The sequence below is a fragment of the Tenrec ecaudatus genome, chromosome 7 (assembly GCF_050624435.1).
Source record: "Tenrec ecaudatus isolate mTenEca1 chromosome 7, mTenEca1.hap1, whole genome shotgun sequence".
In the NCBI taxonomy this organism is placed as follows: Eukaryota; Metazoa; Chordata; class Mammalia; order Afrosoricida; family Tenrecidae; genus Tenrec; species Tenrec ecaudatus.
In genome coordinates, this window is record NC_134536.1 from 124367079 (window position 1) to 124511257 (window position 144179).

Here is a 144179-nt window from a genome sequence, read left to right on the forward strand (position 1 = left end):
TATGGTGTTGGTGGGGAATATTGAATATACTATGGTCTTTAAACAAATCTGACTTGGAAGAAGTGCATCCAGAGACTCCTTAGAATAGAGGATGGCGAGACTTTGTCATCCTACACATGCTGTCAGGAGGGACTCCTCTCTAGCTGCTTGGTAAAGTGCTGAGTCATCAAAAAAGAAGACCACTTGGGGAACATAAAAGAAAAAAGAAATCCCAGTCCCCCAGGCCACATTCCTTTCCAATTAAATCAGAATCTCTGGAGGTGAAATTCAGACCTCTATCTAGTCACCACCTTTTTTTTTGGGGGGGGGGAGGGGGGATACTGTGGTGGCTTGTATATTGCCGGAAACTATGCCACCGGTATTTCAAATATTAACTGATTCACCCACGGACAAGTTTCCATGGAGCTTACTTACTAAGACTAAAAAGAAAAGCCTGCTGATCTACTTTGGAAAATCAGTTAATGAAAGCCAGTGAGATCTCAACTGATTCTATCAATCAATCAGTTGCTGGAGGAAGGCATCAAGCTTGGAGAAGCAGAGGGTTTGAGAGGTGAAATGAATTGGCCCAAGGAAAGGGCTACAAAGATACTGTGGGAATGAAGTAGGACAGACTGAGCAACATATCCTTCTGTTTTACCTCTGTAAGCCTGAGGAGACTCCAGGTTTCAAGCCTCTTCCCTCTGATTTTATACTCCTTGCAAGAAAGAATTCAGGTGTGAGACAACATTCAGACCAAGGTCAGAGAAAGGTTTGAATGGAGCCAGTGAATTTATCCAGAGAAGTACTTCGTTATGTGGAATCAGAGGCCCCCCAGCTAATCCACAGGCCTAGTGGAATGAGGAGCTAGGTGTTTTACTCTGTTAAGGGAAGACCTTCTGTCATTGACTGACTTTCTCCCCTTTCCAGATGCTGCCCCTCTGCACCCCAGACTGTCTTTGTTGCCAAGCCCCCAAGCGAAGGTTCAATGCAGTCATTGTGGGCGTGGTGAACATGGTCTCTGGGTCCCAACCCTCCCTCCCCTCTCCCCTCCCACCTTTTGATGATCTCTGGTGTCTCCCACTGATAAGGAAGTGTGTCCTGTCTACCATATGACTCTACCTCTCCTTTGCTTTAGTATTCCTTCCACCGTCGTCGTCTCCCTCTGGGCCCGGTCTGTCTAGCTAACGCGTCCATGGTTGCCATAAACTAGTTTGAGGAGCCCTCGTGGCACAGTGGTTACGAGTGGGCTGCTAACCACGAGATCTGCAGTTCAAAACCACCAGCTGCTGTGCGGTGGAAAGACAGGGCTTCCTACTCCTATATAGAGTTAGTCTCAGGAATACACAGGGCAATTCTACCCTGTCCTTAGGGTCGCTATGAGTCAGAAGCAACTCCATGGTAGTGAGTTTTGAATTGCAGGCACGTGCGTGTGCGTGTGCGTGTGCGTGTGTGTAACTCTAGCTCTGTGTTCTCAAACTCCTGCCAAGTTTGCCAACCAGTGCACAGGTCTCTTTCTCACAAGGATGACTACAACGACGACGTCGGTTGTTTTCCACCATCCCATCAGAAGCAATTGGAAGGCATCTACGCAGATGTGGCTCGGTGAAATAATTTACTGAGAATATATATAAATTAGGGGGGAGGGGTGCCTTTGGGTCAGGGATGTTAAGGAACTTCGTGGCGCTTTTCCTGGCGTTACAGACAGCTGCAATTTCTCCAGCGAACGCCAAGGGGCGCCCTCAGCCTCCGGCTCCCGCCTCCCTCGTTCTCCGCGCACAAAGAGCCCGGCCTCCTCCCGGGTGACAGCACAAAGGGCCGAGCCCCCGCCCCTTCGGCGCCACCACGTGTGTCCCCGCGCCCGGCGGCCGCCGAGCTCAGTCCCTCGCCGGCCGGTCTGGGCAGCGGAGGAGGGAGGTTGGCACGGACCGGAGGCTTCGCTATGGGAAGTTGCCCCTCTGCTCTCTCGCGCCCAGCCCTCCTCCCTGGGGCTCCGCAGCGGCTGTCGGAGGAGAACACCGGGAGGCACCGGCTGCAGCCGCGGCTGCTTCTCCCCGCCCGGGCGGCCGCGCCGCTGGGCAGGTGCTGAGCGCCCCCCGGAGCCTCCTGCACCGCCTCCCTGCTTTGCCCGGCTGCCGCAGTGCCCATGGGGTGTTGGAGGTAGATGGGCTCCCGGCCCGGGAGGCGGCGGTGGATGCGGCGCTGGGCAGAAGCAGCCGCCGATTCCAGCTGCCGGGTGGCCGCGGGCCCCGGCCGCCCCTGCAAGCCTCGGGCTCAGCCATGGGGTCCATTGCCAGCGGCAGCGCCGCCTGCCTCGCCTCCTGCAGCCGCCTGGCCGGCCGTGCTGGTGCCACGATGATCGCGGGCTGCCTGGTCCTGGTAAGCGCTCGCGGAGCCCGGCGGCGGCGGCGGCGGCGGCGGCGGGGTCGGAGCCCGGCTAGCTGCGCTCTGCACGCGGGGCGGGTCCCCGGGTCGGGGCTGCTGGAAGCGCGAAGTCGGGCTGGCGGGGTTCCCGGGGGCTGCAAGCAGTCAGCACACTCGAGGGCTTGTAAGGGCTCACTGGGGGCTTCTGCAGGGCCCTGTGGGGGTTCGGGCACGAAGGGGGCTTGTTTTTGCATCCTGGCTGCGCTGGGGGAGGCTCTAAAGGTGGCCGCCTGGCTCCCTGCGCATTTCGGGGTCTCACGCCCTGCTCGGCCCACCTTGGGGGGGGGGCAGCCAGCCCACACTCGCTGGCGGCCGGCCCCTCCGCGTGGTGTGGGACCCAGGCTGCGGCCACCGGCGCCTCGGGCTCCTCGCGGCCGCCGCTTTGTTCAGCTGCAGTGTCATGTCGGGATGCTACCGCAGTGGAGAGAGAGGTACCGGGTGCGCCGGCCACTGGAGACCGCCCAGTGCCTGGGCGCCTCTCGCTCCCCAGCAGGGCGCCAGCCGCCCGTTCCTCTGTCCCTGCTCCATCTCTCCTCCCTCTTGGCTCTGTGGGTCTCAGTGTCTGCAGGCCAAAAACCCACAGACCCACTCCCAGGCGCCTCAAAAGCGCAGGCACCCAGCCAGCCGGGGGCACTGGCACTCAAACGCGGGGGAGGGGAAAAGAGCGAGAAAAAGGAAGATCAGGTCATTCTCCACTCTCACCGGTTCCCCCACTTACCTGCGGCTGGACAGGTGATCCTGCACTGTGGTGTAGGTGCTCCATCAGCATCTAAGCTGCATCCCCACTGGGCCGTGCTGGGGACCTAGCCTTCCGTCATATATCTGGTTAAAGCCTGAATCCATTCCTGACCCAAAACTTATCCCCAACTTCCCCAAGTACCTTACTGGGGTGACTGGTGGGAGAACATTTACGTGAGATGAAACCCTTGTGCCACCTTACATGCCCATGTCAATCCTGTGGCCCTACAGCGGGGGGAGAGTGGAGATTCTCAGTTAATAATAATAATAATAGAACAAGAGTCTACCTTCCAGGCAGGGCTATGTAAAGGAAAAGGCAAGGATGCTGGATAGGAATCCTCAAAGGCCCAGTGCCTGGCTAGCCAAGATCTGCTTAGACCTCAGAGCAATGCAGTGGCTGTGGCCAGACCATTCACTGGACAGGCACTCTGGGTTCCTGTGTTTGTTCTAAAAGGAAAGGAGAGCCTGAAAGCTTGTGGCCCTTAGCATTTCAAATGACACACGTCCCAGTCTCCATTGAGGCAAGTATGCCCATTTGTAAAATGGGTAAGCACGGCGTCTCTCTCCTGAAAACAAGGGTGACGAATGGTAAGCTGTAAGGTAGGTTGTCTCTTCTGGGTTATGACCCTTAGCTAAACAGTCTGGTGGGGAGAAAGCTGCATCCAAGTCCAGGGATCCTTTCAGTGGAAGTAGACATAGCCCCGAGTTTCCTTCCTCAAGGCTTTAGGCCTGTCGCCTATCCCATCACGTGCTCGTCAGGTCCCTCCAACCCATCTGATTAGTAAGCACCCATGGAGGCCACTCTCAGATTAAATCATCCATACATGATTCCACTGATTTTTACTTCTGAACATGAGATGGTGTTACTGTTAGGTGCAGTCAAGTGGTTCCGATTCCTAGTGACCTAGATACAAGAGATCAAAACACTGCCCGGCCCTGCACCGGCCCTGCTACCATGGCTATGTTTCAGCACATTGTTGCAGACCCTCTACCAAGTGAGATGTCCTTCTCCAGGGTCTGGTTCCTCCTGATAGTGTGTCCAAAGTCCGTGAGACCAAGCCTCACCATCATCGCGAGTAGGGAACCTTCTGGCTGTACTTCTTCCGAGACAGATTTGTGTGTTGCTCTTTCAGCTCACAGTGCATTCACTCTTCCTCCCCAACACCGTAGCTCAGAAGTATCAGTTCTTCAATTGGATTCCTTGTTCTGCTTTCCCATTGCATAGGAGGCCATCGAAAATGCCATGACTTGGGTCACATGCACCTTAGTCCTCAAAGTGACATCTTTGCTTTTCAGCACTTCAAACAAAGAGGCCTTTGGTAGCAGATTTCCCCAATGTAGTATTTCATTTGATTTCTTGACTGCTGCTTCCAGGGATGTTGAGATAGGTGCTTAAAATAAAAACACCAAGCCCACCACCATCTAGTCGATTTGATGCATAGAGATGGTATATAGATAAGGTTTCAGAGGCTATAAATCTTTTTGGGAGCAAATAGACTCATCTTTCTTCCATGGAATTTGTGCGTGAGTTTGAATCACTGACCTGTGGTTAGCCATCTACTGCTTAAAATAATAGGGCTTACAATAAAACCCCCCCAAACAAACTCTCTGGTATTGAGTTGATGCTGACTCAGAGCGACCCTGTAGGAGAAGGCAGAACTTCCCCGTGGGTTCCCGAGACTGGAACTACAGGAGTAGGAAGCCCAGTCTTTCTCCTGAGGAGCAGCTGCTTGGTGGTTTCAAACTGCTGACCTTGCAGTTAGTAGCCCAACATGTAACTACTATGACACCAAGGCTCCTAGGACTTAAAATAAGGTTTACATCAATCAAAGGGCAGGTGGCTGGAACCAATAACTTTTAGAAAGGCCCTTTTGGTAAGTCATTAAACTCAGCTTGCTTAGAAGCTGTGCACTGGACTTGCAGGTTGGCTATCTGAAAAATGAACTCTATCCTGGCACATAGACCCAGTAAAGGGTATTAGGATTCCTTATAGTTTTTATTAAAAGGAACTACTGAAGCCTATGGAATGGTCTGGGTTTGACTCCTTCCTTCTTGTGGGTAGCTGAGCATGCGTGTGCCTCAGGGTCTTCAAGGACTATGTCCTAACACCAACCGGTGTGGGGAGGCATGCCCTCTGGTTTCCCCATCTTCCTTCTGCACGCTCCCATCTTCAGGACAGGCTTTTTTTACCGTGTGAGACAATGGTCTCGTCGACGAATGTACAGGTGTGTTGACACAATGGATGTATGCGTGGATTGACACAATGGATGTATGCGTGAATGTGTGCATGTTGTGTGAGCCCCTGATAAAATGATAAAAACAAAAACAAATGGTCTTCCTGAAGCGCTAAGGCTCTTTCTGTTCCAGGGAGTCTTGGCCATGTGAAACTGACAGAAAGATACCGGGTCCTGGAGCCAAGGTCAACACAACAGGGTGCTCACAATACTGCTAGCTGGAGGTGGGGAGTAGTTAGTGACTGTTCATAGAGGGCATCTAGGGGGAAAAAATAACACCTTGATAAATTCTGTGCTTTTAATTTTTTGGCTTTCAGCTGCCCCCTTCCCTTCCATATATGTGTGTAGATACACATGTGACTATTATTATTATTTCTTTACAGTTTGGTGTGTCGTGACAGGCTAATTAAATCAAAGAGAACTTATGATAAGCTTGAAAAAATCCCAATATAACTACTGTATCATAAAATATTGGATAGACAGATAGGTGATAGAGAGAGCGAGCAATTTTCCTGCCAGGTACTCTAGATTCACTACAGTATTCCATGAAGCAGGTGGTAAGCGTATTACCTCTCTGTTACAGATGAGAAAGTGGAGGCCTAAAACATTTGTGTGAGTTATTCTAGGTTGGGCAGTGAGCAAACAAAATGATGGCTCCAGGGCGGGACCCAGGGTGTCAGAGTGCTCAGCTCGGTGCTCTGTTCCTCCTGTGTCCCAATGCGGGTTTCACAACCTCCACCAGCTAGATGATGAAATGCAACGGTGGCGGCCGAGACTCACTGGGGGAAAGTTGAGCCTGGTTCCCGGCAGAACCGGACTGAGAATTGCCGGAGAGCCTTCGGAAGGACGCGGTCCTGCCCCTTGCAGGCCCGTCTTTGGTGAGTGGAGGCATCTGCGTGACAGGAGAAAGGAAAACACAGATTGAAAGACAAAATTGGATGTGTTCCCGGCCAAACGTCTGGAGACTAGATAAACGAGACCCTTAGGTTTGTGCCCGTGTTCAAGAGTGATAATGGATTTGCCCGGTGCGATAGAGCGCAGTTGGAGAATGTCCTCATGCTCACAGGGAACTGGCTCTGGACAGATGTAATATTGACAGTCAGGCCATCTGAGTAGCCAGAATTGATAAGGAAATGGGTTCCGAAGTTTGGGCAATGGATCTTCTGTGTGTGGGAACCCTGGCGGCACAGTGTGTTAAGCATTGGGCTGCTAACCAAAAAGTCCGTGATTTAAACCCACCGGCCACTCCTCAGGAGAAAAATGAGGCAGTCAGGTTCTGTGCAGATTTATAGCCTGAGAAACCCTGTGGGGCAGTTTACTCTGCCCTGTAGGGTGGCTGTGGCAGTCTGCATGTTTTATGAAGCAGAGAGAAGCGGACCATTTACTGTACAATCCTGCCTCGCATGCTTGCCTAGAAAGTACTGTTTGTGTTTGGCAATGCCATTGAGACTGGACATCTCGCCGAGTGTTGCCATCTCACGTTCACTCCCCAGGATCTTGGCAGTGGACTTAGGCTGACCGGGCAGGCAAGGGGCTTGGCTACTGGGGAACGAAGTCCCAGATCATGTTAGGGCTGGGCAAGTGCAGGGAGAACTTTTGAGTTGGCATTATAACTGAATTTTATCTAGACGAGATTGACCCTTTCCATTTCTCCTCAAGACCACAATCTGAGCAGGAAAAACTCAACTGCTCTAACATCCTGCTTCTTTGTCTTCATTTTTGTTGTTGTTCCTTTTGGTCGGTGTGGAAAAGAGACTCAGTTGTGGAAGTGCTTTATTTGTGGTGTGAACAAACCTTCATGGAGTGCCCTTCCTGAGCCAGGCACTGTCCTGGGCGGGGATGTGTTTGAATGTGGGTCTTGTCCCCAAGGTACAATTTATTCGATTACTCAAAATCTACATGGTCATCAGGACTGCTGGCGTTTCAGTTGCTTGTATTTAATCAGTGGGAGAATGGAGGTACACAGAAAGGAATATCTTGGAAGTATGGACGTCACCGTGGCTGCTGCTGGTTTGCAAGTCAGAGAGCTAACACTCCTCCAGCTCAGGATAATGGAGCTCGGACCTGAGTGCCATCGGACAGTGACCTTGTCGAGGGGACGGCGGGACCAATGCCTGCACTGCAGTGTGGGGTTCCTGCCCGGCACTGGGAGCCTCCTCTCGCTCCCGTCAGAAGGCGAGACCGGGCTCCACGTGTCTAAAACTATACTCCTGTAACATGGTTGAACCTGCCTTAGGTCCCATCCACAGCAGAGAAACTTCCAGTGTCAATAAACCACGCAAGCCAACCAAATAAGCAAGCAGGAAGTGCCTTATGATACGATTCATCTTCCTATAAGTTGAGAGGAAAAGCGGGGACTCAATGGATGTGCTCGGCTACTTCTCTAAAGGTGGTTAGTTTGAAACCACTCAGCAGCACCACAGGAACAAGGTCTGGCAATCAGCTCCTGTAAAGGCTACAGCCAAGAAACCCCGGTGGAGCAGTGCCCTGTGTTACCTGACACCATTATAGCCACGATGGACTCATTGGCACCTACGAGCTGAATTTGCATCGAGTTCATCATCGAGCTGGTGAAGCTAAAGCATCAAGCCCCTGGCCTTGGAGCTGCGTGCAGAGTGACCCTGCAGGACAGGGGAGGACTGCCCCTGTGGGTTTCCAAGACTGTCACTCTTTACAGGAGCATAGAGCCTCGTCTTTCTCCTGAGGAGTGGCTGGTGGTATCAAACTGCTGGCCTTGCAGTTCGCAGCCCAGTGCAGAACCACGATGCCACCAAGCCTCCTTACTTAGTGCCACAGAGTCCAGGACAGTTTTCAGATGGCTCCTGTGTCCAAGTGTGTCCTTATGGGACCGGAACAGTAGGTGCGAACGACTGAACTGGTTGTGGCGGGAAGGCTGCGGGGTTCCTATTGCATAGATCAGAGCGAGGTGACGCCACCCTCCTCCCTCTGCCTCGTTTGCAAAGATGGGAGGTAAAACCTCTCTGCAGGCTCCATAGACAAGGTCGAGATTGGTATCCCTCAGGCCCTTCCTAAGCATGCATGTCAGCTATAATCGACTTAAGCTAATATTATTAGCTTTTTCCTTTCTTTCTTTGGGTGACGGGAAATGGTCAGATGCATCATCAGACTGTTCAAGGGTCAGGATGAAGTGAGTGGCTTTGTCTTGCCTAAATGGCACTGCCGATTTTCCAGTAAGCATGGCCAACCTGCTGGCTTCTTCCTCCGAGCAAGCCTGGCAAGTCCCAGTGATGTCACGCCTCCCGCAACTTCCTAACTCACACAGATGAGAAGCCCAACGGTCTCCCGAAAACCTTCTGGCCGGGAACATGGGGGCTACAGAATGTTCATGGAACAACGGGATGAAAAGCTAATGGAATTTCCCCCATGAACTTCTGGAAGCCTCCTGGGACTTCTGTTTGAGAGGGTGGAGCCCAAAGCCATAGTGGGACTCAGCTTTGCCCCCAAAGTCCAAACTGTAGTTGGCATTCGAGGGAGGTTAGGCTTTGTTACTGCTGCTGCTGAGCAGCTGCTAGTCTTTTGGAATAGGGCTGAGACGATGAATAAATACTGGCCTTGCCAGTGTTTGTATTTGACAAATATATATATATATATATAGATGTAAAAATGTCAACCGGAGTCTCAGCTGGCTCATGTGCTGCCACCTGGTTCTCCCACCATCGCCCATTTCCAGCCCAAGGGGAGAGAAATTTGACCAGAGGAGCAAATGTCAGTGGGAAGGTGCAGGACCAGGGGCTGTCGAGGGGTGGGGCTCACTGAGATATAGGCCATTGTTTCCAAGTAGTAAGTGATGTCTTTTCTCTTGAGGGGTGTCCACCGGCCACTTGGAATGGGCCATTCGCCTCCATTCAGTGGCTCTCTGGGAGTTTCTTTGGAGACAACAGGTGTTGTCAGTGCTGGGAAAGGCAAGCTGGGAAGGACCTCACTTGGGGGCTGGGGTGTCTGGACTGAGAGGAGGTGAGTGGGCAGGCACTGAGCTATAGGCCGTTTTCTTTAGAATATTTAAAAATGATGTCCTAAGGCTTTTCCCTAAAGTATATGTGTATTTTAATGGAGGTGGGCTCTGCAAGCTAACGGGGCAGTTCTTCTACAGTTTTTCACATGCTCCATTTCACACTCTCCCACCAGAACTGCCTGATGGGAGGAACCCTGGTGGCACAGTGGTTACAGCACTGGAGTGCTAAACTGAGGGTGGCCAGTTCAAATCTACCAGCCACTTCTTGGGAAAACGATGTGTCAGACTCCTTCCATACAGATCACAGCCTGGAAAACCCTACTGGGCAGTTCTTCTGCATCCTAAAGGGTCACTATGAGCTGGAATTGCCTCGTTGGCAAAAAGTTTGGCATGAGTTTTTGTTTAATAGTCCCAAAGAAAAAAGGTCCCGGCAGTGTAATGGTTAAGAGTTTGACTACTCAGCAAGAGGTGGACAGTTCAAACCCACCCAGTGACTTTATGGGAGAGAGATGTGGTGGTCTATTTGCATAAAGACTATAACCTAGAACTATTTCTGGGGTAGTTCTACTACGAATCGAAATTCAGTCGTATGATTCATCACAACAACAATAATACAGAAGCAAAAGGAGTTTCCACGCAAATGGCTAACGTGCTCACTGCCAACGGAACAGCTGAAGGTTTGCGCTCACTCGGGGGCACTGGAAGAAAGGCCTGGTGATCTACTGTCCTCCGAATTGGCCACTGAAAAGCCTATGGAGCAAAATTCTCTTCTGACATGGATGAGATCTCTGGGAGTTGTACTCCACTCACAGTCAACTAAAGCTAGTACAAAGGCAGTCCTTGTGGGGCCAGCCATGAACCTGCCCAGGTGTTGTCTGAAGACCCCTATCTTTCAAGACTCCCAGTCTGTGTGGTCAAACATCAACCCCCGTTTACAGATGGACAGGCAAATGAAGCTTAAGAGAGGTTATGGTCATCCAGCTGGTGACTGCTCTAAAGGAGATTCAAATCTAGATCAAGGTGGCTTGGTACACCCTTTTTCTGCCAAGTTGTGGGTAAGGAATGGGCCGCCTTAATTGACCAGAAGTTTGTTTCCTGTTAAAGGAAGACTTTTCCCGGTGGGTTGGATGTTGTCTTTGCATCCAATGAGCGGTTCTGCTCCAGGATGGTGCTAGGAGGTTTGTCAGAGTAACCTGTGTACTCGGATTGAAAGGGGAGGGCGTGGAGTCACTGGCACACATTTTCCTATGGTGTGATTCTGACGGGCAATGGTGCCATGGGGAAGATGGAAAGGTACTCCCGCAAACTGAAATGTTCTAAATAGGGAATGGATGCTTTGCTTTTCCGCTACTTGGGTCATTTTGAAAAATATTTGCTTAGTGAGTAAGAGTGTGGCATGGCTTCTGCTTAGCAAAGGAGTTTCAATGCACTTGTCCTGAGAACTTCGGGGGCTTCTTAATTATTTGTATAGCTTGCATTATCTGATAATATGATTCCTTTGGCTAACATTTCATGTCAGGTCTCTTAGAAACTGGTGTAATGTCTACAGGTGTGGTGTTTGTATGTGACCTATCACAGGGTTACACGTCTTCTTTACCCATATGGGGTGTTTTGAGTCATAATCTATTTGAGGTCAAATGGTTTATAGATTGTTGACATAGAGGAGCATGCAGAAGCGTGAAAGATGAGAAGAACTGGTTTAATCCTTCCTTGATTCTGGAAAATATGTTCGAATTCTGGTCTCTCAAAGCACCTTTGAGACAAAATCACCATCTGATTTCATTCTAGTTCCTGCCGGATCAGGCTAGGCAGGGTTAGAATTGGTGCAGAGGACTGCACAGGGAGAAGGAGATTCAAAGACAAATGAGATAGGTTTGCAGATGAATTTGCCTGCTTATGATTCTTAATCCTTGCTCTTTCAGTACAACTCAGAGTCTACGGTCTCCTCTTGGCTTTAAATCTTAGTGTGTACTTGGTCCAAGAGAACTGACAAGAATGGATGGACAAGGTTTGTGTGTTGTTCTCTCTTCATTTAGAACGCACAGGGGCCAATGTTATTCCGCTTTATTGTTTTCGCAGACAACAGACCATGCAGGTGCTATTCATCTTTGTTTTTCTGGCTCAATGTCCCGGCACACAGTAGTTAAGTGATAAATGGTTGTTGAATGAATTCCAGTAGGATCTGTAAACTAGCTACTGTTCATTCTAGACAAGTTGAAGGGCAGCTGGAACTTGAGCTATCCACCTCAGTAATTTGATCTACAATTCAAGAGGATTTGAATTAAGAAAGAACATTTCGGATTTAAACAAGTTGGTAGGTAGCAGGAACTAGCGGATATGAAATTCTTTTTATGTGTCTTCCCAATTCACTTTTTTCCTTTAACAGTGTACAGACATTCATGCATGGCTAAAACCAATGTGTGTGTACCTGCTTGGGTTCTGTTTTTCTGTGTAGCTATTTTCTGTTGTTTTTTTCATTCATTGGATAAATATTTATGGTGCCTCTACCAAATCTCAGATGTTGTTAGAGTCTGTGAGTATGATAAAAAGACTATTCATGCTCCCTACCCTCTTGAAATTCATGGTTTATCAGGGAGGACAAGAAGAAGCCACATTTAAGAAAGAGCCAGCCATGAGATCGCAGAAGGAAGGATCTTCCAGTCTGAGGAAACAGCACGTGAAAGTGTCCAGAAATAAGAAAGAATCTACACAGTCAGGGCATGAAAAGAAGTGCATTGTGGGTGGTGCTTCCGTAACTGAAGGGAAGAGTCAGGCAGGGACTAGCTCCAGATCTTTGACCAGGTCATGTCTAAAGCATGGAGTGCTGGGATATCACTCAAGTGCAGTGGGATGCAGTTTCTGATAGGACTCGAATTTGGTTTTCTAGAAAGATCGCTTTTGTTGCTGTTTGGAGAATGGGTCAGAAAGGGGGAGGCATGAACGCAAGCCTTGTTGTCAGGTGCCTGCAGTCTTCTCTCCCCATCGGAACCCCGTGTGGCAGATTTAGAATGACCGCCTAGTAGGCTGTAATCCCTCACAGGAATAAGCCCTGGTAACACGGCTGAAATTCAACCCTGGGAGAAAGATGAGACGGTCTGCTTCCATAAAGATTTATATTCTCGGAAAACCTAGATAGGATTCTGTGAGTCCGGATCAATTCGATGGCAGTGGGCTTTAGAAAAAAATCATTACAGGTATAGATCACCCATGGGTCCTTTCTCTCGTGGAACCACTGGGTGGCCTCTCACTAGTAACCTTTCAGTTAGCAGCCTAGCAGTTAACCAGTGTGACATCAGGGTCCCTAGAATCAAGAGGCCTGTTGGAGTCTTTTGACGTAGTGTAGGAAGAGCTGATGCTTCTGGGGTGGTGCCAGTGAGCGGGAGGATGCTTGCTGGGCAGAGCTGAGGGGTTTTGGAGGGATGACTGACAGCTTACTGATGGTGAGGATATGAAGAGTTGAAAAAAAAAAAGGAGTTATCAAGACTGACGCTGAACCTCCTAGCTTGATCTCTCAATGAATTTCTCCCCTTTTCCAGATAAAACGAGTGCTCTTTGAACGGAAGGCGGGGAGAGGAGTGAGTGGGACAGGGGAGTCTGACATATTTGGGTTTTAACGAAATCTGAGCTGCCTTCATGGCGCCCCATTTGAATGCGCAGTCTTGCTCTGGCGGCCAGCGTGTTGGGCCGCCTTCTGTTGCCCAACGCTTGGGTGGTTGTTACTGTTCTATCACTGCAAGCAGGATGAATGGAGCTGTCTCTGTTCAAACCAATTCCCCTTTCCTTTTGGGTCATTTCCATGTGATATATTCCCCAACGTGGATGTGCCAGGTCCAAGGAAATGAATGAATGGTTTTATGGGTCTTGTTGTATATTGCCAGATTGTATTCCGAAAGGCTGAATTAATTTATAGTGCCATCAGCAACTTACAAATGTGCCTTCTACTCCACAAGCCTGCCAAGCCTGGGTTTATATGTGCTGCTCTAATATAGGTATGCAAAGTTTCTTTCTGGTGGAAATTTGCATTGTTATAAACTTAACTGCGCAATGATTGCCTTTGAAATCCCTCATGAAGCCCACTCAGCAGTCCTAGCTATTGAGTGGAATTTCTTTTAATCTCATTTGCATCGATTCTTTATATGTTTTAGACTTTATGGTTTTATGAGCTGTGGATGGCATTTGTTTTCACATTCAATATTATGATATTTAATAGAATAAAAGATTTAGATTTATATATTTAACCCCTTCTTGTTTTCCCCTTATCTATCTGTTCCTGTAAAGATTTATAGTCTCAGACACTCTATGTGAGGTCTCTATATGTCAAAATCCTAGTCAACCTATAGGGTAGGATAGGTCCCTTCCCCACCCACCGTGGGTTTTCGAGGCTGTAACTTGTTATAAGAGTAGAAAACCTTATCTTTCTTCCAAAGAACAGCTGGTGGTTTTGAACCAGTGACGCTGTGGTTAGAAACCCAACAGATAACCACTGCATGCACCACAAGGACTCCTATGAGTGGGAATCAACTCAATGGCAGTGAGTTTGGAATTCTGGGTCTGAATTGACTTGAAGGCAGTGGGATTTGTTTTGCCTTGGCTTTTGTTCTTTTTTGTATCAGACTTTTTGTAGTTACTGTCCCTTCATTTTCATAGGAATGGCTCGTTCTCTTTTTACAGATGAAATGAGTGTTCTTATTTCCTTTGAAGTGTTGGGATCATTGATTTTTCTGGACTTCAGTGCCAGGTTTGTGGTGAAGGCAACATTGGAGTGTATTACACAAAGTTCATGTCCATTGCTTGAGTAAAGGCTTGTATGACCAAATACAAACCTTTTGGGAAATGAGAGGTTCAACCAATTCTCTTTTCTGCAGCCCTTCTGGAGCTGTCAATGTTGTTGTTAGATGCCACTGACGTCAACTCATTGTGGTCCCATGTGACAGAGTGGAACTGCCCCCTAAGGTTTCCTGGACAGTGGAAGGAAAGCTCCAGCAGTCCCATGAGATGAAAACCTTGGGAACTCTGACCATCCGCAGGTGTCCCATAGAGCAGTGCTACTCTGCCCGCTCCAGTGCCTGTGAGAAAGAATCCACTCGTCCCACACAACAAAAAGAACTATCATTACAGAAACAGATCGCCAGGCCTTTCTGCCCCTTAGCTGCCATGGCTTTGAAGCCCCAAACTTGGTCAGTGGTGGCAGAGTCCTTAACCTTCACCACCGGCCCCTTATTTTTATTGTGCTTTCAGGATAGAGGGCTATCATCAGGCTACTCTCATAAACGTTTGAGATCATGGATGGTTCAACTCAGCTGGGTGGTTTATATTTTCAATGTTGTGCGGCATTTGATCGCTGTTGGAACTACTTAACTCTACTTTTGTACTGCAAAAGCAGCCCTGGGTAGGAACTAGGGGAATGGGTGTGACAGTGTCCCAATAAATCTTTATTTGTGGACACTGAAATTTGAATTTCCTATCATTGTCATGCTTCCCCAAATGCTATTCTTCTTTCAATCTCTCCACTCATATGTTCTTAGTTCCTAGCTCAGACAAAATAGACAGCCCTCGGGGGTTGACCATCCTGTATTAAGAGCCCTGGTGGTGTAGAGAGCTATGGACTGGGCTATGGACTGCAAGATCAGCAGTGAGAGTCTACCAGTTGCCCTGTGGGAGGATGTGACTTCCTGTTCCTATAAAGGTTTATCATCTTGGAATTCCAAAGGGCACAATTCTACTAGGCAGTCGTAAAGGCTCGCTATGAATCAGAATCAACTCAATGGCAGTGGCTTTTGTTTTTCAGTTCTACTGTAGAGCATAGATTTATTAAAATTTGTAGAATTAGATAAAGGAGACTTACCCTGGAAAGTGCTCATTTACATTCTTCCCCAGTTGTCTAACATCACCGTATTAATAGTACATTCTTGTCCGCTTTTATTTTCTCCTTTGCTCTATACTAAGTATGTTTTATACTTATTTTTGAAGATGCCAATTGGCCCTTTTTATCTTCTACATTGTAGCTCTGCACTCTATTTCATTGGTTTGTTGTGTCGTATGCTTTTAGTGAAAAGATCCCTGATAGTATAGTGGGCTATGAGTTAGGCTGCTTACCTCAAGGTCAGTAGTTCGCAACCCACTGCCACTCTGCACGAGAAATATGAGGCTATCTGCCCCTGTGAGGATTTACAGCCTTGAAACCCCGTATCGGGTTGTTATGAGTCAGAATTGACTCGATGGCAGTGAGTTATTCTCTTAATCTTGTGTCTTTGAAATTCCTAAGGAATTGCATGGTTCTCAGAGACTGGATATTTGCTTTTTAAATGGGATGATGTAATTTCAAGAGAACGAAGCTACAATAAGTCAAGGGAACGATAATGAAAAGAGCTAACATTGACAATGAAAAGAGCTAACATTGATGGGCACTTTTACTACTTACACTGCGTGTCCCATAGCGACCCTGTATGAGCGGGACTCTTATTTGCTGGCACTAAGTTTGGTTTTTTGAACTGTGTGTCAGACTCTTGGTGGCTCCGTAAGTTAAACGCTGGGCCAGGTTAGCTGGTTTGAAAGGGAGAGAAATTAGGCTCTCTGCTCCCAGGGAAGCCGGATGGGGGCAGTTCTCCTCTATCTTTTAGGGCTCCTAGGGTCAAATCAAAACGATAGCAGTGAGTTGATAGTATGTATCAGGCGTGTTCTACCTGTATTACACATTAATTCTCAAAACAATTTTATGAGAGTAGATGCTTGGATTATCTCCATTATATAAAGAGGAAACTGAGGCACAGAGCTGAGCTGCTTGCCTTATACAGCTGGGCAGACCCAGCAAACTCAAAATAGACTGTGCTAATATTTTCACACTGGCCTTGCTGCTCCGACTGATGTGTCCTTGGTTTGTCTTGGTTTATAAGCTCTTCTGCCTGTCATGAATGATGGGTGCAGAGGAATATTTCCCTATACCTATCCCAGTCGTAAGGAGCCCTAGTGGCTTTGCCATGGTAAGCATTGGATTGCTAAGTGCAAGTTTGGCAGTTCAAACCCACCTCCCTCTTCTCAGGAGCTAGTTGAGACAATCTACTCCCATAATGATTTACAGCCTTGGACATTCTGTATCTGGTTGCTAGGAGGTAGGTCATGGTGGGTTTTTATCTCAACCGTAAGGTGATGCTACTCAAGCCCACAGGGTCTTGAGGAGGAGGAGGAACTGATTTTACAGCAACGCGTGTTTTTAATCGCATTTGGGTTGAATATAATGCCACCTGTGAGCGCCGCGCTCTGAACACCTGTGTAGACGGAGGCCTTAGCCACAGGCAGTCACTGCAGACGGGAAAAGAGATGCAGTCTGAGCTCCAAGGACGGCCATCGCCTGCATCGCAGCTTCCAGGGAAAACCGATTCCTCCTGCCCGGTGGTTCTTACTTTCCTGACGGTCCTGTGCTTGCCTCCTTCCCCACATAGAATTAGCATATTTTGCCAGCTTGAAAAACTGGCCCTGGCTTTTGCCCTAGTAACAGAAGATGGTTTGGGTGTTTGTTTGGGGGTGGTGGTTATCCAATCAGAGGGCCTTGTAGGAAGCACAGGAGTTGATTGGTCAAGTTATGTCACATAACTGCAACCAGTTATGTCTGTATTCTGTGGAAGGCTTATCCTTGAAGCTTTCCTCTTCGTGTACCCCCCACACCCCAGAGCTAAAGAATTTCTGGCAGCCATTGCCTTAATATTACAAAGTTAATAAGAGGCGCACAATAAAATGGTCAGCACTTCTGGGGGGTGCTAGCTTTTGAGGCCGTTTGATCCTGTGTTAGAATGCATTGGAGTCACCATCTCAGGAATAATGTCACAGCCTTTTGAGTTTTTGTTACCTCCACACGGAGTTTCCTTGGAAAAGATGAGCTTGGTGCAGTATTTGGGGATTAAATGCTCTGCAGTGAGCTCACAGCAGCCTCCCTGCTTGTCCATTATAAACACTCACCACGGCATCGCTGCCTTGAGTTGGCTCATTTTATAGTCTAAGAAAACATTCTTAGAGCTTGACAGGGAACAAGAATGACAGTGCAAGGCTTATTTTTTATGGTTGAGGCTGTGGAAAGGGAATTGTAAAGACTGATGTCAATATTCTAGCATGTAGTAGCACTTCTGGGTGCTTCTTCCCCAAATCTGGGTTCAGAAGTAGCAGGGACAGGACAGAGTGGGTGCTGGGGACCCCAAACCAGCCTATCTGGCCGATACCTCAGAACAGGGGTGGGAACTTCTGGCCCTGGGGTCCTATTAGGCCCCCCAAATCATTAATACCAGATGTTATGTGCTTCAAGAAAGAGAAGCGACTTCAGCCATCACATTAAGGGTGAGTTAATGAAATGTTTGACCACAAATGGCAAGCTAATCTTTAAGTTGATAATTTTGTGGATGGCAAATAATGTTACAAATATCCAAATGGCCCTTGACAGAAAAAAAAAGGCTCCCTGCCCCTACTCTGGAGCTACCTCTTCCCGCTGGAAACTTCTTTGTCCTGATCTGTGTCTCTCAGTGTATGCAGGGTGCACCTGTGTTCTGTGGACATCGGGCTAGTGCAGGGCACGGATATTGCAATATCGGAAATGACTTTGACTAAATAACTGAAATGTGAACTAGAAGGAGCCTACCTAGATAACTTCTGGGGAATATCTTGATACACTGTGTACTTCGAAGCAAAAAGTTGGTGTAATGTTTTTTTTAAAGAAGGGGTTGTTGTCTAGAGCACGCTGCTGAGCATAAATCCCGTGAGTCAGTGATGGACTGAAAGCCGAGTGATGCCTTCGCGGTCTTTGGAGATGAGATGAACTATCTGCTCGTGCACTGGAGGGCCCCCGAGGGCTCTCCGTCTTCACAAACTGTGGCTATTACTTTGGAGGCTCTCCTTTATCGCACTTGGGTTCATTGCCTGTGCTTGTCTTCAGCAACCTCCTCCTCCACCACCCATTCATCTGCTGCTTCTCATTATTTATGGCCTGCAGATCCTTTCATTTAATCAAGACATGCTTGCCAGGAATCTCATGAATCAGGTGCTGTCCTGGGAGGCTCCCATAGCGACCAGCCTGTCAAGTAGACCCAATCCTTAGCCTCACGGAGCTTGTGATAAAAATACACGTCACACAGATCGGTGCAAAATTATGGTGGCCACATAGGGAAAAACTAAAAATTTGAAAAATGGGAATGAAGAGCGATTATGGAATTTGTTTAACATCCGGAGGTGCAGGGATTGAGAGGACGTCCCTTCACTGATAAAGAGTTTGCCTTTCATGTGCAGTCACATGCGAAGCCGTTGAGAAGATGGAAGAATCAGAGGTGGTGAGTTGGGACGGGGTGAAGAAAGGAAGCCAAGAACTCAGCTGTCATTGCTCGTCTGTCAGAGGCAGTCCGAAGCTTCCAGTAATTGAGTTCCTGGGGCTCGCAGTTTTTCCCGTTTCTTTTGACTGCTCAGAGCAGGGGTTGATGGATTTTTGTTTTGTTTTTGTATCAATGGCCTCATAGTAAAATACGGTATTTTAAGTTTATGAGCCATGCAGCAACCATTCCATCTGCGTGTACAGCCTGAAAATTGTATGTTGTTGTGTGCCCACTTGTGGATTCCAACTCGCAGCCGGCCTCTTGGACAGACCATGACTGCCTCATAGGTTGCTCAGGTTGTAACGGGTGGCATAGTGTGGTATGAGTTGCCCTGCAAACTGCAAGGTCAGCAGTTCAAACCCACCAGCCGCTCCTCAGACAAGGCTGCCTGCTCCCATAACGAATTACGGCCTAGAAACCCCACAAGGGCATGTCTGCCCCTTCCTACAGGGTTGCCGTGAGGCAGAGCCCACCTGATGGGAATGAGTTTCGTTTGGTGTAAGTGTTCATAGAGGAGTTTCTGGGATCACAGGAAAATCTCCATAATTCCCAAAGGAATTCCACCATGGGGGAAGCCCTGTGCTCCCTGGAAGCCAGAGCTCAACGTAAAAGCTAAGTACACTGAAGTTTCTTAAACTTGGAGCTTGTCGGCTCAGAGGGGGCAGTGATGTCACTTCCATGAAGATCAGCACCCCCCAAGGCTGTTCATGAACCCCCTTCACCACTGACCAGTGACCTCACCACATCGATGCCCTCCTCACCCGGCCACACAATGCACTAGTGGACACTCCCTGACCCTCATCCTAGAAAGACTCTTTCTGGGCCCCTGCACCCACCCAGCCAGCCTCATCTCTTACCTCTCCAGCCTCTGGTGGCCCTGCATGGATAGCAGGCAGCTTGATGTAGGTCTCCTCGCCGCCCAGCACAGATGCCACCCTCCCCCTTTTTTTTTTTATTTGAAAGAGTTTATTCTTTTTTTTACAGATGCCCCTTTCAAGCAGGTATTTTCCCCCTTTATGCCTTCTTCCCTTTTTCTTTTTCCCATCTCTGGTGCCAGCCCCCTCCCCCCACACCCCTACCCCCAGGGACAAACCACAGTCCACCTCATCCCCCCCTCTCATGGACAAGCTTCCCTCCTCTGCACAGCAAACACACACAGAGGCCAACACATCAAAGAATCAGAAATTTCCCTTTACTTCCTCCTCCCATTTGGCCCCACCACCTTGTGGATAAGCATGCCCCTGAGGCAGCCGGAGGCCACCAACACCCTCACACATCTCGACACACCCACCCGAAAGTTTCTTTTGGTTTTGTTTTTTGTTCGTTTTCCTTCTGTCTCCCTTCTGCTTGCATGCCCCTGAGGACACAGATCCACCAACCTTCACACTGCCATGGCAACAGAACTCCACACCCAAGCTATGCTCCCTTTCGCTGCTCTTCTGTGCCCCTTTAAGCCTTTCCCTTTTTACTTCTCCTATTCCTCTTCTTTCTCCTTCATTCTCTTTTCTTTTTAAATCCTAGTCTCTCTCTCTCTCTCTTTCTCTCTCTCTCTCTCACACACACATACACACACACACACACACACACACACACACACACACACACACTCTTCTGGTTTGATTGTTTGCTTACACTTTCCTCCTGTCCCAACCACTGTCTCTTTCTGTTCTCTCTTTTTCCTCATGAAACATATTTGCATACTAATTCTTACTGCCCCTCGTTTTTCTACTATTTGCACAAACCTCTTGGTCCATTCAGACAGCCCTTATTATTAATTATACATTTATTTTGGTTTCTTTCTTCTTCGCTCACCTCCCCCACTTGTCCATCCCGCCCCCGTTACAGTCCCTTCCCCACTAGATGTCATTTGTCCCCTATTCGTCCTCTGGTGCCATTTGACAGAGCCAAGCACCCCTAGAGGACCCAGCATCCCATTCACCACTAAAAGCTGCACCACACTGCCATGGAAACAGCAGTCAAGCACAACACACCCCAAGAATCAAGAAAACAAGCACAAATAACTGAAAATTACCTCCAATCAATGGAGTATTCTGAAGGAAAAAAAAAAGAGGCCTTGGAATTATCAGAAATATAATTCAGAATCGTGTGTACGTGCCTTCAAGAACTGGGGGGCGGGGGGTTCTCGTGAGAATTACCGAAGGACCTGAAATACTAGAAACCCTATACCAAAAGGCATACCGGAGACACACATGAGATAACAGAATTAGACAGCATAGTAAAGGGCCCTAGAATGGAGGAAAAGGAAAACTGGATCCGTGAGCCGCAAGCACAATTCCTTTGGCTATAACCGCTGACAGAAATACTCCACAAAAACTGCAAAAGAATCCCAAGGAAGCCTGAGAATGATGTGGGCACCATTAAAAGAAACAGCCTATGTCTCCTTGGGATCCTAAAGCAAAAAGAAACAAAATAATCCACAGAGAAAATAATTGATTATGGAGGAAAATTTCTCCAACATCATAAAGGAAGAGAAAATCACTATTCAGAAAGCTAAGAGAATTCCAAACAGAATAAATCCCAAAAGACAAACATCACGACATATCGTAGTCAAACTCTCCAGTTTCCAGGAAAAGGAGAGAATCCCAAGTGCAGCTGATGAAAAACAAAGAGTCATCTACAAAGGAAAATCAATAAAAAGAAACGTGGACTTCTCAGCAGAAACTATGTAGGCAAGAAGACAATGGAGCGATAAACATAAATTTCTGAAAGGAAAAACCCTCCTGATCAATAATTCTACTTCCAGAAAGATTATCCCTCATATGCTAAGGAGAAATGAAAGTATTTCCAGGCAAGGAAAATCGAAGGCATTCATAAAAACAACGCCAACATTATAAAAAATATTCATGGAAAGAAGTAAGAGACACAGCACAAACAGACATATGCTCTCCCAAGTTCCCTGCTGCACAGTTCACCATAGAAAGAAGCTGAAAAGAGCCCATACAGCCATTTGCAGAACAATGGATAAAGAAACTCTGGTTACGTACACATGATGGAATAGTATGCATCCCTAACAAGCAGTGATGAAACTATGCAGCAACTCATGACATGAATGGACCTAGAACCCATTACACTGAGCAAAGTTAGTCATCACAAAACGACAAATGCTGTGTGCAGTCATGGCTGTAAGTATAAATACCAAGACAAAGGCAAGCATCTGTTCTCAGGTTATATAATCTTCTAATTGGTCTCCAAGGCAATGAGGTGGTATGCCTGCCTTTAGCGCACGATCCTTATGCGCATCATTCCTTTATTTGCATATCTTGAAAAAACAACTCTATCAGAAGAGACCTCACATCCACTGGAGTCAGTTTCTCATGGTTAGGGGAGAAGGGGAAGACTAGTGAGCTCCTGCCACACAGCACTGGTCCACAGTCACCCCCAAGGCAACAGACAATCTTACAAGGGTGCCCTGTGAACTTTAATGGAAATCCAAGTCCAACGGTTGGGTGGGGGGTGTCAGGATGTTTGTCTCAGAGAAGGTGTCTTCACATCTGTTGGGGGATAAACCAGGAGGAGCAACCTGTCATTGGGAAAAATGGTAAACATTGCTTAGCTAGACCCTTCCCCTGGGGGAGAGAATAGGTCCTGTACTTGTTTCTAGTCAGGCACCTTTGACCAAGCTTCTTTCCAGCCCCTAGTGCCCCAGGCTGTGTTTTATAGACCATTGGGACTTTAGACTTTGTGCTTTCAAAGTGCGCAGCATTCTTCATAGGCCACGTTAGAAGGATCCAGTCTGAAAGCGTCACTGATCGAACTAGACTTTAGCTTGAACACACCTTCAGTTACTTTCCATCACCCAGAGCTCTTATGTTGTGCAAAAAGGTTGCTAGCTGAAAATGGCAGAGGTTCTCGTCCACCTGCAGTGCCTTGGAAGGAAGGCCTGGTGATGTCCTTCTTTAAAGAAATCAACCATTATTTTGATGTCTCTGAAATAGGACAGGGACATACATGAACCATAGATACATGGAGGAATTTTGAGCTCGAACTTAATCATAGTCCTAATCGAAGAACAGTTAGTTCTCGTGACATGGCCCCGCTGGATACATACCCTCCTGAAGATATCACTGAAGATATGGGTGTTATAACAGTGTGGAGAAGAAATTGGATGATGTCTGACTATCAGAAAGAATAGCATTTGGGTCTTAAACCCTTGTCTTCAAACAATCAGCTCTCTATGTGGGGTGTCAGTGAAGTCCAAACGGAGGAAGCATCTAACCTCAGTGGTCTAAGGTTGTAAATCATAACATCCACGTTCAGACGAGAAACTGGAATAGAGCTTACATTCTGAGCTTCTGGTTTGCAGAAGGCTATGGATGCCGGGGAACGCCCCAAATCCATCTGCCGAATCCCCACATGAATTAAGCTTATGGTGAAACCTCTCTTACCAGTGACCAGCGATATTGTAAAGTGGATTAATGCAGAGGTAGTTAAGTTAAAATGTAACCTCTTATCATTTGTCCTCCCTTTCAATCCATCGTAAATTTGTTCTAGTTTTTATTATTTTCTGCTTTCCTTTGCCCCTGAGGGTTTTCTATATTTTTTGTTTTATTGTTCTTGTCGTGGGTGTGATTTTCTTTAGATGAAATCCAGGATATGTAAATCTATAGAGATAGTAACTTGATTAATAGTTTCTTAGGGCTTTGGCAGGGGAAACTGGTGGAAAATGAGAAGCTAAAAATAATGGGTACAATAATGAAGAAAATGTTCAACATTGATTGTAGTGATGGAAGTAGATGAATACATCTTTCTCCCTCAGAGTGGCTCGTGGGTATGAGCCTCCATTCTTTCAATTAGTGGGCAAAACATTTTACCATTGCAATACCAGGCCTCCAGAAGAACCTAACTAGATATAAATGAATGTCTGTCTGTGTTCTAATCCTTATGTACAAGAAGAGGTAGTATGTGGGATTTAGTTTTCTGCCCTCACCCCAGAAGATGCTTTGCTTATTACTATTAATTTCATAATTCATTAATTTCAAAACTTCAGTTTTGAAGTGGTTGAGCAAGGGAGGAAATGTAATCAATGTGCTCTCTCTGCCCTCGAGCTGCTTATAATAATAAAGGGAAGATAAATATATACCCTTATGAGGCCATTAGGAAGCATTACAAGACAATGTATAATTATCTACCAAACTCATTAACAGAAACAGGAAATGTGACCAAGAAGTCAGCTCATGTGCTTGGAATCTGGGTGGCTAGTAGTTTTCAAAGGCATCATTGTAAATATAAACTATCCCAGGCTCCCAGTAATTGGCATTACATACAACTTAATCCAATTAGTTAATTGTACGGGTTAGTAGAATGAGGTACAAATAAATGAACTTCCTGAACTGAAGGCAGAGACTGGGTGCTTAGCTGCTAACTGAAAGGTCCAAGGTTCAGTTCCACCCCGAGACACCTTGGTAGAAAGGCCAGGGGATCTCCCGAACATCGGGTCACTGGAAAGTCCATGGAGTACAGTTCTACGCGGACACACACAAGATCACTGGGCATCGTGACAACTGGTTTTCACACAAGAACATAAGTTTTCTGTTCTTAAATCTATGCCCAAATATTTGTTCTGCTCTCAGTCTGGTCTTCCTGTGTATGCTGAAAGATACAGCAGGTACGTCTGAATAGGAAGAAGCGCATGGGTTGAGAGAGTCCAATTGTGGACTGTACTGGCAGACCACTAATCACAAGGTTAGCTGTTCAAACCCAACAGCCATTCTTTAGGACGGAGATGAATCCATCTGCTCCTAGGAAGAGCCACAGAGCCTCGGAAAACCCTAGTCAGGGTCGCAATGAGTCAGAATCTACTCGTTAGGAGTGGGATGGGTATGGATTTTTGTTTTTGGAGAGAGCATTTCTCAAAGGACTGAGAGGGGCCTGGTTGTACCTGTCCATTGGCATGGGAAGGAAAGAAAGGGGAACTTGTAGTGGCCTCGAGGTGGAAGAGGGCGAGTACAGAATATAGGCAAATGGATGCACACAATGAGAGATGGTCAAGGGAACAGTAGGAGGAAGACTCGTTAAGGCCCATTCAGACTATGGAAGAGAACTTGACTGTTACAAAGAAGGAGGCAGTCTGTCTATTCCGACATGGAATAATTTCATTGCCACGGACTTGAGAGATGAACAGAAGTGAATGGCAGCACAGAATGGATGACCTTTCTGATTTAGATATGTAAAACAAACCAAAGCTCAAAGCCACTGAAGCAACGACTTAAAGCATGCATTTTGTGTGTATGTGCGAATGTACCAGTGCATGTGCGCAAAGGCTCATGAGTGGTCTGGAAAGATAGGCACCAAATTTGAGCCAAGATTTAAAACAATTTACCGTATATACTTGAGTATAAACCGATTAGAAATTTTCAAAATAAAAGTTTCAAACTAAACTTTTGAAAATTTCGGGTTGACTTATACCCGAGTATATAAGTACTCTGTATTTCCCATCAGAATTATTACAAATTTTGTGTTATAAATATAATAAATCTGTATAAAAAGGTGAAGGCACTCAAAAGTGCATGCCTCAGGAAGAGATGAAGGAAGGGGCTATTTCCAATGGGTGTTTCATAGAACCCCAGCATATTCGAGACGGAGGGGTCCTGACTCGGTTTACCTGTTGCTGTCGGACCCACCGTGATTTCAGGTAATCTGGTAATCTACCTGCAGATGTGAGTCTTTTAAAACACAATTCCCTCCAGGACAGATGAACTCCTCAGGACCAGTGGTAAGAGTGGCGATATCGGGAGGGTGGAGGGAAGGTGAGGGAGAAAGGGGGAACAGATGACAACATCTACATATAACCTCCTCCCTGGGGGACGGACAGCGGAGAAGTGGGGGAAGGGAGATGTCAGATGGTGTAAGATAGACAAAATAATAATAATTTATAAATTTTCAAGGGTTCAGGGGGAGTGGGGAGCAGGGAGGGAGGGGGAAAATGAGGAGCTGATACCAAGGGCTCAAGTAGAAAGGTGTTTTGAGAATGATGCTGGCACCATATGTACAAATGTGCTTGACACAATGGATGGATGTATGGATTGTGATAAGAGTTGTATGAGCCCCTAATAAAATGATTTATAAAAGCAACGATTCCCTGGTGATCCTGATGCTGCAAGAACCTCTTCTGTAGTTTCGTCACCTTTGTACAAGGAGAACTAAGGGCCTTCAAGAGTCTCAGGTGCTTGGGCTGTCTGTCGCCTCTTGTAATTCTCACCAGCTTGCTTCCTGTTTTGGTCATCTCCCTGCAGGCATCATCTAAATGTGTTTTTTATGCTACTTGGGGGAACATCCTTAAATGCTAATTTTTCACCTCATCAGTCTCCTCCTTAGCTACTCATCTTTGTGAATGGTGGGGCCGGAGGCAAAAGCTCTAGTTTTACATTACGATTCTTCAGCCAGTGGAAAGAAAAAGAATTTGTCTTGCGTTCCATCTGTGTCTTTGTAGAGATAGGGCCGCTACCACCTCTACCTCCTCTCCCTAAGGCACAGATGGGTGTCTCTGTTTAGCCGTTATCTTTAGAGTTGGGAGACAGCTTAGAGGTTCGTCTAGCTCAGTAGTTTTCAAACTTGTTTTTAGCAGTGCAGTCTCCTTCAGCTGAAATCCTATTTGGAAACTACACCAGACAATTGGCAACAGGAGCTGCTCTCTTTGAGCCGTCCTGAGGCCTCTGAGCCCTGCGTTCTGCACTTCCGTCTGGTCTCCACCCAATGGGCAGCCCAGAGAGCTCTTGAGTCCAATGTAAAAATCACCGGTTTGTTCCTCCACACTTAGATAACCGGCAACCAAATCCAGGTGATTTGAAGCACCAAACCAACTGCCTTCTTTCCATGTTCAAGGCCAACAGCCTAGTCCAAGTTACCATCAGCTTTAACCTTCCAGTGGACTTCTTCTCTATCCCCTTTTACCTTCCAGCCAGAGAAATGTTTAAATTCAAAAATCTGATTAGCCCTTCTTTTCTTTTCTCATACCTAACTCACTGCCACTCAACTCTGTCCAACTCACAGCGACTTTGGGCTGAGGACATGTAGTGGGTCACATGGAGAAGTGTGACCAGCCAGGTCAGCAGTTTGAACCTGCCTGCAGGTCCATGGGGAAAAGGTGAGGCTCTCTGCTTTTGTGTAGATTTACAACTTCAGAAAGCCAAAGAGACAATTCTACTCTGCCCTATAGGGTCACTAGGAATGGAATTGACTGGTGAGTTGAGTTTATATAAACGTACACTAGAGCTTCAAAAAGTTTGTGAGAAATTCCATTACCTTTTAATTCTGTTCCACAAACTTTTTGACGCCGCCTCATATAATGGTGCCTCATTACATTTTGGACGAAGATAAAAATCTGGAGCGGCCCCAATTGTAACTATAGCCTTTGCGGCATATCTTGAGGTAGACCCTTTGCTGGGGTTCCTCTGTCGATTCCATCGGACTTGCCCTGAGTTACTGTCTACTTCTCTGTCCTTCAGTGCTACTCCAAAGCATTTCTTTCAATTTACCGTATATCTTGAATATAAACCGAGTGTTTCAGCATATTTTAATGCCATTTTTGTGGTAATATTAGGTGCCTCGGCTGATATTCGGGTCAGCTTATACTCGAATATATACGGTAATTCACTGCCATTGAGTTGAAGCCAACTCACAGTGACAGTATATGGGACAGGGTAGAGGTGCTCCTGCAGGTTTCTCTTTTGGGGAGTCCCTCTTTATGGAAGTAGAAAGGTGAGTCTTTCTTCCTTGGAGCGGCTGGTGGTTTCAAACTGGTGGTTAGTTGCCCACCTCATAAGCAATACACTACCAGGCCTCCAAAGCATTTCTTTAGCACCCCCAGAACGATACCCTATCTGCTAACCCCCTCTCTGGGAATCTCTATTTCCCCTCCACGTTATTTATGGTGTCGTCAGTAGGTTTCGTCAGTTTCTCTTTAGCACGCATGCTCCCCGAGAACTATAATGTTTTCCAAGGTTCTGTTTGTTCTCTGTGCCTTTGTTCACGCAGAGCAGCTCACCAGCACACACCTGCCGAATGCACGCATATGTAGAGTCTCGATTTTGCACAAATCTTCATAATGTCTAGCCTCCGGTGAACTACCTAAAGACAAGACAAGTGGACTTGCTGGTATGATGGGCATTGTGGGAGCAGCCTCCTAAGGTAATTTAAAGGTTATGTGCTAGCCAGGATCGTTCTGTTTAAATAGTCCTGAGATTTGCTTTAATTAGAAACGTGATCCGTTATTCTTAGTGAACAAAGCACCTAGAGACCCACTTAAAGGATGGGGAATCAGGCGGGTGGAGTGGGGCTTGGGGTAGACTTTTGCATACTGCATGGGGTCCTCTGAGGAGCCCACCGTCTAGGAAACACTGTGGAGCGGTTCTACTCCATCACTCGGGGTCACTATAAGTCATGCAGCACCAACAACCCGGGCACTCTGATAGTGCAGTGATCAGAAACCCAGATAGAACCGGCCGTCCAACTGTCTTCTGGGGTGGCTGCTGCAGCCGCCATTCACAGTGCACAGTGCATTTCCTAAGGGACTAGATGCTGCTTAGGAGGCCGTTTCCCCCTCCTTCACTCCCACCTCCAGACACTTTACAGTGTCATTTGCGACACCCCCACCCCGTGTTCTTTTTGCTGAGTTGCCTACTCTCCTGGGTGTATGTTTTCCCAGGCAGTTACAAAGTCCCACTTAGAACACACGGTGATGCTGGAACCTGGTCAGGTCTCCAGTCCCGTCTGCACTTCCATTTCATTTGCTTCAGTGTAACAACCTGCCCTTTGTGTGGTTGATACCCTCGTCAACCTTCCAGGACTGCAGCTATCCCAAAGTGGCTTTTGTCCATAGAAACCAGCTAATCTAGAAATTGCAGGAGTTGAGAGGGAAAAGGGGCATTTAAAAATCATTTTTAGGGGCTCATACAACTCTTATCACAAGCCATACATACTTCAATTGTGTAAAGCACATCTGTACATTCATTGCCCTCATCATTCTCAAAACATTTGCTTTCCACTTAAGCTCCTGGCATCAGCTCCTCATTTTCCCCTCCCTCCCCACTTCTCCCTCCCTCATGGACCCTTGATATTTTATAAATTATTATTTTGTCATATCTTGCACTGTCTGACGTCTCCTGCCTTCACCCACTTTTCTGTTGTCTGTCTGCCAGGGTGGAGGTCACAAGTAGATCTTTGTAATCAGTTCCCCCTTTCCAACCCACCTTCCCTCCGCCCTCCCAGTATTGCCACTCACCACTGGTCTTGAAGGGATCATCTGTCCTGGATTCCCTGTGTTTCCAGTTGTCATCTGTACCAGTGTACATCCTCTGGTCTAGCCAGATTTGTAAGGTAGAATTGGGATCGTGATAGTGGGAGGAGGGAGGAAACATTTAGGAACTAGAGGAAAGTTGTATGTTTCATCGTTGCTACATTGCACCCTGACTGGCTTGTCTCCTCCTCATGACCCTTCTGAAAGGGTATGTCCAATTGCCTACAGATGGGCTTTGGGTCTCCATTCTGCACCCCCCCTCATTCACAAAGGGGGCATTTTTGCAACCTCTTTGGTGACAGAAAAGATTGGATCCAAACTTGCCCTGGCTGGATCTGCCGAATGGACTTTGCCCCCCCAGGGTGGTGGTGGGTTTTTTGTTCATCTCCTAACCTGGAGCATCTGTTACATTCGGAAAAGAAAGGTGGGGGCGAGTCTGCGAATCTAAGGAGCAAGAGGAAAGGTGAAGCCAGCATTAAAAAGGGAAACCATTACTGAGCTTTCCCAGGCAGTGTGTTCACAGCCCCAAACGATGTTAAGCTTCTTAATGTGGAAATTAATCACCAACTTGCTTTTTGCCTAAGGAGCCTTGGTGGTGCAGTGGTTATGCATTGGGCTGCTAACTGCAGAGGCAGCAGTTCGAAACCACCAGCTGCTCTGTGGGAGAAAGATGAGATGTTCTACTCTGGTAGAAAGAGTTACAAGCCAGGAAACCTCAGGGAGCAGTTACACCCTGTCTTATAGGATCGCTGTGCGTCAGAATAGACTGATGATAGTGAGGTGCTTTTGCCCCGATATAAAGAAAAGATGACACTGTTCTCATAAGCTGAAACCTTGTTTTAGATCTTATCATTTAGCCAAAGGCAGCTCCAGTAAGGGGGTGAGGGGCTTTAAAGTAAGATACTTTTTTTTTTGTTCGTTTCAGGTAGTTAAGGTTAGGAGAAAAACACACCTTGAATTCACTTTCAAGGAGGCTAAGAAACAAAACAAACAGAAAGAGACATTCTGATCACTTGGACAGAGGAAAAAAAATCTGACGCACAATTAGTGGCTAAATCCAAAAGGCACTGGCCCTGTCAGAACCGGTAGTTTGAAGTAGCCAGTATTTTCTTGACAGAACCTTTGTCCATTCCATAAAGGACGAAAGATTCACTGTGGGGGAGTTTCAAAAAAAAAAAAGTTCTCCCTCCTCGCTAATGCAGATGAGCTCTCTTTTCACTTTGTTTTAAAAGCTCTCCTCTCTCCCCAAACGAAACTCATGAGTTAGCAGCACAGATATAAATTGCCTACCTGCTGCCCTTCACCAAGTTTTTGTTCTGGGAACAGGTGTACACTCTTGTCTAGTTGGGAGACGTTTGTGTGATGGGCGTTAGGTGAACTCCTCTGTGGAGCACCACTCGCCAGACCCAGCTCTGTGCTTGGGCTTCTTGGGGTCTGCAGGTCCAGCCTCCTGGTGGCCATGGCCTTCAGAGGCTGAACAAGCCGGGTGTGGATCTAGGAGCATGGCTCTGTTGGTGAAAGTACACCATCAAGAATACGACGAGCCTGCTCTTGTTTGAAAAGGAAAACAAAACTGTTTGACGTCTAATTGACCAAGCTTCTAGAAAGCCGTGCCCGGTCTATGTAGGTGTCGTTGAGTCGGATGGGGCTCAAAGCAAAGCTAGGTACCACAGAACGAAACACTCCCCCATCCTCTGCCATCCTCACATCTGTCCTTATGGTTGAGCCCGTTGTTGCAGCCCCAGTGTCCTGTCTTGTGGAGGGTCTTCTTTCTGTCTTGTGCCTGGGCTATCCATGCTATGGACAGAGCAACTGGAATAGATGCCATCCTAGTGCTTTATCCTAACGTCAGAAAGTGGCAGCTTAACTTTTGGGGCGCCGAAAGGTAGACAAATATTCAGCAAGTTATTTTCTTCTTGGATTAGGAGTTCAACTTCTATGTAGCGTAGGAGCCCTAAAGCACTTACCGGTGCACAGTCTCAACTGCATTTCCGTCATAAGTTTGGGAGGTGGCATCAGGTTCAGGTTACAGATGGAATCAAGACAAGGTCAAGCAACTGAAGGATTGCATCTCAGGTCGTAGGGCAGGTGCTTCGAGGCTCTCGGTGGTGCAAGGAGTGAATCACTTAACAACAAAGGAAACGTTGGTGGCTCGAGCCTATTGAGAGGCACTGTAGAAGCAAGAACGTCTTGCCCATCTGCTTCTGAGTCCCTGCCTTCAAAATCCTCTGAAGCGTAGCTCTGCTCGGTCACCATAAGTCAGAGTCAACTCCATGGCAACTGGCTTGGCTTCCTAGGTTACAATCTAGGATGGGAGTCAAGTCTTTGAGTCAAGACTGTGTTGGGTTACAACAGCAGTGTCCAGAGGCATGATGGTGGTGGCCTTTGGAATGTCCTTTCCTTACTTCTCAGCTGTGCCTCTCTAATTCCTCCTTGGTTTGTGTGCCCCCTCCCCTTTATTTCTTTCAGCTCGGACTCCTTAGCACCATCACCGCTCAGCCAGAACAGAAGGCGCCGAATCTGGTTGGCACGTACCACCATGTCGACCGTGCCACTGGCCAGGTGCTTACCTGTGACAAGTGTCCAGCAGGAACCCATGTGTCTGAACACTGTACCAACACAAGCCTGCGCGTCTGCAGCAGCTGCCCCAGGGGCACCTTCACCAGGCATGAGAATGGTATTGAGAAATGCCATGATTGTAGCCAGCCATGCCCATGGCCCATGGTTGAAAGATTACCTTGTGCTGCCTTGACTGACCGAGAATGCACTTGCCCACCCGGCATGTTCCAGTTTAACGCTACCTGCGCCCCCCACACGGTGTGCCCTGTGGGTTGGGGTGTGCGAAAGAAAGGGACGGAGTTGGAGGATGTACGGTGTAAGCAGTGCCCTCGGGGTACCTTCTCTGATGTGCCTTCTAGTGTGTTGAAATGCAAAGCATACACAGACTGTCTGAGTCAGCACCTGGTGGTGATCAAGCCGGGGACCAAGGAGGCAGACAATGTCTGTGGCCCACCCCCGTTCTTCTTGAGCACGACCCCACCTCCCCCTGGCGCGGCCATCTTTTCACGCCCTGAGCACACGGAATCCCAGGAAGTCCCTTCCTCCACTTATATTCCCAAAGGTAACTTACCCTCATGAGTTGTTTGTTTGAGGGATGCTTTGAACTTGGTAGGGCTTATAGATCTAGTTCTTCTTCATTGTATAGACTCTTAAAGTCACATTCGGAAGAAGGGGCCTCCGGTTGTGACTAATTAAATCTGGCTTCTTTAGACATATCAGATTTTATTCCAGAGGATTTCTATTAAAGGAGCTCCACTATCTAAAAGCGGGGACCCCAAGAGGCGAGAAAATATTAACTGAGAGGAACAGGAGAGTGCGTGACCTTGTGTAAGTCACTTAGCCTCTTCAGGCTTCTGCTTCAACCTTGACAACACACTGGGTGAATTGGATGTCTAATGGCACCAAAATGGAGTCAGTCCTGAGTGGACCAAGCCAGAAGAAAAGAAAGAGGTAGAAAGGGAGAAAACGATATTAAATCGGGAAGAGAGGGATGCGTATTAGATCAAAGGTAGAGCAGGGCGTGGGAAGACAAGTTAGAAGCTTCCAGAAACAAGTAACATCCTTCCAGTTGGAAGGTAACTAGCATTCCCATTTAGAAAATCATCACTTGACTTCTCCCTCCCCCAAAGATTTTGACTCTCCATAGCATTTTCAAGCATCCAGTATTCCTCATAATGCGTCTCGAAGCTGAGCCAGAATAGAGAAGTTTACCTTTCATTTTCTAATTCTTTCTGAGCGATCTCAGTTGCCCTGAGATGATAACCAACTTGAGTCATGCTTCCTAAGGAATTCTCATGTGTGGTTACATTGATCGTCATGATAGTCCTGTGAGGAGAGGCTTATCACAACCTCTCTATTTGAAACGCAGAGCTACATTCAGAGGGCTCAAATGGCGTGCCCAGGTGATTGCAGGGCTTGACGCGGTCTGGGACTCCGACTCCCCAGTGTGTACATTCCTTAGCAAAGGTCATTCATGGAAGCTGCTCTGCCCGAAGTCCACAGAGTGGCAGATGCTGAGAAAGGTCTGTCCTAACCTTGAATTTGAGCTCGTTTCATTCTTTAGGTCACATCGCCGCCTCCCCCACTTTATGAGTTAGTCAAAAGGCGGGGCAGAAGGACTATGAGCAAATGAACTGAATTAGAACTTGTTCTTTGAATAATCAGAGTATCATCAGGGTCAACTAGTTATTTGTCTGCTCAGCATGTGAAGTACACAGGAGAAGCTCCCACGAAGGGCAGATGTGGGACCCTTGCAGGTGTCCGTGGAATCTTCAAGGCCCGAAGGAAGCAAGTTTAGCTGTTCAGTTGTGACCCTCCACTTGAACTTGCCCTTAGGGCCTTTATGGCAAATGTGCAAAACACATTTACTCTGAAGCCCCAAAGGTCATCTCCTTTTTGATAATCGGATCTGACGTGGAGATGAGTCGGGAGCGGAGGGAATATATAGATTCCCCCAAATATGGAAAAGCTCTCCCCCCTCCCTACTCTTTTTTTGTAGGCACGAACTCCACAGAATCCAACTCTTCTGCCTCTGTTAGACCAAAGGTACCAAGTGGCATCCAGGAAGGGGCCCTCTTTGACAACACAAGCTCAGCAAGGGGGGAGGGAGGTGCCAACAAGACCCTCCCGAACCTCCAGGTCATTAAGCACCAGCAAGGCCCCCACCACAGACACATCCTGAAGCTGCTGCCTTCCTCCATGGAGGCTACCGGGGGCGAGAAGGCCAGCACACCCCTCAAGACCCCGAAGAGGGGCCATCCCAGGCAGAACCTCCACAAGCATTTTGACATCAACGAGCATTTGCCTTGGATGATTGTCCTCTTCCTGCTGCTGGTGCTGGTGGTGATCGTGGTGTGCAGTATCCGGAAAAGCTCCAGGACGCTGAAGAAAGGGCCTCGGCAGGATCCCAGCGCCATCGTGGAAAAGGCAGGGCTGAAGAAATCCATGACCCCGACCCAGAACCGGGAGAAGTGGATCTACTACTGCAATGGCCACGGTGAGCCCTCTGTCTTTTCTCCTTGCTTACAGATGCCCCCGTCTTTGCTTTCCTCGTGTCTGTTGGTTGAAGGAATGGGCATGCGCAGTTTCTGCTCTCTTTTGTAGACCAAGCGCTATTTGATCTACTTGCGTTATGGAAAATGAGGTGGTCAGCATTTGCACTGAAATGTTCAAAGAGAGTTAACTCCACCTCCTGCATTTTCCCTCGGCACCTTGAAAACACGAGGGTGTTGCAGTCAGAGCCCGGGGAGTGACCCCAGGGACTTGGCGCAACCGTGACGTTTACCAAACAAGGAATTCAATCTGAGTGCTTTGGCGGTGTTGCTCGCGGCCCCATTGTTGGTTCAGGTCAGATGGAACTAGATTCTAGGTGCCCTGGCTATTGGAACCCTTATTAATTTTCACCCCCCTACACTCCTAGACCACTAAGTAGGAGCCGAAGTGGACTTGATGGAATCGTTAAGTACTTGGCTGCTAAGGCCTGTAGTTCAAAGCCCCAAGCCATTCCATGTGAGAAGAAACGTAGGCAATCTCCTGCCATAAAGACTTGAGCGTAGAAAACCCATTGGAGGCAGTTCTACGCCTGTAGGACTGATTCAAGACTGCACAATAGCAAGAGACCACTAAGAAGAGAGAGACATAGACGTGGGGGGACATGTCCTTGGAATCTGAGCCTCGCTTTAAATTTATGTCACTTAAAAAAGTTTATGTTTGCACACAAATAAGGAAATTCTTTTATTGCTTTAAAAAAACTGTTCCATGTAACTTTTTAGGATTCCATTTCTACCAGGACGATAAGAGAGTCTTTTGGGTGATAGATATCTCATGCTCAGGAAGCTGATGACTTGGTGAAACGGGGTCCTGTGTCTTTTATGTAATAGTCCATGTGTGGTGATACTGGCCCGCATATGTCGGTCTTACCTCTTTTGAGGGCATGCCAACAGCTGATGGAACTTGCCCACAGCAGCTACATTTGATTGGAGGACTGGAGTTCTCAGACTGGCAGCAACTTCCCTTTCTCTTTCATGCCTAAATGAGAGGACAGTTTCAAGTTCTCGTCATCCTAGTCCAGGCACCTGCCTTTTCCCTGAAAGTTAAACAGTATATGCCTTCCAGCAATTCTATTTCTGCGAATAAACCAGAAATACTTGTACTGGAGGGGGGGGGGGAAGCACAAAGGACTTTCACGCTTAACCTAGCATTATGCACGGTAATTTAATATTGGAAACAAAACCGAGGACCAGCTTTAAGGAAATGACAGAGTCAGTTGATGGCATGTCCATCTAATGGGATAATGTGTGGCCACTGAAGATTTTATGAAAATGTTTTTCCCCCTTCATGATATGGGCTAAAGAAACACAAACAGGCTGCAGACGTCATATCCATACTCACACTCTTCGAACATTTACAACAAAGATCGAAATTAAATATGCCAAAATGACAATAGTGCTTGTCAATTACTGGGATTTGGGGATTCGTTTTCTATCATTTGTTTGTACGTTCTCTAGTTTTCCATAATAAGCATATGCTTCTTTTATAAACGTGGAGCTCTGGTAGCATAGTGGTTACTCATTGAACTGCCAACCGAAGAGTCAGCAGTTCGAAACCACCAGCCACTTTTTGAGAAGCTTTCTGCTCTATCAAGATTGAGTCTCAGAAACCCACCGGGTCAGTTCTAAGCTACTCTAGAAGGCTGCCAAAGGAGCCCTGGTAGTATAGTGGTTCCCTGTGGGGCTGCTAACCACAAAGTCAGCTGTTTGAACCCACCAGCCGCACCGTGGGAGCAAGACGTGCCTGTCTTTTCTATGAAAAGATTTCTGGTCTCAGGAACCCACAGGGGCAGTTCAACCCTGTCCTCTAGGTTTGCTGTGAGGACTGGTTCCATGTCAGTGAGTGCAGGGTTGACATGAGTTGGAATCAATTTGATGACAGCATGCACCATCATGCTTATAGTCAAGGGCCCTGGTGTCACAGCGGTTCAGTGTGTGGCTGCTAACCTCAAGTTGGCAGGTCACACTAAGCCGTTCTGTGGGTAAAAGGCCTGGTAATCTGCTTCCATAAAGGTCACAGTCAAGAGAACGCCCTGGGCAGTTTTGCTCTGTCATGCAGGGTTGCTTAACTCATGGGCGCCTACTAGTAACAGCAGCACGTTTATAATTAGACATTTAGATGAAGTTGTTTTTAAAATATGTAATTTTGCTTCCTTGTACTGATTTGTGTGAACCGTCCAAATCCAGACTGAGTTGGCTATTTTACTTGGGAGAGAATTTTTGGGAGACTTGAACAAGACTCCTCTGTAGGGTAACCTTGTGAGGGAAGGTTAATCCCTCTCCCCTTGTTATTAAAAAAGGAGATTTGCTGGTGCTGTGGGTTAGTCATAAGACTGCTAACTGCAAGGTCAGTGGTGCAAACCCACCAGCTGCTCTGCAAGAGAAAAATGAGGCTGTCTGTTCCCAGAGAGATTTTCAGTCTCAGAAACCCTCTATGAGTTAGGATCAACTCGATGGCAGTAGAATTTTGGTTTTATTAAAAATCAACTTTATTTAAACATATTTCCCCCACCCCCTCAAAATTCATTCTTTGGATACTTAGAAAAGTTGAAAGAGTCATGCAAAGAAATGTATACCTATGCCCAGGTTGCCTCTTGATGATGTCTTTTTACTTTATCCTTTGCTCTCTCTATAAATCATATATGCAATTTTATATTGTGAAATATATATTATATGTAATAATTCCTTATACATAGCATAATGCTATATAATATACATAACAAAACCAAACTAACTGCCATTGGGTCAATCCCAACTCATAGCGACCCTACAGAACAAGAGCAGAACATCCCAGGTGGGTTTCCGAGACGCTAATTCCTACAGGAGCAGGAAGCTTCATCCCTATCCCATGAGTGGCTGGTGGCTCTGAACTGCTGACACATGCGGGTAGCAGCCCGTTACATCACCAGGGCTCCTCTTGAAAAGGCATGGACCTATTTCAACCTCCATAGATTTAACTTTGATGTTCTTTTTGTTCGTTCTCATGGGGACGGCTCTGACTCGTGGCCACCTTATGCGTAAAGCAAGGAACCTGCTCCATCCTGTGCGGGATCGCTTGTCTTGGAGCTTGTCTTGGGGCTTGTCTTGGCTCTTGCATCCCCCGTCTCACCACGGGGCCCCTGGTTTTTGCTGATGAGAACTTTTCCAAGCACGCCGTCCTTTTCCTTGGCGATTCTTCTTTCTGATGAAGTTTGGCCATCCTCGCTTCTAAAGAGCATCCCAGTTTTAGGTCTGATTGGCCATTTGGCTCTGTTACCAAATGCCTTAGGAAGGTTTGCTTTAAATCGTGCTCTAAGTGGGCAATCAAAATACTTGCTCTACCCTAGGTTGAGCTCATTAGCAACAAACAACTTGAATATCCTACTGGAATTATGTAAATATTTGCTCACCCACTTTATTGGAGACACTAATGTGCTTCCCGTGTGCATTTATGGACTAGACTGTGATCACCTGCATCTCTTCTACAGTGTGCTTCGCGTAATTCTTGGGAACACAAAGTTGTAGAAGAATAACAATGCAACATCCAACAGCAGAAACCTTAGGCTTCCTTATAACCATGGCGACCTTGCAAATTACCATGCCTGTGTCCTTGAAGCAATAGCCAGTTTCGTAGGAAGAAGGGAAGTGCCAAGTCAAACAAAGCCCTGTCATACCTTCTGTGACAGCACAACTTCAGTCATAAGCTTTTCCAAGCCAGGTCACAGCCATCTCACTCAGGTGTAACGATCTCTTCTGATAAGTTAGATCTCTACCTCGGCCCCACCCCCTACTTCTCTCCCTCCCTGGGGCCCCCCACACAGGAGTTTTGCATTGGTAGGTTTATATTTAAGGCCTTTTCCTAAGTTTTTTTTTGTTTTGTTTTTCCCAATTACTAGTCTCCAATGTACACCCAGGTACAGTCCTTTAAAAAGAGGGCTTCTCTTTAATAGGAGCCAATTCTGGGAGCTTCCAGGTCTCCGTGAACAATACCTCCTTGATCTGATTGCAGGGAGTTCTGGGCAGCCGATGGTAAAATGTTTGTCTGGTAAAATTCTTTCCTGGTCCTTGTCTATTTTACAATGCACACTCTGGAGGATAAAAGTAGTGATAAATTTGATTAACTAAAAAATTTTTTTTTTATTTGATTAGCTCTACCCACACCTAATTCGCATCAAAAAGGTTAAAAAAATATTGATTCGCCATGGATGGCTCTCCACCAAGACATCACGAAAGGCCTCGTTTCACCCTGCCCACTTTAAGCAGACCATGCTGTGCCCTCCAGGGCCATATGACTGGACTGTCAGTGGGGAAAAGCCAGCTCATTGACTCTCTTACCATTCTTTTTTATGGCCCCACTCACTCCTGCCTGCATATCAAGGCCGCCCTCTCCCCCAAAAAGCAATCCTACTTGCATGGAGGCATAGGGTTGGGAGCCCATGGGAGGCCGGGGATGGCTGAGAGTGTGGGAGCATGAGCTGAGGGTGCAGTGGTGTTTTGTATGCTGCTTTCCTTTCCGAAGTCAAGGCAGTTTTATTTTTGGTAAATTGAGACAGCAGGAGTTGGAAGTCTTTTCAGAGTCAATTATGTACAAAAATCAATTTGAGAGTTTATTACCCAGCACAAGTGTCGTCAGGATGTAAGTCTCTTAATGTTCAATCTGTCGTTTCTAGAAGTGGATTTCTTTGTCTTTCATCTCCCAGTTTAACTCGAACATAGCAGTATACACGACAGTGGTGTGTGTGTGCGCATACGCAAGCCGTTCACTTTAATTTCAAGTTAAGCTGAATGCAGGGTGATGTTAATTTAGGGTTACCTGGGGGGAGGGAACAGTTTTCATATTGTCTGTTTAGACACAAAGAAGCATAAGAATACAGATGACGAACCTTTCTTCATTCATAACGGAGTGTACATTTGCACAGACACCTCAAATGAATTTGAAATAGCCGCTTAATTCACTTCCTGGTCGATTGTCCTGGGCCCAATAGAATGAAGCATTACCTGGTCTTACACCCGCCTTCACGATCATCAGTAAGTTCAATTTCACTGCTGTGGCCACCTAGGGGGTGTAGCTTTCACACTGTATTGAACAACGAACATGCGGTTATGATTCAGGGGGTAAGTTTGCTGGCTGCTCTTTGGGGAGGGGGGGCGTCACCAAGGCGAATCTATCGTTATCTGGAAGTTCCCCACTGGAACTGCCCACCAAGTACCTGCTTACAGTTGGACTACAGTTGGAATAGCTCCCAGGATCATAACCAGACACGAGCCACCAGCCCTGCAGGAGTAGGCAGCCTTGTTTTTCTCCCATGGAGCTTCCGAACTTGGGGCGAGCAGTCCAATGCTTACCCAACATCGACCGGAAGGCTCTGTGACAGGCACGTGGTGGTCCTCAAACCTGCAAGCAGCATATAATAATCCACAGTCCGGCTGCAATCGAGAATGAGGGCTGCCTAAGTCATGACCATGCTCTCTTCTTCCATTCTCCCGTACTTCCTTCTATTTCTCATTAAGAAAAACACAGAAAAGAAGTATGAAGCTGGGTTTCCAGCACTGTGTTGTCCTTGGGATTTTGAGAGGGGGTTCCGGAAAGCAGGTGAAGACTGGAAATCGCCCTGAAGGTACTGTCAGAGAAAACTCTGCGGGTGATGAACAGAGAGTGTGAATAGTCACCTCAGTCTCTTAGATCTTCCTCTGTCGTTCAGACTTCAGGCCATGGGAATAAAGGATGAGAGGCATGGGACTGGGTTGATCTTGAGTAAAGTGGATCTGAGTGCCTGGCGGCATGTTCAGTGCCCGGCCTCGGGGAGGTGGTAGGCTCTTGACAGCCACCACTCCCTCCCTGGGTAGTTACTTCAAGCACATGACATGAAGAGCGAATGTCCTTTGCTTTGAGGACAGCAGGGAGGGTCAGAGCAACCAGGACGCCCTTTCTCAAGTAGACTTTGAACTCGGAGAGCAAAGGGACAAAGGTCTCAGTTTGGAGAATTGGACCCTAATTGGAACTAATTCTGAATTCGGTTCGGTCTTACTGGACGTGGCCTTTTAACTGGTCACAGGCGTGTGGTTTGTCTGGCCATGTCGCTGACGAGTTCATTTCTAGTGGTGCACTTTCAGTGAAAACCTTTACTTCACTAGAGCTCTGTTTATAAGGTTTTTAAAAAGCACTTGTTCGCGGGTTCAGTTTCCCGGAGGTTTTGATGTTAATCTATTTAGAGAGAGTAAATGACTACATTCTTTTCTTTCCTTTTTTAAAAAAATAAATCATTTTATTGGGAGCTCTTCCAGCTCTCATAACAATCCATACATCAATTGTATCAAGTACATTTGTTCATATATTGCCATTGTTTTTCAAAACATTTTCTTTCTGCTTGAGCCCATGGTATAAGCTCCTCTTTTTTGTGAATGACAATATTCTGAAGAATTCGTGATACACTTCTGGAGGTGAAATCTGGCGAGTGCTGGGCACCCTCGAGTGGCAAGCAGAAGGTTGAGTCTCGAGCCTATTTGTGGTCTTCTCAGGAAGCACCATTGGAACCAAGGACATACGTGTAACTCTCTCCCTACCTGCACTGGGGCCTCCCAGACAACAAAGTGAATGAGAGTCATTCCCTGGGACCCATCAAAACATGGGAACGCTCAGAAAGATTCTAATAATAGTTGGTATCGTTTTCTGGATTTTTGGTATCTTTCCTCTCGAGACAATCACTGGTACTATGATTAGTATAAAACAGTCACACACACATGCATTTTTTTTTTCAAAAGGACACCAAAACCAGTTGGCTCTTTGAGAGATCGTATGGTTGAGGAATTTACTGTACAATGGCTCGCTGAGTGGGAGCTATAGCTATCTTGCCGGTTGCGGGGCAGATAGCATGTGAGAGGGACTAAAGTGAGGGGGTATTGTGTGGACTTTCATTCTTCATTTTTTACTGTAAAGAGAAAAAGAAAAGCCAAATAATGCGCAGTTAAGATCGTAGACTTCAGAGTCTGGTCCCACCACCAGCTGTGTGATTCAGAGCACGTTGCTCCACCATTCTGTGCTCCTGTTCATGTGCAAAGGGGGGATCCACAGTGATCCCTAGGTCAGTGTGCGGAACAGGTGGAACGAAGTGTGCCCAGTGTCTAGAACGTTGCTTTGCCACACGGTAGGGGGCCTGTAAGTGCCGACCACGATCAGGGAAAGAATGACCACGATCGAGATGGTGACAGCTCATCTTTGTCGTCCTCACCAGCATCATCGTTCTTGCTGTCATCGTCACCTCCATCTTTTCTGGTATTTCTGACTCACTCGCATGCTTGGCCATGAGTGACCCAGAAGCATTCTCCTCTAATATACTGGCGACGGTACTGATGCAGTGCGTTTCCCTCGTGGCAGCTTAGAGGGGGAGGATGTAGGCTGCCTATTGATCAGTACAAGCGCTGTAGATCCCTCGGGCAGGCAGAAAGCTCCTTAGATAATCAAAGGAGACTCCTGAATGGCTGTATCTCCGAGTGTGGATCATCTCTTCCACAAAAATATTTTCTCTAAACCACCTAACCCAACGCAAGCCAACTGCCATTGAATCAATGCCGACTCATGGCAGTGCTGTAGAGACTTGTGTAGAATTTACTAGATCTCTCTCTCTAGGAGTGAGCTGCTTCATGTTTTCTCCTGACGAGGAGCAGCTGTGGGGTTTGAACTGCCCACCTTGCAGTTAACAGCCCAGTGTTTATCCCTCAGCACCACCAGGGCCCCTTAAACTGCTTGTCAAGGGCAACACATGCTTTTGTATCAGCATACAGACAGTATATATTGTACTTTTCGAGGATTGTGTGGCTTCTGTTGCAATGATTCCACTCTGCCTGTGTAACCTGAAAGCAGCCAGGGACACTATGCCAGTGATGGGCGTGTCTGGGAGCGATAAAGCTTTATTTATAAAAGCCCAAACTGGTCGTCTTTGACCGCTCCTCTCTGGCTCCCTGGTGAATGGCACAACTCAAGAAACAATCTGCTTTTTCTCAAAGCATTTCGTGAATTCCTTACATTCAGCAACTACCGTTTCCCAAGCTGCTAACGGGACTCATAGAGAGCAGGACTATCAGCTATGTGTGGGAACTAGGAAAATGGAAATTTTGCGTTACCCTTCTCCCTAAAAAGCATTCCACGGCCCTTCCAGCTCAATTTTACCGTGGGGGCTCACCTCACCAGGTCTACCTGCCACGCCCCGAACCAAACTTGGGGAGGAGATGATTATTTGGGTTCCTGTCCTTCTCCTTTGACCTTTCCTGCGCAGCGACCTGATGAACTTTGAGTGGAGAGAGAGACCAAGAGGAGCAGACGGAGCTTCCTGCTGTGGATTCTGTGTCTGCTCCTGCTTTCCTGGTTGCGAATCTGGGACAGATCAGCTGGCTTAGTTCAGGGCAGGAGAGTTGGAAGGCTGGGAAGTGTTTCAGCTGTGACGCACAGGAAAACCAAACAAATCGTTACCCTTGAGCCCTTTCCTATTCGTGGCAGCCGCCGTGTGCGTCCACATACAATGCTGCTCCATCAGGTTTTCATGGCTGCGGTTTCCCAAGGACATCCCCACACTTTTCTTCCAAGGCGCTTCTGGCGAACTTGAGCTGTCACTCTTCCGGTTAGAGCATAGTTGACTTAGGCTTCATGAAGTGGTTCTGACTCATGCAGCGATCTGATGTACAGCAGAATGAAGCCTTGCCGGGTCCTGCACCATCCTCCGAGTAGTTGCTATGTCTGAGCCCATTGTTTCAGTCACTGTGTCAATCCTTCTCATTGGGGGGGGGGTCTTCCCCTTTTTTGGCTGACCCTGAACTTTACCAAACATGATGTCCTTCTCCAAGGACTGGTCCCTCCAGATAGCGTGTCCAAAGTACACATTTGGGACAGTGTGGTCATTTTGTAGTGTGGCAGACACTGATTGGATATCCCAGAACCAGCATTTTCGATTAGGAAAAGTGTTGTATCCCCACGTACATCTTGGTCACAAAGGAGCTGAGGAGCCCTCCCCGAGGGTCTCACCCAGCTCAGAGCATTTATGCTGAGCGGATCCTTGGTCTTCGCATCTGGGCCATGGCATTCCATCCACAAACCGAACTGCTGGGACCAGCTTTGCATTGTTCACCTTAGGGGATGATTCCAGGGTGGCCGTACCTACCCGGTAGGGTGCTCCTGGCTTCAGAAAAGTTGGTGACATTTCACACCAGCTAACACAAGGTCAGTGGCTCACACCTGTCTAAAGAACAGCCAGTGTCCGGGCTACTGTGTAGCTGGGTACTAAAAAATAGGCTTCGCCTCTGGCTACACCGAAAGCCTCTTTAACTTTAATATATTTGAATCATGGCTCATTAAGGTGCACATTACTCTCTCTAGTAAAGTGACTTTTCAATTACACGTTTACCGCGGCTCAGCACTTCTCTGTAATTCCTGGGGACTCTGTACTTGACTTTTATAAGATCATCTAAAAGTGCTTCTCTGGGGTACAGGGATGGGACAATTGGAGTGATGGACATATTCTCTTTGACTTCCAGATAGGCAATGTTCAAGCCTGGTTTTGCCTGCAGGTAACAGGCCAGGCTGCCCACTAGACCCAAATTAACTTCTGAGAAGCCCAGGCAGAGCTCTGGTCCATAGGGTTTCTGTTTGGTGATGAGAACCACAAGGTTTACCAGGGCGGGGTGCTGTGGGAGAGGAGAGGTCAAAGAACTGTTCTCTGCCAGAGAGATTGTGTATCTCCCCCTTTGGGTTCTGCTTTGCTGTTATATTGTCCCGTAAGTGTGGAACTGTTTTCACAAAGAAAAACCCGAAGAGTCAATCTGCCAGACTTGGCCTTTGCTGTACTTGGCTGAAGCGGAAAGAAGTAAGATCTGAAGTAAACAGTTCTGCACTCTGTAAGTTCTACTCTGAAATGCTGGAGGGACATTTGGTGGGGGCGTTTCAAACTGGGTGGCTGGGAATCTTGAGGCGAAGCAATATCTGAGGGACTTTGGGAACGTGCTTCCACTTATTGAAAGTGCTCAGCGTGGGCTGTGTTGCTTCCATAATCTGTATTGGAACTAGCCCTGAGAGCGTAGTAGGTTAGTCTTGGCTGCTAACAATGGCAAGGTCAACAGTTTGAAACCTCCAGCCGCCCTGCATGAGAAAGCTAAGGCTTTCTGTTTCCATGAAGAGTTCCATTCCCCGCTGCCCACAGGGGCAGTTCTACTCTGTCTCCTAGGGCAGAAGCACTTTTGTGAATCCGAGTCACTTGTATGAGGGAAAAGGACGCGTCGGGTAATAGAGGCTCAGCTAGCATGCTGCATGGCGGGGCGTGGGAAAGTTAGAGACCGAAAGTGGCTGCTTTGGAGAAGTGCCAAAAAACATGTGGAAAATGGAGTCCACAGAACCAAATGAGGAGTCCAGGAAACAAAACAAACATACAAAACAGGCCCACAAGAGCGATCCCACCCTCCCAGCTGAAAGAAAGACCCTACAAGAGCGCAGCCTGTCCTCAGTCTTTGCTATTTCCTCCTAATCCCCTTGTGTGTGTGTGTGTGTGTGTGTGTGTGTGTGTAGGGGAGGTGGTTGAAGGTATTGGCTGAGTTTAGGCGCATGTATGACATAATGTCACTGATGCTTAGTGTGTTGCCCAGGTTGACCTAGGTCTGCACCTAGTGACCTTGGTCTGAACATCCTCAGCTTTGGATCGTCCCCAGAGGTGTCTAATGTGTGCCTGGTTTCTTTCCAACCTCTTTCTTGTGGCATGGTCAACTAATTTGTGTTGAGTTTAGGCTAAATAAAAGGTGGAGACAACCCCTTTTATCCCTAATCTTTCTACCTTTCACTTGTAAGTTAGAGAGCAGGGGAGATCATGAGGTCGTGTGTACGGGTGTCACAAGTGCATTTTCTGTGTTTCTGCTTTTGAAGAAGCCTGGAGTTTTATACCCAGCATGTTTATCAGGATGGGCCTTTGTGGGTCCCTACTGCATCCTCTCATGTTTCCTTTTCCATTGTGGTAAATGTATATGGGGAGTCCCTGGGTGGTGCAAACAGTTGACATGCTCGGCGACTAAGAGAAAGGTTAGATGTTTGCGTTCACCCAGAGGCACCATGGAAGAAAGACCTGGGGACCCACTCCTGAAGACTCTTGCCACTGAAAACTTATGGACAGTTCTACCACGTAGGGTTGCCATGAGCGGGGGTTTATACAATGACCTTGGGGGTGGGAGTAGTGGGGAGGGTTTTGAAAAGCATATGTAGCAAAACATTTATCATTTCAGCCTTCACTCATGATCTTCCTTTTGACATTTACAAACACAAAAGCCAGAGTTGGTACACACCCCTATAATCCAGTCCTCTCATTTTACAGATGAGACTGACCTGTTTTAAGGACATGCAGCCTGTAGAGTTAGATGTGACGCTGGAGCCTGGGTGTCCTGCCTCTTAGAACAGTGATCATTGTTGGTGATTGTAAGATAGAAGATGCCTGTCTTTTCCAACACCTGCAGGATTCTGTTCTGGGACCCCTGGGTAGAGATCAAAAGCAGAGGGTCCCCAGGCTGGATTTGGAGAACAAAGGAATGTAGCCCTTTGTTGTTTATTTAGGGTTTGGGAAACAACTGAGGGAGAGAAGAGGAAAGGTGTTTCTCTGAGAAAGAAGATCTACTTGTTGACACCTGGCTGCTAACAGTGAGAGTTACAAGGAAATTGTCAGAGGGGGGATCAGTGTCTAACTTTTGATGTTTTTCAGCTTGGGGGGTGGAGGTGCTCAGGGGATATGGTGGCTGGGAGATCATGTCACCAGTAGAAAGGAATTTAAGGAAATCTCTAAAGGTCTTACAATCTGTAAGGAACCTTCTCACTTCTTTAAATAGACGGAGGGGATTGCGGTTGCTTTTACATTCCCTATTTCTTCCCAGTCTTACACCCTTGGGGCCTGCAGTGTTTTTCTGGCCGTCCTGGACCTTCTCCATGAAAATGCCTGCCTAGATGAAATCTACGTGAACATTTCTCTGGGGGCGTCTGCCTTGGTATTGGCACCCCAGTTGCGGGGTGCGGGGAGGAATGCTTACTCTGAACTAGGCACTGTTTACAGGAATAGGCTATGCTCAAAATAGCCGTAGGGCACCAGTCCCGTGCTCACTTTGCGTATTGGGCAGGGGAGATTAGATCCCGTGCTGAGGGCACATCACAAGCCAGTGGCGCTCTGACTGGCACGCGGCCTTAGATTCGGAGCTGGCTGCCAACCAGTATGTCTCACTGCGTCTCCCTTCTGTCCTCTGCCCTTTGGAGAAGGAGTGGCAGGCCTGTGGACATTCAGACCATTGCATGCAGAGTCTACCATCGCAACTTACGTCTGCTTCTATTACCCTTTGGCTTTCTTTCTATGACCCCATGAAGGGGGAAAGGCATTGGTCGGGACACAGATTCAGAGGCTCATAAACAAAGAAGTAACAGACACTCAGATAAATGAGCTGCTAACTACTTGGTCCTGGGAGGCAGCGTGGTTGGGGAAAGAAGAGGGCTGAGGAATCAGATTGGGCCCAGATTTAATTATCAGTCCTGCTTTTGTAACTGCACCGAGCTGTGAAAATGCTTCTCCATTGTTCTCTCATCCATAGTGCGGACAGGCGCCTTTCTCATGGGGCTTGTTAATGAAGACTGAGTGAGGTCATATACGGAAGGTAGACAGAGCATCCTGCTTGGTCCTTCTTTCGCTCTCCCCACAAGAAGAGTCATGCCGAAGCATTCCTTCAAGGAGCACTAAGGGCAGGGCAGGGAAGCAATGGTAGCTCATTTTCAACCAAAGTAGAAGAAACCCACTAAGGGCACCCGGAGAGGGAAACGTAAATGATGGTGTGGTCCCGCGTGTAGTCTGCTTCCGATCCTTGCAGTGGGAACGTGGGGAGAACTTTGTTCAGGTGCCATGAGGAGAACACAGGGAGGTAAGAAATAGAGCCAGGGAAAATGGTAGAAGACAAGCCAAAGATGCACATGGGACCCCTGTCTGTTAGGAGACGTTAGCTGGGGAGGGAGGGAGCGCAATGTGGGCCCTGGGTATGATCATGACACTGGGAAGGTTGACATCTGCCCCCATTCTCCAGCCCTGTCCTTCAGTGCTGCAAACACTGAAACAGGACGTAAAAACCACCCCCAGCCCAACCCTTTCTTATGTTGAAGCCCCAGGACTCACCCGCAAGTAAGGTGGGTTGAACCTTTTATGTAACTTTGAGGTTCCAATCTGTGTGTGAGGACTCAGTTCACGGATGTGAAAAAGTTCAGGCGGCCCTTGCATTGAGTTTATGCTTTAAACCTTGAATTTCTGGTGATGGGTTTTCTTTGACTTCTTGCCCACCTAATCCCTTCTACCAATTCACTGTGAAAACAAAGCAAGATAGAATGCCATCCCATCTTAGCAAGCAAGCAAACAAAGCATGTCTTCACTCACCTGTCTGTTGACTTCCGACTTCATTCAGTAACAGTCAGATTCTCCTTTCTGCATCCTTACAAATCCCGACAACCAGTTTGGGGAAAAAATGTTGCCTTTCTTTGTAAATTGTGGCTCCTCCTTTTGTTTGGTCCATGGTGGCAGAATTGGTTTTTGCAGAGGTTGTAAAGGAGATTAATCTCTCGGATTTACAACTCTGCAGCCCTTTCCAGGGATGAGCTCCATTTGTTGAAGAGGCTTTCCAACTGAATGTGTTTCGTGCATAAATCATTCCCAGAGGTGTTTAGGTGACAGATGTTTAGCAGTGGAAAGTGGTGTCCTGGATATGGTTGACTAATATCAACGTACTTGTGAATCAGGTGTCAGGGATGACAAGAATACAGTTGATCTGCATGTTGTTAACCCCACCATACAAATAAAAAGCAAACAAACGAACAAATGCACTCCCCTGCAGTCAGTTCTGACTATTGGCGACCCTACAGGGCAGGGTAGAACTAACTGCCCTTCAGGGTTTCCGAGATGGAAGTCTTTTAAGGGAGTAGAAAGCCTCGTCTTTTTCCTTCAGAGCAGTTGGCAGTTTCAAACTTCTCACCTTGTGCTTAGCAGCCCAGCGCAAAGCCACTCAAGCTCCCAGGGCTCCACCATACAGAGTACTGATAAATGGTGATGAAATGAAGTATGTTAAGAATTCAGTAATAAATAAAGACTTCTCTAGTACTGTAAGTGAGCTTATGTGTGTTTATTGCTGCCTTGGGCAAGAGCAGAAAATGATCTGGGATGCCATGATGACATAAACTGGTTACTATCTCTTAAAGCTTTATCAAAAGTTTTCTGCCGCCATGAAGAGCTGTCATGGTCTATTTTCTGCAATAAAGACTTATGTGTGTATGCGTACGGAGAGCCCGATCCTGGTGGGCATGTCTTACAAATACTTAATTCTCACCACCCTGTGATGTAAACCCAAACCCACTGCCATTGAGTTATTTCCAATTTGGTTTCCAAGACTATTAAATTATAGGAGGAACAAACGGTCTCATCTTTCTCCCTTGGAGCCTCCAATGGGTGTGAACCTCTGACCTGGAAGTTAGCAGCCCAACACTCCACCCACTGTGCTGCTAAGGCCCCTTCCAGGAGAGAAAACTAAGGCTTAGAGCAGTTAAGTAACTTCCCAAGGTCACACAGCTAGAAAGTACCACAACCAGTTTTTGGAAATCCAGCTGCAGTTTGATGCTAGAAACTGCTCTTTGACTTTTAGAATTTGAATTTCCTATCAAATAACACTATTATAGGCATTTCTAAAGGAACTCTGGTTGGTTCCAAGGGTTGGGTGTTGGGCTACTAGCCTCAAGATGGGCGGTTCAAACCCACCAACTACTCTAAAGGAGAAAGATGAGTCAGCTTCTGTGAAGAGTTACAGTCTCAGAAACCACAGATAGCGCAGTTGGTTCTCAACCTGCCTCACGCCACGACCCACACAGCTCCTCATGTTGTGGTGACCCCCAACCATAAAATTATTGTCGTTGCTGCTTCATCGCTGTCATTTTGGTCTCGACCCACAGGTTGAGAACCGCTGATAGAGGGTCACTATGAGTCTGCATTGACTCAGTGGGAGTGACGGTTTTGTTTGTTTGTTTAGCAATTTCTAGATTTGTCATTTAAAAAAAACATACAGAATTCAAAAATGTATTTCCCTTAGCAATACCCAGCTTGTTCTGAAATCAAATAGTCATTAACAATGGCATCTCCAGAGAATTCGCTCTTGATTTATGCCCCCCATAGACACCCCTTTCCCTCAACCCATGCCCCACGATTGCTTGGAATGGAACAATCCTGAAGCCAGATGCTTAGTGATTGAAAGCTCTGAGAGGCTGACTTAAAAGATAAAGCCTGCTGCTGGGTGTTCGCCTTGGTAAACCCAGCGGTTTGCTTGGCATTCAGAGAAGCAGCCGCAGCAGCCACAGGAGTCCTCCTGCCTCCTTTGCCAGACTGAAAATTCCAGGACCGAAAATTCCAGACAACAGGCGTCCTTTCTGTCAGCCCCAATTTCCTATGGGAAGTAGCCTTGAAGCGTAAACACACCAGGGCCAGACTGCAGGGAGCTGGCTGTTCAGTCTAAGAGGCCCGGTGCCCCAGCATTCCATGCCCAGGGCGGTCCTCTGCCCCCACGGTGGGCAGTCATTTTACAGAGGCCAGCCGCACCCAGCTCTTTCCCACCCCAACCTTTTCCACCTTTGCTTCCAGTCATATTTCCAGCAGACAGCCCCTTCCTGTTTAGCCTCATCGGTTGTTTGAAGATTCAGCACACCACACAGTTGCCGAAAAGCCTCTTATCGCTACAGCCTACAAAGCAGTATCTTGTGTACAACATGTGCGGTGTGGCCTTTGCTGCTCCCCAAAGGGGAAAGGTGAGACTGAGAGGACCACGGTGAAGGCACATACCTCTTCAATACCTTAACGCCTCAATCCCTGATGATCCTTTCTCTGGAACTTGGGGGAAAGGTCTATTCATTCATCCATCAGCTTTTGAGTTTAAGTCAGCTGGGGTATTAAAAGACCTTCAAATCACCACGTGCCGTCGCCCTTCTCCTCCGGCCCCATTTAGAGCTAAAATACAAAAGGGGGGAAACATTCTTAAAAATGAATGTCCTTGAGTCAACATGGTCAGTCCAGCCTTACCTAAACAGATTTTGCCGAGAGTGAGGATTTTCTAAAAGCTTCTTTATCATTTTGCATGAGAAATGATGGCATAGAGCTACAATTGGACGAGTTTTCTTGTTGATGGGATGTCACCATTTTTTACATAGGTGAATTGATGTCTATACTAACACCTTGGAACTGTATTTGGGTGGTTGCTAGCCTAACACCTGGTGGTTCAGATGCACCCAGTGGCTCTGGGAGAGCAACACCTGGCATTCCGCTCCTAGAGCTGGCAGCCTGGGGAACCACAGGCGGCAGCTCTGCTCTGTGCTATAGGGTTGCCACGAGCCTGAGTCACACGGGTTTTTTAACAGCCTGGCGAACTCAAACTCCCACTTGTCTATCAGTTTGTCATTCTGTGGTGGCTGTGAGTTGCTGCTCATGGAAACATCAGTCAAGAGGCCAAAGGACGCATTGCACTGGGTAAACCTGCTCACGAGACCTCTTTAGGGTGTTGAAAAGCAAGAAAGTTACCTTGAGGACTAAGTGCACCTGACCCAAGCCTTGGTATGTTCAACTTCTGCATACACCTGGGAAAGTTGGACGGTGAATAACAAGGCTGAGGAAGAATCAAAGCATTTGAGTTACGGTGTCGCGGAAGAATAGTGAAAAGTGTCCTGGACTGTGTAAAGAACCAACAAGTCTGTCCTGGAAGAAGTACGGCCAGATTGCACCTTAGAGGCAAGGATGACGAGGCTTTGTCTCAAGTACTTTGAACATGTTATCAGGAGAGACCAGCCGCCGGAGGAGAGTATCATACTTGGTAAAGTGGAGGGGCAACAAAAAAGTGGAAGGTCCTTGACCGATGGATTGACACAATGGCTCCAACAGTCGGCTCCAACCTAAGAACCATTGTGAGAATGGTGCCGGACCAGGAGTCAGAACTGACTTCATAGCCCTTCACAACAACAGGAAAACAACCAACCAAACATAGAAACACCGATGCAATCAATCTACCAATTGGCTTTTCACTAGTCCTTTATCTCCCTGACCTGTAAACTGTGGAAGACCCCCGGGGTCAGCTCTTACACCTCTCCTCTACCCACACATTCTCCCTTCCTTGATGACCTCAGCCAATGGCCTGGCTTTACATACAGACTGTCTGCTGACCCCTGATGCCATAGTGGGCTGTGCATTGAGTTGTGAACTCCAAGGTTACCTACCGCCATCGAATCAGTTCTGACTCATAGTGACCCAATGTCCAACCAGACAGAACACCGCCTGCTCCCGCACCCTCCTCACAAATGTTCTTAGGTTGCGGCCACTGTGTCTATCCATCTTGCCGAGGCCCTTCATCTGTTTCGCTGCCCTTCTACTTTCCGGACCATGATGTCCTTCTCCAGGGACTGGTCTCTCCTGACAACAAGTTCAAAGTACATGAAATGAAGTCTCAATATCCCTGCCTCTAAGAGCATTCTGGCTGTACTTCCTGCAAGGCAGATTTGTTTGTTCTTTTGTCAGTCCAAGGTGCTTTGTCTACTCTTCACCAGCACAATGATTCAAATGCATCCATTCTTTTTTGGACTTCTTTATTCAATGCTCAGCTTTCACATGTATGTGAAGGTGATTGAACATATCGTTGCTTAGGTCAGGTGCACCCTGTCCTCAGAGTACTATCCTTCATTTTCAATGGTCTAAGGAGGTCTTGTGTGGGACATTACCCAGCGCAGTGTGTCCTTTGAGCTCTGGACTGCTGTTTCCGTAAGTGGATCTGAGCAAGATGAAATCCTTAACAAATCTTTCTTCTGTGTATCATGATGCGTTACCTCGTGGTCCAGTTGTGAAGATGTGGGTTTTCTTCACATTGAGTTGTCACCGATATCGAAGGCTGCAATCCTTGATGTTCATCAAACACTATATCCTCACCCTTTTCCTGTTTCATTTTTTTCCTTAAAAAGGGAAATAATGCACACCCTATACAAAGTAAAGTCTCCCCCATAGAACGTAAGGTTCTCAAGGTACAGGCTTTCCTTCTGCCTTGTTTTTATTCACGGTTTGGTCCCTAGCGCCTAGAATAGTGTCACACTAAAAATTAATACATTTTTGTTGTTGTTTTTGCTGTTAAATGAATAAGTGAGCATATTCAAGCATTTGAGACAGCTTCAAATAAAGAACAAAACAGGGAGGGAGAATCCTTTCACACCCTTGGAATAAAATAAAAGGCCATTATCGATAGTTCTTTCACCCATCTGGGAAACTGCATAGTGTTCTGGTAGATTTTGCCAGTGAAAACCATTCTGCCCCTTAACTGGTAAGATATCTTGGCACAGTTGCTTCTTAGGACCTTTTGAGAATAATTTGAGCTAAAACTAGTGTCCACTGAACCTTTAAAAAGCTAGTGATTTGTTCTGCTTCAGAGATTCTCCCTCTCTCCCCCTCCCTCCCCGTGTGTGCGTGCGTGCGCACGTGCACAATGGCGGGGGTTGTTAAAATCTGAATATTTCTTTTGATATCTGCATCTGAACTAAAGCAGGGTATTTTTTGAATAATTTTATTGGGGACTCAATAAACAACTCTTATCACAATCCATCCATCCATCCATTGTGTCAAGCACATTTGTATATTTGTTACCCTTACCATTCTTAAAACATTTGCTTTCTGCTTGAGCCCTTGGAATCAGCTTCTCGTTTTTGCTCCTCCCTCCCCCACCCTCCCTCCCCGATGAACCCTGGATAATTTATAAATTATTATAATTTTTTCATGTCTTACACTGTCCAATGTCTCCCTTAACCCACTTTTCTGTTGTCTGTCTCCCAGGAAGGGAGTTATATATAGATCATTGTGATAGGTTCTCCCTTAGTCCACCCACCTTTTCCTTACCCTCCTGGTATCACTACTCTCATTATTGGTCCCGAGGGGTTTATCTGTCCTTGATTCCCTGCGTTTCCAGCTCTTATGTGTACCAGTCTACATCCTCTGGTCTAGCCGGATTTGTAAGGTAAAATTGGGATCATGATAGTGGTAGGGAGGAAGCATTAAAGAACTAGAGGAAAGTTGTATGTTTCAACAATGTTATACTGCACCCTGACTGGCTCGTCTCCTCCCTGTGACCCTTCTGTAAGGGGATGTCCAGTTGCTGACAGATGGACTTTGGATCTCCACTCTGCACTTCCCCTCATTCACACTGATATGATTTTTTGTTCTTTGATGCTTGGTACCTGATCTTATCAACACCTCATGATCACACAGGCTTGTGTGCTTCTTGCATATGGGCTTTGTTGCTTCTGAGCTAGATGGCTGCTTGTTTATCTTCGAGCCTTTAAGACCCAAGATGCTATATCTTTTAATAGCCGGCCTCCATCAGCTTTCTTAACCACATTTGCTATGCACCCACTTTGTTTTCAGCGATCATGTCAGGAAACTGAGCATCATGGAATCCCAGGTTAATAGAACAAAATGTGCTTGCATTGAGGGAGTACTTGAGTAGAGGCCTAATGTCCATCTTAAAGCAGAAGTATTTTTAACTTAACGCACCACAAATTCTCAGGACTGATACAGCAGTTTGCTATGTAATGCATTGTGAGCTTTCCCTGACAATGTACATGTTCTAACCAGCCTACATAGGCTAGGAGACCTGGGTGATGCCCACAGTTAGCCTGCCCTACTGCTAATCAAAAAATTAGAGGGCAAGTCTACCTAGAGGCAACTCAGAAGAAAGGCCTGGTGATCTTCGACTTCAGAAAAACCGGCTATTGAAAACCTTGTGGGTAACAATTCTGCCCGGACACATGGAATCACCATGAGTTGGATGGACTCTTTAAATGCAACTGTTGGTTATCACTTTTTATTTTTTAAATCTTAATCTGGGTACTCCAGAGTATAGGTGTCGATGAGTCTGTGGCTTCTAGGAGCACTTCTCTGTTACCGAGCCAGACTGACTGCAGTCGGGACAGTGGACTATGGAGAGGGACTCTGCTTCAGCGGGGGAAGCAGGGAGGCCACTCTAAAAGTGAGCTCTGGCATCTCTGTAGAAGCTCTGGTTGCCCGCCCCCGTGAGAAGAGGGAGAGGCTCTTGCAGAGGAACTGGTCCCTGGACCTGCACTCCAGGCTCCTCCCATTGGTAAGCGCACCATCTCATTTTCAGAGACTAGGACCCGGCTAGTCACACAGCAAAACAGCGTGTGGTGACTATGTGACCTTCAGGTTCTGTAGGGTTTAGGAGTCAGAGGAGAATGCTACAATGGATGGTTGGGGGACACAAGCCGGGGGGTGGGTTGGGGATGTTAAAAAAAAAAAGGCTCTCATTGATTGTTAATTAAAGGGTTGCCAGTTCAAGTCCACCCAGAGATGCCTCTGTTTCTTTAGTACCAGCCACTGAAAACACCACATTTCTATCCTGGCATGCATGGAGTCATTGTGGGTTAGGATTAACTCTAGGGCAACTATTAGCTCATTCAATGATGTTTATTTTATTCCTTGCCTTCATAGAGTCTGGGGATTTCAGTAATCAAAGCAGATGTGGTGGGGGGGGGCAGAAAAAGACATCTCTGAGGACAAGGCCATTGTTCAGGGAAGAGCATCAATTCCAGGAAATGCTAACCCAGGTTTATTCAGATCGTCGGACCTGTCCCCTCCCCCCTCTTGTACACACATGCATACAGCGCACGTGTTGAGTCCATCTTTGCTCCTGTATCCGCAGTGTGCACGTCGGAGGCCACCGTTTGTGTCTGTTAAGAGCAGTGGTTCTCAAGCTTCCTAATGCTGCGACCCTTTCATACAGTTCTTCATGTGGTGGTGACCCCCCCCCCCCAACCATAAAATTATTTTCGTTGCTACTTCATCACTGTCATTTTGCTACTGTTATGAATCGGGTGACCCCTGTGAAAGGATCCTTTGACCCCAAAAGGGGTTGAGACCCACAGGTTGAGAACTGCTGCTTGAGCATGTCTTTTAGGGGGATTGGGATAGCAGAAGGATGGATGTCTTGATCTCGTGTCTCCTGTTTGCCATGAGCACCTCTCAGGAGACTGCTGTGCGTGTTAAAAAACTAGCCCAGGGATGCCTGTGGAGTCATCTGTCCTGGGAGGAGCATGTGTACTAATTGCCTCCATGGGAATATTCTCACTTATGTGACCCTCTCTGTACCTCTCATTCTGGAAGAGTACTAAGAACTGACATCACAAATACAGAGTGTGTGAGATGCGGCGGGAAATCTTGAAACTTTTTACACGAGGAGAATTTGGAACTAGTTTATAAAAACATTTATAAGAAGATCCATCTACTGAATGCCCCTGGGTCAGTGGTGGTTGAATGATAGACTACTGGCCTTCCACGTGGGAGAGCCAAGTTCAATTCCCCCCTAAGGATCCTCACGTGCAGCCATCATCAGTGTAAGGCTTGCCTGTTCTGATGCTGAGAAGATTTCAGTAAAGTTATCGGTAGGCCTGGCAATCTACTTTGAAAAATCCAACAGTGAAAATGCTGTGGATCAGGACAGTCCAACCCCTGGGGATGGCTCAAGACCCTGTAGCGATCTGTTGTGCGCGGAGACAACATGACTTGAGGGCCAACTCAATGACTGCCAGTGACAACCTTCGGTGCCCCCACGAGTACAAAGGTCATTTGTGCAGGATGAAACCCTGTGAGGTCAAAGAGGCCTTCGCTGCCTTCCATTCCGTCAGCACCATCCTGCATACCTGGAGACCTCTTCCCGGGAAGGCTTTCAAATCCGCTCTTAATGATGTCACTCATCTCAGACACTCAACGCCACAGGAAAAGAGCTCTCCTTTTCAATCTGATTAGGTCAGTTCAGGTTTTTATAGAAGCAGCAAGATAGTTTTCCTCTGGGCTTAAAAAAATAGAGCTTCCAACTAGGGTTGTCATCTAGATAATATCAAGTTTTTAGTGCCCTGGAGAAAGCCACTTCTCCCATGAATATTCATCATCTAACCTCACGCCTCTGTTTCCAGGCTCTTGCTGTAGATCATAGCAGTGTCTGTTCACCGTGAGGAGCACAGGATATGCTGTCAGGATAACTCAGCAGCAGCAGCAGCAATTTGCCCTAGTGGATTATGCGTTGGGCTGCTAACCTCAAGGTCGGCAGTTCAAAATCAACCAGCCATTGCACAGGAGAAAGATGAGGCTTTCTGCACCCGGTCTCAGAAAACCACAGAGGCAGTTCTACTCTGTCCTATGGAATCAAGACCACTCAGAACCGAGTCAATGGCAGCGAGCTTTTTGTAGGCGAGTTCAGTAGCGATGCCTCTCCTGGCACATGCTCGGGAGGTTCTAGAAAGCACAGGAATCGAGGGGTCTGGTGCTTGGCTTCAGTGGGCAGCACCTGTCATCCTGGTGTGACATTATGTGTTCTTGCAGAGCCCCTCCCACATTTTAGGTGCAGGGCCCTGGCGGCTCTTGTCCTTCCAGAAATAGAAGGTCACAGAAGGACAACCAATGTGTACTGAAACACTGTGCCGAACCTTTTATATTCTTGACCCTACAAGTCTGTTTTTGTTTGTTTGTTGAAGGAAGTTCAGTGTGGGTGATACAACTGTTTCCATTTCAAACGTCCTCATGGGTAGTTTCGTGGCCTTAGTTACACCCATTATGTTATAACCATCACTATCAACCTTTCCCAGGTGAGTCCATCACCTGTAGCAGGAGTTCAGTGTCCCCAAGACAGGTGTCCGCCTTTACTCCCTCTCCCTCGCCTCTGCTACTCTGCCATAAGCACCGGTGGCTGTACACTTAATGTAGTCTAGAGATTTCATGCAAAGGGGCTCATCTGACGTGTCCCTTTGGTTTTCGAGGTTCATTCATGTGGTGGCACCTATAAGGACTGGGTTTCTCTTCCAGAAACCTGGCTCATCGCCCCAGGAGACAAAAGGTGGGCTTTTCCTTTTCCTGTCGTAGAAACGAAAGCCTTCCAGTTCCGTCCTTTGTTCAGTGTCCCGGCTCTCACGTCGCAGAGCCAGAGTTTTCAGCCATCAGCTAGTGACTTTGCGGAATTCATGGCCTTGCCACGAACGGCAGGTTACAGTTCACATGATGTATCCCTGGGGCCAGGGCCACCTCTTCACACACAGCTTGTGGCGAGGACAGCCTCTGGCTTATCCTTCTTGGTTCTGGGTAGCCTTTACCAAATCCCTACAGTGCTGGGACCCGGTGCCGCAGGAAAAGGCAGTGCCCAGCTCTGCACCCTGCTGCGTAGCCCTCCAGTAGACGGAAGTAAAGGTGTGTTGCTTTTCAACCTGAGGAAGGAGAGACATGGCATCATGTTCAGCTAGACATTGCAGATCAGTTCAAAAGTGTCTCCAGTCTGAACAACACTCTCAGCACCCGGGTGGGGCATGGCCGGGGCGTCACTTACTGCCGTCTCTCTCACCCACCCGGAGGCTAATAATTGGGGTGAGGATGGAAGATTTGTTTTTTAATGTGGCAAAGTTTATGTGCCCAAGAATTGCTTTTACACGTAGAGTTCAGTGGCATTATGTTCGTTCTGTTGTTCACCTATGATTTATTAAGTTGTCATTTGCGTGTGTTATTGGAGTGTTTTTTTTGGAATGTTTTTTTCTTGCTAAGTATTTTTGTCATTTGCTCGTAAGCATAGATCCCTTCAAGGTAGAGACACTTACTACACATTTACCTGGCAGAATAAATTTATCTTTATGGTGGTGAAATGTTTAGTGTACCATTGTTTCAAAGAAAATAAATAAATACACTTGCTGGCCCCAGAGGAAACGGTCCCAGCACCTGCTTGGTCAGCAATGAGAAGCCAGGATGGAGCACCTTCATGCTGACCAGCTTGGTGTGCATTCCCATCTGTGATGGATGACCACCCCACGGAGCCTCATTCCTGTGAAGATCAAGTCGCCTCTACTCTAGCACATTCCCTTCTGACCACAAAATAGGTGCCTCTCGCTGCCCAGGTGACCTTGAACTAGCCTCACATTCCTCACTGGTAAAACTTAAGCCCGAGCCTGTTCCTGTTGAGCCGATTCTGACTCATGAGGAGCCTATAGCATAAAAAAGCACTACTCACAGGGTTTCCAAGGTGATACTCTGAATGGAAGCAGACTTTTCCGTCGATCTTCTGCTAAGCAGCTGTTGGATGTGAGCTGCCAACTCTCAGCTGAGTGTTTGCCTGCTGTATAACTAGAGCGTCTCCTCAAACGTAGAACACTTTAGACAAACCATAGACCTATTCACACACAGTGAATTTATAGATGCTTTATTTGCATACCATTGATCAGATTCCGACTCATGGTGGCCCAGCTAGAGACAGCATAGCGGTGGCTTTCTGAGGCTATGGATCTCTTCAAAGGTGAAAGCTCTGCATTGGGCTGCTGACCAACCTGGGGTTAGCTGTTCGAAAGCTCCAGCTACTCATGGGGAGAAAGAGGAGCCTTTCATTTCTGTACAGATTTGCGCACAGCCTTGGAAACCCAAAGCAGCCGTTCTCCTCCAGCCGGTTGGGCTGCTATGAGTTGGAATCGATTGGGTGGGAATTGGTTGAAGGATAGATATTTGCATATTCACCTACTTGCCAAAATGCATCTCTGGCCCCCAAGTCAATGTGAGCCAGACTTTGTGTCACTCAGGAACATAGACACGGACCCCTGGAACATTTGCTTTCAGCTGAGGTGGCAACACTGTCTGCTTGTCTCAACATTCAGATGGCAAACAAGTGCTTTTTCATGGTCTATTTCATTCCTAACTTTTAGCAGCTTTGTCTATCTTGTTGGTCATTCCATTGTTTTAAAGTGCTCCCCAAGCACAGTTCTGGTGTCTTGTCTGCAGGCAAGACTGAGGTGCCGTATGGAAAAAAATACGTTAGAGAAGCTTCCTTCCGTCAAGAGGAGGTGGGCGGTTCTGCTGGCCATGTGTGCAATGTTGGTGAGTCAGCAATGGATGCTAAGGAAGCTGTCTTTCAACAGGCACACAAGGGGAACGAAGGTTGTAGGCTAATTTACTGATGAAAATGTGACCCGAAGTCCTTGGCAACTTAACTTGTATTCCCCCCAAGATGTTAATCCACTGTTGGCAGTGATTTTCTAGAATATGGCTAACAACAAAAAAATCAACTATTTGTGTGTATATATGTATTTAAGCACACCCTACATATATAAAATGTGTGTCTATAAATATATTGTGAAACACACATCCACATGTTATATAGATTTAGAATATATATATATATATATATATATATATATATATATATATATATATATATATATAGTTACACGTATACCATAGCTCTATTAGGAGCCCTGGTGGCATAGTGGCTACAGTGGACTGCTAACTGCAAGGTCAGCCATTTGAACCGCTAGCTGCTCCATGGTGAAAGATAGGGCTTTTTACTCTCGCAGAGTTAATAGTCTCAGAAACTCTCAGGGGCCGCTCTACTCTACTCTGTCCTATAGAGTCACCGTGAGTCGGAATGGACTCACTGGCACTGAGTGAGTTTATGCTGTAGGTAGTGTGTGTTTATACACAGAGAGTTTTCAAAGGGATAATAAAATAAGTATAAAGGACTCGCTTTACCATTCTCCAGCTTAGGCCATCGAACCTCTCAAACACGGCTGAAGCACTGGGTCGGAAGCTTCTACCCCGCATTCTACGCCCTCCTCCAAAGGCTTAGCATTCACTTTGGTTTAAAGCTGTTGCTTTCTTCTCTCCTTCATAACTGTATTGCTGAGTTTGGCCTATAACTTTCCTAAACAAAGAACACTTTCAAAGCTCATCAAATTATGCGATTCATTCATCTGGGATTACACTTATTCTGTCTTAAGAGTTTATAGCATTTTCCACCTAGCAGATACTGCCTTGCACATAGTAGTGGCTCAATAAATACTACTAAAATGTTCTGCATTGATTTCTCTCTCTCTCTCTCTCTCTCTCTCTCTCTCTCTCTCTCTCTCTCTCTCTCTCTCTCTCTCTCTCTCTCTCTCTCGACATGATGGGGCAGAATCAGTAGAGCAAACTCCAGTCCAAGTTTCCGGTAGTTGGCCATGAACTGAGTTATTTCAGACCGGCCTCCCCTTCCCTTCTTTCGGGTTTTGTGATAGTGCCCCAGGCAGAGAGCTCTGGCATGCCCGTATGGGGCCAGTGTCTGCACCATCTGTCTATTCACCAACGCCTGGAGGGGAGGGCCAGCTGGTGAGGAACATTACTGGCCCAGGAGAGTTTACTTGAGTTGACTTCTTGTTTTCAAGGATAGGGAAATCTCGTTGAGTAAATGAAAAACATGAAACCTGAGTGGGTTTTAAATTTAGTTTCCAGCCAATTTTAATTAGAGAAAAAGTTCATTGTCTTCATTCCTTATGTGCTTTTTCTTTTTTCCTTATCTTGGGGCTTAAAAGCTGTGTCAGTACTGCCTTTGGGAAAAAGGATTTGTTGTTAAACGTAAGCCTTTTTTAACTCGGTAATTGCCCTCCCAAGGCTGCATAGTTGCATCTGATAAACATGAAGTCTGCGTTTAATCCAAATCCAAACAATTGCCATGCAGTCCACCAGACTCACCGGGACCCCGGAGAACAAACAACTGTCCTGTAGGGTTTCCAGTGCTGTAGAACTGGCGGCAGCAACTGCCCCCTCTTTCTCCCACAGAGCGGCCTAGTGGGTCTGAACTGATGCCCCTTTTGTCTGCAGACAAATGTTCAGTCACTGCTGTCCCAGGGCTCTTTCCATAAGCTTTGGTGCCCAGTACATGGAACAGTGAGAAGGAGAAGGGTGTATCCCCAAATAAATCAACTCTATGGAAAGTGTTAACCAGCTCATGCTCAGGGACTATCGTATCTCCAGTGTGCAAATGAGGAAATGGACATGACAGTTAGTGGTTTGCCCACAGCCACACTGTCATTGCAGCAGGGACATTGAAGCAATGGTCCTCTGTACATGAAAACGCAGGCATGTTTTCATGTGAAGGCATTTTGGGTCTTAGTCAAAGGACCTAAATTAAGATTCAGGGACTAACAAGCCTTTGGGTGTTTGAAAGGGCCTCCCATGCCAACCACAAAGAGCTGACTTGTTCCTAAAAGTTACCTGCGGGGTTTTGAATGGGAGACAGGTTTTTTTTGAGAGACCTTATTTGCTTGAAATCAAAAACTCGGCATCTGGTGAAACCTGGCTGTGCGAACTAAGAAGCAACGGTTTGAAATGCAGTGGGCGCTGCCAGAGAGCCAGAGGCAGCGTGGGGTCTCATCCTGTGGCATTCTACTTTGACAGCTGATGAGAAAGCAGGCTTCTCCTAGGAGCTTGCTTTTCAAAAACGATTTCAGGAGATTGACTTAAGATCTGTCTACAGGCTTCCTCATCATGTGCCTCTGTGGGATTCATGGGAGATTCAGCATATATGCGGAGAAGCCACACGGTCTCTTGAGTGGCAATGAAACTTCAGAAATGATGAGTTCTACTAAGCAAATATTGAGGGCTTATTTTATACATACATTTTTTTTTTTACAACAACGGACTAGAAGAAAAGAAAAAAGAAATCTTGCCCAAGGTTAAGCTATAGTTAAAAGAAAAATTATGTTATTCATACTGGTAAGCTTTTCTTTATTTGCTTACTGCCAATGGGGAACACTGAGGAATAGACGTGGATATTGCTTACTTGTGTAGAGTCCGAGTGGTTAGATGTTTATAAGGAAGGCCTCCGTTGGGCTGAATCTCTGGTTGCCCGGTCAGTCTGCTCTCATAAAGGCCTCCAGTCCTAGAGACTTTTTTTAGACCATGCTAGATAAACTCCTGCACTGATCATCCATATCTTTCCTGGTTCTAGATTTCAGGTAGTCTAATTTATAGTCTGAGAGCCTCTAATTTACTTGGCTGCCGTGATGAGTAGATTTAACAACAAGCCACTCTGGTTATCTTGTTTGGATTTGACTTTTCTCATGTCTTTTAGGGGCAACTTACACTCCTACGATGGCTCCCTCTCCTGGTGCTCCCTTCACACAGTGAGACGTGTAGGAGAGTCCCTGCTTATCCTCAGGATAGCCTTACCGAGTTATGAGCAAGACAGCGGGAAGGCTCACCTCTTCTACTTCATGAAAGCCTTCTATGAAGATCTTTCTTCACACGCCTGCATTTGTTTGGCTTTGTCTCTGCTGTAGGGATTGACATCCTGAAGCTTGTAGCAGCCCAGGTGGGAAGCCAGTGGAAGGACATCTACCAGTTTCTGTGCAATGCCAGCGAGCGGGAGGTGGCCGCGTTCTCCAACGGGTACACTGCGGACCACGAGCGGGCCTACGCAGCCCTGCAGCACTGGACCATCCGGGGGCCAGAGGCCAGCCTGGCTCAGCTCATCAGCGCCCTGCGCCAACATCGACGCAACGATGTGGTGGAGAAGATTCGTGGGCTGATGGAAGATACCACCCAGGTAATGTAGAGCTGACCGTCTGTCTATCTGCCCTGAAAGCCTTTTCCAATTTTATCAGGTTTTATCTAACAAGAAGAAAAACTGCTATTAGGTGTTTAGGGTCACCCGTAGGCCTGAATACCACTCCTTCTCCAAAAGTGGTTGTCCGTGGCTGTTCGTTAAATCGTCTTGAAAACTTGAAATTTGGATACTTGGACCCCACTAACAGCCATAGAATCAATTCTGGCTATAGGGCAGACTAGACTGGCTCTGTACGCTTCTGAGGCTGTACGTCTTTAGGGGTGTTACTCCCCTCAATTTTCTACCGCGGGGCAACTTAGGAGATCAAACTGCTGGACGTACAGTTAGCAGCCCGAAGCATACACCCACCAGGAGTCAATCAGAGTCCTTAGTGAGGGGACCGAGGAACCAGCATGTTTTCAAGAAAGCCCTCCAGGTGACTAATGAGCCCAGCTGAGCATCATTGCCTTTGGGGTGGGGTCAGCATCCGCAGCCAGCTCTGCTCTTGCTCACTCGTGCTGCTATCTCATTTGCACAACCTCCTGCAAGCAAGGCCAAGAAGGAGGACTTCCCCCCCCTCTTGTTTTCTTGATACTTTTCCCTCCAGAGGATCTGTGTGTATGTGGGGTGGGGGGTGGCAGCAGTCGATAGCAGGATTGGGCTTGTTCAGTCCTGTACATCAGCTGGGAACTGAGGCGCTCAGGGAGAGAAGGGTTTGACCTATTTATAGCCAGTGGCCTGGCAGCCCTGGCTTTGAAGGCAGATAGTCACTACTGTATTTGAATCCTGGCTCTGACCCTGAGTAGCTGGGGTTCGCCAAGGGTGAGTAACTACAGTTTTGTCTGTCTCTGTGATCTCATTTGGAAGCCTACTTTAAGGGGCGGGGAAAGAATAGATATCAAGTTTCTAAAAGCTGGGCATATCGTATAGGAGTTCTACAAATGGTACTTAGTTAGGATCATGGTGTGATGGGTTTTCCTGAGCCCTTTCTGCTTTCCGCAAACTCTATGAATTGGGTACCAATCATGGAAGCCTATTTGCTAGACATTTGGAGGAAAGTTGCAAAATACATTCTAAAAGAAATGTAATACGAGGCACTGGCGGTCAGTGGATACTATCCAGCAGTGGATACTTACATGTTGCTTTGGTGTGGAACAGATTTCTGTGGAACTTCTAGATGAAGACAGACTAGGAAGAAAGACACAGCACCGAACTTCCAAAATGCAACCACTGACACTCGTACAACTCTTATCACAATCCACACATCCATCCATTGTGTCAAGCACATTTGTATATTCGTTGCCCTCATCATTCTCAAAACACTTGCTTTACACTTGAACCCTTGGTATCAGCTCCTCATTTTTTCCCTTCCCTCCCGCCACCCCCCTCCCTCAGGAACCCTTGATGATTTATGACTTATTATTATTTTGTCATATCTTCCACTGTCTGACATTTCCCTTCACCCAATTTTCTGTTGTCTGTCTCCCAGGGAGGAGGTTATATGTAGATCCTTGTAATCTGTTCCCCCTTTCTCCCTCACCTTCCCTCCACCCTCCCAGTATTGTCACTCTCATCTCTGGTCCTGAAGGGATCATCTGTCCTGGATTCTCTGTGCCTCCAGTTCCTATCTGTACCAGTGTACATCCTCTGGTCTAGCCAGATTTGTAAGGTAGAATTGGGATCATGATAGTGGGGGGAGAAAGCATTCAAGACCTAGAGGAAAATTGTATGTTTCATCATTTGCACCCTGATTGGCTCATCTCCTCCCCGCAACCCTTCTGCAAGGGGATGTCCAATTGCCCACAGATGGGTCCTGGGTCCCCACTCTGCACTCCCCCTCATTCACTATGCTGTGATTTTTTTTTTTTTTTTTGGTCTTTAATGCCTGATACCTGATCCCGTCTACACCTCGTGATCTCAGAGTCTGGTGTGCTTCTTCCATGTGGGCTTTGGTGTTTCTTAGTTAGATGGCCACTAGTTTATCTCTAAGCCTATAGGACCCCAGACTCTATATCTTATTTATTTTTAAATCATTTTATTGGGGAATCATACAACTCATCACAATCCACACATACATCCATTGTATCAAACACATTTGTTGCCATCATCATTCTCAAAACATTTGCTTTCTACTTGAGCCCTTACTATCAGCCCCTCACTTTTCCCTCCCTTCTCACTACCCCCTCCCCCATGAACCCTTGATAATTTATAAATTATTATTTTGTCATATCTTTCGTGTGACACTGATTTTTATGGAAACCCATCTTCATATGGACCGAGTGAGGCTTGCTATGTTGGGCCATATTTGTCACCAACTCATTCATTGTTGGTTTTTGCAAAGCTGTATCTTTGTACACTCAGTGATCACTTAGAATGTGTATCTTGTCTTTAGGGTACGCTATCTTTTTGAGAGTGATTGAGGTAGTGTAGTAGAGGCATGACAACAGGCAATGTTTCACTGAAGACTCTGAGCTCCATAAATGTTTATCAAGCCCTACTTTATTAACATTCTTATACCAATCCCAAACCAAACTCACTGCCATTGAATCAACTCTGATTTATAGTTTCCCTATTTAGTGTTTCTGAGACTGTAAGTCGTTACGAAGGCAGACAGCCTCATTTTCCCCTCAAGAATTGGCTGGTGGGTTTGAACTGTTAACCTTGCAATGAATAGCCCAGAACTTAACCCAGAGCACCACAAGTACTTCTTAAATCCTGTCATAGGTGCTGGAAAATATGGATGTATGTGTACCTCATGTCGTCAAGAGAGGTTCCTGACAGAATTACTAGTCAGTGGACAAGAAAACAGTCTTTACCACCCCCACCACCCCACGTTCTATACTTTCATGCTCTTTCATTCTCTTAAACATTCTAATAATATATTTTTCTCAGGGTTATTATTACTCAGAAACAGTGGCATCACAGTGTAGTCTACTTGTTATGATGAGGGTGAGATGGTAATATTCAAGGTCTTGTTCCATGGTTTCATAGTGAGCATCCTTATTAACTGAACATCATTGTCTGCCTGCAGTCTGGATCTAGTTCTGACTCAAAATTGCCAGGGAACACAGTTTTCTGGCAGCCAACTAACTTATTAGTTGCACACCATGTAACTATTGGTCCACAGCATATGTCTGTAATTTGTCAAGTCAAACCAAGAGAATCAGAAGGCTGCGGGGTGGGGGGGGGAGCATAATTGAGACTTAATCCTTTCGTTTTTCAGGATGCGTGTGTATTCCTTTAGCATGGTGGTGCCCCTGGGGAGTTGGGACTTTGCTCCCGAGTTAATGGACCCTTAATGTGTAAAAATGACTTTTGAATGGTAATTTTTTCTTCCCTTTTCATGAGCTCGAGAGCACCTATGTGATGTTCCACTCAAAGGCTTAGCCCTGGTGTGTGCCTTTTATAGTGTCTGTCAAGAAGAGCTAATCCATTAATCTCCATGGTGGGTTATTAGCCTTTTTTTTTTTTAATTCCACACACCCAGGGTCGGCCTTTTCCCTCTGTAGCACGTGTGAGTGCATTTGTCAGCGCTCCCCTCCTTCAGTGTCAGCCTCTGAATTCAACCTCGCTTTGTAAGATCTTATCTGGTTCTCTCTTGCCCAGGTTTAAGCCTTTGGAAGATGCAGCAAAGTTCAGGAATAGTTTATGAGGATATTTTCCAAAACAACAACAACAACAAACACAGCTGTAGAGCATTCCAAATGGTCTTTTTCCAAACTCTACCTTTCACATTTTCTATCTTTATTAAAGGAATGCCTACTGTAAATTGCTTATAAGTATTTTACTTTGATTTCTTTATTCATCCTGGGGCTGTTCGGCATTCAACTACTTTACTTAATTGCAGTTTGGCTACATTTTTAATGTAATTACTGATATACTTTGGGTTTAAATCTACGATTTATTTATTTTGTGTTTATGGGAGTGAAAAAAATCCTCTTTATATTAACTGAGTATTCTATTAAGTCATCTATTAATCAAGTTTTTTTTATTATTATTAGTCTATGTCCCTCTGTTATACACGGTCAGGAGTGCTCAGATTTCCTGCTGCAGTGAACGCCCCTGTTCTTCTCTGGAGCCCTGTGGCATAGTGGTTACATGCTGGACTGTGAGCTTCAAGGTCAGCGGTTGGAAATCACCAGCCACTCCTCAGGACAAAGACTGGGCTTTCTACTCCAATGAACAGTTAAGGCTTGGCCACTCACCTGGGGCCTTTCTGCCCTCTCCGGTAGGGTGACTATGAGTCGGTATTGACTTAATGTGGCAGTGAGTTTGCTTCTTCTTCTGTTCCACCCTCTTGCCAGCCTCAGCTTCCGCCTGGGATAATTTTCCTTTTATTGTGATTAAATTGACATATAGTTCACATATTATACAATTCAGCATTTTAAACCTATCCAAGAAGTGTACCACAATTTTTGATCATTTTCTTCATGCTTGTATCCATTATTATTAGCTCTCTATTTCCCCCAATTCCCCCTATCATAGCCAATTAATGATTTTATAGATTTATCTATCCTGATTTTATTAAAAACAACATGTTTTTCTTTAACAATGAAAACCAAAAACCACCCCACAACAATTTATGAGTAGAAAAAGCTAAAGAATCTGGGAAATAATAACCAGAGCAAGTTATGTATGGGTCAACAAGGAGAACCACGGGTAAGGTGTTGAATGCTAACCTAACTCCTATCTGCAGCAATCTGCTTTCCAGTGCATTCTGCCCGAGGACAAAATGATTCCCATCCCTCGTCACGGTGTGAGGGACTTCAGTGGAGGCTTAATTCCTGTGGGGATCTGAAAATGAATTTTAAGCACTTACTGTCACCCTTTGGGTTTTGCAAACAGAGTGTTCAAATTTTGAATTCTAATACAATTCCCTCCTCTGCTTTTGGATTGTATTAGTTACAATCTTTCTATCACAGGGCTGAGGTGCTCCTTCTGTGTGGGCTTGAGATAATTTTTCTTTTGCCTAACGAATATTTTTCAGCATAGGTTTCCAACACTGGACTCTGTTTCCCCTTTCCGTGGTATGTGAAAAGACTGCAGGGTATCATTTCCCCTTTGACTTTGACGGACAGCTAGAGATAGGATATTTGATGGAGAGTTGCTTTCTAGCAGTGCTTTCAGTGGTGTTCTAGTGCCTTTGTCTTTTACCTGCCTTCGTACGTATTTTGGTTCATTTGAAAATATAAAGAACTTCCCTTCTCCTTGCATTTGGTCCCTCAAGTTCTTGGCTGCCTTGGTTCCTCTCTAGCATCTTCAAAGAAATAAGCAGATGCTCACGCATGCCAAGTGGCTTGTATTTTGTGTTCTATTCAACTTTCTAGAAGAGTGAGATAACTAGCTTGAACAAACATGGAAGCCGAGCATGGCAAGGGGTGGTTTAGATGGCCCGTTGCCTCATGGTTTTACTTCTTTCCTCTGGAAGATGTGTCTTCTATCTCCCTCTACCTCAAGGAAGAATTTCAGGCAAAGTTTAAACAAGAACTAGTTTCTCCTTCTTTGTTGTTTAAGGTTCCTCTGTTAAGCAACAAATGAGGTGATAGGGTTCCTTTTTGAAAAATCTATTCTACATAGCAAATTGTGGGTAAGATATGATTCCAGGTATTTTGAGCAATGTGATTCCAGGAACTTTGGGCAATGCAACGATGAATTAGGCTAATTCAGTGTCCTCAAGGAAACTTCTGGTGGAGTGGGAGAAATGGCCACACATTTCTATCACCTAAAGGTCTAAATCCAAGAGGGTGGGGAGGAAGGATGCACTGAATAGAGAACTAAGCAGCCATTATGACTCTAAATTGAAATGTGTGGCGATTGTGCCAGGATACATGCTTCTCGTGCCAGCAGTCACTTTGGGCACACTTGGTAAATTACTGGGCCTCGCTGCCTCAGTTTCTTCATTAGATGGTGGATGAAACATGAGAGACTATCGGGTGGGCTGTTGTAAGAATTAGGTGATGGCACTAAGCACTCGGCCAATGCTTACAATTAATATTTGCTCTTATTTCTACAATCTAGAGGTTAGAGAGACTGGAGGCTCTCCTCACGACCTCCAACTCATACACATAATAGAGCCTGTAAAACTTGAACTCTTAGGATCGCCTGGTGTCGGGCAGGGAGGTTTTTCAATTCCAAGATGATTTCTGGCAGGAGGGTTGCTAGCTGGATTCATTGCCCAACCAACCATTGGAAATCCCAGCGATTTGTAAACATGTATTCCTTACTGCCCATCTGAAGTTTCCTAGGCTGACTGCAGTGTTTTCTTTAGGGAAGAAATACAGGCTATTGGATGTGGAAAGATTGTGAGGGGCTTCCTTGGTCACTCTCAGGAAAAGGGGGGCGGTCCTCGTTGAGCACCTGAGTTTCTCGGTTTTTTTCTAAGAATTGATGTAGGTCAGGTAGAGGAGTTGGACAGCCACGGTAGAGCTCTTCTCCCTCCTCCTTTACGGCGAAGTCGACTAAAATGACGCTGTACTTGAACAATTGGTAGTTGAATCAACATTTCCGTTGTATTGGTTTCCTTTCTTGCAGTACGCCGATTGTTGGCGTACCCCCCCAAACCAGCTGCAGTCCAGTTTCCATTCATGGAGACCCCAGGGGGTGCAGAGAAATGTGCTCCCCTGGGGGCATGCATGACCAGGATCTTTCAAAAGCAGATCCGGAGGACACACTTCCCAAGTTCATCTGGGTGGGTGCTAACCAGTCAGAACCAGTTAGTAACCAAGTGCTTAATCCTGTGTACCACCAGGGGCCCCTGGTCATTGTTCTTTGCTACGGTGTGTAAGTTTGAGCTCACACACACCCCATAGCACAGAGCAGAACTGCACCCTTGTGTTTCCCAGACTGCTATTCTTTACGGTACCATATCTTCACGTCTTTCCTCCCCTAAGAGCCACTGATGGGTTTGAAACACTGGCCTTACCGAGAGCAGCTGAGCGCTTTACCCTTGAACCCCTGACTCCGTCAGTACTTGTTAACCCTTCAATACCCACCATCCTCAAGTTGATGTCAACTCATCACTACCCCATCCTAGAGTGGAAGTCGGTACGCGTGCTAACAACCTCATCTTTCCCGGAGCACTGGGTTGGTGGGTGTGAACCACCACGGTTGTGGTAACAGCCCAACACCTAACCCACGGGGCCACCAACGGCCTGCTCAGGATCTACGAGGGCATCTTTGTTGGTTTTCCCAGAACCAGAAGACAATTTACCGCACTTTCTTTCCCCTCTTTTTCTCCTCTCCTCCCTCTCCCCAACTGCTTCTAGTTCCTGCTGAGAGTGTGTGCTGGAGACTGGGTGGCTTTGCCTGTATCATACAGTGGGAGAAGCCAGTAGCCGAAGAAGCACTGTGCCTTCCATTTTGGCAAGGAAAGCACCGTGCTTCTGCTGCAGAGGGGCCTACAGTTACTGGGGTTTTGTTTTTGTTTTTTCATTTGCCTACCAGCTGCAGGATGCAGCTGTCCTGATCTATGGGTCTGACCGAGACCAGCTATTCTCAGAAATTTAATGTTGGCAGGGTGAGTTGAGGCAAATGGCAGCTGTACACTTAATATTGTTGGTTTTCTGGCTCTGCCAAATGATCTTTGTCTTGAATTTACTAGTTGGCCATCTCTTCCAAAGGGACGATTATTGTCTTCAGTCCTGATGGTGTTCGGTTGAATCTGCATGTACTTCGCTTTGGTTCTTTGCTGGGTTACCACTGAAGACCAAGTCGATTCATTTGCTAGTTCTAACTGGGCCCTGTGGAACATCTGGGGGTGGTGAGGAGAGAGGACATTGCGAGGAGACTGCTGCTATACAACACCCCAACGTACATCTAGTAGTGCTTGTGTTTAAGGTGGTCACTGTGCATACAAGGGCCTGGCAATGATTCCAGCTGTGAGCTTCCATTGGCCTTTCCCATGCAGTCAGTGCTGTTGTTACCCATTGCTTCCAACTCCCAGCGAGTCAGCTGTTGCACTTACCACAAGGTCTGGGGTTTACCTACATTTGTCAGCAGCCTGCTGTAGAACCCCAGCTGTACGCCTGCAACGATGAACTCGGGAGAGCTGGTCCCTGCCATTTAAATAGCCCACCGTTGGGAGGAAGACATTGTGGGTAAGAGTGACAGTTCAGTGGGATCAACTACAACAGTGGGCTCAAACATCATTGTGACGCTGGCTCATGACCGGGGAGTGTTCGGTTCTGTTGTCAGTGGGGTTGGTCGATAAGAGTCAGCCCGCTCGATAGCAACACGGCAGATAAGCTGTCAGAGAAGTATGCAGTGGATTATAAGATAGCATCAGAAGACAGGGAGACTTGGCCCACCGAACAACACACAAGAGACTAGAGCAGAGGGAGGTTTTCTCCCTTGGAAGTCGTTCTTTAATAACCAGGTTATAGATTCCTTCAAGAGAACAGACTTACAACTCATGAAATGGCTTTGTGCTGTGGCCCTCTGCCCAAAGATTTTCACTTGTTTTCTGCTCTGGGAGCCCCACCTCTTCTTTAGACCATGCCAATGACATCTCTTTGACTTAATATCTTGCTTTGTCTTGCCCAGTGATGAGCTTTTTGGAAAACTTGTGGCCTTAACATTGCGATACATACATACATTTTTGTCAGTATAGCTTTAAAGGAAAAGATGGTGTTGGCTTAAGTAGCACTCTCTGTTGTATATTTTTGGTTATCATATCCATTGCAATGGCTACGGAGAACTCACAGGCAAAATTCATGACCAAAGGGCTTATGAAGGACGTTGGCAGGTTGTAATGCGAGTGAGACTTGCTCAGGATAGAGATGTTTTTCAGGACATGCTGTAAAGTTCTTTCAGTTCTGCTAATTAATGCCCAAAGGGACAGGCAACTCTGCTAGAAACCTCAGCTGAAAGGTGTTCAGCTCAAGCTCCATGAGTCAGCAAGCACATCTCCCTGAATTAGGCGTCCAGAGACAACCCACTCGACAAGCCAATCTCTTGCCGCAAAGCACTCAGCTGTACTTTTTCCAGGGGGTTAGCAAGTCCGCCGCTCTTGTCTCCTGTCCTGGCGCCTGGTTCTAGTGCTGCTGCTCTGCTTTGTTCTGGCCTCAGGATCCAGGAGGGATACTGCACCGGGATCTGGGGCCCAGGGGATGCCCTCCACTCCTGGCTCTTGCTGGCCATGAGACCCCTCCTCCTGCTTCTCAGAGGGTTCATTTTATACCCAGCAGGATGGCCTTCCAGAGAATTTGGTTCATAATTGCTCACTGATGAAACCTATCAGTGTCTCCCTTGCTTTACCAAACCCAGTCAGGAAAAGGTCGTTTGGTGGGAGTTATAGGCTTTGGCTAGTAGAGCCACATTAAATACATCACTGTCCCTACGGGTGTCACACAGGTAATTTAGTTAGCAAACGTGAAAGCGACCACCATTATGTGCTGAGCCCTGGATCAGCCTCGCATGCACAGAGTCTGCCCGTGTGGAGCTGGCACTTTTATGGGAGGGGTCCCTCTGGGATGGGAGCCAATTGGTAGAATTATATTTTGTGAAGCTGCTATTTACAGGGATTTAAGAGGGCATCCCCCCAACCCCCCCTCCCCAGACACAGTATCTCTAGATTCAGAAAAGGCACAGTTGATGAATGTGTGGCATTGTTTACCCCTTTCATCCACACCCCTCGTGGTTTTCTCAAAAACTGCATGGGGTGGGGGGGGGGGACGACTCAACATCAATATGACGAAAAGAAGCGTACCCATACCTTCAATGATCAGTGCTATGGCACATCTTTTTTTAACTGTTTTTTTTTTTTTTTTACCCGAAGCCTATATCTGGAGAAAGCGTCATAGCTTCCAGTTCTGGCCTCCCTTCCCTTCCCCGTGTTTGCGAGAGTGACGCTCGGAATATTGATCCGTGAGGACCAAGAGTGGGGAGACTTCGGGAGGAGGGATGTCATTGTCGTCAGCCATAGGTGTTCTTACTCAGCAGGAATGTCCACATTGGAATCACTTATCACTCATCATATCCTTGGGAAGAAGAGCTGCCACTACCAATTTCCCAGCGAAACAAAACATTTTCAGAAAGAAACCAGATTTATCAGGAAACAGGATGAAATTAACAAGTTAAAAAATACCAGAGAAAAACAAGAAACCTTTTAATGGTTGTTGTTGTTTTGTTTTTTTATACTCACGAGTAAGGAAGGTTTTTCTAAGAATGATAAAGCATGCACACCAACAAGAGCCACAGAGGTAAGAACACATTCAAAGACATCCTGGTCAATCTATAAATCAGAAAGCACCACCTTCGAGTCAAAAAACAAAATAATTTTAGCTAGATCATTTATAACACAGGCGTTCATTTCCTTAAAATAGGAAGAACTTTTTTTTCCTTGTAATTTAATTAAGGAAGAGATCAAGCAACCAGGTAGAAAAATGGACAATTGGCGAATAAGACCGTTCATGGAAAGTGAAATACTGAAGGCTTTTTAAACTTGAGAGATTTTAAAACTCATCCACAATAGGACAAGTTCAAATCACATGCTTTGGTGAGATTCCATTTTAACCTCCTAGACTGGCCAAGAGGAAGAGGCGTGTTAACACACGCGTGCGTCCAGGGGCATTTGGAAAGAGGAAGCAAGCCTACTGCGGATGGGCATGTAAAGCAGTCTCACTCTTAGGGAGGTCCACAGTACCTACAAAAATGTATACAGATCAGGCCTTGGTCCCACTTCTGGGCCTATAGCCTATATGAGTCAGAATCAACTTAAGCGTCGTGGGTTGGTAAGTCATCAGCAATCGTGGGGGGAGTTGCAGACGTGGATCGGAACATGGAATGAACAGGGAATGGGATTTTCTACGGACTTTTGCCCCCTTGTAGATACAGATGCACATGCAACAGTACTCATTGTGGCTTCCCTGAAAAGACTCCCCAGCCTTTGCTCGCGCTCAAGGAAGGCGAAGCAAGAACAGTAAAGCACCAATTCCAACTTTCCTCACTTAAATTTGCCTGAAAGACTTTTGGAGTGTGGACATTCCCTATATGGATTTGTCAGAAGGAGTGAGTCAGACCTTTATGGGATAATCTCAAGAATTGTTTTTTAAATTTAAAAAAAAAGGCACAAAACAGTGTGTCCCCTATGTTGCCATTGTGTTTTTTAAAAAAATCTAGGGGCTAGAGACTATCTCTTAAGGGTTTCAAAAAAGTATTTGGAAAGGGGGGATTAGAAGATAGTGCACTGTTTACATCAAATACACGAAATCCCCTTGTCCACATATTTCTTGGTAGAAGACTATCTCTTGAAGAGAACACACGAAATTGGTGACAGTAATTGCCACCTGGGAGGGAAATCGGAGGCAGAGACAGAGAGAAGTTTTGTTCATCCTTTTGTGCCTTTGGCGTGATGTACTGATGTACCACGTATTACCTCACGAGTAAAGTTTAGAAAAAGACATAATTGCCCAACCACGTATGGTCACCTAATGTCTAGAATGGAGCTGAGCCTTTTATGGTTCAGCAATCTACTAAAACTGTGAGTCGACCTACCCCAGCTCAGAACCAAGAGAGCCACCTATTCAGTAACACACACACACACACACACACACACACACACACACACACACACACACACACGGCTTCCTTTTGTGAGACGAGCTTCTCAGTGAGTCAGCTGAGGGCTGCCATCGCATTCCTGTTGATGTCAGCAGTCCGGACAGCTTGCAGACTCCCAGGCGAGCAGCTGGGCTGTGCACTCGCCCGCGTGCCTCCCCTCCAGAGCAGCGAGCTGGTTCTTACTAGCTTTGGCAGCTCTGTGCAGCACCGTTCATGGCTCCTGTAGCCTTTTCCCTTTGCACACCCAAGAGAGGCACAGTTCTCCTCAGGGCAAAGATGGGCCAAGGCCACCTGGACTTCACCTGGGGAGGAGCGGTAGCCCCTGGGGTTCTGTTTTGAAATGAACTCTAAGAAAAGGCCAGAATGAGCAGATGACATAAACACAAGACTACAGGTACGGCCTAGATGTGGGGTGGGATAAACAAGGGGGAAGCCCAACAAGGCGAGTAACCGGATTGGGCAGTTGTTAAGCACTCAGCCACTAGTCTGAAGATTAGTGGCCCCAACCCCCCAGGTACGTGGTGGGGACAAATGTGGCTTCGGTGAAGTCTGCTTCTTGAAGACCACAGCCTTGGAGACCCTATGGAGCAGTTCTACTTGTCTTAGAGGGTCACAATGGGTTAGAGTCGCAGCTGAAACAAAATACGTTCATTATCCTGTTCTTGAGCAGAACTGGGATGGAAGATGGCTTTAAAACTAATTCCCCAGTGTTTTTGGAATTTCTTGGTCGGAATAAGCCTGATATCCTCCCTCCTGATGGTGGGCGCATCCCACAAACTCTGCTGTTGGCTAGCTCCCCTGTGGGCAGCGCAAGGCTCAGCTCTTCCTGGGCTCTGCCACTTCCTCGGTCCGAATGACCCAAAGGGAGGCTGAGCAAAGCTTTTTGGCCCCACGCTCTTGAGTTTGCTTCTATCATATGACCATTCGTGACCTCAGTGAAGCCTACGCTCCACATCAAGTTGCCACTCCGATTGCCCAGTCGTCCAGGACAATGTAAGATTTCAGCATGAGTCCTAGTCCCTGCTTATGCCACCCTCTCCTGTGGTTTAGCTCTGGGCAGGGGAAAGGGGAAGCAAGAAAGAGCATGAAAGACTTTGGCTGAACAGTCTATCGGAACCCTAGGGAAAGTCTGAGGAGTGTTTGTCTTCAGATTACTTGGCTCTTGTCCCTGTTGTAAGACTTGGAAGATGAAGAAAAGGTGAAAGCACAGGAGAGCAAATACTCATCAACCCATCACCTAGCATCCAGGGGTACTCACATTTCAGCATCTTTGCTTTACCGACAGATCCACATGGGTCTACCATTCCACATTACCATTTCTAAGACTGTCTCTCAAATGTCTTAGAGCTGATAACCTTTCATAGGCTGTAACAGTTGGATCTTACACTCGGATCTAGCTCACAGTGACCCTATACACACACAAAGAAACACTGCCCAGTCCGGCACCATCCTCACAATTGTTGTTCTACTTGGGCTCACTGTTACAGCCTCTGCGCCAACTTACTTCCCTGATGATGTTCCTTTGATTTGCTAACCTTTGACTTTACTACGTGTGATGACCTATTTTAGGGTCTGGTCTCTCCTAATAACCTGTACAAAGCATATGAAATGAAGTTTTTGCATGCTCCCGTCTAAGGAGCACCTGGCTGTATTTCTTCCAGGACAGATTTGTTGATTCTTTTGGCAGTCTGTAGCACTTCAATTTTCCTCACCAGCACCAGAATACAAAGGCATCAATTCTTCTTCGATCTTCTTTATCCAGTGTCTAACTTTCACGTGCATATGCAGAGACTGAGACCCCCATGGTTTGGAGCAGCAGCGACATGCTTGCTCCTCGGCGCTTTAAAAAGGTCTTGTTCAGCAGACTTATCCAGTGCAATGCATACTTTGATTTCTTGACCACTACTTCCATGAGACTTCATTGTGGAACCATACAAGATGAAACCCTCGACAGGTGCTATCTTTCCCCCACATTAATCATGATGTTATTTATCGGTCAGGGTTGAGAAGTTTGGTCTTCTGAGTTGTAATCCATATGGAAAACTGCAGCCCTTGATCTTCGTCAGCATGTGCTTCAGGTCCTCGTTACTTTCAGCAAGCAAGACTGTCACATCTGCAAAGTTCTGGGAGTCACCGTTTTCCCCTTTTCCCCTTAAATTTTTCTTTTTGCTTGTGGGTGGTGGGTGGTGAAACCTTGCTCAGTGAATTTGGGTTATTCTTGGATTTGAACCAGAATTTGGAAACTAATCTAAAAGTCTTTGTCTCTTTTTATCTGGGATTTTATAAAAACTCCCACCTCACCTTTTTCTTGTAAGGGCAGTATATTTTATTGTTTAAGGGCAAAATCACTGTGTACAGGAATTAAGATAAATTCCGGTACATTTCTTTAAAGAGAATTGCCAAGCCCTAGACTCCCATTATATCTGAAATCTTGGAGCTAAATAGCTATGGATAAGAAAGCTTTACTTTTTTGTTATGAAATCTTGTTCTATTAACAAAGACATCAAATAGATTTGGTTATTAAGAGATACTTGCATGGCAAAAAGGATAGCATTTTTTTTCCTTAAGAGCCCAACCTGACATGCCTATTTAAAACCAAGACTATACCCATTGTTCATTGAGTTGAGTGATGCTTGGCCAACCTCGGTGTTACAGACTGGAACTGCTCCATAGAGTTTTCTAGAGTGTAATCTTTATGGAAACACATCATGAGGCCTTTCTTCCTCAGGCCTACTGGATGGATTTGAACCTCCAACCTTTAAGTTAGTCATCAAGGGAAAATCCTTTAGATTTTCCAGGGGCCATCCAGTTTACAGGGTTTGTTATCTCCCTGAACAATTGGCCCAGACAGGGAGGTGACCAAAGAGAACAACATAGAAATAAGGCAGACCTGGTCTTGAATCACAGCTCTGTGACTTTGGACGACTTATTTAAGCCTCTTTGAGTCACAGTTTTCTCACCTGTGAAATGGAGCTAATGAAAGTTGCCTGACCACTAAAGGAGTTTGATGGATCACTTAGGTTGAATCATCTACCACAGTAACATTAATGGCTTCTTTCTTAAAGTTCCCTGTAGTCTTCTGGACCTGAGTAAAATGCTGATCAACTCAGAATGGATGGTTAAATTAGTTCAAATAGGAACTTGTGAGTGTGTTTTTCTAAACTCTTTTTAAGTGACCCAGATTTTCTCAAGGGTCACTGTCCTCCCCTTTCTTTCTAAGTATGATGTGATCTAGAAGGAAGTTCAGCTGGAAAGAGGACTTTCAACTGCCAGGGGATTTCCTCTGAAGATTCGTAGGCACTTCTGGCTGCAGGAGAGGGCAATGGGGAGCCTGATGGAAGCCAGTTTGATCGTGGCAGCAGCCATGGGGTGAAGGGGAATTGTGGCAGCAGCCCGGTGAGCGGCATCAAGGCTGGGTAATGAGGGCCTCATTTCAGGAGCTCAATGAAGCAGCAAAGTTGTGGATTCGTTTTGTGGAAACAGATCGTGCAACCACAGGGAGGTTGCAATTGGGTAGTAATTGAAAGTGACTCGGTGGTAAACTTTATTTGAATGGGCCAGTTGGGGGTACCTTGGAAGGACCACGGGAGTAAGAGGTAGGAAGCAGCTAGCAGAATGGAACAAAAAATCAACATACTCTGAACTGAGGGAACTTAGGGACGGCCTTGTCTAACCTTTATAGTGTGGAAATGAGGAAATGGATCCGAATGGGGAAGTGGTTTCTTTAGACCATACAGTCAGTGAGTCAGTGTGTCTCCTTTCTTCCCTGGTAAGGATGTCCTGGGATTTCCATGACTTTGATTTTTAAGAACTGTGGTGAACATGCAATTGATGCACAAAAGATGGTTTCTGCAGCTGGAGCTCCATGTGCCTGCGTTCGTAGTCCACAGAACACCATGAATGCTGCTGCTTAAGGAAAACCAACTCTGACCCACAACATTACCAGGGGTGTCTGCGTGGACCTGGGCCTCTAGAATTTTCAACAGCTCATTTTTGGGCAGAAGTTCACCAGGTCTTTCTGCTGCGACACTTCTGTGTAGATTTCATGCTCCAACCTTTCAGTCAGCGGCCGAGCATGTCAACCATTGGCTCTCCGCAAGGACTCTCTTTTGGTCTAGGAGAAGAGACAAGTAGATGTCTCACACTCTCATGTGATTGCTAGACCACGCTTGCCATGAATAAGACGTGAAGATTTCTATTCCCGTTCATGGCTCTGCTCATCATCCGTGGGAAAGAGGAAAAGATTTGTTTTTTTCAATTTCAAATGCATTTGAAATGGAGAATTACTTTTGAGTTTCAGTTTCAGGTTATGATTTTGATGAGCATTTAAGAAGAGACACCAGGGATCCACCGGGAGAGCGGGAGGAGCGACGTGGAGGCCCGGGGTGGCTGAGGGGTGCGGGCGGTCGCGGGGTCCTCTGGGCACAGATGTGGGGAGGCGGAACTCGACAGGAAGGTACTGTTTGCAGAACTGAGGGGAGTCCAAGGTCACACAGGGCAAGGACAAGGTAGAAGAGGGTCGTTCGGGAGGACCGACTGAGGAGCGACCAGGCCTGAGAAGAAGCGACGTTGCTCCTTTACATACAGCTTCCACCGCTGTTTCCTCACACGTGTAGTTTATCTATATATTTCTCACGCTTCTAACTTTTCTTTGCCAAAGTCCTATGCTTCGTAAGACCAAGGCCTCTTGGAATACCCCCCTCCCCCAGCTCAGATTCTTGTTTGCGGTGGATAGTCCCTTAAAAATTTTGAAATAAAATATTTGGGAGTGATCAATTTAACAGAGACCTATGAGATCACAAAATTATGACAAGTCTCCGTGGAGGATTGGAAAGCCCGCTATTAAGAATCACTTGATCTATATCTGAATTGAGCTAGCCCTATTCCTTTGATTAGTTTTATTTCTTTTTTAATTATTGGGGGCTCGTACAACTCTTAGCACAACCCATCCATTTACTGTGCCAAACACATTTGTACATTTGTTTCCATCATCATTTTCTTTCTACTTGAGCCCTTGGTATCAGCTTCTCTTTTTTTTTTTCAGCTTCTCATTTTTATCTTTTATTAGTTTGTGTTGAGTTACTTTGGGACAACCATGCTGTGAGGGAAAAGAGCGCATCTTTGGGAGTGGGATGGGAACCGTGCCTGGCATGGAAAAGGTGGCTCTTCTCTGTTACTCCTCTCCTACCAACTGGGACCAGAGCAAGAATAGTTGGCTTCCTTGATTCTCCAGAACTTTCTTTCTCCCACTCTCAAAAACAGTGTTTGCCATCACGCCATCCAGAGATTGTCAACCTTCCTAATGCTGCGACCCTTGAATACAGCTCCTCATCTTGTGGGGACCCCCCAACCATTAAACAAGAAGAAGAAGAGAACCAGTGTTGGAGAGCTCTGCTTGGCTGGGCCGGGGGTGAAGGATTGGCATAGACAGGCGCATTGTAGCACAGCCCCAAGTACAAGTTAAGTTATTGTTCTAACGCTGTAAGATCTCCATCACTCAGAAACATTCAAGCCCACCAATTGCAAGCAATAACCTACTCCGCACATCCATTGGTTGGTTCCTTACAGTCAACGGTGGTAGCGACCCCAAAAGAAAATTGTCAGGTCAGTCAGTAACCAAACCCTAGGTGTGATCAGAGGTTGCGTAGGGTCAACCATCTATCTCCCTTCCCTTATCTGTTTGGGACTATTAAATGTAGTGTCTGGAAGGACTAAGTATTCTTTCATAGAATCTAATCAGAAATACTTTGGGGACTCACCGGGCCAAAGGAGACCGTCCTTTCTCCTATTCAGTTCAGTCTGATGGGTTGTACTGTTGGGCTGCTTGCAGAGTTCTCCCTGACCCACTTCACTTGAGTCTGTCTTACTTTGGCTACTTCACTTCCCACCTAAGCGTTCTGAGTTAGCATGGCTCTGAAGCAAGAAGAAATGCGCTTTTTCAGTGTCTCCAAAGGAGCTCCAAATATCTGGCGGATGCATTGCCTTCTTGAGTCAAGTTTTCCCAGACCTTTCTTTAAAGTCTTAACATCTGCCTCAGTGCAATAAGCTCCATGGTTCTAATACACCTGTGCCCGTGAGCACTTACCAGAAGTACAGAGAGGAGTCGGCAACATGGATGATCTGCCTACCCCGCCACTGGGCTAAAACAAGGACCGCTGCAGCCACGTTTTCAAGTTAGCACAACTCAACTCAGCCCACTGCCGCCGAGTGAATCCCAATCATATGAGCCCCACAGGAGAGGGTGAAACAGCCCCTGTGGGTTTCTGAGACTGTAGGAAAATACTCTTAATCAGTGGGGACCCTTAAAGAAAGAGAACACCAACAAATTAATGTTTTTCCCCTAGTTATAAACATTAATACACCCTTATAGATCATTTGTAAAACTCAAAGAATGAGGAGGAAGTATGTTACTCACGATCTATCTGTGTGTACTTTGATACCTTTTTGCTCACAGTGTTAAGAAGGTACGACCCTCTGCTCAGGGAATCTGGCTCTCCTTCCTGGAATCTCAATCTCGCTATGGTTGTTTTTCATTTACTGTCGACTCAGAAGGTTGAAAGCATGAATTTTCAGAACTAATAAAGTGGCTTCATTTATTCCACATATTCTTTCCTGATGGAAACTACTAGAGATCGCACAAAGAAAGTAGAGTTGCAAGGATATAAACCTACTTTAGGGTTATCATTATTAATGACCATCGTCATTATCAAGGTAACCAAACCAAATGGGCTGTGATCAAGTCAAGTTTGGCACATATATGGTTTTTGAGATTTAAAAAAATCACTTTATTGGGAGCTCGTACAACTCTTATCACAATCCATACTTAAATTCATTGTGTCAAGTACATTTGTATATTTGTTGCCACCATCATCTCCAAAACATTTTCTTTCTACTGGAGTCCTCATTTTTCTCCCTCCCTCATGAGCCCTTGATAATTTATAAATTATTATTTTGTCATATCTTACACTGTCCGACATCTCCCTTCACCCACTTTTCTGTTGTCCATCCTCCAGGGAGAAGGTTATATGTAGCTCCCTGTCATCGGTTCCCCCTTTCTACCCCAGCCTCTTTATGGGAGTAGAAAGCGTCTTCTTTCTCTTACAGAGTAGCTGGTGGTTTTGAACTGCTGACCTTGCAGTTAGCAGCCCAACTTGTAACCATTATGATACCAGGGCTCCTGATTTAGGTAAAGGAGGAATAAATATATAAAGGAAAGGGGAAGTCTCTGGGAGCACTTTTAACCGCACATGCCTTTAGATTGATAATCTGATATGCAGCCAGCTATTAAATGAAGTGAGGGTTACTACTGCTAAAGTTAAAGTCAGTGGTTCTCAACCTTCCTAATGCCGTGACCCGTTAATACAGTCCTCATGTGGTGGTGACCCCGCCACCATAAAATTATTTTCGTTGATTCTTCATAACTGTCATTTTGCTACTGTTATGAATCAGGTGACCCCTGTGAAAGGATCATTTGACCTCTAAAGGGGTTGTGACCCACAGGTTGAGAACCCCTGGTTTGCGTAGACTTTCTAGAAAAGTTGCCAGGTACCTGGCTTTTGCTGTAATCAATAATTTTGTTGTGGGAAGGTGAAGTCCTTTCTCAGGGGCATGTTCATAGTCACCCGACCCTTAACCAGTGATTACTGATTTCGCCAGATGAACATTTTCCCCAAAGTATGTTGGAGATCACATGTTTAATTTCGACTGATCAGAGTCCTTTGACAGTAGTGGAAATGAAAATACTTACAAATTTGAACAAATTGAGCTTAGGGAATAAGGTGGGTGGACTCTTGTGGTCTGCTGGCATGTGATGCGTGGGTGGGAGTTTCTTTTTATGGCAAGAACAGAGCACTATATTGACTGAACATGTCTTCCAAAGTAATGTCCCTGAGAACCAGTGTGCAGACAAGTGCGCTTTGTCAAATAGCATGAATAAGAAATGTGAACTGGCATGAATGGCTATGTGCATTTTCAGGGAGGAGTGGCACATGCCAAACTATTGAATTAAAATTTTAGAAGCCTCTACATGAAACTTGTCATGGATTGAGAGGGGGCTGCTGGGAATGCCTGTTATTCCGGTCTTAAATGTACACTGGAAACAGTAATGGGGTGTGGGTGGTGGCAGAGAAGAAAAGACTGTTGGTGAGTTAGTAATCAGTTGTTTCAGAATTTATAATCATTGGCAAAAAAAATTCTCAGGTCTTATAAGTTGTAAAAGAGGAAGTGGTGTTTGCTTTGTGCCTTACCTAAAGGGCCATCTAAGGCAAGACATTGATGTTCCAGTCTCGGTCTTCCTATACGGATGCAAGTGGAGGGATACAGGTTTTGAGGAATGGTGATTTCATAGCTCTGGAGAGGGCCACCTGGTCCCCATAGTTTCATCCATGCGAGAAGAGTTCATTAAAAATCGAAAAACCAAATTTGCTTCCTTAGATTCAATTCTGGCTCACAGTGACCCTACAGGAGAGGGCAGAACTGCCCCTGAGGGTTTCTCAGACTGTAAATCTTGATGGGCATAGAGAGCCTCACCTTTCTCCCACGGAGCAGCTGGTGCTTTCGAACTGCTGACCTTGTGGTTAACAGCCGAATGTGTACCCCCAGGACAAATAAGACTGTAAAATCAATGGTCCAAGAGATGCTAAAAAAAATAAACAAGAGGGTTTTAAAGTATAGCATAAAACCAAAAGGGAAAATAGAGATGTCAAACAGACTTGGCTTGAGACCTGATTTCCCCCAGCAGCTGTGTGCTGTCTCTGGGCCTCGGTTGCCTCACTCGGTAAGATGGGTTTCGATGTCATCTACCACTTCCCCCCATCTCTACTCTATACCCATGGAACAAACTAGGATCATACTGAATTTGGTTGTTGTACAAGCCAGTTGTCATCCAGTTCATGACCACCCCAGGTGTGTCAGAGTTTAACTGTGCCCCATCGTGCGCTCAGTGACTGGACCCTCCAAACTTTTGGTTGCTCCCAGGCTCCTTAGCTACTGTGAAGAAAGTCATTCCAGTTAATTCTGACTCATGTGACCACAGGTATTGCCATATAGCCCTGTTCTAGAGGGTTTTCTAGGCTGGAATCTGTGGGGATGCCAGTCACAGGGTCTTTTTCCCATAGTGCTGGCAGGTGGATTCACCAATTTTTAGGTTCAGAATTGAGCCCAAACCATTTCCACGATCCAGGGGCCTTCGGCTACTATAGGAACATCTTAACTGATCTCTCTACTTTGAATCCTTCCTCCCTAACATGACGAGGCATCCTGCCCCCATGTAAAGAGCTAGTCTCCGAAACACAAATGGGCGGTTCCATCTTGTTCAATAGCGGTGCTCGGAGTGGAAATAGACTCAATAGCAGTTGGTTATTTCTCGCTTTCTTTTTTTGGACACACCCACAGAGTGGTATGAAGTTCTTGTCATCTGAAATCATCTTTCTTCGTTTGCTTACTCTGTTTATGATCTCTCTGACCCCCAACTCCGGCCCAGTGGGCTCCCTTACAGAGTCGAGACCGTGGCTCGCCTCACTCCCCGCGCCCCACTTCCAGACACTTCTTCATCGGGTGTTACCCTGCTTTCATTATTGAATTTAATTGCTGAGCTGGATAGAGCTAGATGTCAGAAAACCCGGGACCTAACCTTAATTCTGACACTTGCTGTTTGGGAGCCTGTCAAAAGTGTCTGGTCCTCAGGCCTGGGTTTCCTTCTCTCTAGAGAGAGAGATGCCAGATGATGCCCAAGCTCCCTTCGAGCTTTATAAAATTAGATCCTTCGAGCTTTATAAAATTAGATCCTTCTAGCTTTATAAAATTAGATCCTCGGGTGGGAATTTTCCCCTCTCCTCTGTGCCCAGGTCCCTTCTCAGAGGTAGCGATGCTGACAATTACTACTTGGTGTAGATGCTCCCTAGTTATTTTATTTATTTATTTTTAAAGATTTATTGTTATTGTTGTTAGACAACAAAACCAAACATTGCCCGGTCCTGGGCCACCTTCACATTCTTCCCCAGTTTGAGCCCCTGGTTGTAGCCGCTGCATTGATCTATCTCATCGAGGGCCTCTCCCGGTCCCTCGACTTTACCAAGCACCATGCTTTTCTCAGGAACTGGTCCCTCTTGGAAATATGTCCAAAGAACTTGAGATGAGATGTTGCCATCTTTGCTTCAAAGTGACACGAACATTGTCCAGACATCTTTTGCAACAAATTTGCCCTACGCAAAACATCCTTTGACCTCAAAACATCTAAATTGAATGAAATTCTTGGCAGCTTCAAGCTTTTCTTTGTTTATCGTGGTGTTTCTTCCTGGGGAGGAGCTGGGCTTTCTTTAGGCTGAGGTCTAATCCAAACTGAAGGCTGCAGTCTTCAGTCTTCAATAGCACATGCTTCGAGCTGTGTTCACTCTCAGCAGTCACCTGCATACTGATACTCGTTAATCGATCTTCCTCAAAATCTGCCGTTGCATTTTTATTTTTATATATTTTTTACTATTTATAATTTTATTATTTATACAAAATTTAAATTTTGTGATTTCGGTGCATTTTTAATTAATCCTCATAGACGCCCTCATATATATTTCTGATGGATTTAACAATATGGGCATGTGTGTGCAGTGTATCTAGGATTGTTTTTGGTTTTATTGTGGAGTCCCCCCTCCCCCCGCACCCTCCATCCCCCGCTATAATTTTCACAGTATATCATTTAAAATTGTTGTTTTGTTCTCTCCCGCAGCTGGAAACGGACAAATTGGCCCTCCCGACCAGCCCCGGTCCCTTAAGCCCGAGCCCCATCCCCAGTCCCAACACGAAACTTGAGAATTCCAGCCTCCTGACGGTGGAGCCTTCCCCGCTGGACAAGAACAAGGGCTTCTTCGTGGATGAGTCAGAGCCGCTGCTTCGCTGTGACTCCACGTCCAGCGGCTCTTCCGCGCTGAGCAGGACCGGTTCCTTTATTACCAAAGGTATGGGCCCACACCTTCTTTCCACCTCCACCACCGGCAAAAAAAGCCTCGGGCACTTTCTGTCTCAAGCAGGGGTCCTCAAACTATGACCTGCGGGCCACATGCGGCCCTCCGAGGACATTTATCCGGCCCGCCAGGTGTTTTTGCCCATTTTGTTTTTTACTTCAAAATAAGATATGTGCAGTGTGCATAGAAATTTGTTCATAGCTTTTTTAAAAACTATAGTCCGGCCCTCCAACGGGTCTGAGGGACAGTGATCTGGCCCCCTGTTTAAAAAGTTTGAGGAGCCAAAGCCGAGGCTGACTGGGAGAGACCCCCATTGTCAGCCTGTTGAGGACATGAACCCCAGAGGACAGGTTCAAACTGCGCCGGGAGGTTCCGAGACTGTAACTGTTTGTAGGCGTGGAAAGGCCTGTCACCCTTATCCTCATGAAGTATCTAATGGGTTCCAGGGAAAGGCTGATAAAATGTAGTCCGGCAGGTTTCGGGGAAAATAATTAACCAGAGTAGCTGAATCCAAAGATGTAAAGTATAACCTATCGTCTAGTAGGAAGTACAGATTTTTTTTCATGAGTATATGTATTTTTTGTTTTTGTCCTTTTAAAAAATAATAGTGATAATTAAATAAAAAGTGAATGTTTACAGATTAGTTTAGATTCTAATTCAGCAATAGTGACTTGAATTGCTCCTAAACCTTGCTCTGTTAAAGTAGGTTGCAATTGGCAGTACTTAAGGCAATATGGCTGGGTATTTAGCAAACAGCTTGCTACATTGAATTTTTAATGCAGGGTAGGAGATTAACGTACTCCTATCAATGAAAGATTTTTGTGAGGAGTAAGCCTAGCATGAGGATCCCCAGTTATATCCTAGGGAGAGGATAATTTGATCTACTTTTTGTAAACTATGACACATTTTAGATACTTATGTTTTGCACACTGTGCATGTTTATACTCATTTATTTTGTATTATACAAATCGTTATATTCAAGTTTCTACATTGTTGCTCATTATGTTACAGTTTAAAGAAAACGTTATAAAAATACTGGCAATGTATGGAGTTCGCCCAGTGTGGCTGTCCTTTTCCTTATCTGTGCGCTTCCTGCCATTCACTCTCTGCAGTTTGGTTGTAAAATAGTGCAATAAAATCCGAAAGCCAGAAATTTTAGAAAAATTTTAGACCGATGTCTGAGAATTTCCGGGAATTTCCCAGACGGAGAAAGAAGCAAACAAAACATCTTTTAAAAGTATTTTTCAAGCTTCTCTAGCTCGGTATTTCAGGGAGCAATGGTAGTGGGTTATGAATTGAACTGCTAACTACAGGGCAGAAGTTCAAACCCATCACCATTCCCTTGAAAGACAGATGAGGCTGTCTGCTCCTGTAAAGAATTGCAGTCTCGGAAACCTTCGGAAGCAGTTTTACTCTGTCCTGTAAGGTCACCGTGAGCCAGCATCAACTAAATTGATGGCAGTGGGCTGCGTTTCATTGAGGTATTTCAGAGTTTTCCCTCTAAGTTTTTAGAAACAAGCATTTACCTCATGCTAATGGACACAACAGTCCCTTCAAGCAGATCCTTGTCTGAGCCCTATTGGGCAACTTTTATCTTCCGTGTCTGTGTGTGTGTGTGTGTGTGTGTGTGTGTGTGTGTGTGTGTGTGTGTGTGTTGCAAACCAAAACTCACTGGCTCCTTCAAGTGAACCGAAGGTTACGGAACCGGACAGGTCGCTCTCCCCACCCCTCAGGCCAGCCCTTTAGAGCTGTGTCCATCCTGCCCTCTCTCCCCTGCAGAAAAGAAGGACACAGTGTTGCGGCAGGTCCGCCTGGACCCCTGCGACTTGCAGCCCATCTTCGATGACATGCTCCACATCCTGAATCCGGAGGAGTTGCGGGTGATCGAAGAGATTCCCCAGGCTGAGGACAAACTGGACCGGCTTTTTGAGATTATCGGAGTCAAGAGCCAGGAAGCCAGCCAGAGCCTCCTGGACTCCGTTTATAGCCATCTTCCCGACCTGTTGTAGGAACCTGCACTCTGGAATATTGCTCACTTTAGTGGCCGGGTGGTTTTATTGGGTTTTTTTTTTTTGTTTTGGTGTGTGCGTGTGTTTAACAGAATATATGGCCAGTGTTTGAATTCTTTCTTTCCTTTTGTGTTTAACCCTTCTGGGAAGTTAGTTTCTAAGCCAAACGTTTTCAAGATGTAGCTGTTGCGAAATACCCACCACTAAAGTGTTTTGCTTTGTTTGTTTGTTTGTTTCTTACTTCTCTGTTTCGACTTCTGATGCATTTAAAAAAATTGTTCTGTGCACTTTAAATTCACATAACCTACCCTCGGGCAGTGTGACTTTTCCTCCACACTGACTGCGAGGCTCTTAAAAGTGTAAGGACATCATGTGAATTCTATAAGCAGTCTTCACGTCTCTCTACACCCACACCTACTCCTGGTATTTTTATTACTATTATGATTACTCGTATCATCACATTATTTGTCTCTGACCAATTAAGACCCCACTTGATTTACTGTCATGCGATGAGATGCTGCGTGATCGTTTTCCTGTCTTCTTGTACATTCATGGCTGAACTAGGGCGCACTGTTGCGGATGCTGGGGTTTTCACCCGGACGCTTGATGATTCCCGTGCTTATGTGATGCTAATATGCTCTGGGCTGGAGAAGGGAAACGCCCGAGTCACCAGGACTTGCTGTCTATGGGGCTTACCAACAAAGCCCCTCCGGGATTTGAACTTCATCTTTTAGGGACTGAGCTATTAGGGGATATCTAGGTGCATGTTGGCAGGTCAAGAACGTGAATCCCTGTGGCACCTTTCCCACAGAGGAGCTGCCCAGCTTTGCTTTAAATGATGTCTTGTTTTTACACACGCATAGTCAGCTAGGTCCTGTCTGCCCTCAAGGCCTCAGTCTTGGTGGGTTCACGTCACCATTCAATCTCTTAAATTAAAAATGGCTGCAGCTGTAAGAACTCTGTCGGATATATTTGCAACTCTGTTCACATTTATAAGCATACCATCTAATGCTCAGTTTTGAGATTCGTATGCAAGGGTGGTGTGCACTCCCTTTGTGTGGCTGGGGGATTGTGGGTAGTAGTGAGGGACTGATATCAGAAAAATGCCTTCAAGTGTACTAATTTATTAATAAATATTAGGTGTTTGTTACCTGAGTTGTTTGGGTGTGTTTAATTATTACTATTAATCATTGTCTTGTATTATTAAGGTCTGTATTTGCATTGTATGCTTGTGTGCTTAAGTTAGAGCTCTTTGCTGCGTGTCTTAGAAACGCTTTGCTAATCTGTAAATCATAACACAGTAGCAAAGGTATGTGTCTGGAGAGGTAGCTGGGGCTTCGTGGAGGAGTCTTGAGAATATTGCCAAACAGTTTTCAGTCCCTTGGGGTCAATAAAGTACCCTGGTAGCACAGGGGTTAAAGGGACCGACTGCCCCCTCAAAGGTCTAAAGTTCAAACTTACCAGCTGTTTTGCAGGAAAAAAGTGGCAGTTTGTTTCCATTAGGATTAAATCCTTGGAAATCCTATGGGACACTGCTTCTGCCACCTATCCTGTGTCTGTGAGGCAGAGTGGACTCTGTAGCAATGGATTATGGACTTGGAGTTGAGTTGGGTTTAACCAGAAGTCCCTGTCTTCAAGATGATCCCTAGTTTCGGAAATGTAGATGTCATCAAAGTGGACAGGTGGGATGGAGAGGTGCAGACAGTGAACAGGCCTCCGGGCTTTGTCTCACCCGTGAGGAAGGCTACACAAGTGTGCAGGGGTCCGTAGTCACCTTGGGGCTTTCTCGGCAGTGAGGCAGGGTGCTGGGGTCCACGATGTATCCCTCGTGTGCTCCCCTTGGCTTGAGAGTCCTGCTGCTCCAGAATTCCAGCAGCCCCTCAGCAAGTTTAAGTTCCTCTTTCAGTGAGAAATGGGAACGGGGCCGCCTCATCTGAATATGGAGGGACAGCCAAGTCAACGACGGCAAAAGTGCTGTCTGGCTTCATCCAGACCTACATGGTTTCTAGAGAGCTGCCCCCGGATCTCATTTCCCTGGTCCTCATGCCACGTTCCCCACGTTCACTGGGAACAGAGGGCAGGGACTTGTTTAAAAAGAAAAGCTGGAGTGGATGATGGATGGGAATGAGTAGACAGATCCCCCCTCCCCGGATGATTTCAGGACTAGTACTTTATATGAGAATAGAATGAACCAACAATGCTGGGTAGTGAATTTCTAGAATATGCATAGTTTAGGAATGACATTTATTCCTAACTCACATTTACTCAGCGCTCCATGGCTATGAGAATTTTGTTTTCTGTGATCTTCATTGACTCCCCACAACGGCATTCATAAAGCGTCACTGCTGCCATGGGGTGGCTATCTACCCGCGGTGGCTGCCCATGCAACAGAATGCCATCGTGCTTGGTTCTGCCTCTTCCGCACAATTGTCAGCAATGCCCGATCAGTCCTGGTGGTGATTGCATTCGTCCCCCTCCCGGGGTTTCCCTTGCTCCTGGTCCTCTGCTGCACCAGACATGATGCTCTCCTCTTAACAAGGGTCCCCCTTGACAACATGTCCGAAGCCAGCAAGCAGATAGCATTCTCTTGTGACCCATACGGTTTTCTTGTGCTAAATTTTCAGCGGTCGGTGACTAGGTCTTTCCACCTTCTGTCTCTCTTCATCTGCCAGCACCGCTGAAACCTGTTGACTGTGGGGGACACGGCGGGTGTTTGAAGTACTGCCACATAGTTTCTGAAATCACAGCAATGCGCATTAGCTGAGGCCCTTGGCTGCGCTTCTTAATGTGCAATGGAAACACCTGGGCATCTATTTGAAATGCAGCTTCTGTTTGTAGTTCTGGGGGTCGGGGTGGGGGGGTGTGGCTGAAAGACTGTGACTAACAGCCTGCTGGGTGGTCTGGATACTGTTGCTCTACATGTCAAATGTCACAGGCATGAATTTCACTCAAGAAATCGAAAGTCCAGGCCAGTTGCCACCAGGTTGCTGCAGTCTGTGTGGCTGAACAGAACTGCTCGCCAGGGTTCTCTCGGTGAGAATCTTTGGAGCAGCAGATGCTCAGGCCTTTCTTCCGTGGCAGTGCTGGGAGGCTTCGAACGTCAGGTGCTGCCGAGTGATTCTGGCACATAGTGTTCCTATGCACGACAAATGGAAACCCCACTGGGCCCTGCACCATCCTCACAGTCGCCCTTAACTTGGAGCCCATCTCACTGACGACCTTCCCCTTTTCTCTGCCCAGTCACTCATGGAGAGCAACTCTTGTGCGACACCCAGACAATTGCCCCGCTCGGAACGGGAGAATGAGGATGAGGGGAATGATCCTAAAGGAGCCAAGCCAGCCTGGTCAAAATCAACAGCAGGGACTCTCAGTCCTAGCTGAACGTGGGAGTTACCAGGGGGCTTTAGGGAACCTGAGACCATTGAGTACTCATCGGGGTCTCAAGGGATAGGGCCCAGGCATGAGCAATTTATAATGAAAGCGGTTAGCGTAGAGAGGCACCTATCTAAGAGTTTGTAAAGAAAGTGTTTCTCAAGCATCCAGATCAGATAGAGTATGCCTACCAGGAAGTTAAAGCGGGATTCTCTAATTTAACAAGGAATTTTGCCATAATCAGTCCCACTCAACTCTGCTGATTCGCTCTGGGACCCATCCGCTACTCTAAGATTTTCCATTACCCCACTGAGAACTGATAGACTACTACGCACTTAATCACCTTGATGAACTCACCTGCAACTGATCCGGCTTTCCTGGCATTGAGCATAATGCATAAGCTAAGATTAGACATGGCTGTCTGCCATGCAATGAGATGCTGATGAACGTTACTATATATATTTGATAGGAAGCTTAGCATCCCAGATTTGTAGCACCTGATGCTCATGAACATTACTATATATATTTGATGGGAAGCTTAGCACCCAGACTTGTAGCACCGGATGCTCATGAACGTTACTATATATATTTGATAGGAAGGTTAGCATCCAGACTTGTAGCACCGGATGCTGATGAACGTTACTGTATATATTTGATAGGAAGGTTAGCATCCAGACTTGTAGCACCTGGGCCATCTGCAGCATCAAATCTGTTCAGTTGCACAACGTTGCACCAGGTGCCTATTCTGAACTTGGCTGTGAGAAAAAGAAACAAGACCTCGTGTCTAGCGTGACTAAGGTCCTTGCCTTTGGGAAGACTCTGGCTCTGGGATGAGGAGCCAGGCTAACTTGACAGGAGCTGAGCCTGTTTGCTCCTGCATTCCCTTTTGTCTTGTTTCCTGAACCTGAGTAGAAAATGAACTATGGATATAATTCACTTGAGAAAGGATCGTCTAGAGTTTCAAACCATGAAAAAGGTGTTTACCTATTATTTGACTTTATGTAGCTGTATTTCTGACATGTGCAGGTCAAGAAACATCTGGATGCTGGAGTCTAGGCCATAAAGTATAGATAATTATAGAACACTTTGCCGGGATATATAAGAAACATGGCCACGATGCCAGGGATGGAAATAGGCTGGCCTGGAGACCTCAGGAAGAGGAAGGACATGTTCTGTCCATGACTTACTCTTGAACAGTTCTAGTTTTGTACCATGTGAATGTATTACTGAATAGAAATATTAATGTAATATTATTAGAACATTTCTGGGATATCCAAGGAATGAATTCCCCTAAAACCTAAGGTAAAAATTACATATATTCACCAGACTTGAAATACTAGTTGTTTAGTCTGGGTTCTCTAGAGATGCAAACAATTTTGTGTGCTTATATATGTGTGCGTAGATAGGAAGGCAAGTTCCAAGTTAGTGGATCAGATGTCAGTCTGGAAGCCTCTCCTGATTCATATAGCTAAAGGGGCTAATGAGGTCAGCAGGTAAGAGGTCAGACTACAGACCATTCCTAGAATCAGAAGACAAGACGGCAGGTTGCTGGATCAAGACCAAAGAACTGAGTTCAGATGAGGAGCCAGCTGCAGTACACAAACCGTACAAAAAGCGAGTAAGCTTTTCCATAATGTTCACATGTATTTGAAGCAGGCTATGCCCCTTTCAGTTGATTGACTGCTCATAGATTTCATCGTAGAAGTAATTACATTATATTAGATCTTCTCACAGGGGGATAACTACATCTTGATGGCAAACACTAAGAACCTAGTCCAGCCAAGTTGATTTCACAGCCTCAATTATAACTAATAATCATCTGATGTGGTTTATAATAAACTTAACCTAAACAATTAGGGGCTTTGTCCTCTGTTTCCTAAGAGATAACCTCAGGGCCTGAATTATTTTTCATGAGGCCTCCTCACCACACCTGGGGAGTTTATGCTAATGAAGTGACTAGGGATTGGCCAGGTCAGAAAGACCCTGGAGAGAGCTAGAGGTTGAGTTCAGTCATATGGGCAGTGATTCAATCATGGCAATTATAATGGGATCCCTCCCTCTCATTCCCCCCCTCACTAAACTGGAGATGAATTCTCCACAGACTTCCTGATTGACAGAAGACATCAGGTTTGGGAGGACAACATGCCCTTCTAAAGACATGGCAGCTCTGCCTTGGGACCCGGCCAGAATGCATGCATCCCTGCATCTCCTCTTGATGCTGATTCGGATTGTGGCCTTGTGCAGTAATCAAATTATAAGAAGAGCAATTTTCTGAGCTCTTTCAGTCATTCTAGTGAATTATTAAAACCAAGGGAGTCGTGGGAACCAGCAAATCAGGAGTGAGAGCAACCGTGTGGACGATCAGGTTTACAGTGGGCATTATGCAGGGATAAATGGAACCTCCCACATTTTTTGATCAGCCAGTCAAGGGAGGATCTCTTGAAGACCTTCAAGCTGGCGGCTGGTGTCTGCAGTCTGGACTGAGTTGGCATTCAGCAAACCGTGCCCTTTCACTTGTGCAACGTGACCCGGACTGGGTGGTTAAGGCCAGAGGGAGAAGCAATGCATTAGCAATTGGTTATCAGTATTGGGCTGAATGGGATCACGGAACTGGATTGACTGACTCATGTTAGGCAACATGCCAGGGCATGAAGCTCTCGTCCGGCACGCCAGGGCAAGTGGCAGCCACCACTGCCAGCACTTCTTGTGATTTTCGATCCTTTTCCTGGGCTTGGCTCCCAAACAAATATGAAACGAATGCAAATTTCAAAGGAAGAGAGTTCAAACTTGGAAGTGTAGAACTAGAGCTATTTTCTAGGGAAAAGGTCAATTTTTTATATTTCTCAGCCCAGGAAGCACTGAAAATCAGTGTGTTCATGAGAAGAAGGTCAAAGGTTTCTGAAAGGTCTTCCTCACTCATGACTGGGTTTTTCTGTTTGTCTGGTTGGTTTTGTTTCTTTATGACTGTGTTATCTACAGGTGAAAAGCTGCCTGGGAAATCTTATGCTAGAGTTAGAAGAGGCAGAAAGGTAGTTCATTTCCAATAGTCTTATGCCCCTTGTTTCTCGATGCTTCCAGAAGCTTAGAACAGATAACTTCAGGCCATGTTTTGACCTCAGCCCTGGTGGTGTCATGGTTACGCACTGGGCTGCCATCTACCTGGTCGGCCTTTAGTACACCACCAACCAGAGCTCCGTGGGAGAAAGACTGGGCTTTTCACTCCTGTCCACCGCTGCAGTCCTGGGAAGTATGGACTCGATGGCGGAGTGTCTGATATTGGTGTGTATTTCAATATAGTGCACGGGACAACTGAAACATGCCCTTTTTCACCCCAGTTATCCATCAAGGAAACACTGAAGAACCCAGCATGGCCCATCATGGCCCATCTAGAGATGTGCTAGAAATGCAGAGAAGTAGATACATGATGTAACAGGGCTCTTTGCTCGATTGTCCTTGTTCTGTCCTCAGCTTCTAGGAGCTATGGTGGTGTAGGGGTTACACGGTGGGCTGTGATTCTCAGGGTCTGCAGTTCAAAACCACCAGCTGTTCTGAGGGAGAAAAAGGGGCTTTCTACTCTCGTAAGCAATAAACTCACAGGACAGTTCTAGTTGTCCTATAGGGTCGCTATGACTCTGTGTTAATTTGGTGGCAGGGAGTTTGGGTTTTGGTGTCCTCAGCTTCTAGAACCATGTCTCCCAAAACTAAAAATCCAGTGGATTTTGAAGAGGAAAGAAATGCTTAAGAAGAAAGAAACAACAAGGAAAATGAAGGAGGAAGTTGGTCCAAGCTGACATTTCCTAAACGAAATCAAGGTCTTCAGCTATTTGAAAACATGGACGGGGATGCTGGTAACTTGCCAACGTCAACAGGCAGATTTGGGAAGCAGTGAGATGTTCCCGTGAAATATATGCGGGAAAAGACCATACTGACAGCTCTCAATAATTTTCTATTCTAAATGCTTTCCCTATGCTCAGGGTTAATCCAGATGATCCAGAAACATCCACAGGTGGAGTTTTTTTTACCTCAATTGGCAAACCATGGTTGTCCAAACCTCCTTCATTGCTTTAATTTGCATTTCTCTTATTGCTAGAGAACTCGAACATTTCTTCATGGGATTCTTGGCCGCCTGGATGTTATCAGTAGTTAATGGCCTAGTCACGTCTTGTACCCATTTTTTGGATTGGGACATTTGGGTTTTTCTTACTAAGGTGTTGTAGTTGTTGAAATTTTCCCTTTATTGGATGCATCGTTGCTAAATATCTTTTCCCAATCCGTGGGCTCTCTTTCAAAGTCAGAGTAAATTTTTATTATTTGTTTCTGAATGTCTGTTTATGCTCAACTGTTTCTGCAAACTTCTACATAATGTTTTCAACCACCAAAGATAAATAAAAATGGATATTTAAAGCTATGGATGACCAAAAAAAATGAAGACTCAAGGGGGAGGGAGAGTTATTTGCCTAACATCACATCCACGACAGAGTTGCCGGACTGGACTGTACCTGTCAAGGACTGCCTGGATGGGAATAATGTAGAAATATACGCAATAAGGATTTCATAGCATTTCTACATTGGTATTCCACAGTTTCCCAGGATTATTGCTATCCATTATCTGGAGACACTGGCCCAGTCTAGCGATGGGTTTGCACATGACCCATGACACCACCTGTACAAATTCAAAGCATTTGGCATGACTAAATCATTAACCTTTAAAACCAAACAAAGCAACAACCTTATGACATAAGCACAATTGTTCCCCCGTTCTGCTGATGGGAAAGCTGAGACATGAACCGTGGGTGACTTGCACAAGCAGCAAGAGTTGGGACCAAGAAGGCAAGTCATAGAATGAGCCAGGCACGGTGCTCTGCCTGGAGACGCCGATGACGTAAAGTGGATTTGATCTCCACTCTCCTGGGGCCTCTCTACAGGTCTCAATAAAACTCAAATGGTCTTTTATGTGCTTCACATTTTTCTTTAGTTATTATTATTATTTACGTTGAAATAATGTAATACATACAAGAAGTTCCAAAAATAGTACAGCTTCCCTTAAAGACAGCATTACTTTTATGCCAGAGTTGAAGACCCTTACACAACACAGACTCACTGCTGTCTAGTTGGTTCAAAGTTAGAGTGACCCTGGAGAAGCAGGGTGACTAGGGAGTTGAACCACAGACCTAGTGGCTAAAACCAGGAAAGGGACAATATTAGTTGAATTCTAGACCTTACTCGGGGCTTACATACATTTGGAGACAGGATGTAGCATGCTTGGTAGAGAATACATTGTGGCTCGGCGTCCTTGCTTACACTTGGTATTATAAAATTTTATCACATGACTAGCTTCATGTTACCATGGCCACACAAAGCTTAAAAGCAAACTAAAAATACACAGCACAACTTTTATGTTACCCCTATAGAGGTATACTTTCCCCTCATCCCTCCCCTCAAGGCTAGTCTCTGACAACCAGTCCTCTGGCCTCTGTCACTATAGTTGGGCTTCTTTTAATTGATTCACTTTGATTTAAACAGTCCTATATACCTGGAATCACACAGTCTGCAGTCTTTGAGCTTGGATTTTGAAAAACAAGAATTAAGCGCAGCACAGTTCTCTAATTATCTTGAGGTCTGTTACGCCATTGCACACATCAGTAATCTGTTCCCTTTCATCGGTGAGAAACAGCACTCCATGACACCGCATTGCTTCACCATCCAATTATTAAAGGTTATTTGAGTTGTTTCCTGTTTGGGATGTTAGAAATAAAACTTCTGTGAGCATTTGTGGACAAGTTTTTATGTGGACATCTGTTTCCAGTTTCTAGGGTCAATACCAAGGAATGCCATGGTTGATTAACCTAAAAATCAGCGATTTAAACATACTTGCCATTCCAAAGGAGAAGAATGGGGCAGTTTGCTTCTGTAAAGTTAAACCCTAAAACCCAAACCTATAGCTATCAAGATGACTATAGTCAACTCATAGTGACTATATGTACGGTTTGGCTTTTTTGTTTTATTTTTTAAGCCTTTGCACATCTTAATGGGAGCAGATAGCCTCATATTTCTCCACCAAAAGAGCTGGTGGGGTTGAACTGCCCACTCAGCAGTGTTATGAAAACCCAAATAGGTCTGCCAGAGTCCAAACTCCTTTATTAAAATGAAAGTGTCCCAGTTTTGTTATAAGATGGCATAACTTCTGCACCCACCACTGCACAGAAACTCTTAAAAGAAAATTTAGAATTTTCTTTTGTTATTAACAGTTTTATTGGCATATAATTCACATGTCCTACAATTCAGTCATTCAAGCATATTAAGAAGAGTTGTATAATCATCACCACAATCAATATTAGAACATTTTATTCTTTCTTGTTAGAATTTTTCTTACAAAAGAAGCTTGAAGTCAATCTCACCTCTGAAACAATTAACATGAATTATCCAGCGAATCCTGTATATTAAACTGTGTTCTGAAATGTTTATGCCATGGAAGGAAGATGAGGCTTTCAACTTTCGTAAAGAGCGTGAGCGTCTTGGGAACCCACAGGGGCAGTTCGACAGGCTCGCCATGAGCGAGAACCGCCGCCTGGGTGGCAGTGAGTTTGCCTACTCTGCTTCATTAGCTTCAGACAGAGACACATTTGTTCAGGTCGTTCGTTCCAGCTCATGGTCAGAGCATGGAACTTAACCCACTCAGCAATTTCCACAGAGGGTTCTGGGGGCACTTCTGCTGAGACTAAATGTTTAGCATGCTCCACAGAAAATAGTTCTGTAGGCTAACGAATCTGAGAAAATCTGTATTCTTTGTCCCCAGATAAGTAAGTAAGCACACGTATGTCTGTGCTTGCGTTGCTTACCGGGCACTCAGACCTCCACTCTCAAACTCAAATACCTCATTGCCATCCAGTTGATGCTGGCTCATAGCTACCTTTTAGGACAGGGCAGAACTGCCCCTGTGGGTTTCCCATCCTGTAACTCTTCACAGGAGTAGAAAGCCCCATCTTTCTCCTATAGAACAGGACTGGTGGTTTTGAATACTGACCTTGCAGTTATCAGTCCAACATGCAGCCAGTATATACTCAATCCACTGAAGATTATACATTTGAAAAGAGGCTTGGATTATGTAAGAAAATGTTGTGGGACTGGGAGACAGACAGATGCCAGCCATACCCAGAAGCAGAACCTTTGGTGTGGATGGGGAAAAATGCAAAATCATTCATTACAGATTAGTAAATAGGCTCATGCTCACCTTCCTTATTGGGTAATCAGACACTGTTGAATATTCATGATGCTCATTAGCAACATAGTAAATGACCACACACAAAAACCTTATAATAAAGTGACCTGTTTAACACAATAGTTTTCAAATTGATCAGGATCATCAAATATGCATACACTTTCAAAATGTAATTAACCAATTGATAAATTTGTTTTTACAAATGCCTATTAGCTTACAGAATAGTAATTTTCTACAGAGCACGGAGTCTGGGAGACACAGAAATAGATCATAATATTGTGGCATTGTGGTTGGGTCAGAAGTCTTGAGCATCTAGCAGTTAGAGTCTCCGTGCTGCTGCTGCTTAAAGCAAGGCCAGTCTGAATACATTTTAGCCAAGTGTCTGAGAAAGATAATCTTCCAGAGGTTAAAGAGGTCCAGCGAAGCAAGTGGCATAAGACGTGCACTGTTACCATGGCCAGGTCAAGATCTAGGTGAGAAACCAGCATCCAGATCTACAGGAATGGAGTGAACACCTGAGAAAAGCAATTAGAAAGTGATGACATGGTGCTGATAGCTGGGACAAGCCTTTGGGTGAGCCAAAGGTTTCGCTGTTACTTTCTTTTAGAGGCAAATCCAAGCCCAAGGTGCTAAGTGAGATTTCAGCCCTGGAAAAAGAGAAGGCTGTGAGTGTGAGCCCGCAGGTGGTGCTGCAGATCATTACAGCTTGGAGACCCACATGGGAGTCCAACTGGACCGGCAGATGGTAAGTGACCCAGGAATTTAGGGCTTGTGGGTCACGAGGACCATTTTCAAGGTCTTGGTTTAAAATCCAGAGTTGATACTAAGCAGGAGAGGGGGTAGAGGTCATCCAAGGCCAAAGGCGTTGGCTATTAGCACTGAGCAGTGCTAGCAGCAAAGGTGAGCCCTAGAGCTATATAGTAAGTTGGTGATGAGTTGTACTGCTGACAGCAGGGCTACCAGTTTGAAACCATCAACTGCGCCATGGAGGAAAGATGAGGTTTCCTACTCTTATAAAGATCTGTGATCTCAGAAACCCACAGGGGCAGTTCTACTCTGTCTTATAGGGTCACCATGAGTCAGAATTGACTCGATGGCTGAGAGGCTCCCACACACCCCTGCCTTTTCCACCTTTTTTTTTTTTCCCAGTTGAGTAGCAAGTGGTTATGCGTTGGACTGTGTTCTAGTCTGCGTAGTCAGCAGTTCGAAACCACAGTTAAAGTCTTAGAAATCCACAGAGGGTCACTATGAGCCAGCATTGACTTGATGGAAGTGAATTTGACTTGAGTTTTATTTTGGATTTTTGAGTAAGTATTGGACAGCCAACTTCTGTGAGACTGAGAAAAAGAATTAGACACCCCACTAATGAGAATCCATATGCCAGAGGGATTTAAAGGCAAGTACTTTAGGCTCCTCTTAGCCCCAAAATAACTCTTCGTCTAGAAGGCCAGCTCTGTCCGCAGAGGCAAAAACTGGATTGATCCTACAGATGAGTGTAAACATGGGTGACCGTCAGCCAGGTAAGACAGGTAAATGAGCCTCTGACCTAAGTAGGAAAGCATTGGAAGGAAATTGGTTCATGGCTGGATGCAGGGGAACTGACATGGTTCTCAGAAAATGTTCTTGATGGGAGATTCCCCTAAAGTAAGGAACTGGATCCCAGCGTGGCCCACCTGCTTCCTTCACCATTCAGCTAGGCCATTGAATCTGCCGTCTTAAAGCTCGGTTAATTTTATTTGAGAAAAGAAAACACCTATGTCTATCTAAATTTCATAGCTCCAAACATCTGTGACTCAGGAACTGGAATATTATGTAAATAGAAAGAACCTTTGAGGTCATTTAATCACACCTCACACTATAATGTGGACTTTACTGCAATTCAAATTCATGACCCCTGGAACCTGAGAACACCATCACTCCTCCCCCCACCCCTTTGCCCTCCCCAAGCCCTTGAGCTCTAAAACCAGTCAAGTGCAACCGCTCAAGTGCAAGGTGTAGAAGTTTTAATTGCCAAACAAATAGAGTAGTGGTAGCCAGACGAGCTCATTCAATAAACATGATTATCTATGCAACCCCAGTTCTGTAGACAATTGGCTATTCTGGAGTTCATTTTGGGGGTCCTGCAGATGTAGCTGGAAAGCCTCAGCTACATGCTTATGAAATGAGCTATGAAATGAATGTTTTCAAAAATATTCCCACAGGTGCGTTCCAGGTACAGACAACCAAAGAAACAACCACAACCAAACGAAAAATGATGATGCGTTACCACCCTCCCCTTCACACTTAGCAGTCATGTTGTGCCAAGCAAAATCGATGTATGAAAACAATAAGGTCTGGTACAATTTCTGCATTGAAAACATTATCTGGAAAAACACATGTTTGCAAACCCAATACAAATGCATGCCATGGATAGCATTCCTAGAGTGATTTGTAGCTTCATAGCAAGGAAAAAGCTTTGAGGGCAGAGCCAGTCCTCAGTTAACTGAAATTAGTTAACTGTCAAAGGAAAATGCTAGTTAGCATTGCATCGGAAGTGCCCTACAGTTAAACAGGGCTGCCATGATTACAGCACCTTCGGAGGGCGTCTTAGCTGTGTCTCCATCCATTATTACCCTCTCTCTCCTGCCAGCCCCACTGTAAAGAGCTCTCCCTGCCCTCAGTCAATACTATACCGACTTTCTGAGTTCTCCAAGATCTGGCCTATGCTTAATTTTACATTTTCACCTCTGTGTATTCTCCCTACACTACTGCCTCAAATTCATTGATTTTTGTTGTTGTTAAGATCATTTTATTAGGGGCTCTTATTATAACAATCCACACATCAATTGTATCAAGTGTATTTGTACATATGTTGCCATCATTATTTTCTAAACATTCATTTTCTATTTGAGCCCTTGGTATCAGCTCCTCTTTTTACTTCTCCTTCACCCCCCTGGTGACCCCTTGATAAATAATAAATCATTATTATTTTCATATGTTACGCTGACTGCTGTCGTCCTTCCCTCAAGGTTTCTTGGCCCCTCCTCTCCCCACCTTCCACCCTACCTCCTGCTATCATTAGTCCCATTTCTCTTCCTGAGGTGTTTATCTGACCTGGGCTCCGTGTGAGCTTTTATCTGTACCTGTGTACGTGCTCTGGCCTAGCCCGCAGTGAAAGGTAGGATTGGGGTCGTGATAGTGGCGGTGGGGGGGATGGGACAGGGGGCGGCGGTGAGGAAGCCTCAAGGACCCAGAGGAATATTGTTTGCTTCTTCGGTGCTATACTTCACCCTGGTTGACCCATCCCTTCCTGGAGACCTTTCTGTGAGGGGATGTCCCATTGTCTACAGATGGCTTTTGGGGTTCTGCTCCGACTCGCCTTGTTCTCAACAATATGTTTGCTTGTTATACAGGTATGTTTTACTCCCCAAACAGCTCATACATTTCCTCCCCAAATCCATGTATGGGCTGCTCCTTCTCCCTAAATGTCCTTCCTTCATCCTCCACTGCCCCTCCATTCTTCCTTCTACTGCATAATTTATTCCTTTCTTAAACATTGAGAATGAGTCAGAGTTGATTGGTTTTCCATTTAATAATGTGGCACATTTCGTTTCATGCCAATGATTGCAATGCCCACAGGGCAATATCACTTCTCCAGACTCATCCGTTTGTTTCCTTTCCCATTCGTCTTGCTTTCCCAACTTGTCGGAATTTGTCAAACAGGCCAATGCTGCCTGTTTGTTATCAAATGGTTGATCAGTCTACGTCACTCAACCAACCAAACCAAACTCACCATCCCTGTGTCAATTCTGACTCACAGATACCCTATAGAACAGAGGAAAACTGGCCCCTTGGGTTTCTGAGACTGGACTTTAAAAAAAGTAATCATTTTATTAGGGGGCTCTTACTAATCTCATGATAATCCATCATTCAACTGTATTAAGCGCACTTGTACATATGTTGCCATCAACATTTCCAGAACATTTTCTTTCTACTTGAGCCCTTAGTATCAGCTTCTTTTTTCCCCTCCCTCCCCTACTCACCCACCCTTGTGAATCCTTGATCAGTTATATATTATTGTTGTTATTTCCTGTCTTACACTGTCTGCTGTCTCCTTTCATCCACATTTCTGTTATTTATCCTCCTCGTGGGGTGGGGATGCTACATAGCCAACCTTGTGATGGGTTCCCGCTTCTTCCTCCTCCTGCTTCCAGCCCCCAATAGAGACTGGAACTTTTTGTGGGTGTAGAAAGCCTCTTTTCCCAAGGAGTGCCTCGTGGTTTCCAACTGCTGACCTGTAGTTACAGCCCAATTTGACGAAGCTCACAATGCCACCTAGGCTCACACTGAATGCCTCCTGAGTGCTATTGCTACTCTCTTTTGCTTGACTGAAAATTGAGTAATGGGGCTGAGTTAAGTGCCAAATTCAGGGTGATTAAGGGGCCACTGTCTTGGGCTCCATCAGTCTCTATTCAACCAGTAAGCCTCATTGTGTGTGTGTGTGTGTGTGTGTGTGTGTGTGTGATTTAAAATTTTGTTCCACACTCTTCTCCCACTCTATGCAGGATCTCCTAATGTGATATGCTTCAGAGCTGGGCACCATCTAGTTCTGGTTTCAGGGTCAGGTGGACTGATAATCCCATGGGCCATTGAACCAACTGTTTCCACATGTCTTCCATGTTCCTTACCTTTCTGTTCCCTAGACAGGGAGAGACCAATAAGTACACTTTCAGTGGCCACTCAAGGCTAATTAACTTTTCCTCTTCAGCTTTAATACAACCTCTTCTGTGACACCTTCCTGAAACCACCCTGCAGCCACTGGTCTGCTAGTTACTGAGTGTCTACTCTATGTCTGCTGTATGTCCCATCTATGTTTATGGGATTAATGGAAGTTAGGAATTTGTTAGGAAGTTAGGAAGGTAAGTCAGCTGTCATATGAGCCCTAGGACATACAAGGAGTCTCTGAGTGTTACAAACTGTTATGTGCTTGGCTTCTCTTTTTTAAAATCATTATATTGGGGCTTGTACAACTCTCATCCCAATCCAGATATCCATCCATTGTGTCAAGCACATTTGTCCATTTGTTGCCAACATCATTCTCAAAACATTCTCTTTGTACCTGAGCCCTTGGTATCAGCTCATTTTTCCCTCACTCCCTGTTCATCCCTCCCTCATGAACCCTTGATAGTTTATAAATTATTATTATTTTGTCATGTCTTACACTGTCCTATCTCTCCCTTCACCCACTTTTCTGTTATCTGCCCCCCAGGGAGGGGGTTATATGTACATCATAGTGATTGGCTCCCCCTTTCTCCCCCACCTTCTTTCTCCCCTCCTGGTATCACTACTCTCATTATTGGTCCTGAGGTGTTCATCTGCACTGGATTGCCTGTGTTTCCAGTTCCTATCTGTACCAGTGTACATCCTCTGGTCTAGTCAGATTTGTAAAGTAAAATTGAGATCATGATAGTGAGGGGGGAGGAGGAAGCATTAAAGAACTAGAGGAAAGTTGTATGTTTCATCAGTGCTATACTGCACCCTAACTGGCTCATCTCCTTCATGCAAACCTTCTGACAGGAGATGTCCAGTTACCTACAGAAGGACTTTGGGTCTCCACTCGACACTCCCCCTCATTCACAATGATATGATTTTTTGTTCTTTGATGCTTGATACCTAATCCCTTTGACATCTCATTATCACACAGGCTGGTGTGCTTCTTCCATGTGGGCTTTGTTGTTTCTCAACTAAATGACCGCCTATTTATCTTCTAACCTTTAAGACCTCAGATGCTATCTCTTTGGATAGCCGGCACCATCATTTTTCTTCCTCACATTTGCTTGTGCACCTGCTGTCTTCAGCAATCATATTAGAAAGGTGAGCATCATGGAATTCCAGGTTAATGGAACAAAGTGTTCTTGCATTGAGGGAGTACTTGAGTAGAGGCCCAATGTCCATTTGCTACCTTAATACTAAACCTATAAGTATATGCACATAGATCTATTTTCCCATCCTCATACATAAATATATTTACATATGTACATACCTATATTTAGACTTCTAAAAATGCCCTTTGCCTCCTAGTTCTTTCCTCTATTTCCTTTTACACTCCTCTTGTCCCACTCTCATGTTCAGCCTTCATTTGGGTTTCAGTAATTCCTCTCGGTAACATTGCCCTTGATCAAGCCCAGCAGGCCTCCTATACCCTCCTCACCATCAATTTGGGATCACTTTTTGTTCCCTTGTCCTTGGGTTTATTAACACTCACTTCCTTTCCCCTGCCTCACCCTCTCCCATGTGTCCCCTCAACCCCCAAACCTTCAGTCCTGTTGTGTTCCCCTCCAGATTGTTTATCCCGCCTATCTTATTTAGATAGACCTACAGAGATAATAATATGCACAAGACAGAGCAAAGCAACAAAAGAAAACAAAACAACTACAAAAATCCAATGACAAAAAAAGAGAAAAGCCTGTAAATAGTTCAAGTTCCGTTTGTTGACCTTTAGGAGTGTTTTCGGTGGAGTCTGATGGGGTGCCATGCCTGGCCTCAAAGTCTATTTTTGGTACTCCCTTAGGATTTCCTTGCTCTATTCTCCTTGCTGTTCTGTTGCATGCCCTTAGTGTTTCACTTCACTATGGTGGAGTCAGATAGGGCGCAATTCCCACACTGTGTCTCTAGTGTTGTCCACTGTAGGGCTATAGGTCAGAGAGGGATGTCATGTCTTGTAGTAGGGCTAGCCTTATGGTCTTCTCTGTGCATTGGCTGCTCTGAGCAGGGATATCATCCTCACAGTTTGGTGTTGTCCACTGTATGTTGACATGCTGGATTTCTAACTGCAAAGCTGGGGTGTTTGAGTTCCCTCAGACGTACCTCGGAAGAAAGACCTGATCATCTGCTTCGAACAAATTGGCCATTGAAAACCCTACGAAGCACAGCTCTACTCTGAGGTATGTGAGTTGTCACGAATCAGAATTAACTCCCTGACATCTAGGTTGGTGTTTGGGGATTGTTTGTTTGTTTAGAGCATGCAGCGTTACATTCAGGAAGAAGAAAACATAAGTTTTCCTAACCAGAAGTTTCTATTTCCATGGAAATTGTTGTGACAAACTCAAGTGAAATGATTAAAGCTACAAATTACAGGGCACAAAAACAACAATAATGATGAAGGATACACTGTGTAAATAAAAATAAAGAACCGTTACATGGAGTAGAATTCATCACTTTCTGCCCAAGCTGGAGACAGAATGTCTTGTTTTTTCCTTTAAACTTATTCATCATGAAATGCTAAAATATTTTGCATCAGCGTTATAATTATTTGAGTCTGGGCAGGGTTTGAGTGTGGAGCAAGCCTGGCTGAATCCAGGTGACAAATGATTATGTGAGATGCTGCCGAACCAGCTCTAAGTCACAATGTCCCTTCTGTGCAACCGAAGAAAACACGGCCTGCGCCTGGGCCATTTTCACAACCATTGCTATACTTGAGATTATTTTTGTAGCCCCTGTGCCAATCCTGCTCTCCGAGGGTCTTCCTCTTCTTTTGTTGACCCTGCACTTTATCAACCATGACGTCCTTTCCCAGATACCCATCTCTTCCAACAACATGGTCAAATCATGATACAGTCTCATTATCCACACTCCTCGCCGTCCTGGCTGAACTTCCTTCAAGACAGATTGGTTTGTTCTTCTGGAAGAAATCTTTCAAAACTCCTCATTAGCACCATGATTCAACTAGGTTACTCCCTTTGCACTCTTTCTTACTCACGGTCCAACTTTCACACACATCTAAGGGGACTGAAAATATTATGGCTTGGGTCTAGGTAACATGTACACTGGATTTATTAAACCATTCTTTCTATTTGTGTGTGCTTGAAATTATTCATAATTTAAAATTTAGAAGCCCAGGAGCTCTGAGTTGTGCCCAGTGTGGTGGTAGTGGTGGTGGTGGTGGTGGTAGTGTTGGTGGAGGTGGAGGTGGTAGTGGTGGAGGTGGTGGTGGTAGAGGTGGTGGTGGTGGTGGTGGTGGTGGTGGTAGTGTTGGTGGAGGTGGAGGTGATGGTGGTGGTGGTGGACGTGGTGGTGGACGTGGTGGTGGTGGTGCTGGTGGTGGACGTGGTGGTGGTGGTGGTGGTGGTGGAGGTGGAGGTGATGGTGGTGGTTGTGGTGGTGGTGGTGGTGGAGGTGGAGATGGTGGTGGTGCTGGTGGTGGACGTGGTGGTGGTGGTGCTGGTGGTGCACGTGGTGGTGGTGGTGGTGGAGGTGGAGGTGGTGTTGGTGGTGGTGGTGGTGGTGCTGGTGGTGGAGGTGGTGATGGTGGTGGTGGTGGTGGAGATGGTTGTGGAGGTGGAGGTGGTGGTGGTGGTGGTGGTGGTGGTGGTGGTGGTGGTGGTGGTGGTGGAGGTGGAGGTGGTGGTGGTGCTGGTGGTGGACGTGGTGGTGGTGGAGGTGGAGGTGGAGGTGATGGTGGTGGTGGTGGTGGTGGTGGTGGTGGAGGTGGTTGTGGAGGTGGTGGAGATGGTGGTGGAGGTGGTGGTTGTGGTGGTGGAGGTGGAGGTGGTGTTGGTGGTGGTGGTGGTGGTTGTAGAGGTGGAGGTGGTGGAGGTGGTAGTGGTGGTGGAGATGGTTGTGGTGGTGGAGGTGGTGGAGATGGTGGTGTTGGTGATGGTGGTGGTGGAGGTGGAGGTGGTAATGGTGGTGGTGGTGTTAGGGGCCATCGGGTGGGTTCTGACCCATAATGACGCTACACACCACAGAACAAAACACTCTTCAGTTGTGCACCGTTCTCCCCATTGTGCTCATGCTTGAGTCCATCATGCATTGCAGCCACGGCATCAACCCATCTCAGCCAGGGCCTTCCTCTTTGCTGCCCTTCTACTAAGTGTGATGTCCTCCTCCAGGGACTGGTCTTTTTTTAACACAATGCCAAAGGTACATAAGATGAAGTCTTGCCATCCTTTCCTCTAAGGAGCATTCTGGTTGCACTTCTTCCAAGACAAATTTGTTGTTCTTTTGGCAGTGGATCTTATTTTTAATATTCTTCTCTAGCACCATGCGGCAGTTACACAATCTCTGGTCAACTTGAGCAAAGGGGTGGAGTCTAGCCTGTTAAACAGGTCATAGCCAATGAGCATAACCTTCTCCTGAGCATTCTGGGGACTCCTGTCTTCTTCCTTGGAGGTGGGCTATACAATCTCCCTGTGAGTAATTCCTATTGACAAGCCACATGGAGACCCACTGATGGAGCCAGAGCCCTGAAGCTGGAGGAGCCACATGGAGACCCATGCCAGCATGAGATGCTTCTACTGCTACTGGGCCTACAAGACTTTCTACCCACTGGTCTGTGGTCTTCCTGCATTTGTCATCATTGCATGGCAATGTGAGTCTAAAGAGAAAGTTACAGACTAATATCGGACATAAGGGCTAATATTGGGCTTATGGACTTGATCTGGACTGGGCTGGGATGTTTTCTTAATATACAATTGTCCTATGATATAAAGCTCTTTCTCACACATATGTGATTGTCAATGAATTTGTTTCTCTAGTTAACCCGGACTAACACAGGACACTTATGATTATATAAATATTTATTTAAGAGGATAGGTTTATACAGCAGGAAGGACTATAACAGCTAATGAGTCCACACTGCAGTACAGAGGGTTCAGTTCAACTCACTTCCCTGGAACAGTTAATATACTGGAAGTCTAAAGTCAAGGAAGCAGACAACTGGGTCCTGTAGGGCAAGGCAAGCAGAGTCTGTCCATAGGCAGCAAACAGCAGGATGGGTCACCAACAGTCAGTAGCTCAGGAGCTTTGCAAAGCAGGCTGGGGGATAGGATATTGAACACAAGCAATGTAAGGCTATAAGATTCACCAGCCTCAAGCTTAGTTTAGTCCCATCATGTAGAACTGTACAATTGCTAGCACAATCATTTTGCAAAAATCTTTTTTCCTTTTTTAAAAATCAGTTTATTGGGGGCTCGTACAATTCTTATCATAATCCATACATACATCCACTGTGTCAAGAACATATGTACATTTGTTGCCATCATCATTCTCAAAATATTTGCCTTCTACTTGAGCCCTTAATATCTACTGTTCATTTCCCCCCTCCCTCCCCATTCCCCCCACCTCCTGAACCCTTCATCATTCATAAATTATTATTATTTTATCATGTGTCACACTGTCCGACGTCTCCCCCTGCCTTCTTCTCTGCTGTCCCTACTCATCTTTTTTCTTTCTGGACTCCTTGACATCGTCCCCCTTTATCCCCTCCCCTGTACCCTCCTCACTGTAAACACCCAGCCCCCGACCCCAAAACCCTTATTCTACTTGCATCCCTATAGGTTCAATTCCTCTTTAGTTCAACTTTCACAAGCAATGGAACATACTCTGGCTTGAGTCAGGCTCGCCTTAGTTCTAAAAGTAACACCCTTTCTGTCCAATACTCTAGAGAGTTCTTGTGCAGTAGATTTACCAAAATGCAATACGTCATTTCATCTCTTGACTTCTGTTTTCATGAACATTGAATTTGGACCCAGGCAAGGCAAAATCCTTGCAACCTCAATCTTTTCTCCCTTTATCATGATGTTGCCTATTGGTCCAGGTTTGGGGAATTTGGCCTTCTTGACATTGAGATGCAATCTATATCGAAAGCGCCGTCTTACAGATAAAAATTGGGGCTAACCGCAGGTAAGTACTTTGCCTCAGGTTACACAGCTAGTAGGCAGTAGTGTAAGGATTTGTAGCAGCAGAACTATTATTGCAAGCGGAGTACAACTTGTACCCTGCTCACTATGCCACATGTCTTGACTTGGGCCTATTCCTGACTGCAGGCGTGGGAGCCTCTTTCTCACCAATATAAGGCACCCTGCGGGCTAATGAAGGTCATTAAATATTGACTGTCTTCACATGCCTTCAACAAAGCGTAATACACACTTCTAACGTGTCCGATCCCTGGCAGAGAAAAAGGTATAGGATGACAAATGTGGCCCCTAGACCGGGACCTCTCTGACTCCGTGGGCTCGGACCCCGTTCAATGCTGATTTCTTTTTCTTGAGACAATGAGGGTCATTAGCAGTCCCCCAGCTGAGAAGGAAGTCTAGGTTTGTCCTCTGATCACATGTCTGAGGGCATTTTACCTGGTAAATATCCATCGTATGGGATACATACTGTTATATGTTATGTTCTCATTCATCTGCTATCCATAGATGAGTTAACACGGCATAGAAAGGTTGAGTAACTTGCCCACTGTCACACAGCAAGTAAGGGGAAGATTCAGGAGCTGAACCCCAGAGTGTTAGAACCCAATGCCCACTCATACCCTCACTCAGCGATGTCCAACATCAGACTGGAACACCCCCGTCTTTACACCCACTTTTTTCTTTTCATACCTTCCCACACTCAAATGCTGGTGTGTGGGGAGCTGGCTTACCACCTCTCTTCATTTTTAGGGGTTGAGTTTTTTCTCTGTCTCTTGTATAACTCTTGTTTGGATTGGTTTAGGCTAGACAAAATTACTCTTATCCCCCCCAAATATGACTTTGACCCATACCATACTATTACCTTGGGGGGTGGGGGGCAGGGGGAGAATGTCTTCAAAATGGTCAATGAGAGGATGTAGTTGAATGCTGACAAAAGAAAAAGAGAAATTGATCAGTCAGCTATCATCTTAAGAAATTACAGTCTCCCTTTCCTCCCTTTGGAAATAACTTATCTAAGACGGAGACCGGCTAATGGGCAGGAGAACGAACATTCAGTGACCGCTCCATGGATTCCAGTGGTAAACACTTGATCTCCGTTCTCTTATTTCACCCTTCAAACAACTCAGTGGGTTAGTTGTTACACCTCCATTTTCCAGATAGAAATTGAGGCCCATAGAAGTTAAGTGTTCTACCTCTGGTCACACTAGCTAGTAGGCAGCAGTGGAGGAATTTGCAGCCACAAAACGACTGCACAGTGGTACAACCTGTACCATGTGGAAAAACCTGCTCACCATGCCACTTGTCTCGGCTTGGATCTGTTCCTGACTACAGGAATAAGAGCCGCCTCCTCTTCAACACAAGGTGCCATATGGGCTAATGGGGACCCTGTGTGAATCTAGGCCCAGTTAACTTGAGTGTCAGAGCCTTGAACCTTGAGCTTGTTGCCCAGGTATACACCTGAAATTTCTCGGGAACATGTCCTCTACCTCCCAAGAGTGGAAAGGGCAAGGAAGCATCACTTTGACCCTGAGCACGGTTACCCAAATAGAATCAACACACAAAAGACAAGGACAAAGCTATGGAGTTCTATTTTTTTACTCACTCCCATGCCATGTTTAAGCATGAACACAGAACCATATCATCTGTGTTTCAGTCCTGACCTCAATCCTTCCTAGCTTGGTGGTTGTGTTAATGTAGCTGGTTGTGCTTCCATTTCTAAAGGAAAAAACTAGGACTAATCAGATTACCTCCTTCATAAATTGTTGGATGATTAAGGAGTTATCACACAGATTCACTTAGAACTTGGTATGGTATAGGATTCTTACCAAAAACCAAACCTACTGCCATTGAATCTATTCCGACTCATAACAACCCTCTTTAAGATTCCCAAAGAGACGCAAATCTTCATGGAAGCAGACAGCTTCAACCTCCTCCCTCAGAGCATCTGGTGTGTTTGAACCACTGACCTTGTGGTTAGCAGTCCAATGCTTTAACCAACAGTGCCACCAGAGTTCTCCTTCCTATCAATATTAATGTTAATATTAGCACAGATATTAATATTAGTATCCATGGAGGGGTGGAAAGCAAAACTAAATCCCCTGCCATCTGGTCTACTCTGACACATATAGGATTTCTAAGACTAGCAATTATTATGGGAGCAAATAGCCTCATCTCTCTCCTGAGGGTTGGCTAGTGGGTTTGAACCTGGGACCTTGCATTTAGCAGCTCGTCACTCACACAGCAGTACCACCAGGGCTCCTCTACTGGTATAAAGATTCAATGATTGAAATGGGCATTTGGAGAAAGGAGAGATCAAGATGTACTGGTAAAGCGGAAAGGTTCATGGAAGAGGCAAGCCAGAACCCTATCTCAGGAGGCTGAGCATTTCTCGACAGAGGCAGACAGCAGGTTTTCAGGGCGGAAGAGGGTAGAAACCAGGCAAGTAGAGTCAGGAATGAGCCCAGAGAATGGAGAAAAGATCAGGCAGGTCTGATCAGAGCAAGGTGTGCAGGTGAGTGGAGAGACCCAAGGGTGGGAGGTTAAGGTGTGGCAGGATTGCGGGGGCCTGTAGCATGGGGCTGAGCAGTTTAGACTTGAAGATGGAAGCAATGTGAAGCCAAGAGAGATCCAGGGAGGGGTAGCATGAAAGCATTTCTCAGGAGGATTAGGCTGGCGTGAGGCACGGGTTGTCTTCTCCTTAGGCAGTTTCAGATCAAATGTTAACAAGAAGTCTTGAAGGAGCTGTCATGCTTTGAAGTTTGGTCTAAAGGGTCCAGTGATGTCAGTCTTCTTGGGAAGCCTAGGGTTACATAGGGGACCTCACAGTCTATCTTTGGCCAAAGGAGTCGACAGACTGGTGTTTTCCAAGGCAATTCCCAGAACCTGCCTGCTCTGGCTGCCTCCCTTGCAGAGAGGAGAAAAAGCATTGCTCAATTTGGCCAGACGCCTTTGCAGTCATATGCCCACAGCTGGCCTCGGCTTCCCTTTGCCTTACCTCATGTGCCCCTTTCCTCTTTCACAGCCCTTTCTACACCTGTCCCTATGCCTCACTTCTCTAAGCTTTCTCCATCCCATCATCTGGCTCTTTTGCATGGAGAGCCCAAGGAGAAATTCTGTAGCCAGCCTCAGAAGACAGCTTTGGATAGACACCATGTCCTACTAAGCCTGGGTCAACAAGTTTATGAGTGAGTGAGGCAATACAGCTCCCTTTGAACTCGATTTCATGGATGGTGTGCTTTAGAGTAACAAAGGAGGCTTCCTGTGGGCTTTGTGCCCCAAGCTAGGTCAGCAGAGTTTTAGTCCTTGTTCAACTCTTGGCTGGTCCAAACTCCTCTCCCTCTGCAGCCCATCTTCTCTATTTGCACACTGGTGACATGGGATTCTTGTGCGCTCCAGTCCTTTCTAGCCTGGGCCTTCCAGGATTCCAACAAAGACCTTCCCATTCCCCAAGAGTTGACCTGGGTGGGATCCCCACTCCCCTGGTCTCTGGCTCCAAAGCAGGTACATGGCAGCAGGGGAAAAGTAGGTGCTCCCGCTGAGAACAAATTGCATGCTCACGCATACTCTCCCCGACCTTCTCGCAAGCTTCCTGTGACTCGGACTCCATCGCCTAACTGTCTAGAGGGTCTGGATTTGATTTGCATCTCCCACCCCACCCCTGCACAAGAGGTGCCAGTAAACACATTCCCTGCTTTCTCACCACGAGAATGTGAGTACATCTTGTTCAGGCCCTTGGTGGAGGCAACGTTAAAGGGAATCCAAACTGTTTCATGAGATCATGTGGTCCCCAGTTCACACCACCTCCTGGACGCTGTGTTCTGTTCCCTTTCTTTTCATTGCTAGGCTTTCTTCCCTGCTAGCCGCTCCCCACAACCACCGAAGTCAACACACGTGGGTGTCCATGGTGCTTGGAGAATTGGTGTGGCCCCAAGTGCTGCCCCAGAGATGCACAGACTAGAATTTATGTTTCAAGGAAGATTTCAGTCTAGTCAGGGCAACAGGTAATCCTACAGAGAGGTATACGAAGTCACTCGCATGTGTGCTTGTGTGTCATACTACAGTGTCTTGTGTGTTGCTATGCTCCTGGAAGCTGTGCGAGTGGTCTTCCAAACACCAGTCTTCCGGATGAACGGGATTCAGTGGAGCTTGCAACTAAGACTAGGGAAAAAGGCCTGGTGGACTCACTTCAACGAGTAGCCAAAGGAATCCTAGGGACTGTAACAGAGCATCATCTCATATCGAGCGGGAAGATCTGCTCCCTTAGTTATGAGTCACCCAAAATACACAGTAGCTGCAACAACACACACGGATCAGCTCAGGTAATGTTTCACTTGGTTATACATAATCCCATGACTAGAACCCAGGTCATGATCACTAGCAACCACCACCACCACCCTGTGAGGAAAGAGGACATGAATGACGGAGCTTCTGGAAACTGAGGAGTAGCTAGGTTGGGAAGGTTTCCAGAGGAAGAGCGTGCAGTGTTCATGTGTAGGAGAAAAGATGTGGGGAAGTGGAGTGGATACAGGGAGCTTTCCCAGGGGCATACTGTTAAATCTTGCATCTGTGAGCAAAAGGAGGTTGGTGTTTGAGGCTGGTCTCCCAGATGGAGGCTAATGAAAAAGGATGCTAGAGAAGAGAGAGAGATCAAGGACCTTGGGCATGTGCTGAGCTGGGGGCCTGGAAAGGCTGGCCCAGGTTGTATGTGGAGTTGCTATTGCTCTTCTAGGAAAGTCGTCCAGTTGCAATGACTTGGTTGCAAGGCCAAAATCCTAACACACTACGAGCCTGGACTGATCCGTTTGTTTTTTGAGCTCCCTCGTTAGTGTTGCGGTTGCCCTCCTTGGTGATCACCCCACTCTCTCCAGGTGCTGAAAGTGAGGGCACCCAGACTTTAAAAAAAAAAAAAGCTATTTTGTTCCTGGACAGAGCAAATGGCTAACACTATCAGAAGCGTGTGTGTGTGTGTGTGTGTGTGTGTGTGAAGGAGGGAGTGGCACTGAAGTGCTGTACTTGGACCAACAGGCACTCAGTTTCTTTCTTTTTCGATAGACTTCCTCCAGCAAAGGCAGCACCATCTAGTTAGGTCCACGGAGTGGTAACCGAACTGTTGGAACACATGTTTTCTCTGCGGTAGTCTTACACCAGAGGTCACTTCAAGGATGGACCTGACCCAAGTCATGGTATTTTTAATTGCCTCATATGCATGGGGAAATCTGGACGATGAATCAAGAAAATGAACACATTTGAATCACACTGTGGCAAAGAACACTGGAAATAGAGATCCAGAAGAACATACCCATCTGTCTTAAAGGAGGTGAAGCCAGAAGGCTTCTCAGAATTCAGGATGGAAAGGCTTCCTCTCAAAGATGGCAGACGTAGTATCAGGAGAAGCCAATCCCTGGAAAAGGACATCATGTCTGGTCAAGTGGAGGGTCAGCAGAAAAGAAAAAGACCATCAATAAGATGGCTTGGCACCTGGGGTTCCCTTATCACAATCATTGGTGGGATGGTCTAAGACTGCGTAGTGGTTCGTTCTATTGTCCATAGTGTCAATAGGAGATGGAACGGATTTGATGGTGCCTAACAACAACAAGTTTTGCTCTTTCTTGCCTTTATTTCTGTAGTCTTTGAAGTCGTATTAACTTTGCTTCACATTAAAGCACAGTCCCCCTAAGCCAGAAGTCAGCATCTCACAAATGCAATGATCCTTGAGACTGTGATTGGGTCTAGGTTACCTCTGTCCACTACTGGGGAGGTTCAACAGAGGTCTCCTGAGTTTGGAATTGCAGGCCCAGAGTCAGTGACGGATGGAAGGTGACAGATGCCATCCTTCCTATGGAGTGTAGCTTTCTTTCCTGCCAAGCAAGCAGTGGATTCATCAAACAAGTATATACTCAATGCTTGTCCTGACTGTCGGCACTTAGAGGCAGTCTTCTTCCTTTGGTACCCTAAGAGTTCTGACTGTTTTGCATGTGAACTTGCCCCTGCTCCAGAACCACTGGACTCCTTCTTGCCCTGAAAACCAAAGAAATATCTTTGACCTAAGTGTTCATGGGACGGGTAAAAAATAATTAAGAATCAACATGAGAAATTTATTCTCCAATAATTTCAGACTAAATGCATATTTCCCCTCTCATTTTAAAGTTATGAAAAAATATGCCTTCAGAGAAGCAAAACTCATCCCTACCCACCACCATTCCGCTCAATTTAACTCATCTCACTGTCTTTGAGTACTTTCTTACTCGTCGTGACTCTATAGGAGAGGGTAGAGCTGCCGCTGTGGATTCTCAAGATTGTGACTCTTTATGGGAGGGGAAAGCCTCATTTTTCTCCCACCGAATGGCTGGTGGTTTCAAACGGCTGACCTTGCAGCCCAACTCATAATCCGCTATATCACTAAGGCTTCAATATTCCAACTCGCAGGAACCGATATAGGGTTTCTGAGGCTAGAAATCTTTATAGCAAAGGAAATATTTATGAGAAAGGGAGCACAGAACCTCATATTTCTTCCTTTGAGAGGTTAGTGGGTTTAAACTGCCGACCTTGCAATCAGCAGCCTAATGCGTATCCAATATCACCACCAGGCCACCCCAGAGAAAAGCATAGAAAGTACAATGGCAATCACCTTGGGGACTGGCTATCCAGTTCTGTCTAATAGTAACATTTAGCCACAGTTGCCTCAACCTTTTGTTTTTTGGAGACATGGAGCTATGTGTTTTAATGCCAATTTTATTATATGACCTTGGGATGAGTTATCTATCTCTTTGTGTTCTGCCTTTACATTGTGCCAAAGGGAGGTATAATGTTATGGCGTTGGGTGTTGAAAGTTCTAGACCCTGTTGAAGAATTTCAAAATGTGTGGTCTTTCGGTCAATCTTGGCTGATCAGTCCCTTGGTGGATCAGCTTCTATGCAAGGCAGAAAAAGCCTATAGCCTACCTTTGCGCCCATGGACTTGACACTTGTCCAGACACGGAACTTGCTCAGTTCTGCCACCGCATGAGCCACTTCCTTGGTATAAATGTCTTTCTGTACACACATATATAAGCTTCACTGGTTTTGCCTCTCTAGACAACCCAGCTGAAGACATTGTCTTAAAAGGGTTTTATTTAAAAATTGTATTACTGGCCAAGGTTTACCCAGCAATCCAATAATTTCTACACAAATTGTTCGATTGTATTCTTCACAGGGCGTGAACATTCCTCATGATTTCTGTTCTGATCGTTGTTTCCTTGAATTCTTATCTTTACTGTAAAGTAATTGTTAATGACTTGATCCTATATAGGTGATTTTTCTATAGTGACTTTGTAGGACAGGGACAAACTGCCCTGGTGAGCTTCTGGGACTGTAACTGCTTATGGGAGCAGAACGTTTCCGCTTTCTCCTTGGAGCCCTTGATGGTTTTGAACTACAGATCTTCCAGTTAGAATTGATGCATTTGAATTATGGTGCTGGGAAGGAATCTTGAAATTATCATGGGCTGCCAAAAGAGCCAACAAATATGTCTTGGGAGAAGGTACATACAGAATGTTCCTTAGAGGCAAGGATGGCGAGACTTCATAGCATATGCTTTGGACATGTGATCAGGAGAGACCAGTCCCTGAAGAAGCACATCATGTTTGGTAAAGTAGAGAGACAGCGCACAAGAGGAAGGCCTTAGGTGAGATGGATCGACACAGTGGCTGCAGCAATGGGCTCAAATATCAGAGCAATGGGGAGAACCATTGGTCTATCTTGCATAGTGTCCCAGTGAGTCGGAATAGACTCCAGAGCAGCCAACACCAACAAAGGCTGACTTTTTAAATGACCACAGTACTTATGGGTGACCGTCATGCCGTGCGAGTCAACGGGTGTTTAAACATGACCTCGGGGGTTAGTTTTGACTCAAGATTTAAAGAGTTTCTCATGACAATCATCGCAGGGAGTCTCCAGTCTCAACCAGTCCAGTAGATCTTGGGATCTCTTCTTGTTCTTTCTTTTTTGGGTGGTGGTGGTGGTGGCTGGGGAATTTGAGGTTCTGCTTCACATTTGTTATCCATTCTCTTGTGATCCGGCTCCGAATGGTCAGCTGCGGTAGCTGGGCATCATGCAGTTCTTCTAGTCTCTGGACAGATGAGCCCATGGTTTGTGTCGACTACTTGTCCCATGGACTCTTTTCTTCTTTGAGTTTCTTTTCGCCTCTCTTGCTTCAGTGAGTAGCGAGCCATAGCCATATCTTAAATGGCCACTCACTTTTCTTGCCATCTTGACTCAGTCAAACGATCATCAGTGACTGAAAAATTTAAGACTGTAGCTTATTTGTTTGGTTTCAAATGAGACCTTAGAAATGTCCAAGGTCAATATCACTTGCAGTTGGGCTTGGTTTAACAATTCCCTATGTTATTCTTTACAATGAGAGATGTGTGTGAATAGTTAACCCAACTTCATTAATGAGTTGCTGCTGTTTAAGCACTCTGAGCTCAAAAGCTCAGTGGATTTTTTCCCCCACTTGAATCAGAATGCTGTTTTCATGAATTCATTTAGGGAATTACTCTGATGATTGATAGAATTTAGGTTATGTAAAGCATGAGTGTGTGCTCTGGTAGTACAGTGGTTAAGAGTTGGACTTCTAGCATTAAGGTCTGAAGTTTGAAACCACCAGCCACTCCATGGGAGAAAGAGAAGGCTTTCTAATTCCCATAAAGAGTTATAGTCTACAAAACTGGGCCATTCTATTCTGTCCTTGGGATTGCTATTAGTAACAACCAACTCGATGGCAGTGAGTTTGGTTCCTTTGAGAAAACATGTGAATAATAATGGAAATACATTGAGAAAGTGAACACGAAGCTCAAAAACCCTGAGCTTTTTCATTCTCATTTTGGAAAACCTAAACCCCACTGCCATCAAGTGGACTCTGACCCAAGGTGACTCTATATAGGGTTTCTGAGGCTGTAAATCTTTAAGGGAGTGAACAGACAGCCTTATCTTTCTCCCACAGAGGGGCTTGTGGGTTTGAACCATCAACCTTGTGGATAGCAGTCCATCACTTCCTCTACAGTGTCACCAGAGCTTCTTTCTCATTATGGATACTATTTAAAAAGTCATTATCTCCAGAAACAAAGAGCGTGGTGTACAAATCACATGTTTGTCTATGCATAGAGACAGCTATCAGTTCAGTTCCATTTGGATGGCAACAATACCCAGTGTGCTCTGTTGGGGACAATGAGAGGTTAAAACATGACTAATAGAGAGCTAGTTCACGGTTGTCAAGTTGTGTTGTGAGAGAAACAAATGAGTATAACTGAACAGATTACTTGGAAGGAAGAAGCAAGTGCTATGATACAAAGGAGGTGCTGTGGGAGCCGTGAGCTGTGAACAATGTGCTAATTCAGCAAAGATTTATGTGGCAAGTACTGAACAATCCATTCTAAATGCCAAGAATACAGCACAGCCCAATTTGTGATGACATTTAAGTTGTATCTTGAATAATGGCTAGGATTTCAATAGGAAGAGAGAAATTGGGGATGAGGGTATAAGCAAGACAAAGAAAATAAAGGGAAGGGTGGTGGGGGTGGTGGGGGCACTTATTAAGAACAAGTCAGTGATATAAAGATGTGATTGGTTTTAAATTCCCAGAACATCCTGTTTGCAAATTATTCCTCAGCTTCCATTCAGTTTGTTCTCCATTATGACTTAGCCTCATTTCACATTACTCCACTGTAAGGCTTGAGAATCGAAGATTGTTCTGTTGCTAAATCCAATGGACGCTGTTATTGCTGTTGACTGAGTCCCAGCTGATGTGACTGTGTTCAACAGAAAGAAACACTGCCCGGTCTTGTGCCATCCTCACAATCAGTGCGATCCTTGGGCTTATTGATGCAGCCACAGTGTCCATCTATCTTCTTGATGGGTGTTCCTTTGTTTCACGAACCCTCTCTTTTACCAAGCATGATGCCCTTCTTCGGTGACTGATCCCTCCTGATAACATATTTAAAGTACATGATACAAAATCTCACCATGCTTGCTTCTAAGAAGCATTCTGGATTATGATTTTGCCAAGACAAATTAGTTCTTTTTTTCTTTTCCAGTTGTCCATTATCTGTTCAATAGTCTTCACTAACACTATAAATGTATCAATATTTCTTCTGCCTTCCTTATTTGTTGTCCAACTTTCTCAGGCAGGTGAGATGACTGAAAACACCATGACTTGGGTCAGGCATCTAGGTCACTAAAGGTGATGTATTTTCTTTTTAACATGTTACAGAGGTCTTTGTCATGGATTTGTCCAAAATTACTATTGTTGGATTTTTCCATTAAGTTTTTTTCTTGTGTTTTAGATGAAAGTGTGCATAGCAAATTAGTTTCCCACTCAGGGATTCACATAGAGATTGTTCTGTGAAATTGGTTGAAATCCCCAAATGTGTCAGCAGTCTCCTCATTTCCACCTCAGGTTCCCCATTTCTGTTGACCCGATTTTCTGGTCCCTTCCTGCCTCCGTAATCTTCTTTTGGGGAAATGCTGTCCTTTGGGTTCTTAGAGCTGATTGTTCTCAGAAGTGTGCTCTTGCTGGGTGCTATTGGTTACTTTATAGACCTTTGATGTGGTTGGCATTTTACTGAAATGTCTAAACAAGCATCCTTTAACTCTGGAGAGCTGCCCGTGAAAATTCAAAGAAACACACAAATAATCAGATCAAATTCAAACACTCTCCACAATCAGCCATATCGTCAAAGAAAAATGCATCCTGCACCTTCCTTATGATTAATGGAGAATCACACATGCACACATACATGTGAACACACAGGCATGTACATACTGACACAAAGGTGTGTAAACATAAATGTGCACAAAGAACCCAAACACACACAGATATCCACAGATGTACATACCTTCAAAAAGATCTGTAAATGCTACACATATACAAATACACACATACATAGATGCATATAATCATATAAATATAAATGTCACAAACACACACACAAATACAACATACGTACTGAACTCACTGTATTAGAAGTCTCATAAAACAAGGAAAAAAATAAAATTAAAAAAATATTGCATACACTCATGGATAAGGAAAGTTTTTCAGCACATTTTTAATGTGTTTTTTGTGGTAAAATTAGGTGCCTCGCCTTATATTCGGGTTGGCTTATACTTGAGTATATACGGTAATATAGTAAATAAGAGCAGTACACTTTTACAAACTGATAAGTTATAAGATATGAAATGTAATACAGCTGTAAGAACTATTTATGCATCAAAGATTTTAAGTAATGTTTATTACTAATATGAAAGACACTTTCTCCCAGTAGCAAAAATGAGACATTTTCTTTTTAAGATACATTACAGCCATTGAATCAATTCTGATGCATAGCTTTCCACAAGACAGAGTGGAACTTTCCCTGTGGGTTTCTGAGGTTGTAAATCTTTACAGGAGTAGAAAGCGTATTCATTCTCAACTGGAGTACTTGTGGTGTAACCCAACATGTAACCCCATACACACACACATGCCTATATTTATTTTTTTTTAAAGCTTTTTGGGTGTAATTTTGGGTGGAGGTTTTCAAAGTAAATTATTTTTTCCTACAACAATTTATATTTATATTGTTTTGTGATGTTCATTATAATCCCCTTCCCACTTCCTCCCTGGTTTCCTATATCCACCCATTCTTCCTTCTCTGCCCTTCCCTGTCTTCTGAACTTGTGTTTTGGGAAAATGCTGCCCTTTGGGTTTCAAATAGTTCAAGGAGCACATTTCTCGTGGTATTATTGTTCCCTTTTAATACCTATCAATTGTTTGACTATAAGGTGATTGTGGTAGTTACATAATCTGTTGTCAATTTGAGACTATGAAGAGGGAAGGGGTGGAGTTTAGCCTGTCAATCAGGTTGCAGCTTGATGACCTCATTTGGAGGTGCGAAGGAGGTAAATAACTTTCTGGGGATGGGACACACAGACACTCCCTGTGAGACTTTCCTGTTGAGAAGACGCATGGAGCTAAACTAGAGTCCTGGAGCTAAAGGAGACACGTGGAGACGCATACCAGTGCTGAGATACTTCCACAGCCACTGGCTCCACAGGAATTCCACCCACTGGTCTGTTATCTTCCTGTACTCGGAGTCATTGCATGTGTTGTGTGAGTCTGAAGAGGAATTTGCAGACTCCTATTGGACATATGGGCTAATATTGGACTTATGGACTTGAACTGGACTTGGCTGGGATGTTTTCTTAATGTACAATTATTCTTTGATATACAGCTCTTTCTTATACACATGAGTGTCTATGAATTTGTTTCTCTAGCCAATCGAGACTCGCACAGTGACCTTAAGAGTGGGTTCAGCTACAGGGGTTTGATGGGTGGGTAAGAGGACAGAGTCTCAGGAGTTCCACCAGTCTCTATTGATCTTTTTTGGATATTGAACTTTGTTCTACATTTTTCTCCCAATCTGCCCAGGAGCTTCTATTGTGATTCTGATCAGGGTAGCAGGTGGTGGTAGCCGGGCACCATCTAGTTCTTCTCATCTTGAGCTAGTGGAGGCTAGGGCTCACATAATCCACTAGTCCTTGATGAATAGATGAGTCTGGAGTCTGATTTTCTCTATTCTAAATGGGAAGAAATAACAGTTATATCTTTGTTTAATTAATGTGTTGGATTATATCGATCAATTTACTAATGTTGAACCATCCTTGCACACTTGGTATAAATCTCACTTGTTCACGATTTTATTTAATGGTGTTGGATTTCTTTGGCTAGGATTAAGAGCTCTAGAAATCCCATTCTTTACCATGGTATCTATTGTTTTTAATGATTCACAAAGTTGAATGCTTTTTAAAAAATCATCAATGAAACACAAGTTAACATCTTTCTGGTATTCTCTGCTTTCGGTCAAGAGCCATTGGCATCAGCAGTCACCTCCCTCATTCTATGTTCTCTTTTGAATTTGGCTTGAATTGCTAGTATTCCCCTGTTGACGTAACACTGTCTTCAGTAAAATTTTATTTGTGTATAATATTGTTCAGTCATTTCTGTAATCAGTTGGATCACTTTTTAAAGAACAGGCAAAAATATGGATCTCCTGCAGTCAGATGGTCAAGTAGCTGTCTTCTGAACTCCTTGGCATAGATTAATGTGTGCTTCCAGGGCTGCAACTCTTTTTTGAAGCATTTGAGTAGTTATTCCGTCAATTCCTGGAGCCTTATTTCTCATTAATGCAGCTTGACTTTCCTCTTTTGTTACTTTAGTCCTTAAAGTACCTCTTAGCAAAATTACCATTTTTTTACCGCTTAGCAAAATTAACTTTACATTCCTCTTCTGTGAGCCCTGGTGGTGTAGTGGTTATGAGTTGGCTTGCCAATGGCAATGCCGGTACTTCAAAACAACCCGCTGGTCCATGGGAGAAAGATGAGCTTTCTACTCCTATAAAGAATTGCAGTCTCAGACATCCATAGCGGGCAGTTCTATCCTGTCATATAGGGTTTTGCAAGTCAAAATCAACTCAAAACCGTCAGTTGCTCCCTGAAGACAGAGATGAGGCTTTCTGCTCCCACAAAGATTTATAGCCTTAGAAACCCAATGGGGCAGTTCTGCTCTGTCAGGGTCATGAGGAGTTAGAACTGGGCTCAATGGCAATGAGTTTGTTTGTTTTATTTTTGTCTGTACTTCTTAAGGTGCTGTGAAGAGCAAATGAGTAAAGAAAAGATTAAATGTGTAAAGGACCTAGAATCGTGCTGGTAGGTGCTTAGAGTGGTGGTTTTCATCCCATTATTGCTATCATTACACTCATTGCAAATAGTTAAAGTCTTCTTGCATGTAACAAGCAATATGACTTCAACAACTGGGAAACTATTGGATTAATTTCCTCAGAGGCTAATAAAGTATTGGAATGCACGCAATTCTTTAGCTATTGACCCGTAAGGTCAAGTGTTAATGCACTGATAGAAAAACTTGCAATGGGTTAATGATTATGGTATTGTTCACTGTTGTAGACTCCAACAAGTTGGACACTTCTTGAAATTTAGTAGGTGCTCAATAAATACTTGTGTAAGATATGAATTAAGAGAGAAAATACAAACATTCTTCTGTATCATTAAATTTCATTCTAATAGCAGTGTATGAGGCGTATGAGGCCTACCTATGACTTCATGAGAACAATAACACACACACACATCTTACTTTGTACAGTCTGAATATTTTTTTAATTAGCCCCCTTGAGAAGCTATAAGGTGTTTCTGAAATATTTCCTGAAAATATATTTGGAACTTTTTGTAGTCACTTCCAAAACTATGGCGCCCAGTAGAACAATCTTACTACTTGTTTTTAAATGAAAATGTAAAGCGGTATTAACCAACCTGGTCATGCATTCTAAATAGAGAACTGTATTTCCCTAAATGGCCTTTCCTCTGAGGGGGCTGTGCAGGGATGATCCAGAGACTGCAAAGGCAGAAGCCTACATTCTATCCTGAGTTATGGGCTGTACTACAAATTCTCTTCATTGCCAGGAGGGGTGCTCACTGGGCAATTTTTTTTTCCTTAAAAGGGGATGTTAAGCCAAATAAGTTTGGGAACCTATGGTCTAGATGAGTCATGATCCAAGTGATGAGTCATAGATTCCATCTCACTCATTATTTCTACTGCTGACTTATCAGAGATACAAAGCCCCTGCCTACAGTCGTTATCCCTTGAATTCTAGAAGAAAGAAGTGAAAGGATGCATACTTTCTTAAAGCTTTCTAGAGCAGTTGTTCTCAACCCATGGGTCATGACCCCTTTGGGGGGTTGAACAACCCTTTCACAGGAGTCGCCCAATCCCTAACAGTAGAAAAATCACAGTTATGAAGTAGCAACAAAAACAATGTTATGGTTGGGGGGTCACCAAGAATCAGGAACTGTATTAAAGGGTCGCCGCATTAGGAAGGTTGAAAACCACTGGTCTAGAGGAACTGGATTTCCATATACAATGAGTGCAGTGCGTTGCTGATTTTCCTTTCATTTTAGACATTGGCCACATACATTTTAAACCTGATTCAAACTAATCAACCATATTTAATTACTAACTAGATCAAAATTAAGATCCAACTGATCATTATTGGACATACACATACCAGTTCATTTCCTATGTGTCATCATATTTAATGATGTCAATCCTTTTTTTAAAGATCATTTTCTTGGGGGCGCTTACAGCCCATATAACAATCCAGACATCAATTGTATCAAGCACATTTGTACACATGTCGCCGTCACTGTTTTCTGAACACTTACTTTCCGCAGCTTCTCTTGTTTCCCCTCTCTCCCTCATGGCCCCTTGATAAATTATAAATTATTATTATTTTCATGTCTTACACCAACTGCTGCCTCCCTTCCCGCATGGTTTCTGTTGTTTGCCCCCTCGAGGGGGAGCATATGTGGTTATGTGCTGATCTTTTCGATCAGTTCTTCCTTTCGCCCCTTCTCTCTCCACCTTCTTTCTACCCTCCTGGCATCGCTACTCCCATTTCTGTTCCTGAAGGTTTTATCTGACCTGGATTCCAGTTGTCAATCTCTATAGTAAACTATGAGTGACAAAATTATTATTAATTCTTTTCTGGATATGCAGTAAGACTCAAGGTGGCCACAAAGAAATACCTTTTCTTTCTTTCACTTATAGGTTTATTGACATACAATTCACATACCACACACTTCAGCAGTTGAATCGTTGAATCGCAGGAATCACTCTCCTCGAGGACATTGTTTTCCGTATTGCATAACGCAGGTCACCGATGGAACGCTGTAGAAAATCACAAATAATCTACTTTCAAAATTATTAATGGAGGCTGTTGAGATGTATTGTAAACAACTTCAGGCCATAGTCTAGGTCTTGTTTTTATTTTTCCTCAGGTACCAGTGTAGAGAGATTAATAAATATTTGTATAACAACATGGATGAAGGAATGATTCTATTCGTGGGCTTTAGATAAGTGTGACAAAAGTGTCTTTTTATAGGAGATTATAGAATTCTAGAACTGAAAGAGATCTTAGAACCATCTATACCAATGATTATAAAACTTGAAGTTTCAGCAGCAGAAGAAGCACCTAGAAAAATCAAACCTGCCGCAGTCTTGTTGATGGCCAACCCATAGCAACCTTATCGGCTAGAGCAGAACTGCCCCATGGTGCTTCCCAAGCGGTAAACCCGTACGGAAGCCGATCTTTAAGAGGCTAACACATCTTTCTCCCATGGCGTTGAGTCACTCTTTGCGTTAGCGATGGAGGACTTTAATCATCCTGCCACCAGGGCTCCTTGGACCACTTCAGAGGGCTTGTTAAAAACAGGCCTCTGGGCCTCAGCCTCAAAGTTCCTGTTTGAGTAAGTATGGGAGGGGGGTTTGTTTACAACTTACATGTCCTTCAAATTCCCAAGTGAGGCCGATGCCATTGTTCTAGGAACCACATTGTCCTAAAGGCAAGCCTAGAAGTTCAATCCCATCCAGAGCCTCCTCGGAAAGCTGGCCTTGGATCGGGCTTCCCCAAAGCCTTGCAAACCCTCTGGTTGGTTCCACTGTGAGCACATGGCGCTGCCCTGAGGAGAAAGTCTCTCTGACAGCAAGTAACTGCCCCTGAGCAGCAAGGGAGGTGGGCAGGGAGACCGTCAGGGTGAAGTGTCCTGAGATCGGAAGCTCAGCCCCAGGAGACGCCAGACAGACAGGGCCAGGGCTGAGGAAGGGAAATGTTCCCATGAGTTTTGGCGACCCCTCAGCTACGTCTCATTCAACACTTGGAAAATTCAGCTCTAGGGGATTTGAGGTCACCATACTTGAGCCTCTCAAGTCCCCCAGGGATGCTGGGAAGGAGAGCGAAGAACTGTCGGTTAGCAGAAGCCTAGACCTGGGAGCACTCAGCACGCCCCTCCCCCGGCCTGCTGTGGGACAAATGTTTATACAGAGCAAAGCCACAGTGCTGACCTTGGACCTGTGCCTCTCCTCAACCCTGACAGCTGCATGAACCCAGATGGGGTCATTCCCCTGGCAGCTGGCTTCTTGTCTAAGAAGGATGGTTTGCGAGGCAGAATAATGAATGGCCCTCCCCCAAAGATAATTTTCCGACCTGTCCTAATTCCTGGAACCTGTGAACATGTCACAGACAGAGAAGGTGGCCCACAGAGATCAAAGGAATTTGCAGCTGTGATAAAGGATGTTGTGTTGTGACAGGCAGATTGTCCTGTCCTCACCAGGTGGGCCCAAAGGAATTACATAGGTGCTTATAAGCCGTGTGGTGGTGACCACAGAAGCAGAGGCTGGAGAGATGTGGCTGCTGCTGAGGAGCCAGGGGGGCTTCAATCAGCTGGAAAAGGCCAGGGTCAGATTCCCCCCTGGAGCTTCCAAGCCACACTGGCCCCTTGAGTTTACTTTACCCCCATCAGCCCCCCTTCTCAGGACCCCTGGTGGAGCCTTGAGATCTACATGTAACTTCCTCTTTGGGGGATGGGCAACAGGAAAGTGGGTGAGGGGAGACGCGGGGCAGTGTAAGATAAGATAAAATAATAATTTATAAATTATTAAGGGTTCATGAGGGAGGGGGGAGCGGGGAGGGAGGGGAAGGGAAAAAAAGGAAAATGAGCTGATTCCAGGAACCCAAGTGGAAGGCGAATTTTGAGTATGACAAGGGCAACGAATGCATAAGGGTGCTTTACTCAATTGATGTAAGTATGGATTGTGATAAGAGTTGTATGAGCCCCAATAAAATGATTTATTAATAAAAATAAATAAATAAATATTGTAATAATTCAATTACACATGGAAATTATTTTGGATATAAAAAATTAAATTAAATTTTAAAAATTAAGTTCAGAGCTACAACCTGAGGGCAAGAAAAGGCAGCCCGTTCCAGGGAAGCTTTGCAACCTTGGAAAGACTGTGGGGCCGCTCCGTTCTGTTTTGTAGGGTCACTCGGAGTAGGATTGATGTGGTGGAGGTGGGTGAGTTTCTGACCTCCACAAACACCTCAGTTTTCTCGTCTCAGGGTTGTGGAGCAAAGACTGTTTCCAAACCAAGCCTAAAATATCAGAAGTTACAATTTCAACATACATTAAAAAGAATCATTTTATTGGGGGCTCTTACAACTCTTATCACAATCCATATATCCATCTATTGTGTCAAGCACATTTGTACATTGGTTGCCATCATCATTTTCAAAACATTTTCTTTCTACTTGAGCCCTTAGTAACAGCTTCTTATTTCTTCCCTTCCCCCCCTCCCTCATGACCCCTTGATAATTTATAAATTATTGTTATTTTTTCATGTCTTACACTGACCAATGTCTCCCTTCACCCACTTTTCTGTTGTCCATCCCCCAGGAAGGAGGTTATAGGTAGGTCATTGTGATCGCTTTCCCCTTTCTCCCCTCACCTTCCCCTTCCCCTCCTGGTATGGCTACTCTCAATATTCATCCTGAGAGGTTTATCTGTCTTGGATTCCCTGTGTTTCCAGCTCTCATCTGTACCAGTGTACATCTCTGGTCTAGCCAGATTTGTAAGGTAGAATTGGGGCCATGACAGTGGTGGGGAGCAAGCATTAAAGAACTAGAGGAAAGTTGTATGTTTCATCGGTGCTATACTGCACCCTGACTGACTTGTCTCCTCCCGGTGACCCTTCTGTAAGGGAATGTCCAGTTGCCTACAGATGGACTTTGGGTCTCCACTCACACTCCCCCTCATTCACATTGATGTGATTTTTTGTTCTTTGATGCCTGATACCTGATTCTATCAATACCTCGTGATCACACAGGCTGGTGTGCTTCTTCCATGTGGGCTTCATTGTTTCTGAGTTAGATGGCCACTTGTTTATCTTCAAGCCTGTAAGACCCCAGACGCTATATCTTTGGATAGCTGGCACCATCAGCTTTCTTCACCCCATTTGCTTATGCACACACGTTGTCTTCAGCAATCGTGTCAGGAAGGTGAGCATCATGGAATGTCAGTTTGATAGAACAAAGTGTTATTGCATTGAGGGAGTACTTGAGTAGAGGCCCAATGTCCATTTGCTACCTTAATACTAAACCTATAAATATGCGCACATAGATCTATTTCCCCCTTATCACAAATAATTATATTTACATATATATAATTATATGTACATATGTACATGGCTGTATTTAGACCTTTATAAATTCCCTTTGACTAGTTCTTTCCTCTCTTTCCTCTTGTCCCACTATCATGTTCAGCCTTCATTTGGGTTTCAGTAATTCCTCTTGGTTACATTGCCCTTGATGACTCCCTACCAGGTCTCCTACACCCTCCTCGCCATCAATTTTGGATCATTTGTTGTCCCATTGTCCTTGGGTTTGTTAACACCCACTTCCTTTCCCTTATCTCCCCCTCTCCTTTGTCCTCCACCCCCACTCCCACGCCCTGAACTTTCAGTCCTATTGTTTTGGCCTCCACATTGTTTATCCTGCCTATCTTATAGATAGACATGCAGAGATAATAATGTGCACAAAAGCAAGACAGAGCAAAACAAAGCAAGAAAAGAAAACAAAGCAACAAAAAGAAAAGCCTATAAATAGTTCAAGGTCTGTTTGTTGACCTTTAGGAGTATTTTCCGGTCGAGTCTGATGGGGTGTCATGCCCTGGCCCTAAAGTCTATTTTTGGTATTCCCTAGGGACTCTGTTGATCTGTTCCCCTTGCTGTTCTGTTGCACACCCTTAGTATTTCACTTCGGTGTGGTGGGGTCAAATCGGGTGCAATTCCTGCACTGTGTCGCCAGTATTGTCACCGATAGCAATATGGGTCAGTGAGGGAGGTCGTGTCTCTTAGTGGGGCCTGGTCCTATGGTCCTTTCTGTGCATTGGCTACTGTGAGCGGGAATATCGTCCTCTAGGGTTGGTGGGCCAGGATGTGGTCCACTCTCTCTCCCTCCCCCTTCATTTGCTCCTGTGTGCTCTGATCAGACACGTTCATCTCCTGAGCTTCAGCTTCAGTGCTGTCTTCTGAAGTGAATTCTTCTGTGGGGAGGGGGACTGTCCACATAGTTGGGATTGGGGCCGACCCCTCAGACCTCTCTTTTGGTTCCCTGCTTCATGTTGGTATGTTGCATGCATGTCTTGGAGCACCGGGTTGAAGTCTGGTCCCTTTCAACATACATTTATAGGGAGACACAATTCAGTCCATGAGGGATACTGAGGCAGAGAACTAGCTAAGGCAGCCGCACACTCTTCTGACCATCAGAGAGCAAGATACCAGAAAGGCGAAGCTCTCTAAGCCATCTAGCGTGCTGCCCTTCAATTGATCCCACATGTGTTCATCAGCCAGGTTGGCACAATAAACCTTAACTATCACATTCAGTCATTGCCTTGACATTGGTCAGTGGTGTCTCATATTCATGGCTTCTTCCTTCTACTTTTTAAGGTGAACGTTTTATAATTTAAAGTACTAGAACTGAAGTTGTCTAGATCTCATTGAGAGGAGGCCTGGTATCATAATGGATTTCGTGCCAGGCTGCTATCTACAATGTCCACAGTTCAAACCCTTTCTGCAGGAGGAAGAAGAGACTTTCCAGTCCCATGAGTAGCTGCAGTCGCAGAAACCCATAGGAACAGTGTTTCCCTGTCCTATAGGGGTGCTGTGAGTCAGAATCAATTCCGTGGCAGTAAATTTGGTTTGAGATATAATAGAAATTGGAATGTAGTGGCTAATCCAAACACGGAATCATAGAGAGATGACTATTGTTGAGAGAAACAAGCTGTGTTTTTCCCTGTTTAATAAAACCTAACCACAAGGTAGGCAGTTCTAAACCACCAGCTGCTCTGAGGGAGAAAGATGAGACTTGCTTTTTTGTGTGAAGAGTTAGAGTCTCAGAAACTCACAGGGGCAGTTCTACTCTGTCCTATTGGTTCACTACGAGTCAGCAGTGAATTGATGTGTGGCGTGTTGTGTGTGTGAGTGTGCGTGCATGTGTGTGTGATTAAGAGCACTGTCATAACCCAAAAGGGCTGAACCTCATCCAACCATCTCATCAGCTTTTCAGGCAGAAGATAGGCTTGGGGATAAAGATTTCAGGGAGGAAAAAAATCATTTTTCCAGTAAAGGCTGACTCACCACTGACCTTGCCATTATTAGCCCAACGCTGATGAGGTGGTGTCACCAGAGCTCCTAGGAAAAGAATTGTCCCTAAATCCAGTGACTTTGCTTCCAGCTCACTGGTCAGAACTGGGTCATAGCTGCAAGAAGTCTGGGGAGATGAGCATTCTTAACTGGGAACCTGGATTCCTGAGCAAAATTGGATTCTGTGAATAAAGCAAAATATGAGACCGAGATAATCAGTGAAACTGGCAATATCTATTACTCTGAAAGATCTACTTAATCTCATTGGGGACATAGGTACTGTAATATCATGTACTTACAGGACCAGTCGCTTGTATATAAAATGCAAATTAAAAGAAAATGCATAGCTGTAAAATTCCAAATATCAGACTTGGGGAACTGGATGGTCCCCACCAAGAAGCTTTGTAACCAGTTATCATCAAAGTGATGCTCATGGCAGACCCATGAGTGTCAGAGTAGAGCTGTGCTCTATCAGGTTCTCAGTGACGATCGCTCAGAAATAGATTGCCAGGCTTCACTTCTGAGGTACCTACCTCCAGGTACTTAAACCACCAATCTCTCAGATAGCAGTCAAGTGCACCTACTGTTTGTACCACTCAGGGATTCTAATGGCTTTCTAGGAGTGTAGCATTTGGCAAATTCCCTTTTGGGGCCCACAGTGCTAGCTTATATTTCATTCAGAAGGTAGTTCCCAAGGAGGGGGTGTATATATATATATATATATATATATATATATATATATATATATATACACACACATACATATATATATATACATACATATATATACACACATATTTTTAATTGAGATATCATTGGATGCGAGGAAATTCACAGATCTGAAGTATAGAGCTTGCTGAGTTGTAACAAAGGTCTAGGCTCTGAAACCAATACTTCAAGGCAATACAGACTCCAATCAGATAATAGGTTTCTATCAACTTTGTCCTCTATTAATCAAGCTCCCCTCCAACCTGGAGTCATCGTTATTCTGCTTTCTAGTCTCATGGATTTGTTCTGCCAAATAGGCATCTTCGAACTGTATTCAAGGCAGTTAGGGTGAAAACAAAACAACCAATTAACTTCAGCAGCAGTGTTCAAGAGGGAATTCACGCCCACTTTCCCAAGGACCTACAGCAGCTACTGGCAAATGACAGCTGTGTTGCGGCCATTGCTGTTCTTTCTTGGCCAGGAAAGGTTTCCCTCAACCCCTTACCTGCAAGGAGCCTATTTCTGGAGGGGCTGTATACCATCCCCAGAGTGCAGTTCTTCAATATTGAGATCTTAGGTGTGAGTGTTAAGATAACTCCTCCCCCCACCCCCGACACACACACACACACACACACACACACACACACACACACACACGAGAGAGAGAGAGAGAGAGAGAGAGAGAGAGAGAGAGAGAGAGAGAGAGAGAGAGAGAGAGAGAGAGAGAGAGACCCCAGCTACAAGAGTTGATGGTTGATGCCTGGATGGTGAGTGAGTCTGCTCTTCAGGTTACAGGGCCACATAAGCCTGCAGCCCCAGGAGGGCAGATGCTTTCCGATGAGTCACTGGCAAGAAACAGCCAACTCATGCTTGCCCACTTTCCTGGCCTGCCTCTCCTCCCTCATCCCAGCCAGCCCTGCTCCAGGTGAAACAACTGGCTGAGCAGGCACATTTTTTTTTTTTTTAAGGCAAGATAAGGTTAGAATAACTGACCCAGCGCCTCGTCAGGAAATTGTTTTCAGGTGTCAGCGCATTCTTGGGTGAGCCTCTGAAATGATGTTTTCCCTTTTTCTGACTTATAAAAAGGATGCACTTCTGGGTTTTATTCTATCGTTTTAGAAACAATGCAAAACAAAGGAAGCAAATGCACAACAGGTGAGGTACTTCGAATCTTAATGGGTACCTGAAGCCAAATGTGCCCCTGGCTAATAAAATGCGAGAGGCCTGCTTGATGGGGTCACAGGCGCTCCAGGGAATGTCCATCCAGGGATGGACCTGAGGCTCTTCGGACAGCGTCTGACCAACTGACCAGCTTTGTGTCCTCCGCTGCTCTCTGCAGGCTCCCTCTTGAGGGTTTCTGGAAACCTTCCTTCCCTGTCACTCGGGCAAGTAGTGGCCCCTGAAGGGGATAACTTTTGTCATGCCACATTATTTTTAATTAAACCCTCAGGTCTCACCTTGACACACCAGTCCCTGGACCATCCGTTACCAACCAACCATTGTGGCTGGTGCCTACCTTGCATGAGCCTCCCTCTTCCCTGGTGGGTAGAAAGTAATAGGCCTGGTCTCTGGAGAGAGTCTGACCTTGGGTCTAATGCAGCTCCTTTTACTTTAAAAAAAACAGTTTTATTAGCATTTCATCGACCGGTCATACAATTCAATAATTGAGTTATAGCAAGGAGAGATGTATAATTATCATCACATTCAATTATAGAACATATTCTTCCTTGTCCTCATTGTTCTTCATGTAATTATTATTTTCTAATTGTGGTATCCATTTACTGCTATTAGTCCAATTGAGCTACAGTTTCTCATTTCCAGATTTTCACATCTGTGATCCTTCTCGGCTCCTTGCTGTGTGTTGTTGTTGTTGTTGGTTGCTTCTGGCTCATACAGACCCTTTGTACGACAGACTGAAACACTGCCTGGTGCCCCGCCATCCTCACCACTGCTGCCGTGTTTGAGCCTGTCGCTGCAGTCTCCACGTCCATTCTCTCCGTGAGGATCTCCCTCTCTTTCACTGGCCCGCAAATCCCATTCACTTTTGAAGGCCTAGCCGATGACTACCTCTTACCTCTTCCTACCTACACAGTTGGGTGCGATCTCCTGTTCTTCTGAACTGTCTCAGCATCCCACCTCTTTGCCACGTTGCAAGCTTTACTATTAATTGTTCCCAGAGCTCTCTCATCAGTATTTCTACCTGAATGTCCATCATAAAGCCTACTACATGTAAGAATCACCAGATGAAATACAGGAAAACTAGATAATTTAATTTCAGATAAATAATGAGTAAATAGATTTTGAAGCACAGACTTCTATCTCAGATATTGCATGAGATATACATAGTAGAATTGGGTGTTAATTTGAAATTAAAATTTAACTGTGCATTCAGTCTCCTTTTAATCCCCAAAAGTAAACCCAATGCCATTCTGTCATTTCTGACCCTTAGTGGCCCTGTATACAGGGTTTCTGAGACTGTGAATTTTTATAGGAACAGATAGCCTCATTTTGATCCCATTGAGTGGCTGGTGGGTTTGAACCACTGACTTTATGATTAGCACTCAAATGCTCACCCAATACCACAAACAGGGCTCCTCTTAATAGAAGCATCAAATGGCAGGACATTTATATCTACATCTGTCTCCTCACTTATATCTGTCTCCTCCATGGTGTCTTTCATAAAGCAATGGCTCGGTATAGTCCAGCTGATTATCAAACAGATCGTCACACTAGCTGGTGTGGGAGGACCCTGTTCCCCAGAGCCTCAGATTTGGAATCAGATGGACCTGGATGTGTTGTGCTCCTCCCACCAGACTGACTATGTGTGCCTTAGCAAATTTTTACCTAGGCCATAGAGCCCCAGTGAACTTGAATGAGAGAATGCCCATGAAGGGCCTAACGCGATGCCAGGCAGGAACTGTAGTGACACACACATTCGACACTGCTGCGGTGGTTGGCTCCTAGCCAGCAACTACAAGGAAGACAGACCCATTGATCTGTAAAGATGACAACCTAGAATAACCGACAGGGCAGTTCCACTCTGTCACAGGAGATCACAAGAATTAGAATCGACTCTGTGGCATCCAACAACACAGTGCCTGTCCTTAGCACGCGAGTGATCATTGCTAACTATTACCACCAGCTATTATGCAACCTTCACCAGACAACGCAGTCAGACACAGTAAGCCTGCTGCTACTGCGTGCCACGGTGTGGATTCTGATTCTTAACGACCCAGCAGAGCAGAGTAGAACTGCCCCTAGGGGATTCCAGGCACAGATCACCCGAGTTTTTCTTCTGTGGAGCCACGGGCGGGCTCCACAGGAGAAGGGCCCGCTCATACAGAGGTCTCATTGACTATGACCTGATTGACAGGCTAGACTCCACCCCTTCGCACAAGTTGACAGGAGATGACGTAACTGCCAATCAAACAAAATCTCACTTCGTTCCCTGTAGCCCCTCAGATGGGAATTGGCACTAAAACCGTTAAGACAATTTATATTTAAAGAATGTTTGTTTCAATAAGCCCTGTTGGCAGTCAGTGTGCGTTGGGCTGCTAACTATAAGGTAGTAGTTCGAAACCACCAGCTTCTCCTCAGGAGAAAGACAGGGCTTTCTACTCTTAGAGTTAGTCTTGGAAACTCACAGGGGCAGTTCTACACTGTCCTATAGGAGGCGATTGATTGGTTGGCAGTGAGTTTGGAGTTTGGGAAGCTAAGTATGGAGGCCCATTTTATTTTATATTATCATTTTATTAGGGGCTCATACAACTCTTATCACAATCCATACATACATCAATTGTGGAAAGCACATTTGTACATTCATTGCCCTCATCATTCTCAAAACATTTGCTCTCCACTTAAGCCTCTGGAATCAGGTCCTCATTTTTCCCCTCCCTCCCTGCTCCCTCATGAACCCTTGATAATTAATCAATTATTATCTTGTCATATCTTGTCCTGTCTAATGTCTCCCTTCACCCACTTTTCTGTTGTCCGTCCCCCAGGGAGGAAGTCACATATAGATCCTTGTAATCGGGTCCTCCTTTACAACCCACCCTCTCTCTACGTTCTCAGTATCACCACTGGTCCTGAAAGGATCATCACTGGTCCTGAAAGGAACACTGGATTCCCTGTGTTTCTGGTTCCTATCTGTACCATTGTCCATCCTCTGGTCTAGCCCGACTTGCAAGGTAGAATCCGGATCATGATAGTGTGTGTGTGTGTGTGTGTGTGTGTGTGTGTGTGTGTGTGTGTGTGTGAAGGGGAGGGGGGAGCATTTAGGAACTAGAGGAAAGTTGTATATTTCATCGTTGCTATATCGCACCCTGTCTGGCTTGTCTCCTCCCCGAGACCCCTCTGCAAGGAGATCTCCGGTAGGCTCATTTTATTGTGACTCTCTTGATTGTGCTTCACAGATACTGCAGGGGTTTATTTAGTTAGTTTACAAATGGAAGCTTTGGCACAGCCTCATGTTAGATTTATACTCAATGTCCATGAAAGCTGCAGTCAAGAAATCAGTTGGCAAATTGCATTGGGAAAGTCCATTGCCAAAGATCATTAAAAAATGCTAAAAAGCAAACATGTCACTTTGGGAACTAAAGTGGGCCTGGTCCAAGCCATAGTCTGTTCAATGGCTTCATATGCCTGGGAAAGCTAGCCGATGAGTAAGGGAGACAAGAGAATAATTCATGTGTTTCAGTTATGGTGTTGATGAAGAATATGGAATATTCCACAGACTGTGAAAAGGATAAACAAATCTGTCTCAGAGGAAGTACAGCTAGAAAGCTTCTTAGAAAGGACATTGGGGAACTTTGTCTCCTGTGCCTTGGACATGTTTGCTAATGGCCACCCACACAACCCAAGTTTACCTGGGTAATTAGAAGGTTCAAAAATGACTGATTTTGTCTTCTTCTTCTTAGTAAAGTACGGGGATAGCAAAATCGAGTAAGATCCTCAAGGAGATGGATTGACGCAGTGGGTACAGCAAAGGGTTTAATATAACAGTAATTGTGAGGATGGGGCAGGCTCAGCAGTGTTTTCCTGTTGTCCGTAGGGTCCCCTGAGTGAGAACTGAACCAAAGGCACCAAACAACAACCTGCAATACAATTTCATCTTTAGCCCAGCCAAGGTGGGCAAAGCCCAAGGCTATAGGAATGGTTTTCTTGGCTCAATTGAATTTGCCATTGTTTTTCTTTCTATATCAATGCAGAGATTTTGCTAATGCTGTCTTTCTCCTTTTATCTTCATGATACCTTAGAACAGAGGTTCTTTTTTTTAAAAAAAAAATTTTATTAGGGGCTCATACAACTCTTATCACAGTCCATACATATACATACATTAATTGTATAAAGCACATCCATACATTCCCCGCCCCAATCATTCTCAAAGCATTCGCTCTCCACTTAAGCCCTTTGCATCAGGTCCTCTTTTTTTTTCCCCCTCCCTTCCCGCTCCCCCGTAGAACAGAGGTTCTTAACCTGTGGGTTGCGATACCTTTAGGGAGTTGAATGACCCTTTCACAGGGGTCGCCTAAGACCATCAGAAAACACATATTTCTGATGGTCTTAGGAACCGAGAGGAACTGAGATACCACTCCTCTATCCATCTCCAGGCGAGTCCACCCACATGCAGATACGTCCACATATGAGAACCCGGCATGATGACATCATTACGCCAACCCCATCACATACAAATACAGGTGTATGTGACAGGGTTGGCGCCATAATGTGCTTATGTGGACCAGTCACACATGTGTAGAGAGCAGCTACTGTGTAGAGAGCAGCTACTGTGCAGAAAGCAGATGCTGTTTTGAAAGAAGCAGTATTGGAGGTAAAACAACACTTCATGAATTATAATTACTGGGTAAATATAAAACCATGTACTATAAAATAATCAATTACTGCAAAAACAAGATCTGTACCATGGGAACTTAATCTGGATGCTGATCCATCTTTTGATATTCAACTGTGGTTGATGTGAATACTGCCCCCTTGTTATAGTAACAGGTATGTAAAAAAAAAACAACACAGAAAATAATAAATCATAGGAAACTTTAATGAACTGTTTTGAATTAACCATGCCATGTATCATCTTTTGTATTAATAAAACTATTGTTATTTATTACTTCTATTAGCAAACCATCCCATGACAATGGATCATGTTGAGAAGAACATTAAGAAAAGAAAATATAGTGAGGATTTTTTCCAGTATGGTTTTACTTCAATAATTACAGCAGGAATTGAGAAACTGCAATGTGTGATTTGTTGTGAATTTCTATCAGCCAAATCTATCAAGCCAAACAAACTAAAACACCATTTTGATAACAAGCATCCAAGCTTTGCTGACAAGGATACCAACTATTTTAGAAGCAAAGCTGATGGACTCAAGAAAGCCAGACTTGACACTTGTGGCAAGTATCACAAACGAAACATAGCAGCCATTGAAGCATCATATTTGGTTGCACTCAGAATCACCAGAGCTATGAAACCTCACACCATTTTTGAGGATTTACTGTTGCCAGTGGCCAAAGACACTGTTCCAGTTATGATCAGAGATGAATTTGTTATGAAATTGAGTGAAATTTCCTTATCTAACAGCACTTACAGCAGAAGAATAGATGACATGTCTGCTGGTAATCTTGATCAGATAATCCAGGAAAACAAATCTGCTCCAATTCCAATATTTAGTATCCAGCTTGATGAATCTACAGACATTGCAAAACTGTTCACAGTTACTGGTTTATGTGAGGTATATTAATGATGGCAACTTTAACTTCTTTTTTTGGAAACCTCTTGAAACGACAACTACTGCACGTGATGTATTTGATACAGTTAGTTCATTTCTGAAAGAGCATAAGATCTCTTGGGAAAAGGTTTATGGTGTTTGCACAGATGGTGCTCCAGCTATGCTAGGATATTGATCTTGATTTCAACGTTTGGTACTCAATGAGTCACCAAAAGTTATCAGAACTCACTGTATGATTCATTGGCAAATATTAGTAATGAAGACGCTGCCACAAGCGTTACACGAACTGATGAAAAGTGTCCAAGTTCTGTCAATTTTGTAAAGGCGAGCACTTTAAACAGTGGGCTCTTTTCAAAACAGTGCAATGAGTTGGATGCACTGAATAATGCTCTGCTATTTCACTCTGAAGTGAGATGGTTGTCTAGAGGAAAAGTTTGAAAGTGTGTTTTTGAGCTTCACGATGAACTCAAAACATTTTTTAATCAGAAAGCAAGACTGCAGTTTGAAGCACTTTTTAGCGATAAAAGTGAACTGCAGAAAATAGGTTACTTGGTTGCCATTTTTGCCATCTTGAATGAGTTAAATTTACCACTGCAAGGACCAAATGCAACATGCCTCAATTTATCTGAAAAGACCTGATCATTCCAAGTGAAACTTCAGCTTTGGCCAAAAAGAAAAATTGGATGAAAGTAAAATTTACATGTTGCCTACCTTATGTGCTTACTTTGAGGAAGATGACATTGAACCAGACAAAGGATTATGATGATAATCTCTGTGAAAGAACCCTTGCACATGTTTGCAGACAAAATTTCATCTGACTTTCCAAATCTACCTGACACCCCATTTTCACTTGCCAGAAGCCCATGCACAAAGTTGAAGATGTTCCTGAGACAGCACAAGAGGAGTTCATTGAACTTATTAACAGAGATGCAGCGAGAACTGATTTCTCTTCCATGCCAATTACAAAATTCTGGGTCAAGTGTTTGTAGTCATATCCTGTTCTGTCTGAGACCGTGTTGCTCTTCCATTTCCAGCAACACATCTTTGTGAAACAGGGTTTTCCAGCTTGTTGGTTATCAAGTCTAAACATAGAAGGATACTTGTTGTGGAAGATGGTCTTCATTGTACTCTTGCAAAGACTGCCCCTAGAATTTCTGATCTGGTGAGAAAGAAGTTATCTCTACCTTCACACTTTGGCTTTTTACGCATCCTGTCGCAAAATGTAGCAACGTAGTTTACTGTTGTTATATTGACTGTTACCCATGCTACAACATACTTCAAGACAAAATTTCATTTATTTGTAATTAGAAATAAATAGTTCACAATATATAATTACATATTATTTTTGTGATTAATTGCTATGCTTTCATTATGTTCAATCTGTAACAATGAAAATACATCCTGCGTAGCAGAGATCTACATGACAATTCATGAGAGTAGCAGAATCATAGTAACGAAAATAATTTTATGGTTGGGGGCCACAGCATGAGGAACTGCAATAAGGGTTGTGGCAGTAGGAAGGTTGAGAACCACTGACCCAGAACATCTTCCCCACAAAGAAATGCCGTGTGCCCCTCTTAAAATGGATCCCTTTTCAGAGCTGGGGACCTACTTGTTGTGAAGCCCTGCTGACGTAGTGGTCACACGTGGGGCTGCGATCCTCATGGTCAGCCGTCTACAACCACCAGCAGTTCCGAGGGAGACAGACTGGCCTTTCTAGTCTCATAAACAGTTATAGTCTGCAAACCCACAGGCGATCCCTACTAGTCAGCATTAGCTAAATGGCAGTGAGTGAGCTGGGCAATCTCAGTTTTTCATGGTTCTACCTGGGATAATAAAATCTACTACTTATGGCTTTTTACATCTCTTTTGTGTATTTGATGCATGTGTCTCCTTCACTAAACTCTGAGTTCTTCAAGGGCAGAGACCAAGCCAGGTTTGATTATCACTGTACTCAGTGCCTAGCAGTGTGTTGGAGATTTCACATGGGCTTTGCAAATACTGATGGGATGCTGACTATTTGGTGATCACATTCACGGGGGTGTTGTCAGACATGCTAGGTCTGAGTTTCTGCTGTATCAATTTTAAACCATGTGACCTTGAACAAATTACTTAGCATCGGTGAGCCGGTGAGCCTTCTTCTCCACACTGTAAAATAACAATGGTACTAATGATAACATCAAATTCCTATGATAGTTGTAGAATAGTACAAGGTGGCCCGTTCTCCTTTTGTTATGTATTTTGGTCCTACTGTGGGTTTCTCCTTAACAAGAATAAACGGGCTGGTAAGTCCAATTCATGCTTAGACTTAAGTGACTTCCGGGAGCAATAATTGCATCTTACAGGGCGTCCCAAATCCTGACTTATTGGAATATTTGAGATCTGTGTCTTCCACTTTATTTAAATAATACTTTTTTAAAAATGTAACTAGACTCTTACTGGTGATGACGTACATGCTGCAGTGTCTTAGGCTCAAGTCTATGATGGACTCTGATGCCTGTATATGCGACGAAGCAAATAACCGCAAAGCTGACTGATAGAATCTAGGAGTACCCACCGACAATCTATAGGGGTACAACTCTTTCAGCATTTTTTTATATCTTTGGAAACGTTCATGTTGGGAGGAAGACTAATGTAGCAGGACACCAGGGTTCAAACCCAAGGAGGGCTCATGCATGCCGGATTTTAGGCATTTGGTACCTGTGGTGTCAATATTTTAAGAAGACATCTTTAATGCTCTTTTATTCAGATAACGGCCAATATTATCCTAGACCAAAAACCCCCAAAACAAAACTCACTTGTCATGAGTCTATTCCGCCTTACGGTGACCAGGACAGATGGGGTAGAACTGCTCCAGTGAGTTTCCAAGACTGTACTTCTTTTTGAAAGCCCTGTCTTCCTCCCATAGAGTGGCTGGTGGTTTTGAACTGCTGACCAAACAATCTCTGAGGCAGAAAAAATACAAGAGAAAGACCATCCTATAAAGAAAGGAAGGCCAAGCAGGCTACATCTAGACACTGTGGGGGTGTCTAGGCCTGCAGAAAGACTCTGATCTCTGGCTTTTAGACTGTGTATTGCACTTGCTAACTAAAAGATAGGAAATTCAATCTATCCAGAGATGTCTCGCAAGCCCGACAACCTACTTCTGCAAAATCCGCTGATGAAGACCCTGTGCTACACTTTGTTCTACTCCAATACAAGTGGGTTTGCCATGAGTTGGAGCCTATTCAACGTGGCAACTGGCTTACTTCCTCTGTGGACGAGTCAGATGATGGACAACTGACCATTTACTAGAGGATTATGACTGAAGGTGAAGGTAGGCCTATCCTTGAAAAAAAATTTGTGATGCCAAGTTGAGGTTTTGTGTTGATAATTCTCTCTCTTGTGGTGGAAAAGCTCATTCAGGCAAGATTTGATAATTTCGAGGTTATGTTTCAACTTCTTACAAGTTAGAGTGGTTTGGAAAACTGGTTACAGGCTAATGATAGGCCATAGGTCTCCCGTATGCAGATCATCAAGAGCATACTCTAATGACCTCTGGAAATAGGAACATCCTCTCTTGGTCTAAGGGAGTTGCCAGTGGGTCGTAGAAGACTTTTAAAAGACAAAGGAAAGGAAGGCCCGTGGTGGTGTTCATCTGACAAAGGAGCCATGTTATTTTCATGAGCTCACTCCCGTGGCAATGATGAGGCCCATCTATTTGACTGTTTCTTCCGTTTGCCGACAGGGAAACACCCTGCAGAATTTAGTAAAAGCAGATGTATTTAATATCAACACTGCAAACTGGTTTAACAGGAAACAATGGGTATTAAAATACACAGAAGGAACAGCATGAACAGGAAGGGGGCTGCGTAGGGAGCAAGGTGGCAACCTGCAGGCATCCGGGCCAGAGGAAAATAACCCTAATCAAAGTCAGGTACAAACAGTAACTAGGTCATTGCTATGTGCTATGCAGGCAGTTCTGACCGCTAGTGTCCCTATAGTGACCATACAGAACACGGTAGAACTGCCCTGCAGAGTTTCCAAGGCTGTAATCTTTATGATGGGAGGCCTGGGGGTACAGGGAAAAAACACTTGGCTGATAACAGAGAGATGGGCAGTTTGAACCCACCAGTCACTGCTTGGGAGAAAGATGTGGCAGTCTGCTTCCAAAATCAACTCGCCGCCTTCTAGTCATGAACACATGACAGAGAATTGCCCCAGAGGATTTCCAAAGCTGTGATCTTTATAGGAACCGACTTCCCCTATCATGGAGTGGTTGGTGGACTTGAACCACTGACCTCTTGGTTGGCACCTGAGCCCGTGATCACCTTGACACTATTCACCAGACTGCCTTGTGTACTGTATTAAAAGGAGTGACAAGAAAGGACCCCAAATCACTTACTTCTTTACCATTGCATGAGAAACATAACCAGCTTCTGACTTGGGCTTTTGGGATGATTGAAGCCTTGCTGATCCCAGGACCCATTCATGATAGAAAGGGATTGAATAACAGAGAAGGAAGTTTCAGTAGGACAGTCTTAGGGCTGGTTTTATGTGCCCATAAAATACAGACAGAGATCTCAGTGGCGTTAGGAAAGCACAGCGACCCCGAGTAGCAGCACAGCCAAGGGCAGAGAGCCCAGGGATTGCTTCTCTGATTGCCCCTCCCCCTCCTGCTTAAGAAGGAATGTCAATTAGAAGGCCAGCCTCCTAAGGCTGGTAGTGGGGGTTAGAGTAGGGAGGAAGACAATTCACTGGTTGGCCTTGGTGGTGTATTAGTGCTTAAATTCTGAGCAAAGAGCTAAGGATGACACTGACAGCTCAACTCCATTTGTAGGGTCTCCACATAGATTGGCTCTCCATTGAATTCTTTCAGATCATTAACCACAGATGTGGATAGTCATGCCTTCAAGCAAATGCCTTGGGAAGTGGATTATCAACACCCATCTCCAGCCTTCCCTAGGAGGGGCATTCTCTCCTAGGAGTTGGCCTGGATGTGTCCTTGATGGAGGTCACAGGTACTGGGGACAGTACAGGGGGTCACATAGTCATGAGTCATGGCTTATTAATCTCACCCAGCCGGCCCTAGTGGGAAGACCCAATTTTGTAAGCCCTACTATCTAACAAGGTACATGTTCTAATCTCAGCCCCTTTCCTGTTTCTGTAGTCCCACTGTGATTTTGATGCATTGATCTGTCACCAGTTGTGAATTTGTGACAGTTACCTTTGTTCCATGCCCTCATTTTCTGTCATCCTGGCTTGACTACTCGGACATCATTTTGACCTCCTGTTACTCACTGGCCTCCCTCAACCAGGTAATGTCTCTATTTCTTTGTATTATCTTTGTCTCTGTTCAGGCTTCTTAAGTGTTCTCCAGAAATTATATTTGAGATTGGGATCCCTACTTCTATAACAGTTACTCTCAGAAACTCAGCTGGGGCAGTTCAACCTTGTTCTACAAGGTCACTGTGAGTCAGAATCAACTTGAGGCTACAAGTTTGTACTTTAAAACAGTGGGCACCTCCTTGGGCTTGGATCTGGGGCCAAATGCCCACCTGTATTTCCTCTAATACAACTCTTACCTAGAGGCATGAAGCTCACTTTCCTAAGCCTGTGTGCATGGGTTGGCTATTGTGAGTTATTGAGTGAGTTATTCTGACTCACCCTGTCTCTGTAGGACAGAGTAGGATGGCCCCAATGGGTTCCCAGGGAAATCTTTCTAAGAGCCAACCGCCAGGGCTCTTTGTGGAGTCTCCAGGCTTCATCTTGTATGGGGTTGGGGAGCCTCAAGAGTTTCATGTGCCAAGTGAGGGAGTCTGGGCATGTAATTAATAAACAATTGTGAATGGCATTTTGCAAAGAGGGAACATTGAGAGGGCTCAGAAAAAGGAGATTGCTCTCTTTCTTGAATCACCCACCTCAATGGAACATTTCAAGCTGCTGTCTAATTGCCAAATTCGGATCAAGGCCAAGTGCGTTTTGTTATTTATCACCATTGGTTATTCTAGAATGGGACTCAAAACTCTATCTCTGAGCACCGAGTACAGACCTGTTAGGCCTGGGAAGAGTGAGAGCAGGGGGAGGCTGCTGGCAGGAAGTTCCCTGGTAGCCCCAGGTTGGAATTAGCTGCAGGAAGCCTGTAGGGCAGGTGATTTGAGGAAAGGAGGGCCAGAGATTCTCTTGGCTCCAGGGTTCTCCTTTGAAAAGCGAAGCCACGCCTCCTTTGTCCAAGGCTTTGCTGCAGGTGAGTCAGCACTCCATTTTGTGCTAGGTGCTTTACACATTTGCTCATGATCTTCACTCCATCTAATCCCTTCATTGTTTCCACGGGGAAACTGAGGCCCAGATAAACAGCATCATGAAGAAGAAGGACCATAAAGCAAGTTAGCCATGAACTGAGACTGGTCTCCAAAAACTCAACCCTTTCCTTTCCAAGCACCTGCCCATCTCTCCTACCCATCTCTCCCACTTTCATGAGTACATGAGTCCCAGCCAGGGCAGGAAGGGAAATGGAAAATTAAGCCTGGGTCTCCTCAGGCCCTTGCTGCATGTTCAGGGCTATTCGGTTAAACCAAGTATCATATATCACGTAACATCACAGCCCAAAAGCCTCCAAAGATCTAGCATGCTCTTCTTGTGCTACCTGTCAGCTCCATCTTCACAAATGGCAATTGGAATGGCAAAAACTAGTTCTGCTACAGAAATCATCACATGCTGGGAGGGGAGAGGTGTTGAGTACGTGTGGAGGTTCACGGCTTGTTGGGATGAACCCACTAAGTTAATAGGCCCAAGGGAAGCCAGGAGATGCCAACTCTGATGCTAGAGGGACTGATGTTCAAGGCAGAATAGCAGGAAGTTTCCAAATTGGATCTGCACAGCAATTTCTGACCAATTTGGCAAGCCTGGGATGAGCTGCAGTGATGGATTTCATTCATGTTTATCTTCAGAACTACGGCTAAGGTCTTACCTTCAACTGGAAGGATGGGGGCTGAGAGAGAAAGGGGGAACCAGAACATCTTTCCTCTGCTTCCTATACTTCTCTTTGGGGCCCCTTCTTGAAATTTATGAGTAGATACAGCTCTGGGGAGACCTAGAAAGAGAAAATGGAAGAAGTCCACAAATAGTTTAAGTGTTGAATATTTACTGGGGGAAGCACTGGAGGTAATGGTCTCAGGGCACATTTCCAGGCACACGGGCCCCTGCGCTCACAAGAATTTTTACACTTACTGTAACAATCTGCTTCCATCATCTTGGAATGTTCATGCTGCGGTTGTTATTGTTGTAGTGGCTTTAACTCACGGGCACCTTAAACTTACTGCCATCAAGTCAACCTGGACTCTATAGGACAGAGAAGAATTGCCCCTGTGGCAGACAACACCATTTTCTTCCATGGAGTGGCTGGTGGATTTGAATTGTCAACCCTGCTATTAGC

General features: G+C 45.4%; 1 protein-coding gene across 1 annotated transcript; it reads left to right on the forward strand.

The window, feature by feature from the left end:
* Nucleotides 1-1825: 1825 nt before the first annotated feature.
* TNFRSF21 (TNF receptor superfamily member 21) lies at nucleotides 1826-88129 on the forward strand. Its single transcript, XM_075554997.1, has 6 exons — nucleotides 1826-2355; nucleotides 31417-32068; nucleotides 33506-34003; nucleotides 62206-62471; nucleotides 84751-84979; nucleotides 86765-88129. The coding sequence occupies exons 1-6, from the start codon at nucleotides 2257-2259 to the stop codon at nucleotides 86992-86994; spliced, it is 1974 nt and encodes a 657-aa protein (XP_075411112.1). The 5' UTR covers nucleotides 1826-2256; the 3' UTR covers nucleotides 86995-88129.
* Nucleotides 88130-144179: the final 56050 nt, after the last annotated feature.

Excerpts from the sequence above, each read along its gene's own strand:
- TNFRSF21 (XM_075554997.1), top strand. The coding sequence starts at position 2,257 with ATGGGGTCCATTGCCAGCGGCAGCGCCGCCTGCCTCGCCTCCTGCAGC. Across the intron at positions 2,356-31,416 it reads TCGCGGGCTGCCTGGTCCTG|CTCGGACTCCTTAGCACCAT; the intron begins GTAAGCGCTCGC and ends TATTTCTTTCAG. Across the intron at positions 34,004-62,205 it reads CTACTACTGCAATGGCCACG|GGATTGACATCCTGAAGCTT; the intron begins GTGAGCCCTCTG and ends TCTCTGCTGTAG.